Genomic DNA, 144,179 nt, shown 5'->3' on the forward strand with positions numbered 1-144,179 from the left:
CGTTAAAGAATGGCTGAATAGGTGGAAAGGGAAGAAATTGGCGATGAAGGCACATGATCGATGGATGCAAAAGAAATCTTCTCAAGAATATCCTCAACAGTAGGCTCAATGACTGAAGAATCTATGAGAGAATCTAGAGTAGACAATTGTGGGTTCTTCTGTGATTAAAGGTGAAAATTTTTCCTCTGGGTATTGAGCCATTAAAATGATTTCAATCCCTGTAGTTGGTGGCTCATGTTGAATTTCACTGCAAGCCTCAACAGTATGGAAACTAGCTGAGGTTCATCCCTGTCCTAGAAGAAGCATCAACTCTGTGTAGGGTCACTAAAGACAAGCCTAGGGACTTCTATAAGAGGACTCATGACACATGTCCATTGAAGGGCCTAGAAATTGTGTCTAAAGTATAAATGATATGCAAATCATTAATATAATCACGATACTCAATTATGGAATAATTTATGTGAGGACTTCAAACAATGGTGTCCTTATCTTCAACGAGTTGAGTCCTTTCTTGAACATTTTGGATAAGATCATGGAGACATGGCTACCACTTGACCACTTAATAAGTTCTTTAGGCTGATGGACCTCCCTAAGACAATAGGAGTCTTTGGTTGTCACAGAATTTAACTCTTTGTTCCTCTTAGCCCATCTTTTAACATAGTGACAATCTTTTTGCTCTCATCCATATCACACCTAAAAATAAGGTCATTATATTTAGTAAAACATTGACACATTAGAAGGCAATTGTTTAAGGTTATACAAATTTTCTGTTAGTTCTTTCTGAGACGAATTCTGGACATCTTTGTCTTTTAAAAGATATTTTATTTAATACCAAACGGTATCAGGTGTTTCTCCAAAAGGCCCTGTGTCCTCTCCAATATCTTCTTTATCAAATACGTCTTCATTAAGCATATTGGATGCATTGTTGATTAAAAATCCATACCAATCAAATAGTTGACTCTAGGTCAGATTTTTCTGCAATTTCTCAGAAATCTATTTCTCTAAGAAAACTCCAAATTGTCACAGCAAATCTGGAACAGATGTCTGCAGAATCATACAGTCTGGAACTTATGCTGGCAGGACCAATTTCTCATCAGTATTCTGGAAAGGCTGTGATGGGTTGGGATTCTTGCAATGTGAAGGGGATTGTCATTTCTGGTGATAACGAGGGATTTTCTGGTTTCTGCTGAAGGTGAAATTATTTCTACAGTGATAAATCTTTGTGGCAAACAGTTGATTTCTCACAGGAAAACTCCAAAGTATCGCAGAAAGCCTATGGATGTTAGCAGGACCAAGTTCTTGTCAGTATTCTGAAAAGACTGCGATGGTGGGGGATTCTTGCAATGTAAAAGGGATTGTTGCTGTTGGTGATAAAAGGGATTTGGTTCTGCAGAAGGTGAAATTCCTTCTATGGCAATAAATCTTCGCAACAAACAGCCAATTTTCCACGGAAAACTCCAAACTATTGCAGCGAATCTGGAATGGATGCTAGCAGAATTATATGATCTTGAACATATTCTGGTTGGACCAATATCTCGCCTGTATTCGGAAGCTGCGATGGTGGGGAACTCTTGCAATGTGAATGGAATTGTCGTTGTTGGTGATAACAAGGGATTTCCGACAGGGTTATGCTGAAGGTGAATTTCCTTCTATGGCAATAACTCTGCAGTTGTATTTATTTGCCAAATGCAAACAACACTGTGCCACAACTCTAAAGAGCTTTTGGATGTTCTAGGGAACTGGTGGTAGGATTCTTCACGGATAAGTTCAACTGTTGCCCAAAAATGGAGTTTGGATTCATTTTGCACCCTCTAGTTTTGTGGGACTATGTTGAAGCATAGTTGATTGGCTGTATTTGGGATCAAAATATATTATGGAACTGGAAATAAATGTGATTACCTTTTATGGTTTCCTTTTTTGGTATATGTACTTACAATTTTTTTTTTTAGACATCCTTGTATCATGAAGAATGCTCTGGTTTGCTTTGTGAAAACTTTATGTTAATTGGGGAAGACATGATACAGGTATCCCAGCCCTTTGTTTTTTCCATAATTTATTGTAATAAATATGAAGTGTAGGTTAGCATAAAAGTAGCCGTTAGGGTGCTAAAAATTATCAATGGACCTTCAAGATCTTCCAAGAATAATGCAATTGCATAGGTGTATAGGGAAAGCTTAGATTACGGTAAGTTGTATAATCTTATCTTGGTTATTTATATTTATTATTTGGTATTTTATGCCTGGATATGTGTAACCATATGGTATGAAGCCCCTCCTTTTTTGGTTACTTTTCTTGAATACTTATCAGCAATGCAACTTTGCTTTGCCTCAGGGTCTTGCAATGGTGATGCACAAGAATCATGAAGGCCCGGCAGTTTTTGAGATGTTGAACAAAGCTCTAGAAGTTGCTCGTCGAGAAAAAAGGGTCTCTGAGGAGAGAAATATAAGAATTTTAATTGCACAAATGCATGTTGTTAAGGTGATAGCCTGGACCATCTTTCTTAATATGTCCAAGCTCCCCAAATTTGGGAGAGGCATTTTAAATCCCATGAATATTAAGTTGTTTGTTCCTGAGCATTTAAAAGTGCAAATGCATCCTTTTCATTGCAATCAATACAAATGCAGAATGGTCATTTCCAAGAGTAAAGAGTGTTTGATGCCTGGCAGGGAGACCTGGAGGGAGGCTTGAAGAATTTCCAAGTTCTGGTTGATGAGAATCCTCGGGATTTTCGGCCTTATCTTTGCCAGGTAAGTTGATTGTTATACGTTCTGTGGGTGCTGCCACTGGTTTTGTGTTTTTATATTTTGTTTCATAGAACTTGAAAAGCTTCCTTTTTAGGCTAATTTTGGGTGCCTATAAAGGTTTGTAAACATTTTTTAAGGCTGCTTTTTTTTTGTCTTTTTATTTTTTCTTTATTTTTTGTGGTTATGCAACTTTTGAGTTTTGACGTATATTTCACTTCTTAGTTCTTACTAAACCTCACCCTAGTTCCATCTCTCTCTCTCTCTCTCTCTCTCTCTCTCTCTCTCTCTCTCATGCCTGTGCACAATCATCGCACTCAAAAATAGGCATACCCGAAACATGAGGATAAATGAACGCTTCACTAATTACTAATTCAATACTTGCCTTCAATTTGTGTCAAAATTGATGCTCTGGCTTAGTATTTTATTTCAATGTATGTGTCATTATCAAATCTAAACTACCCTTGTTAACTAGCTAGCACGAATGCTCATTTGGAATGTGGCATTGGAACCCTCCTGCACAATCATCGTGCATCACTTATGGCTCCGTGACCATTATTGGCGAAGGGTCCTGGATGGTGGGGAGAGGGCAAGCATGCAGGTGGGCCCAACGGCTTGTCATGGTCTTTTTTTCCAAATGAGTATCCAATGTCCATGTCAGCCCTAGTTAACAGTGTTATTCTTGATTTAATATTGGCCCATACACTCTTAACAAATGTATTTGGTCAGCGCAGAGAGTGTTGGGAGTTGTGAAATAGTGAAAAGGTCAGTGGCTGTCTGACTTGTCTTTTTTACCCCAAAAAGTAGTTATTTTATCAAATTACTTTGATCAAGACAACTCAATTCATTTGAAAATTTTGACTAGTAGTTCAGTTGGTGGTTGGAATGATGGTTCTTAATTTGCAAAGTCAATTCATTTGTTTTCATTTTCACTTTCTTAATTGTTACATTCAAGTATTTCTTTTTTCTTTCATGCCTTCCCTCTTTCACCATGCAATGATTCTGGGCAGCTTAAAATGAATAATTAAACCATTTAACAATAGATTGGCTGTCCGTTACAGCAGGTGTTGTGATGTGTTTCTTTTCATATTTCATTTACATTTCTTCATATTGGGCTTGAATGATAGGAGTGGCATCATTTGAGTTCTTTCAAGATTGATTTACTATAAAAATACAGAAAACATGAAATATTGTGGACTGATAGCTAATCTTGAAGAAGGCTTAAAATTGCTTTAAGCCAGAAGATAATAATGAAGAAAAGGTTATAAATTGCAGGTTGATCATTAACTATTTGGGGGAATTTGTTGCAGGGAATAATCTACAGTCTATTGGACAGAAAGAAGGAAGCCGAAGAATATTTCGAAACTTATCATAGTCTTGTACCCAAGGAGTTTCCTCAAAGAGGATTCCTTGATGATGTTGTATTGACAGCAAAACGCAAGTCTCGGGGACAGCTTGAGGAGGAGTTTGGGTCTGAATTTTCATACAGGAAGTAAAGAGCCTGTTGGCTTGGAGAGTTGCAGACTTGCAGTTCGACACCTAAAGTAGATACTGCTTGTAAGTTTCTATGCTTTTTAGATAGCTTATAGTGGTAGGAAGTAGATATACTACTGCAAGGGAAATTTAAGATATTGGCATGTGCAATATGCTAGCAAAATGAGGTTACGGTTGTAATGGTTATAAGGCTCAAGGCAGCATTGTCTTGTATCAGTTTGGACTCAAAATCAAGAGTTTGCTTTGTGTGAATACATTGAAATGCACCATTTTGTTTGTATGGACATTCTTAGATTTCTCTTGATGGGGATTGTCTTATAGCTGTCTAGTAGAGTAGCGGTAGTCAGAATGGCAGCTGAGTTTGTGGATTAGAAATTTTTCAATATTATTTTGGAAGGCAACTCACTATGCTTGATCAGTTGGCCTTAGAATCACAGTGCTTGCAGTGCCTTAGAGGGAAGATTATTGGAGGATATTCTCTTTCTCAAACAATTTTTTTTTTTTTGGAAAGTTAGAATTTAATATTGTTTGTCAATAATGCCATCCTCATAGATTAACCCTATTTGCATTAGGAAATCTGGTTGAGGATTTTATTTGGATTGATAAATCTCAAAACTTTGTTTTGGATTATTTTTATTGTGCTTGTAATTAACTTTCAGGGGTAAAATCATAAACCCTAAAGTAAATTTCTTATTGTACAATTCAACCTACCAACTTTGATTTAATATTTAAAAAATTACTAAATATTTAAAATTATTTAGTTAATTTGTTTCACCACCAAATCAATTTAATGATCTTGTTAATTATTAATACTTAATTTATGATAGACTTTTCTTCCCTAAAAAAAAATTTATTATGTTGTAATATGGATCGAAATATGAAGAAGCATAGCGGAAATAAACACAAGAAGTAATTAACACATCCAAAAAAGAATAATAACACGATTTATGTGATTTGACAAAACATACATTTACGAAAGTAATGATACACAAATTTCACTAAGAAATTTACAATGTACACAATATATTTCTCAAGATGATCATTCTCTCTCGTCAATATATGCCCAGAATAACATATATAGAAGTTCCTTGGACTTCCGTTTATCTAACCACCTAACGTTCAAAAATTCAAAATTCAAAAAAACTACTCGCAGTCCAGGCGCCTTTCGTTGACGAGTACATGATTTCATTGACGATTCACAGAAGACACTTTGTCGACAAGAACAGGATTTCGTCAATGAATTTGAAACTCTGAAATTTCCTGCTCTTAGTACTTTCTCGTCAATGAATTTCAGAGCTTTCGTCGATGAATCATTACTGTCCCCTCATCGACGAACACAGGACATTCGTCGACGATCTCTACTGTGCTGCTCCTTCATGTTTTTCCCTCTTCCTTCTTTACTTATAAAAATCAAAGTATAAGAGCCACAAATTACAATCTCTACCTTGACGATTATACACCCCTTAGGAGAATCTCGAAAAACATGAGCTGCTCCATCTTGAATTTGAAAACGTTTGGTTGGGTATGTCTCCCTTCTATCACTTGGAGACATGGAGTAAGTCCAAGCAATGCTTGAACTTTTTAGAAATAACTGATTTCGTTAGAATATACGTTGCATTTTCAGACGTGTGAACTTTCTCCAACACAAGTTCACCTGAAGCAATCAATTCCCGAACCCTATGGAACCTCATATCAATGTGCTTAGTTCTAGTATGGTATATCTAATCCTTCGTCAAATAAATGACACTCTGACTATCACAATGCAGCACCACACCATCTTACTGTAATCTCAACTCTCTAACTAAATCAATAAGCCATAAGGCCTCCCTTGCAGTTTCGGCAACTGTCATATATTCCACCTCAGTTGTGGATAATGTTACCAGAGATTGTACCATGGATCTCCATAATACCAATCCTCTTACAAGGGTAAACACATATCTTGTTGTAGACCTTATGTCATCCATATCTTTAGCATAATCTGCACCAACAAACCTCATAACTGAAGGACAAACCTATTACTTGTCGAACATGATGTCATATCCCGATGTACCTCGCAAGTATCTGAGTATCCATTTTACAGCTTCTCAAGGTTGCCTTCCTGGATTAGAGTGGAACTTGCTCACCACGCTCGCTGTATGAGCCAAATCTAGTCTCATACACACCATGACATATATTAAACTCTCCACAACACTAGCATAGGGGACCTTTGACATGCCCCGAATTTCCTCATCCGAACTTGGGCAATCTATAGTAGACAACTTGAAATGATTCACTAGAGGTGTACACACCGATCTTGCATCAACCATGCTAAAGCTCTCCAACATCTTCTGCACATAACCGTCCTAAGATAGCCACAATCTCCCTGCAATCATGTCTCAGTGAATCTCCATTCCAAGTATTTTTTTTTGCTAAATCAAGATCCTTTATGTCAAATTCCTTATGCAACAGGTCCTTTAACTGATTCAACTCAGTTAAATCTCTTGTAGTTATCAACATATCATTGACATACAATAACAAGAAAATAAATGAGTCATCATCAAGTTTGTTCACATATACGCAACAGTCATACTCACACCTTTTGTAGCCAATTTTGATCATGTAGGAATCAAATCTTTTATACCATTGCCTTGGAGACTGTTTCAGCCCATAAAGAGATTTCCCCAACCTGCAAATAAAATTTTTTTTTCCCGATTCAATGGATCCCTCCGGCTGTACCATGTAAATTTGTTCCTCCAAGTCACCGTGAAGAAACATCGTCTTCACATCCATTTGTTCCAAATGAAGATCGTAATGAGCTACCAACCCCAACACAATTCTGATAGAAGTATGTCGGACCATTAGAGAAAAAATCTCATCATAATTTATCCCATTCTTTTGTGAGTATCCTTTTGCCACCAACAGTACCTTGAATTTCTCTCATTCCTTTTCTGAAATTATCTCCTTCTTCCTATATACTCATTTGCAACCTATCGGTCTCTTCCCATCTGGAAGCTCCACCAAAGCCCAAGTTTGGTTCTTATGTAGTGATTCCATCTCCTCAATCATCGCTCCCATCCACCTATCTTTCTCCTGGTCGTGCACTGCCTCTTGAACTGTAGTCGGATCGTTGCAACAAGTAAGAAAAGCATAAGATACTAACTTTTCAAAACCATACCTTTATGGAGGCCTAATAGTGCGTCCGAATCTCCGTATAGGAATATCGTAGACTTGCTGGTTTCTCGAACTAGAGCTCCCTACAACTATAGGACCATGATCATTTTCGTTGCCCTAAGCTTCCAACTCCACCTGCACAACATGTTCATCACTGCCCCAGCTTTCTGGCTCCTATTTATGTTCATCAAACTCTTGAGTATGCTTCACCATAACCTTCTTATCAAAGACTACGTCCCTACTGATTACCACTTTGTTTGCCACTAGGTCCCACAGCTTATACCCCTTTACACCTTCTAGATATCCCAAAAAAATGCAACGGCGAGATTTCAGGTCAAGCTTAGACCTCTCCTCACTAGACACATGGACATGGGCTGGACACCCGAATACTTTCAATCCGAAGTAGTCCACTACATTTCTCGTCCAAACCTCTTCCGCCACTTTACCCGCTAGTGATGCCCTTGGTGATCGGTTTACCAGAAAATAAGTCATACTAACTGCCTCAGTCCAGAAGTTCTTCGGTAGCCCTGCATTCAATCTGAGACACCGAGCCTAATCAGCAAAAGTCTGGTTCATCCGTTCTGCCACACCATTTTGTTGAGATGTTCAGAGAACTATAAAATGTCTTTTCATACCCTACTTCGCACAAAACTCCATAAACCGAGAATCAGCGTACTCGGTCTCATTACTCAACCTTAAACATTTGATTCTCCTCCCCGTCTAGTTCTCCACTTCAACCTTCCAAATCTTAAACTTGGCAAACATACTAGATTTGTGATACATTAAGTAAACCCAGACCTTTCATGAGTAATCATCAATGAAACTCACATAATACACATGTCCACCATTTGATGCATCTAACTAGGCCCCAAACATATGAATGTACATAGTCAAGAATACCTTTTGTCTTGTAAATAGCTGGTCTAAACTTTGCCTTGTTCTATTTTCCAAGAACACATATCTTGCAAAATTCTAGTTGATATGATTTCAAACCCTTCAAGAGTTTCCTCTTGTGTAATTCCTTCATGTCATGTTCCCCTATATGCCCAAGGCGCATATGCCACAAGACAGTCTCATCTAATTCAACATCTACGACTGTAACTCCACCTACAATGGTAGTTCCTTGCAACATGTAAATATTCTCATCCAGTTTCTGCCCTTTCATTACAGTCAGATTACCTTTCTATACCGTCAAGACTCCACCTTTGAACTTGTAATTGAATTCTTTACATTTCAAAGTGTCAAGAAATATCAAATTCTTTCTCAACTCAGGTATATGTCTTACATTACACAATGTTCTTACAACACCATCAAACGTTTTTATCTTTACATTTTTTATGCCAACGATTTTGCAAGAAGCATCATTACCCATAAGAATTGATTCAAAATTCACTAACTTGTAAGTGCTGAACCACCCCTTGTTCGAAGTTGTGTGATAAGAACATGCCGAGTTAAGTATCCAAGAGTCCGTTAGATTATCCAACTTCGCTGAAACTGATAGAACATCACCATCCGCTGAATCTTCTTCTTGAACAACATCACAGATTTTGAAATCCCCTCATGCTTTTTAGCATGTCCCTTCTTCAAATTCGGACACTCCGATTTCACATGCCCCTTTTTACCGCATTTATAACACCAAATTTCCTTCTTCTTCTTGGATTGATTTCGGGACTTCTGATTAGACCCATTCTTAAATTTTCCTTTGCCTCGCTCATTGTTACCCTTTACCACAAGTCTTTCTCCTTCCTCACATATATTCAACCTTTGATGAAAATTTAACAAAACACTTGTTACCTCTTCCAAATCAAGAGTTTCTTTTCCCCACGTAAGAGTGGTCACAAGATTTTCGTAGGTATGAGTCGAGGGCAAAGAATATAACAACATCAAAACCTTATCATCCTCATCAAACTTCACATTAACCCTCATCAAATCATTTATGATTTGGTTAAAAGCATTGATGTGTTGATTCAGACTTGATGCTTCAACCATCTTAAATCAATATAAACGCTGCTTAAGAAAAAGTTTGTTATTGAGGGATTTAGACATGCACCGACTTTCTAACTTTCCCCAGATAGCCATTGGAGAATCCTCCTCCATCACCCGATAGAAAACTTCGTCTGTCAAACACAAGTGTATTGTAGACGCTGCCTTTGATTTCAAATCTACCCATGTTGCCTCAGTCATTCCTTCTAGTTGAGTATCAAGCAAAACCTTAGCCACTCCTTGTTGCACAAGAATGTCCTTCCCTCTCCTCTGCCATAAACCGAAGTTTCCAGTTCCATCGAATTTGACAACATCAAATCTTGCAAAAGACGATCCCGATGTCATAACTTCACTTTGATGCCAATTTGTTGTAATATGGATCAAAAAATGAAGAAGCACGGCAGAATTAAACACAACAAGTAATTAACACAACCAAAAAAGAATAACAACGCGATTTATGTGGTTTGGCAAAGCTTACATTCACGGAAGTAATGACGCACAAATTACTAAGAAATTTGCAATGTACACAATATACTTCTCAAAATGATCACTCTCTCTTCAATATGCCCAGAATAACATATATAAAAGTTCCTCGGAGGTTTCCCTCCGTTTACCCAATCACCCAATATTCAAAAATTCAAAATTCAAAAAAATTGCTCGCAGCTCAGGCGCCTTTCGTCGACGAGTATAAAGTTTCGTCGACGATTCACAGATAACACTTTGTCGATGAAAATAGGCTTTCATCGATGAATCCATAACTCTGAAATTTTCTACTCTCGATATTTTCTCGTCGACGAATTTCAGAGCCTTCGTTGACGAAACGAATTGTTGTTGTCCCCTCGTCGACGAACACAGGGCATTTGTCGACGATCTCTGCTATCCTACCTCTTCATGTCTTTCCCTCTTTCTTCTTTGCTTACAAAAACTAAAGTATAAGAACCACAAATAACATATTATATATTTGTTGGATGCCTTTTCTTTTGACCCCAAATAGTCAGTGGAAAGTGATGCCTTTTTCTTACATAATGACTCAACAAAATCCTGTCCAAAAGTATGAGTAACCTCTGATTTTACCTTATTTGTAAGGTTGACAAATATATTATTGTAAAAGTGTTTTAAGTGTGAATTTGAAGTTTGCCTCAGGTATAGAAAGGGGCATGGACTAAGTCTTACTAGATGCCCAAAAAATAATCCATAAAATAAGAAAGTCTCTCCACAGTATTCGATCATATAAATTTTAGGCCTCAAAATTTAGATTGCGTGGATTCGAAGAAATTGAATATATACTATTATAATAATTACAAAATAAAATTTTTTATTTTACAAAATATAGTCATGCTTTAATCATCATATCATTCAAATTTCACTTGGAACTTGAAAAAAATTTTTAGAAGGGATTTTTTTTTTTTTAAATCTAATTTTTTATATTTAGTTATTAAAGAAAATAAGAAATAAAATAAAAAAAAATATATCAAGCCTATAAATAAAATTTAAATTTTATATATCACTAATATTTTTTTTAAAAAATTTTAATCGTATTATAATGTATTTTTATTTTTAATATTATTTAATATAGAGAGAAAATATAATATCAAAAAAATACCAAACTTTAAGTTCCACTAGATAAGATCGATTATATGAATCCTTTTTCGTTAATCCATCTAATGAAAGACAATTATTTTAACTCTATCTCTATCCTTTTAGCACGCATCCACCTTAATATTTACATTCCAATGATTCTCTTCTTATATATTCATTTTCTAGTTAAAATTATTTATCCAAAGGGATTAACGAGATTCAAGCATGACAAAGTAATGTTTTTAACTCCAATGACTTCAATTTTAGATACCACTGCTTTAAAAATAATTTACAACTTAATGAAGGTTTAGCATAGGAAATAGCAATGCAACTCATGTACAGTGCACCATTCTTCTTGTATTTTCTAGCTACTCCACCATGACTCTGGAAGCGCCACCGCTCAGAACCGCGTACCTCCAGAATTGCCGGTTTCTTCCGGCTTTCGCCACCGCCTTTTCCCAACTTCATCGCTGTCGCAAAGCCCCTCGACTCGCTCTTCCCTCATTTTCTCGCCGGAACACCGCTTCCCGTGCAGCACCCGCTATTTCATCGGCTCTGGAAACCAAAAAGGACTCTTTTGTTGCAGACCCTTCTGCTTCTCCGGTGAGAATAATCGCTCTTGTTGGAGAAGCTAGCGTCAGCCCTCTGAAATGCGCTCCATGGGAGGAGGTCTTGCTCCACACTGTAAGTACAAGTAAAGAAAATGAAGTTATGATGTTTAGTTTTAAGCATTTTTCTGTTTTTTATTTTTCAAAGGAGGAAAATTACCATTAAAATGATAATTAAAGAATTCCCATATTCATATATTTGTTGATTGTGGATTGTTTTAGTTTGAAGTGTTTGTGGACTTGCACTGAAAGTAGTATTTGCTTGTCTACCCCCAGTTGGTTTAGCGTCTTCTATTGATTAATGATTTTGGGGGAGAAGTTATATAGAACCCATATGCAAGAAAACATATATATTACTATTTTTGTAAAAACAATACAGATGGGAAGATATGTTCAAAAATTACTTGTAACTGGCTACAAGGGACAATTGGCCGAACAATCTCTATTGTCCAATACAATTGTTCTTTTATTTTTATTTTTTTAAATGGAAAATTGATTGGTTAATGCCCTCAGATGTCCTTCTATAGAGTTAGGTTGTAACATTTTAGAAGCGACATCAATAGAGCATCAACAATTTCACAAAGATTTTTTGAATATAGAGAGAATTTCGTTGGTCTCTGCTTCCTCTGTCCCTGATTGTAGGTTTGTGTGAAAAATTGAAGAATGGTGAGTTGAATAGAATCAATATGACACTGGAAAGTTAAAATGCTAAATTAGATTGAAGTGTGATATTGTGCTCCCTGTTATATCAAAATGTGGCATTTGTGGGAGTTATTTGTCTTGTTGAATTATAGGATCTCCTACATGTAAAAGTTTTGGGATACATCACCTAAGTTTGGATGCATGCAAATACTCTCTCTCTCTTTCCAAGTTATGTTTCATTTGTTTTGCATTTGATACGTCAGGTCTGATTTCCATTTTATAGTGTATGATGAAAAGGCTTAATTGAAAAGAAAGAGAAATTTAGGATTTGATTTTGAGACTTGGGCGCCTTTTGGATCCGAAGAACTAGGAAAAGGAAAAGAAAACTTATTTAAATTTGTTGGGTAAGATATCAAAGGGAAGCAATTTCAGATTTTTTTTTTTTTTTTCCTTTTTGTATGCAATTCTTACCAATGTCCTAAAGCCTGAAGGAAAAAGAAAATGAAGAATAGAGATTTTAGAAAAGAATACAGCAGCTAAGCATAACTTTTAATTTTCATAGGAAAGAAATGAGTCAATGGCAATACAGTTATAAGGTTTTATATGCTTGGTATGGGGCAAGACTTGACAAATGCCCAAGATGCTGCCATCAAGTCTCCAATTATTTGGAACCTCATGTGATGTAGGACAGCCAAGAGAAAGAAAGGAGAGAAAAATTGAAGAGAATTGAGGAGATGAGAAAATATAAAGAGGAAGGATGAGAGAGAGAAGAAGAAGAAGAAGAAGAAGAGGACGAGGAGGAGGGAGAGAGAGAGAGGCCAAATGTAGCAACCCATAAATTCTACTGTTATAAATATGATAATACTCTGATACCATAACTATACTAACCCGAACCCGAAGTGGGATAACGAGTATACCTGTCCATAAACCAGTTTATGAATCAAACAGCAGAACATAATATACATAAAATCTCAGATACAATACTAGAGTTCTAAAACCATCAATCATCACATAAGTATCTCCCCATAAACATAAATTACCACCCATGGTGTACAAAACATCACTATACACATATCAGTACTCACAGGCACTTACTTTTAACAAAACTATCTAGATTCCGCTCCGGAGCACTTTAGACTTGATTTCTTGTATTTCTTGAAATGTTAAAATTCTTGGGGTGAGACACCTCTCAGTAAAAAGGAATAGATTATTATCAGTGTGTGGCAGCATGAGTTCTAGTGTATCATAAACATATCCTGTAAATAATTTTCTTTAACTAGTAAATCATGTAAATCTGTACTCATACATATATGAGTCTGGTAAATACATACTTTTCAACATAAGCATACTTTACCATAATAAGTTTCTCTGTATATGTGAATCATCTGATATATTTGTATCATATTGAAATTTTCCCCTGGATGGATAGTTAGCTGATGTCCACATGATTGGGTTATGCGGCCCGTAGGTGGGACTTAGTAATGAATGGTCTATCACGTTAAGTCAAACATAAATCATCTGTAAGTACGATTGGCCTACCCAACCTGATCCGGACTGCCAGGGGCGGTACTCCACTCTTTTCTGGGCACAATCGACTATCCAATCACCAATACTCTATCTGAGAAGTGAGGTGGCATTGATCTAACATAATAGTTACGGTACCATACTCTGAAACTGAACCAATCCATCAAGATTCTGCTATCATATAATACATTTCATATAATATAACTATAACATAATCTCATTTTTCATATTTTTGCATAAAATTTGTCATATCATAATTTCTGAATAAACTGTCATTTCATAACTGATCACGGCATAAAGTCGACTTTAAGCCGGCTAAACTGTCACGGCATAAAGCCGACTGAACTGTCACGGCATAAAGTCGACTGAACTGTTATAATATACTGAACACGGCATAAAGCCTGCTAAATTGCCATATCATAATTTTTATAATATTTACAACATTTTCTGAAAATCATTGTCAAACCGTACTTGTTTTGGATAATCGTATAATAATCTGACATTCTTATATATATACCGTAAAAATAATATTCCTATTCATGCCACACAACTTAAGTGATAAACTATAATATAACAACTGCCTAGGAAAAATATATTTTACTGAGGATTAACATTAATCCGTGAGATTTCTTTAAATACCTGACATAATCTATTCCCCTTACTTTTTTCTTGGAGTGGTGCCTAGAATGCCTGAACAGCAAATCTGCTTCGATTACATTGCTAAGATTCGTCGCTGGGATCCTGAAAATAGCATTTATCCTTCAATTCTAGCTTAAAACGGACAAGAAATTGAAGAGAGAGGGTTTTGCAGCCTAGAGAGAGAAAAAGAGAGTAAATTTTCTAAAACAATAACCTTAAGTGCCTTTTATAGGCTGCTGCCCCCAGTGGAAACCGTCGACGGTTTTTGGCTTTTAACCAAACCTTTTTACTGCAATTCTACCTTTAACAACCTTCGGTAAATTGAAACCGTCGACGGTTTTCTTGAGGCTCCTCAAACCGTTGACAGTTTGGTCCTGTACCAACCAAATTTTCCTTTTTTCTTTACTATTTTAATTATTATTATTTTTTTAGGTCTCTACACTAGATGCAAAAGGGATAACAGAAACTGAACTCAACTCAACTGTATGATAGACTGTCCCATTCACAAACATTGTATGTGCAGTAAACCAACCCTAACTTATAAAGCTAAGCTAAACATTACTAAATAACCCAAAAATAATTGAAATATCTGAATTAACCCTAAAATGCCTAGAATTCCTAAGATATTCTGATTTCCAAAACAAGCTAATAATTGAAATAATTGAATTAACCCTAAAATGCCTAGAATTCCTAAGATATTCTTATCATGGTCTTAAATTTTCACGAAATTGTCAAAATTTTCGTCAAAATTTTCGATTTCCGTCACCCTCGAAATCGAAATGGCAGTCGATTTCCGTCTTGCATAATTTCCATCGAAATCTCAACAAATCGTCCGAAATTTATTGAAATCTTGAAATTTGTAGAAATTTTATTAGAATTCAAATGAGAGATTTAAGAGTGAAGTGAAATTTATCTTTTAATTTATTTTATTTATTTTATTGAAACAAAAGATTATTACAAGTTATTTTGAAATTATATGAAAAAAATAAACTTATAATAACATTTTATTTAGCCATTCATGTCTACATTATCATTATTTGTATAAGAAATAATATTTAAATTATTTATGAATTTCATTTGTACAACAATAACAAAACCAAGCCTTAGTCCCACTAAGTGGGGTCGGCTATATGAATCCTTTTCTGCCAATTTATGCAATCATGGACCATGAATTTCATTTGTATTAACTAAATATGTTTAATGTGCATTATCTTACAAATATGTTTGATACACATACTATTTTACAACTTTTCCACCTCATACAAAATAAAGATGTATTTAATTTGTAATATATTAGTCCTAAAACTTATATTATTATGTTTGTTAATCATTTCTAAAGTTTCACAAAGAATTCCATGCTTTACTACTAATTTCTATTATTTTTTCAAATCGAAATCGAAATCCGTACTTTTGGAGCTTCGAAATTTGAGTCGAAATCGAAATTTAAGACCATGATTCTGATTTCCAAAAAAAAAAGCTAATCTTTAATTTCTAAATCTTTTGAATGGAGTATGATGACCTAGAATTATCAGGAGGCGATCCCCTATCATCATGCTTTACTGTGAGGAACATGCCTTATCCTTTGATTCTCTCATCCTACTGTATGTATATGATTCATAGACATCCTTGGTTCAATTCTTGTTACTTTCAACAAATATTGACGTCCTAAAACACTAAATTCCTTCTAGTATTTAATGTACAGGAAGTGGAAGAATTTATGAAATACATTTAAAATTCAGAGCCACTAACCTAGGGAGTTCCATAAACACCCCAATAACTGAAGAGTTCTTTGCAGATTTTAATTGGAATCAAATTAACTCTTGGAGTGATGAATACGACTTAAGCTCGTACAATGCAGTCAATCTTTCTATATGTTTTTTTTTCCTTGTCCTTTTTGGTAAATCAAGTCATTAAAATCAAAAGAGAAGCTTAAACGTGTAATTGCAGGACATAGCTGAACACAATCTTAGACTATCAGGATCATATCCTGGGCACGGTGAACCTTCTATTGCATTATGAACATTTTGCTATGAGTGCATTGTAGCACTACAGACACAACATGCAGACTACCTCTTAATATAAAGTGGGTAGGCAGCCATTATTGAGCGTATTGGAAAAGCAGGAACAATCCTTTTGGCATTTTGTTTATAAATTTATAGTATATTTCAGTTTTATTCCTCACCTTATTTCTTTTTTCTTTTTTTCCCTTTCTCCTTTTCCTTTTTTCTTTCTTTCTGCAAGAGTTCTTTCTTCTCACCTTGATTGTTGATAAGCAGGCAAAAAGGCTGAAATGGGTTGATGAAGGATTTGAAATGCTCGTCTTCACAGACAAGCAATGTCGATCCGATGGTAAAAAAACTGAGGATCTCCAGAAGGAATTAGTCTATGCTGATATTTTGGTTATAGTGGCTGTTACAAATCAAAATTCAGTCAAGTGGATTCAAACCAACAGCAAAAACATCCCAAACATAATTTGCTTCAACTCTTCCTCGGCTTTAACAAATAAACTAGGTGGATTTTTTGTCAATGAAAACCCAGGGAACATATTCAGCAGAGTGGCAAGAATTTCTCAATCAAAGGAAATAAATAAATCAAGGGAAGTGGTCCAGACAATATCTGAGGCATGGGATCGCCATAATTCGGATGACATAAGATTCTGTTTGCTAGTTATAATTAATGCTTGCATAAGGCCAGTCTCAATGCTAAAGAATCTGAGATCTAAGGGTTTTTCTACTTTGAACTGCATGGTGAGGAACTGTGGACCCCAAATATTGAACTGCATATTGGATCCTAATTGTAGGAAAGCTCTTCAATGCTTGAACCAGTGCAGTCCAGTAGATCAGGTGTGCAATTACCAATGTATTGCTTCTTATGAAAGTCCAAACCTAGAAGCATTTTCATTGTGTGTTTTACAGAAGAACAATTGTCTTGAATTGGATGCAACAATCCCCGAAAAACCTTATGTGCTTCCGATGGTTAAGTTTCGTGGGGAAGATTTGTGCCATGAAACTGCAGAAGATCTTTTCGTGGGTTGGTTGGGTAGTCGAGATTGGAGTTGGCGTGTTGTAGCCGGGCAAAACCCTGCTTATGATCAATTTCCTTGTCAGTACCAGCTATTCTACAGGGGGAAGGCAAAAGGATCATTTTGGTATGAACCAGTTTTTAAGGTCAGAACCCTGGACGGGGAATTGATGTGGAGGAGGAGAAAATATCGAGTTAAGAGGGCCAAAATTCCAGGGACATTTTACTTCAGTGTCTTGGATAATGGGGTTGTTTCAAATGAGTTCTGGACAATTGTTGATGTTTCTGATGACCTCAGCTGGGGCTTGTTTCATTATAACGGTGCTGCTCGAGTCGCAGGACAGTCCTATACTGGTGCTGTGCTTGTTAGCCCTGATGGCAAACAGCCAAATGAGAAGGAGAGGCCACGATTAGCTTCTGCCCTGGGTAAGTGTGGAATCAAAGAGTGGGAGCTATATACAGTTGATAATTGTTCGTGCCAAGATCCGCCACTGGGGATTCCAGAGGGATCGAGTTTGCATAGTAAGATTGAAGTTAAATGCTCAATTCTTGATTCTTAAGAAAAGGTCTTTGTAAGCATATGAGCAAATTCATGAGCATGTACACCAATGCGTACAATTCATGAATGTGCATATGTTTTGTAACAATTGAATTCAATGTTATGCATGTAGTGTATGCATATATGCTCTCTCTCTCTCTCTCTCTCTCTCTCTCTCTCTCTCTCTCTACACACACACACAGATGACATTAGAATGCATGTTTTTGTAATTGTATGGGTCTTTGGACGTGAATTGGAACATACATACATAAACTAACCGCGAGTACTTACATGGTAATTTGTTGTAACTAGTATAATAATATTGTTTATGTGATTTCAAACGGGAGCTGCAATTTAGTGAACATTTTAAAAATATTTAAGATATGAATCTCAAAGATTTTGTGTATGGCTTGTCCTTCAGACGATTTAGAACAGGTAAAGTCATTCAACTTTTGTAATTATATTTTTATTTAAGGGAGCTAAACAGCAAACAACAACAATCTTCTTAGCACTACATAGCCAAGTTGAATCAATTCTTGAAAACTTAACTAGTCAATTAATATTTGGAGGTAATTTCTTCTTTTTGGAACCTAAAGATATTTACACGATCCATCTAATTTTACACTTGCAATCATCAGGTGAGAAAAATAGAAAGAAGAAAAGATGATTGTTACCAGGGGCAGAAGATTGCGTGCATTTGTTTGTTGTGAAATGCCCATACTTTCAATAATTGTTTTCTTGAAAAAAGAAAGTCGCTCAAAGCTGATTAAAATGTGAATCATGCACCAGCCGGGAATCGAACCCGGGTCTGTACCGTGGCAGGGTACTATTCTACCACTAGACCACTGGTGCTTGCGTGAGTAAGACTTTGGCCCCATATGTTATATTTCCAGTAATTACTGTACCCTCATTTATTTTTATCATCTCGTCTTTTTTCTTCAACATTTTTGTTTGGTATAAGTGTGTAAATTAAATTTAACTCTAGGGTTTCTTAGACTCGACTCCATTGTAATTTATTTTTTAGTAGAATTTGAGCTAATCAAGTAGTTTAATAAGTTGAGTTCAACTTATTCCCATATTACTTGCAAGTCTATTTGGATTTTTGTAATTGGAATTCATCTTACCTTTTGTCTAACGAAAGTCTAAGATTCTTCATCTCATAGTGAGAGGTTCCAAAAGAACCGAATTGTTTATAAGCATCTCAAAACCTCAACTATGAAAGGGCTCGTTAGCTCGGTCTATTACATAATGAACAAGTTTGAACAATTATATTAAAATTTAGTTTGAACTCACTTGAATTTGATCTCAATTTTGAGTTTGAGTCAGTTAAAAATTTAACAAACAAGTTTGAGCGTAGCAAAACTCAACTCATTTGCAATTCTTGGGAAAAGATTGAACAATGCGGGCTTATGACACCTCACTTGCTTCATCCAACCAACTATTACCATGTGAGTACATGATGTCACAGATCCTGTATTTTTAGTAATATCATTTCCTTCAGGGCCACAAAAGTCTATATGTGACAACATCGTAGTCATGGGGGGCTTCATCCGCCTTCACCAATAAATATGCAATTAATCAACTTAACCACCACATCACTCATCCTACCCACTTATTTGGTCTTGTCCAATTTTATATTTATCTAAATGTACTCTTAAGTTGTATATAGGAGCACAACTTTAAAGTTTGAGACTTGGGTTTAACAAATTTTGATAAATCAAGCACAATTTTGTATTTTCTTTAATCTAAATTACAAAAATTCAACTCCGAATTTGTGAACATGGAATCAAGGTTTTTAAGGATGGAATAGTTCATCACTTTGTAGAAGTTCTTCTTGAAATTTGAGAACGTATTAATTCACCATAAACATTATCTATCTTCAAGGATATAATAAAAACCAAAGTTAGTACAACAACAACAACAATAATAAAAAGCCTTAAATCTCATCAAGTTGGATCGATTATATGAATTTTATCCTACCCATTCATTTAATTAAGAGCATTTTATTCGAAAAACTTAAGAGTTGTTCAATCTTTTCTCATTACCTCTTTCCAAGCTATTTTAGATATGTCCCTCCCTCTTCTAATACCATTAATAGTAATTTTCTCGCTCCTTCTCACTCGTGAATTACTTGGTATGCATTTCAAATGTCTAAACTATTTAAGTAACTCATCTATTATCTTCTACTAATGCTGTGCCAAACCTGTTGTGAATATATTCATTCCTTAATTTATTTTTTAGTGATACATCATTTGTCCACCTTAGCATACACATTTCAGCCATTTTTATTTTTTGAATATGATTCTTTTTTTTATAGTTGCCCGACATTCTGATCCATATAGCATGACTAACCTTTTAGTTGTCTTATAAAACCTTTAAAAATATTTTAGTGGAATTTTATGATCAGATAACACACTTAAAGTACTCTTCCATTTTACCTACTTGATTTAACTTTATATACTAGATCCTCTCCAATTTCTCCCTCTGCTTGTATAATAGTTCAAGATGTCAAAAGCAATTAGTATTATTGGTTTTTTTTTTTTTTATCACCAAGTTTAATTTTATCTTCAAATTTTTGTTTGTATGGCAAGAAAGAAAAAAAATTTACAAACTTCGAAGTTTTAAACATTGTTTAGTGCATGTTACTCTTTTATTAAACAAAGTAGTTGACAGATAACACTATGGTACCGGATGGTTTGACGTAAGACTAATGCAACAATTTTCTGTGGTGATGCGAATTTGTTGTTTTAGACTACTTAGGATGCTTATTTATTTTATTTATTCTCTTATTTAACCCTTATAACTTATTATTATCTACTTATATAAAAGTGGGGCATTAAAATGCCTTGAGGGTATGCGGTAATAAAAAATAAAATAAAGAAACCATCTCCACCATACTCCATTTTATATCCTTGGTGTTCAACTATTTATTGCTCATGAAAAATCAGAAATCTCATGCTCAATGTCAACATTGAGGCTGCCTTTTTCAGTGCTAGCCTATCCTGTGAACCAAAAGCAGCCAAAGAACATTTTTGCAATTAAAATCTAAACATGTGTTTTGAGATAAGTCTTGGATTTAGATGTGTATATTTGAACAAAATATAATACAAAATTGTATTAAATCTTTACTCAAATCTACCCTGAAATTCATACAATTAAAAAGGGTGATTGTATTTCTGTATAGTTAGTTTGATTTTATTCCATTGATACTATTTATTTCCAGTTGTTTAGCATCCTTTAGGTGCTAATAAAAAAAAAAATTACAGTGAAAAAGGGCATGTAGGCATTTCAATTTCATTGAATCGCCCATTATTTCCTCCTTTAGATGGATATAAACTATACAACATAAGCACAAACATACTCGGTGGAAAAAATTGAGAAACAGGCTTTCAAGATTGTACCATTTGGGTGTTAGAAGGGAGATTCTTGTACTTGTTTATTGATTGTACTAGCAAAAATCTGCGACAGTTCTCTGGCTTGGAGTATAGCTGTGATAGAAGGGATATAGAAACAATATACTACCACAGGCGCATGTTTTAGCAATGAAACTGTTGTCAGATACAAAGAAAGATGAGACAAGAAGCTCTGGCTGCTAAGCATAAGCCTGCTTGTTCGAACGGTGAAAGCTGCTGCTTCATGCATCCCAGGAATTGGGTGAATGGCTTAATCAATGTGCATAAAGTTCAGGATTATGAATGCAGTCATCAGCCCTCTATCGTAAAAGAAAATTCAGTAGTGCTTCACATAATCTGGGAGTGATCATCAAGGATGCTTGGGTGTTCTTTCCAAAACTTAGGGTCGATTATATTACAGTGATCAACAATAACTTCCCCATGAGATTGTTGGACAGAGGTGCTTCCATTCTCATCCTTTACAATCCTGTCTTTCTGCATGCATAGAAAGCAAATATCTCAGCTTTATAAACTGAAAATATGGAGAAACATAACTTAAAAAGGGCAGAATGCAGGAAACCAATAGCAATCAACGAAAAGCCTACAAAAGTTTTCCTTGGAGTGGTCCATCTTTCCTCAATTTTTTTTCCCACGGATCCTGAGAGCTTGAAATGTATTGTTAACAATTTTATCATATACTCGAGACAAAGAAAGCATCGCACTAAATGCAGAGCGCTCATAGACTCATTCAGAGTACATTAATGATTGACTTTTAGTTGTTGGCATTTTCTAGAAGTTTTTTGTGATATCTATATGCTGCCATGAATGGAATTTCAAGTTAATAGCATTATGGTTTAAGGGGACAAAGCCTATGAAAAACAGGAATATAATTGAAGTAACAAGCTTGCATCATTAACTCTTTGTCAAATGTTATCTACATGCTATTGTTCAGTTATTTTCCCCAAATAACGTAAAGAGTGCCATATGAACAGACTGCAAACTTCTCAAAACAGACAGCACAGCAGTAAACATAAAACAATGATCCACTAATGAAAACTAACTATACACTAGGAAAAAAGAATAACATCCAAATAAAGAACTTCAATTTCATGCTAACACAGCATGCTATTAAAGCTATAAGCCTAGATAGACTCCCAACAGCAACAGCCAGCTAAAAGATTTTTACTTTCTACAGTTTACCCAACTGAAGAAAACAGGTGGGAGATATGACACATTTCAGGCATTGTGGTATCTCCATTAAATGGTATTATGGTGAACATCATCCCCAGGAGTAGCCAGGTAAAATCCAGATGGGCTTACCACTCCAGAAATGCGGGCTTAGAAGCAGGCATGGAAGTGCCTGCCATGTTCACATCATGCATTAGGAGTTCATAGCAATCTCACAGGTGTAATACTGAAACTGCATCATCGAAGCATACAGTATCAAATATTAGCTTCCAGTAAGGAGATAACCTTGTTCCGGAAAATTGTGGATCCCTGGCGGAACATGATAGGTAATGTGCTGTAGTCAATGCCAAATTGCTTGAAAAGCAATTCATTTTTTTCCCGTGCTTGAGTACCCTGCCAAAAGGATAAAATGTAAAACTAGAAGCAGATATTGCATACTTCACAAAATTGTTAAATCCAAAATGAAAAAAAATATAGCTTTGATGTAATGAATGTCACAAATTAACAAACATAATGGCAGAGCATTTTGAGAAAGTGCGGATTTCTTTGCCAAACAGGGTGAATCTGGTATATCTCGATCATATAGTTGTCAGGATGAGCTTCCACAACAAGTTAGGGAAATGAATCGATTGGATTTGTTGGGATTTCCTTCCTTGTGCTCGTGATGCTTTGTGCTGGTGTTTGTGAAGGTTGGAGTGGTTGGTTTATTCTTCGAGGTCTTTCGGAGTTTTTTTTGTTTTCCACTTATAGTTGTTTAGTTCTTATTTATTTGTTTGGTTGTTGGTCATTGGTTTATTGGTTTTGAATAAATTGGTTAAGTCAGTTTTAGATTCTTGGGGTTTGATTTTGTTTTCCCCAAGTCTCAAGGTTGGAACCACGGTATTCCTGCGCCATAAGTGAGGGGTTTTCTAATAAAGATAGGAGGTGCCGCCCTCTTTTTCACCAAAAAAAAAGAAAATTGAGAAAGAGAGGAAATACTTGGCAGATATAACTATAACTAAGCCATTCGCCCTTTTGAGAGGGGGTTGCCCTAATTTGTAGGAATCAATTATTTGGTCTAAACTGCAAAACTGAACCATACCAAGCTGAATTTGGCAGTTAGTTCAGCTTGAACCCAAAAAAAAAAAAATTTGATTTAGATTTCCAAGAAAAATTGGAAAGTTTGGTATCATTTTTTGTTTGATATTTTTGTTTTTTGTCGTAGTAAAGTAAAGAAGCATGTGATTGCAACATGAATGTTTTGCCACTTTTTACTTTTAGTCATAAGTTTTCAACTGTTCTGCCAACATCTCAGAATCAGATTTCCTGCTTAGGCAACTGGTTTCCACAATATTTCAAAATTCACCTTGTGGATTAAATCATTGTGAATTTAACAAAAAAATTAAATAAAAATATCCCTCAGATTTTTAAAAAGTTAGAGAAAATAGGAAAATCCTCCAAAGAAATATTTTCAACAATTTTCAACCTTCAAATAGAATTATCCTCAAGAGTACAAGAGTGGCTTTAAAGGCAAAAAAAAATTATTTTTTAGATAATAAAAGAAGGTATATTAGATTGAGAAAGAGAAGTTACAACCTAAGGGGCAAAGAGATCCACCTGCAAAAAAAAAAAAAACAGAAAAAAATAATAATAATAACAAAGATGAAATTAAAAAATGCAAATAAAAAATAAAAAATAACTGAAAAGTATTCCTATCCAAAAAAACCCCTTTTCAATCCCTTTTTGTGATAATTCACTGAGCACTTTAAATTTGCAAGCTCCCTCTAACCCTTCTTCGCCTTGTACCTACCCCATCAAAGTGTACTTCAATTCCACCAGCATCACACATTTTTAAATCCAATCTATCCATTATATTTTGGGCTTCTAAGTCCTTCCTGGAAATCACCTCCACTGGTACAGGTAAAATTCCACCATTGCACTGCTGTTTAATATCCAAACCATTGTTCTCAAAAATAGGAAACCTCCTAGGTCTTATTTTCAATTTCGACTTAAATATCAAAGCTTCAAAAGTACAGAAATTTCAACGAAAATTTCAATTTCGATGTCGATTTCGATTTGAAAAAATAATGGAAATTAATAGTAAGGCATGGAATTCTTTGTGAAACTTTAGAAATGTTTAACAAACATAATAATATAAGTTTTAAGACTAATATATTACAAATTAAATACATCTATGTTTTGTATGAGGTGGAAAAGTTGTAAAATAGTATGTGTTTCAAATATATTTGTAAGATAATGCACATTAAATATATTCAGTTAATACAAATGAAATTCATAAATCATTTAAATATTATTTATTATACAAATAAAGATAATTTAGACATGAATGGTTAAATAAAATGTTACTGTAAGTTTATTTTTTCATATAATTTCAAAAGCACTTGTAATAATCTTTTGTTTCAATAAAATAAATTAAAAGAGAAATTTCACTTCACTCCTAAATCTCTCATTTGGATTCCGATGAAATTTCATTGTATAGTTAAAGTTTCAACAAGTTTTGCAAAAATTTCGAGATTTTGATAAATTTCGGATGATTCGTTGAGATTTCGACGAAAATTATGCAAGACGGAAATCAATTGCCATTTCGATTTCGAGGGTGACGGAAATCGAAAATTTCGACAAAAATTTCAACAATTTCGTGGAAATTTAAGACCATGGAAACCCCTCCAATCCTTCCATCAGGGCAGGATGTACATACGATAGATCCCCGAGAACATCACAGCAATCAGAAACATAATCATATTGTTCCCGAATCTCATCCAACAACAAATTACCACCACAGTCAAACTCACTGATGTAATCACTATCACTATCAGAACAATCTCCCTATTTCTTATCCTCCTTTCCTTTGCTAACTCCATCACTTGCTACATCCTTCATCTTAGCAAGTGTATCTTCCACAATGCTCAACTCTCCTTCAGAATCTCTCCTTATAGTCTTTGGCTTTATCTCACTGGAATGCTCTCTTTCTGCTTCATATAATTTCTTCATTTCTGTGCCCACCATTGCAGTCTTTTGACGAGCATACACTTTAGGACCCTTAGATTTTTCAGGATTAAATCCTGACACACCAGGTTTCCTACCCAATCCAGCTGCTTCTTTTTTATTAATCCTGTCGATATCAGCCTCTAATCCCTCTTGATTTCCTACTCCCATTGCCAGCTCTTTGATGTTACTGGAGCACCCCTCCTGACGTCTGCCAAGGAGGTTGTTTGAAGAGGAGCTCAGGGTTAGGATTATCATCCTGTGTCTTGTTAAAAAACAACTGCTATTCATCTTGCTTCTTCTCTGAAAATCTCTAACCTGCCATAGCCACCCCAGATTTAAGCTGGAGTGGGATCTGTAAGGTAGTAGAGGCCTTCTCTTGACCCATCTGCATTTTATCACTGCCCAAGCCCCGTGTTAAATCATAAGACTGCTCTTGGGCCTCCTTCATCAAGAAGCCCAGAAAGAGTTTAAAAGAGGCTTATCATTCTCTAACATCCGGCCCAAATCTATATTAATAGTCAGACTAGGCCCAGCCCACTCAATCTTCGTCAACCCATCACCCCACAGGAAACCCTAGCCGCCTCTGATCTCGGCTGCTCAGCCGGAAGCAATACCCTTTCCGGTGCTGAATGGTTGTGCGAAGCTGACAAAGTGAACTTCTCTTTCATTCTTCCCCCGCAGCCAGCACAGAACCCCTCGTGCATGCTCTTAGAAATGGAGTGACCTCCATCGTCACTTGTGCTACCTGAGATGATCTGACTCCATGAATGATTATTGTTCCTCTTATTATCTATTTTATTAGACCTAGACTGACAAGGACTCTCCAAAGCAACGAACACATCCCTGAATCAAGACCATCCATTCCCTTTCAGCCCTTTAGGAACAAAAAATGGAATAACTTCTACCCCTCCATCCATGCCCTATTTCCATCAACTTCCCTATGCTAGTCGCATGAATCCCCATCCAGTAATCGACATACACCATTCGAACTCTTCAAAAACCCTTGCACAACCTACCTTCATGAGACGAGAATCCCTAAGAAAACCATGAAGCCACAACAACAGAGAAACATACCCACCTATTGCACTTACGGTTCTTCTCAAGGATAAACGGAGCTCCACCCTTCCCTATCTTATCCAACCTTTGATCGAAGGACTTCCCTTCAATCTGTATTGAACAAACCCCCACCATCAATTCATACTATCACCATAATTTCGAACGCCAGCGAGAAATGTGAAGAGAGGGTTTTTTGCGAGAGAGCAGCACCATCACGAGAGAGGGTTTTTTCAGAGTAAACCAATTTAAAGGCAAAATTATTAAGTAATTTTTATTATTTTGAGGCTTCAAGCTTTAAATCTATTGCAAAATGCTATAATTTGTTTATCCTTGAACAAACCTTAACTCCTTCAAGGGTTCTAGTGCACACTAGGGTTTTGATTCAAGAATGGCTCCAATTTGAAGGTTAGATCCAAAAAGAGAACCATATTATGTTAAGTAAATATCTCTTACATCATCAAATCCTCAGAACCCTCAATGCAATGAAGTTGGTGTTCATTTGAATGTCATTTACTTCCACTACACTAAAAACGGCTGAAGTTTTGGATTTTCAAAATAAGAGTATAAAATGAGGGACTTGAAAACCTCAATGCAAAAGTAGCCTTAAAAAAAGTATGTTCTGTCATTTAGTAACAACATAGCATGTGCTTATTGGGTTAATTGGGTTTATTGCATAGAAAATCTCATTAGAACATAAATAACGAAATAAATTAAAACCTTAAAACGTTACATTGATGGTTAGTGACATTTTTAGTAACATTTATACATGAGACATGAGGATTTTGAAAAAGTTTAAGCTTTTAGTTGTGGTAAATATATATTGCATTTTCATTTTTAAAGTACATATGTTGTAGCCATATGTTTTAATATGTATTTTAGCATCATGGTGTTGATTACTTTGGCTAGGCAATGATGATGACTGCTTCAGTCTACAGTTTCACCTTGGATGTAAGTTGGTGCTTGCAGAGGTGAAAATATGTATACTAGTGGTAGAATGGATTTTTATGATTGGGTCAGCACTCAACAGGGATGAAATATCCCTATTTGTGGAGGAGTTGTGCGCTACCAATCCTCCAACAAGAAGTTATCGGGAAATGACATGAAGGTATTTATAAATAGGTTTGAAAGCACTGAAGCCAATTGAGAATGACAAAAGATGGGGGCCACAAGGCTCCCCCCTTTGTGAGGGTGAGGGAGGGTTGTCACACTATATACAGCCCTTAACCCTGCTTTTATGCAGAGAACTTGTTTCCTTGGACTTGAACCCATGACCAACTCGTCAAAAAGGAGCAACCTTACCATTAATCCAAGGCCTGCCCGCAATTGAGAATGACATAGACATACTAAAAAGGGTTGAAAATGTTTTGGAAAATAGGTCCATAGATTTGTATCTGGAACAAGATGCATCTGTGGGCCAAGTGCATGTGGTGAAAATTTTAAGAAAAAAATTCATGCAGAAAAGCAGTACTATGAGAGTGAAAATGTTTGAGGAAACAGTTCATGAAGAAAATCACTTTGATGAAAGTAATTATAATATAAATGATGCAGTATGAAGTTCATATGGACCCATCTAGGGGGGGAGGGGAACCTGTTCTGAAACATGTTTTGAATAAAGAAAGGTCTGGCAGTGTAGGTGTGGGTAGCAGTGTGGCTGCTAGTGAGTAAAAGTCAAATTATGCTACCTCGGTAAACCTCCATCGTGCATATGACTCTGACTGTGACTTTGATGATGACTAATTCTGGCCATAATGGCTAATTCTACAAGGTTTCCTGATTTCAAAGCTTGTGGACATGGAAGCACCCCAATCGCAGGTTGGGATGTTCTTTAGATCCCTTGATGAATTAAAGTGGCAATCAGGCAATAATCTCATAAGACCAAGTTCTTAACAAGATTAAAGAGAATGACAAGACTAAGGTGAAAGCCAACTGTAAAAAGGGATGTCCATGGAATCTATGGGCATCGTACATGAGAGATCAGTACACTCTGCAGATTAAGGCAATGAAAAACCCACAGCTGTTCTAAAGACATCCACATAAGGTTTGCATCTGCCAAATGGTTGGCAAAGAGGTAGGGCTGACCCAAATGGTCACTGGCAGGTTGACATGAGAAGGTGAGAAATGACCACAACATACATGTGTCTGCAACCAAGGCATGGAGAGCTAAAAGCATAGCTCTGAAAATGATTGAAGGGAATGAGTAATATGAATTGCTAAATGAGTATTGTGGAGAGATACAAAAAACCCAGGAGAACACTGATTCTAAAGAGTTCCATATTCCAAAGGATGTATGTGTGTCTGAATGCTCGCAGAAGGGGTTTCCCGCTGAGTGTAGGAGGGTTGTGAGCCATGAGTGTATACGAGTGTTTCTGATGGGAAGGCATGGAGGTTACTTACTCGCAGCTATTGGGGTAGATGCCGATGACTATATTCCCAATTGCTCATGCAATTCTTGAATGAAAGCAAAGATACCTGGGGTTGGTTTCCTTACACTTGCAGCTAAGGATCTAGGCATTCGAAGCAACCAATCATGGACTTTCATCTCGCATTTAAATTAAAAGCAATCAAAAATGGAATTGTTCATAACTGAGTCAAAGGCATACATTTGGTATGCACCTCATTATAAAAGCCCCTTGTTGGGTTCTTCAAGAGGAGTGGGCTGCTGGTCTCCTAGCCTAAAAGGAATTCCAATACTTAAAACAAGGGGTAAGGCTGCATGCATTGTGACGACCCTCCCCCTACCCTTACAAAGCAAGGAGCCTTATGACCTTGGGACGCCCTTTTTTTTAAGTATCATAAAGACTAACAACTTACTTAAATAGGGTCCTTGTATCTTCTGTCCCCTTGTGTTGATAGTTGGTCAACTAGCTCCTCTTTTAGGACCATGGAATCTTTTGTTATAGCCTTCTTGTCCACATCTTGTGCATTTCATTTTAGTACCTTTCCTAGGGACTTTGTGATGTAGGACAAGAAGCAAGACCTTGGGAAGATCCAAGTTGGACTACTTAAGAAGAATTGGATTGATAATTGTTGGGTTAAGTTAGCAGTTTATGATGTGTGTCTAGTATTAATTAGTATAGGATTATGTGTATTTGGGGGTTGCTTGTAATATTTGTGTGAAGTATGGGTTTGCTTGTAATTCATGTAGTTTTAGGGATATGTGTGTAATTTTATGTGTTTAGGCTTTCTCATAAATAGTGTGTGAAAGCCATGATGTAGACAATTATTGATGAATGTGAATTAAAGTGAACGTGAGTTCCCCCTAGTATCTCCTCTCTCCTCCGTTCCCCTTCCTCTCCTCTTCTAATTTCTCCATGGCTGCAGAACCTTGATGCTGCTCCAACATCATTTGGTATCAGAGCCCAACTTCGATCTCCATTCTCCATTTCAATCCCCTCATCATCCCCTTCTCTCTTCTCTTCTGCCCTGTTCTTCTCCCCTCTCTTCTTATCTTGTTCTATTTTCTCTCCTAATTCTCTCTATTTCTAATTTCTTCTCTTCTTCTCCTCTCTTCTCTGTTCCGATCTCCTACTCTGTCCCTAATCCCTTGCTGCCCAGCAGCCTTCTGCCCTCTTGTTTCTTCTCTAATGCTCTTCTCCTTCTCTTCTTCTTCTTCTCCTCTTTAATTCTCTCCCATAACTATCAACTCTCTTTCTCATTCCTCCTACCATCACCGAAATTACATTTTGAATATTCTGTCTTATTTCTACTTATCCTAAAGCCTTTAAATTCCAAATCTTCTCTCTATAATTCTAACTTAGCCTCTACTCCGCCCCTAGTTTCATCAATCAATACAATATCATCTGCAAACAACGTACACCATGGAACCTCATTTTGAATTTCTCCTTTATACTTTGGAAAGTATAAAGAGACGAGAAAAGATGCAAAAAAAGCCGTTAGTGAAGCTAAACACGAATAATTTAATAGTTTGTATGATAATCAAATACAAAAGAAGGGGAAAGAGATATATTTAAACTTGCTAAAGCTAGAGAAAGGAAGAGCAAGGCCTTAAGAAATGTAAAATTTATAAAAAGTGAGGATGATATTGTCTTGGTTAAGGACGAAGACATAAAAGATAGATGGCGAAGTTACTTTAGTAAGTTGTCTAATTAAAACCAAATAGAAGGCTTAAACTTAGAATTGACAAAAAAGGAAAATACTAAAAATATGAGATTTATTCACAAAATTGGAGTTAACGAAGTTAAGTTTGCACTAAAAAGATGAAAAATGGAAAAGTTATAGGACCGGATAACATACCAAATGAGGTTTGGAAATGGTTAAGTGATAACAAAATTATATGCTTGACTAATTTATTTAACACAACTATAAAAGCTAAGAAAATGTCAAATGAATGGAGGAAAAATACTTTAATACCTATATACAAAAATAAAGGAGACATTCAAAATTGTAATAACTATCATGGAATTAAACTTACGAGTCATACGATGAAACTGTGGGAAGAGGTAATTGAACAAAGATTAAGGCTAGAAACGAAGGTCTCAAAAAATCAATTTGGTTTTATGCCTTGGAGATCTACCATAGAAGCTATACATCTTGTAAGAAAATTAATGAAAAAGTCTAGGGAAAAGAAGAGGGGCTTGCATATGGTATTTATTGACTTAAAGAAACCATATGATAGGGTATCTAGGGAAGTTCTATGGTGGGTTTTAGAAAAAATAAAAAATAAAAAAGGTATATGTATTAGGTGTACTAATGTCATTAAGGATATGTACGATGGAGTAATGACTAGTGTATAGAATATAGATGGAGAAAATAGAGAATTTCCAATCACCATAGGTGTACATCAAGGATCTACTTTGAGCCCTTATCTTTTTGCTTTAGTGATGGACCAACTGACTAAGAGCATTCAAACTATGGTTTCACGGTGTATGTTGTTTGTAGATGATATTGTATTGATTGATGAAATTAGGGGCAAAGTAAAGGCTAAGTTAGAACTATGGAGAGAAGCTTTGGAATCTAGAGGCTTTAGGATAAGTAGAAATAAGACAGAATAAATGAAATGTAATTTCAGTGATGATAGGAAAAATATTGGAGACAAAGTTAAACTTGATAATGAAGAAATAAATAACACTTGTAGATTTTGATATCTTGGATCTATTATGCAAGTTGAAGAAGAAATTGAAGATGATGTAATGCATAGAGTTAAAGCAAATTGGGTAAAATAGAAAAGTGCTTCAAGTATGCTTTGTGATCGTAGAATACCCTTAAAATTAAAAGGGAAGTTTTATAGGACGACTATAAGATTGGCTATGCTATATGGATTAGAATGTTGGGCAACGAAGAAACATAATATCCAAAAAATAGAAGTTTCCGAGATGAGAATGCTTAAATGGATGAATGCTATAACACTGAAAAATAAACTAAGGAATAAACATATTCGCGGTAAGGTAGGTGTAGCTCTTATAACAGATAAGATAAGGAAGGGACGACTCAGATGGTTTGAGCACTTGCAACGTAGGCCACATAGTGCGCCAGTGAAGAAAAGCAAGTTAGAAATCGTGGGGAGCAGTAGAAGGGGTAGGTTTAGACCTAAAATAACTTTGGAATGAGATAGTAATGATTTAATAGCCTTGAATTTGTCAAAAGAAATGGTCCATAATCACATAAATTGACGAAAAAGGATTCATACAGCTGACCCCACCTAGTGGGACTTAAAGTTTGGTTTTGTTATTGTTGTTGTTGTCTCTTGGCAGTTTCTGCCCAGCAGCCTTCTGCCATCTTGTTTCTTCTCTGTTTCTTTTCTCCTTCTCCTCCTCTTCTTCTCATTAATTCTCTCCCATAACTCTGTCAACTCTCTTTCTCATTTCTGAATTAAGTGGCTGTCTCTTGGCAGTTTCTGTCCAGCAACTCCTCCAACCTCCAATCTTCTTCTTTCCTCTCCTTCAGTTTCTTAATTGTCTCTCTATCTCTCTCTCTCTCTCATTTCTGAATCAGCTTTTTTTTTAAAAAAAACTGAAAAGCACTTATGCAGTTTCTGAACTTCTCATTAAATTCCAGCTGTGTCCCCATTTCTTCAAACACCACTTTCCAGCCACCACCCTGCAACACCACCCACACCATCAAAAACAGAACACCCCAACACCCCTTCCCCTATAATTTCATCACCTTCCAATTACCCGTAACAGTCTCACGCACTGGCCTAAAGGATTTTAGCGTTGGCCCCCTTGAATCCCCTACATTTGTTAATTTTTAAACACACTGCGACCACTGCTAAACTCCTCGTCCGTTGATCCCTCCTCAAACAAAGTTTCATAGCCGGACGTGCCTCACTGGTGGCGCATGCACCCCACACACCGGCGACCTGCAACTAGGAAACTTCCACAGTTCTCTGCAATTTCCAGTCTCACGAACAATTTCTTTAGCCACGATAATTTGACCTGCAAGGACATATTTTGTTGTGGACAATATATTACAAGCAAGGTGATAATTTGGCACAAAACCCTCAAATTACTGCTGCCAACATCAAAAATCAGGTTTTTTTTGCTGTAATTTGACAGTTTTCTTCGTGAATTTGTTCATTTCAGCAAGACAATCAATATCAAGGTGGATTAAAGTAGTTTTTAGATATTGGGAGTAAGGCTTGTGTAAAATTGTGTTAAAGGGTTATGATATATAGCTGCAGCATGTATATGCATAAATTCAACAACATGGTGACAAATTATAGGAAAAAGGAATGCCATTTGCCAAAGTTTGGGCACAATCTCGGGCTTTTCAACACCTTTCTCAAATGCGATTTGCAAAATCATTATTGATGGAAGATGTCCAATAAATGTGGTTTCCATAAATGGACTCACTCAAATGCAGCTTCATCCAGAACCTCACCCGAAGCCTTATGAGATGTCTTAAGTTGATAACTCTATTGTACATGTTTATGAAAGATGTTTGGTTCCCATCCAAATGAATGAATATTTGGCTAATGTTTGGTGTGATATCCTACCTATGAAGATTGGCCATGTACTCCTTGGTTCTCCTTGGTTTGATGATTTGGGTGTGACTCAAGGGCTTAAGAATACATATGTCTTCCACTATAATGGGAAGAAAATCTTTATGAAGTCCGCTCTACCAATTAAACAAGACAAAAAATCAGTCGCATTTACTCAACTTGAAAACACTACAAGCAAAGAAATGCATACGTTTGAAGACATCCAAAGTCTTTCATACATTCCTATCGTTTAGTTTGTCATCCCCAATATGTTCATTGATGCTAATTCTCAACTCAAGTCCATGGTGCTGCCAATGGAATGTGGTTTCTTGTCTCATTCAAGCATTGGCTTTCAAATAGTCAAAGTTTGCTTCTCCCTTTCGATTCTCCAACATTTCAAAATTTGAAGCTGAATCCAAGTTGGAGACTACTTAAGAAGAATTGGAATGATAATTGTTGGGTTAAATTAGTAGTTTATAGGATTGTATAATTGGGGGTTTTTTGTAATATTTGTGTAAAGTATGGTTTTGTTTGCAATTCATATAGTTTAAGGGGTATGTGAGTAATTTTATGTTTTTATACTTTCTTATAAATAGTGTGTGAAAGCCATGATGTAGGCAGTTATTGATGAGTGTTAATTGAAGTGAACATGAGTCCCCCCCCCCCCCCTTGGCATCTCTTCTCGCTCCTTTCCCCTCCCTCCTCATCTATTTTCTCCATGGCTGCAGAACCTTGATGCTGCCCCTGCATCACTTTTGTGGGGTTACTCCTATTTCTCCACAACATCTCCTCCTTAATTTCTGCCTGCTCCCTCGTTTGGACCCAAACCTATTTGGTGGTAGCACAAATTCCTTCCCACTTTTCTGCCACATGTTAGAGCCAGTGATGGGGTTAATGATGTGGCTATATATCCTCTGATTTATTTGAAACTATAACAGCATCCATTCATGCATGACTCAACCCTTTGATTGTTGTAAAAAAGGCAAGAAACTACATGAGAACAGGTCATGCCAGTAAGGTCCCACTTCCTACAGGAGCAAGACTGACTTTCTAAGTCCATCGCATATTGAGTAGATCGGCAAGAAACTTGAAACCTAGGAACACTAGACCATTATGGGGTGCAAAATTAGCTCTCTTACTTGGCTTTGTCCAACTTTGGGACATAATGGCCAAACCCATTCTTCATCAACTCCCTCTTCAACTATAGCCTATACATTAACTTGCATTGAATTTCCTCCAACGTAGTGAAGATACTCTTCCCCCTAGCATCAATAATCAAAATTTTAAAACACTCAAAAAGATTATTCAGAAGCATACCACACTTAGGCAGTGTGGAGAAGTGATATCTAGACCACTATTGTGCAAGTCTCTTGCATAACCATTCATGAGCTGCAGCAGAAACTTCCTTGATCCTAGTCATCCACTTATCAAATTCAACCACATGGCTGGCCCCTGCAACATAGCACAAATCATCTTTCAAAATCTTATCTCAATGCTCCCTTCTAAATTTAATGTACATGACCCACACAGAACCTGTGTTCAGCACCCGCCAACTGCTCCTTCAATATCGGCAAAAGTCCCTACATTTTCATAATAAACATGAAAGTTATCTCATGTTGGGGAAATTGCATATTCTACAAGTGCTGCACGCAACCAGAATCAATAGCAAGCATATGCTACGAGTGTAACTAACTTCTACCTACCAGACATGAAATTTCATTATTGGTTGCTTTCATTGCCCAAATCCTCAGCTACAAGTGTAAAAAACCAACCCCAGGTATCTATGCAAACAGCTTTCACCTTCTTGTCATTTCTATCAAATCTTGCTAATAGCCTCCTTCAATTCATCAAATGATCTAAATAACATTCCAACCTTCAACTAGGGTGCTTCTAGGGGTGTACCAAATCAAGTCGAGACCAAGATCTTAAATTTCAATTTCGACACAAATTTCGAAGCTCCAAAAGTATGGAAATTTCAAAGGAAATTCAATTTCGATGTCAATTTCGATTTCAATTTGGAAAAATAATGGAAATTAGTTGTAAAGCATGGAATTCTTTTATGAAACTTTATAAATGGTTAATAGACATAATAATATAAGTTTTAGGATTAATATTACAAATTAAATACATCCATGTTGTATATGAGGTGGAAAAGTTGTAATATAATATGTGTATCGAACATATTTATAAAATAATGTGCATTAAACATATTCTCAGTTAATACAAAAGAAATTCATAAATCATTTAAATATTATTTATTTTACAAACAATGATAATTTAGACATGAATGGTTCAATAAAATGTTGTTGTAAGTATATTTTTTCATATAATTTCAAAAGCCCTCGTAATAATCATTTTGTTTCAATAAAAAAATAAAAAAAAAATTAAGAGAGGAATTTCACTTCACTCCTAAATGTCTCATTTGAATTCCTAGAAATTTTCATTTTATAGTTAAAATTTTGACAAGTTTCCCTATAATTTCGAGATTTCGATAAATTTCAGATGATTCATTGAAATTTCGATGGAAATTATGTAAAATGGAAATCAACTACCATTTCAATTTCTTGGGTGATGAAAATCGTAAATTTCGACAATTTCATGGAAATTTAAGAACATGGTCAAGACAAAATAATAAAATATTCAAACTCGACTCGACTCGAATCGAAAATGTAAAGCTTGAAACTCTACTAAGTCCACTCAAACTTGACCAATCTCAAAATTATTAAACTCAAGCTCGACTCAGCTACAAGTTCTTAGAACTCGAGCTCGACTCAATTATAAATTAATATTAAATACATGTATTAACATGCATAATGTACATATAATATTAAATGTATTTATAAAATATATATTATATGACTTATATAATATAAAAATAATAAAATTAAAAAGCTCAATGAGGCTCAAAACTCAAGTACTATTACTGAGCTTAAACTCGACTCTCTAAAATACTCAAGTAGCTCAAACTGGACTCAAACTCGAGTAGAATCAACTCTTTAAAATACTTGAGTCGAGTTAGGGAACGAGCCAAGTCTGAGTAGCTTGCGAGTAGGCTTGACTCATTTATATCCCTAGGTGCTTCCATATCCACATCAGCATTGAACTTAGGAAACCTCATACAATGGCCATTATAGCTAGAGTGAAAGTCAAACTTCGCATTAAAGTCAGATGCACTATAGAGGTCATCTGAGGCAACACCAGCACATGCAGACCTTTCTTTGTCAAGACATGTTTTAGAATAGGTTTTTCCCCTTAGTTGGGTCCACATGAACCTTGTACAATTCATGATCATCATTTCCATCATAATCACTTTCATCGAAGTGATTTTCTTTATGAACTAGTTCCTCAACATTTTCACTTTCATGGAATTGCTTTTCAGCATGAACGTTCCTCTACATTTTCGACATATACTTAGGCCCGCATATGTATCTTTTCTAGTTATGAATCTATGCACCTATTTTTAGGAACATTTTCAACCACTTTCAATTCATCCCTATCATTGTCAATTGCCTTCAATGCTTGCAAACCCTCATTTAAATCCCTCCATGTCATTTCCCAGTAAACCATTGTTGGAGGATTGGTAGGGCACTACTCCTCAACCATGTCTTCAATATTCATTAGGGCTGTTTCGTCCCTATTGACCATTGTTGACTTTTTGAGCCCGGTCTCGTTTTGATAATGAAAAAACACAATTACCTCATCTGTGCATTGAGCTTTTTAGCAGGATCGTTATATTGCACGCACGGATGGTACGAATGCTATGGAAGCCATGAGGAACTTGAAGCGCATACAACCTGGCACATTCCATGAAATTAAAAGAGCCAAAGGATGAAGACACCTTAGATTTTTAGTTGTAATGTGTATTTAGTCTCACTTGTATTTACATATTTCATAAGATATAGTTGGAGGCTCAAAATGACATATAGATTGACCTTAGGATGCATGTTGTTCTTGACATATTCATATGCATTAACCTAGGTTGAATCGGGCTAGATAACAAGCAGCTCGTCGACAAACCTATTGGCCTCGTTGACGAATTCATATGGCCACTCGGCGACAAACACTTTGTTCACGTCGATGAGAAAATACCGAGAGCTCAAAATTTTCAAACAGGTCTCTCGTCGACGAATTCACGGTCCCATCGACAAACGAGTGTTGAGCACTCATCGATGAACGTGTACTCTCATCGACGAGTTCCCGATGCAGAACGGCAGTTCAATGCGAACACGGACATAAATAGTTTATTTTAAATGATTCAACAGCCAGGAATTGATCCAATGCCGAGAATACATATTTAAACACTCCAAAACCCTAGGAGAATACAACAAGACTAGAAGAGATCACTTTTAGCATACTTTTGAGAACTTTTGCTTCCTTGCCAACAATCTATCAAGTTCAAACATCTTTTGAGCATTCTCTCAACTTCACAAATGGCATTCACGCACACATCTTGCTAAGCATGTTTGAAATTGAGGTTTGGTATATAAGGTTTTATATTTTGGCACTTAATCTTCATTGTAAAAGTTTTTCTTCTCTCATATTTTTATTTAATATTTTATTAAGAGAGCAAGAACCCTAAGTTTCATATTTTTGTTTGAAAAAACTTGTGGGAGAAGTTCATTCTAGGACTTTAAATCTTTGAAGCATTCTTGATATTATTTTTATTAAAAGTTTTAATATTCTTTTATTCATGCCAAACGTTATTTGAGAAAACCCTAGATCTCCAACACATATTATTTGAAAAATCAATTTTTGGAGATATGTAGATCTTTGAGAAAACTCATCATACATATTTTTTATATACAAAGATCATATATTTGATTATTATTGAAATCATTACATACATTCATTGAGCTTCAAGTTATATTCTATGAATGTGTTTTAGGAATTTTATTGTACTCATTAGCTTGTTGAGAAGGATCTGAGTGTTCAAGAATTTCATTCAACTATTGTATTAACGGTTCGGGTTGTGAACCGGGAAGGAGGAAGCTACGCCTCTTCTAAGCAGCAGAGTAGGAGAAAGTTGTGCCTCTTGTAAGTAGCGGGTTTGATGGGAAGCCCCCCCCAGGTTTAAGGAGCAGATTAGTGGAATCCTTGGGTGTTTTGCCCAAGGCAAGGACATAGGCCGAATTTGGCTGAACCTCGTTAAAAATCCGATGTCCGCGCTCTCTCTCTATCTCTCTTTATATTTCCGCATATATATTCATATTATATCTGCTGTGCATGTTTTAAATATTGGTATATCTATCTAAAATACGTGAGAATAATTGGGTAATACTAAATTAATTGAGATATCCACTGATTAAATCAATTAAGTTGTATAATACTGAAATCGGTGTATATCCAAATTTGTGCTTGTATGGTTGGGTTTTCAAGTAAGAATTGAAATACCAAAATATTTTTAAATACCCAATTCACCCCCTCCTCTTGGGATTACACCTAAATTAACAACCATTATAAAAATCAGTTCCACCCCCACACCAGCTTACCACCATGGTGAAACTACAGACTAAAGCAATCTCATCATTGCCTACCCAAAGTAAATAACACTATGATGATGAAATACATATTAAAACATAAGCCTACAACAAGTGTTCTTTAAAAATGAAAATGCATCACATATTTACCACAACTAAAAGCTTAACCCTTCTTAAAATCCTCACATCTCACATGCGGATGCTACTAAATGTGTCATTAACCATCAATTTAAAGTTTTGGGGATTTGAAATTCATTCCATTATTTTATATTCTAGAGAGATCTTCTATGCAATAACCCCAATAATCACATGTTATGTTGTACTAAAAGACATACAATTCCATTTTTAAAACAACTTTTGCTTTGGGGTTTTCAAGTCCCTTATTTTATACTCTTCTTTTGCTTAACCAAGACTTCAACCATTTTCAGTATAACAGAAGTAAATGGCAGTCAAATGGACACGACGTCACTGTGTTGTGAGTGTTTTGACGATTTCCTAATGTAAGAGATTGGAGCTTACCATATCATGGCTCTCTTCTTAGATCTAACCTTCAAATTGGAGACATTTCTAAATCAAAATCCTAGTATGCATCAAAATCCTTAAGGGAGTTAGGGTTCGTTCCAGACCCTGACTTTCAACCAGAAGTACCCATTTCTATTGATTTAATTTGAATTTGATAGGGAGGAGGGTTGCTGACTAGATGCAGCTACATTACCACTTTACCTAAAAGCTTAAGCTAAGAGGTTCTGGGCAACCATGTATATCAGGCCTTAGCACTTCCCACACGTGCAACACGACAGCATTTGGAGAGATGAACAAACAATAAACAACACCCATTATAGAGAATAAGATACTTCTCAGCAAACAAACAACAAACACGGGCAACACCACTAGAACTGCTCCAATACCATGTCAAATTACCACTTTACCTAAAGCTTAAGCTAAGAGGTTGCAAGCAACAATGTATACCAGGCCTTAACAGATGCTAACTAGACTTAGGGCATTGCTGAATAGGAAATCAACACAACCTTCCATCCACTTTCTTTAATGGCCATTGGCTTTTGGCCAGAATTGGATCAATTCCAAAACTTGGATGCTTGAATTGCAATAAATTGAAGTCAGGTCACCAAATTGATTTTAAGTTATAAGCTCAGTGACCATTTTTCCAATTAACCCTCTTTAAAGTTTTAAGAACATAACCAAACTCATAGCATTGCTAGTTTTCATTTTTTAGCTCTTCTTTCTGCTTTATAATTTTTTATTTTGCTTTCATTTTCAAAACTTAGCCAAGCCACAGACCGCGAATGTGCGTGCGCATGTATCACAAACTAATACACGTGAATCAAAGCACAAAAAGGGAGAATGCAATTCACCGTGAACAAACAACAGAATTACAATTTAAGCACTTTGGATTTTCCCCTAGAACTATAATCCTTCAGCATCTTTTGCTTTATGCGCTGCTGCACTCTTAGGCTTCCTTCAACCTCCATCTTGTCCCACTGCTACAGCATGCATCAGGGCTGGGCAACAACAAGCAGCAAGAAGCAAAGTGACAACGGTCAGCTCCTCTCATTCCCCTTCTACTTCTATTTTTCTCTACTTCCCTTTCTTTAATCATATTTCAACTGTTATAGTTCAAGGACAAAAACAAACATGGGTTCAATTAGGCTTTTAATTTATTTTAGTTTTGGAAATATTAACCAAATTGGTTGTTAGTTTTCATTTTTTAGTTTTTGTTTCTGGTTTCCATTTTTCACTTCATGTTTTCGTTTCAATATTTTTTTTTTTTTTATGGCAATACCAAATGGCCTCTTACCAATTATATGGCTACATAAACAATCTGGAAACTGTCTTACCATTCCAAATAATTCATATATATAGCCTTTCATTTGTATTACCTAGGAGGGTCTGAAAGACAAGGAGGAGGAGGCTATGCATTACCATATTCAAAGGAAGATGCACCTATCCTAGATTAACTGTGTTTATGGGAGAAATCTAGCAAAGGGGAGTCTCAATGTAGATAGATCCTACACATCAAACATATTATAATTGGAAAAGAAATCAAAATAAAGTGCAGCTCTTTTTGTAGCCTAATGATATTCATAATGTGTCTAAAATACCATTAGGTCCATAACTTCAGCTTGAGATCCAATAATCACAATGTGGGGTGCATACCCATTTGTTGAAACACAAGATTCAAACTCACCTCGACATGCAACATATTCTTGCTTCACAGTGGCCTTATTTTCTTTAAAGGATCTAAGTTTTCAAACTTCATTTGATTCTTTATTTTGAAGAGAGTTTCTCATAATACTGAATGGAGAAAAAGCCACTTGTCAGTAGCTTACATTGATTCCAAATTCTATCCCAAATTCTATGCTTCATAAGATTTTTTAATGCAAAGCACAATGCGTCTAAAATGAAGCCATAAGCCTTTTGATTCTTACAGTTATCACTAGTCTATATAAGAAGTCTGTTAATATAATAAGATTAAATAAATTTTTCTACAAAAAAAATATGAATATCTTATAGGAAAATTTTGGAATATCAGTGTCAATACAGTAAACTTGGCACCAATAAGAGAGTTCATTTTCCTCTGATATTGTAATATTAAAAATAAATACTTTGGATAAAAAATATGGAATATGACAGGAGTTGGATTGGATAGCTAATCATGTAGAAAGTTCCAATTAAATGTAAAAAGAGACTAATCAACCAGCTTAAAGAAGTTCCTGGCAAGAAGTCACTGACATGAAATTTTCAACCAGGAAGTAGCCAAATCAACCGGTGTATAGGACAAGCAATTGTTATAAAGGAAATAAATTTTTAAATTTCATGCTTCAATATGGAGAAAAGAAAAGTTGGCAGACATTTTTTAAATAAACTAACTGTAGAACATAATTTTGCACCTTTAAATAATTTTGAGCTTCACGTTTGCTCTTTCCAGACTTAGCAAGCATCCAGAAACAAGTATTGTACTGATTATTGATGTGGCCTGCAGGACAAAACAGCTGACAGTTCATAATAACATCCTAGGGACGAACATGGCATGCCACAACAAAGTAGTTCATAAAAACTGTAATTTGGATTTTTTAGATTATACATCCAATGATTGGGAAAATTTTTTTTTTTTTCCCTTTGAGATTTTGATAGTACTCACAATCAACTTGTCTCCATGCTAGATAATCTTGAAGAATTTCAGATGATGGATAGCACACAGCTCGTCCATCAAATGAAGGAGGGTACTTCAATTCTTTTTGTGGGAAGAACTCTTTCCATTTCAGTACGTACTTCGCAGAGAAAAATGATACAATGATAGACACAATTGCACTGCAAGTGGTGATTCTTGTCATTAGTCTAGTATGCAATCAGTTTCAATAAAATGCTTATCATGCAACACACAACAATTGGATGACTATTAGGCCTGTCTTCAGGGTAGCTTTCAACATGTCTGAAAAGGACTTTTGGTGCCAGTTGCCCTTTCTTCTGCAAATAGGGACTCTCATGCCTGGTAAAACAGCCCAAAACAGACGCTTGAAAACACAAGCCAAGGAGGCTCATTAGAAAAATATGTTGTCATCATTCCTTTGAATGAAGGGGGATCTAAAATCACATTTAACTGGAAGCTCCAGGTCTGTAGCATGTAACTTCATTTAGGGAAGATATAGTACGAATCTCAGAATTTGAAGGATCTAAAAGGGATTGTGAGGAAAAAAAAAAAAAACCTGGCACGCCTTTGATATAACTGAGAATCCTTCGTCAAAACAAAGCTGGAAGATATAAAATTGACAATGTAATTACATGAGTGAGTAGAAAATGACATCAAGCCAAACCCTGTTTATAAATCAACAAACTACCTGTATTCATCACTGACACCATATGATAAAATTATATCTTGAAACTCCTCAAACACAGCCACTGCACATGAATTCATAAGGCTCAGGGCTTGCCAATCATTCGGCTTCTCAAATTCATGAACTTCAGAAAATCTACCAGAAGCCATACAAATGAACTGTTGAGTTCCACCGACAGAACTTAGCAGGGTAACCAAGCAACAAAATTCCATGCATAAGAAACAATGTAAAAACAAGGTCATGGGGAGGAGTTGAATGCAATATGCAGAAGAAAATAACAGCTGGACTTATTCCATAATTTCTTTTATTCATACAACATTTCATGAAGAATAATACCTTTCATCTTCTCAATTTCCTTTATTCACATAACAGTACTTTCATAATGAATAATACCATTTATTTTCTCAATTGTAAACAATCTTAAGCAGTCCTACCTTCATTTGCATACTAAAGAAGAGAAAAAGAATAAGCTCTTCTACCCACACCATAAATTTGAGAAGGCCTAGGGCAACTACTTGATCGTCTCAAGTGGAAATCCCCAATTAAATGATCTACCCAGAGGAATTCAAGCATTCAACAGTATGAACCGTAGAAAGTAAGAAAAGTACGCCAGGCAAATCACCACACAGACTTCCAAAAGGAATTTAATTCAGCAGTTGCTATAAACAACCTGATATTTCTGGTGGTACTGTGGAACTCAATAAACAGTGGTTTTTAACTTCTTTAATTGGCTAGAGGAGCAGTGAGAGAGAGAGAGAGAGAGAGAGGGAGAGGGAGAGAGAGAGATGATGCAGAATGCATAATGCCACAGTTAAAATACTGATCGAACAGAGTAGTCCTAAAAGAGATTCAGGAGAGAATATATTGGTACAAAACGGGATCCTCCGGTGCAGACACAGCAGTGGAGGATATGGAAGGTCCCATTGGGTCAATCCTCGACGAATTCTTCTAAGACTTAAGAAAATTCTCGACAGATCAGAATTGATCAAAAAAGAAATTGCAAAATGTGATGACTACTCAATATCAGGGCTAAAATATAGATGTTTGGCAGCCCTGGCCTGGGCATTAAATTTTCTTAGGAAAATAGCTATTTACTGAATACAACTTTCTCGGACTTCTCCAGAATCAAAACTGTCCTGTGGGCTTGAATGAACTTTGAAAATAATACACATTGAGTTGAAAAATGACAAAACTTGACTTGACCATAATAATGACCACTGAGATGACAATGACACTCAAATATCAAAGACCCAACTATATTCTAGAAATATTAATCGAAACTACCTTAGGGGATGAATCAGCACTGCATTCAGAGAGAGAGAAAGAGAGAGATATCACTTTTTCTGATTCAATATAACCAGCCAAAAAAAGCTGTTAATTTCACAGAAAATTACCTGTGAAAATGACGGCCATCTATTCTAACCACAATCCAAGTAGATGGCATTAACTTGTTTTCAAATTGGAAAGACTTAACCAACTCGGGGTTGATTTTCCTGACTTCCCCTGTGAAACTTCCCAGCTCTTTGAGGAGATACGGGTGTTGATTCCAGAAGCTTCTTCCAACTATATTCCTCAAACTAAGAGGTGACTCTTTTGATGGAAATATCATCACCTTTGTTCGCATTCTTTTAACAGGACCATCCTCATTGTACTTCACTATATCTTCTACCTGTGCAAAATTATTGGGTTGCAGCTCAACAAGTATGAAGCAATATTTGGAGAGAAGTGGAAAGCAGAAAAAACTACAAAGACGAAAATCTTATCTTCTCTGTCATACAAATCCCAGAAAAGATAAACACACTCCTTAAAATGAAATAGAAAAAAGGGTTAATATAGCCAGTTGGCAACAAATCCCCAAAGCCAGCACCAGAATATTGGCCTAGCATTGTCAGTCTCAAGCCTTGTGGAGTATTATTAAGTTGCTAATATGTACAAAATTTTCATTAGAATTCTTGTCATGGATTTTGATATATCATTTCAAGATCCAAGGACACAATAGGATTAGTGCAGCAAAGACCACATAGTTTAGATTAAGATACTAATGAAGCTCGTCATGAATTTATAATTTATATTCTTAGTAACTGCATCTTTATGAAATAAAAACATAGCCAGTAAAGATATCCATACAAATACCATGTAGCCCAAGTAGTGTAATTTCAAGCATATGCTAAAAATGTACTGACAAAATGAAAACCAAACCAAAATCAAATCATTTCCATCCAAGTTTTTCAGTTCAGTTCATCAAGTTAGGCATGCTAAATCAGTGCCAAGGTCTTAAATTTCGATTTCGACTCAAATTTCGAAGCTCTGAAAGTACGGAAATTTCAACAAAAATTTCTATTTCGATGTCAATTTCGATTTCTATTTGAAAAAATAATGGAAATCAACAGTAAAACATGGAATTCTTTTATGAATCTTTAGAAATGATTAAAAGACATAATAATGTAATCTTTAAGACTAATATATATTACAAGTAAATACATCTATGTTGTGTAGAAGGTGGAGAAGTTGTAATATAATATGTGCGTCAAACATATTTGTAAGATAATGTACATTAAACATATTCAAAGAATCAATTAATACAAATGAAATTCATAAATCATTTGAACATTATTTATTATACAGATAATGATAATTTGGGAATGAAAGGTTAAATAAAATGTTGCTGTAATTTTATTTTTTCATATAATTTCAAAAACACTTGTAATAATCATTTGTTTTGATAAAAATAAATTAAAAGAGAAATTTTATTTCACTCCTAAATCCCTCATTTGAATTTCGAGGAAATTTCATTACATAGTTCAAATTTTGAGATTTCAATAAATTTCGAATGGTTTGTTGAAAATTCGATGGAAATTATGCAAGACGGAAATTGACAGCCATTTCAATTTCGAGGGTGACGGAAATCGGAAATTTCGACAATTTCGTGGAAATTTAAGACCATGATCAAAAGCCACCACTACCATGAGAAAAAGAAAAGATATGACCATTTTTGTGGGTATTGTATGTGTGCTTCTTTTTTTTTGAAGTGTTTTGAGTTTTTTTTTTTTGGGGGGGGGGGGGGGGGTGGGTTTGGTTTGCTAAACATTGTTGGCCCGCAACCTAACAGCTTAAATCTTTTAGGTTAAGTGATAATTTAACATGGGGTCAGAGCTACCGTTGCCAAGATGTCTTAGAACTTAGAAATTATCTTATCCCCTGTAACCAAGGTTATTTATCATTTGCTTCTCTCCACGTGCAATTGGGCTGCACATGCAGCAGAGTGTTAAAGCTTGATATACAATGTTGACCACAACCTTACAGCTTAAGCTTTTAGGTCAAGTGGTAACCTAACACTATAAAATATATTACACGAACATATAATACAGTTTGAGGGATGATTTGTTCTTAAAGTAGTATGCTAGCTAACATTACCCCCTTCCATCTTCATGCTAAGAATACTCGCGTGCATCATTAGTAGAAACCGAATGAAAGTAGACATGTACACTAGCTAGCATGACCCTCTTCCATCTTCATCCTCAGAATACTGCCCATCATCAATGGAGCTCTCTCCAGCCTTTAGACTTGGTTTTTGGATCTTCAACAGTGAATGGCAACACGAGTCTCCACAGGACACGTGTGATTAGGGGTGAGCAAACGGTCGGTTCAGCCAAATTCGGTTAATTAACCGAAATTTTCGGTTAATGAATGCTGTTAACCGAACCGCTGGGCCTCACCGAACCAAACCCGACCGAATTATCTTTTCGGATAATTCAGTTAACCGAATTAATTAATTAATTGAAGTTTGGAATAGCAAATAAGTTATATTTTGTCATGTAATTGGAATAGAAAAGAATTCTTAAAATTCATTGTCATATGAATCATTGTAAGGAAATAGTTCAAGGCAAGAATGCAAAGATGGCATTCATGGCCCTATCCTCTGTCAAAGTTTGATAACAAATTTTGCCCCAGGTGAAACGTCAACAAGAAAAATACTACAGCAGAAGAGTTTCAGGTTGGAAGAGTAATTTTGTCAAACAATTGCCAGTCAATGTATCGCTGTTATGCGAAAAAGAAAAGAGCTAACAACAAGAAATAGAAGGAAACCAACAGCACAAAAACAAGTGCATGAAGATTACGAATTAGGAGGTGGTGGGTAAATGGGTACTTAACAGATTCTGGTTTACCAATAATCTTGGCAACAGCTTTGGAGGCATCTTTGAGAATGTCGGAGGCAACCACAGCGTCTACTGGGATGTTGGTGTAAAGATTCAAAGTGGGCATTATCTTCTTTCCGTTATTTTCAACCGCTCCCCTTCAGTACGCCATTAATGCCATCTCCAGTTTTGAATTTCAATCCGATCCTCTCATGGCCACCCACATCCCTTACTCTTCATTACCCAGTTCAGTTTCAGACTCCAAGTTTGTTTCTCTGTGGCACTTCACCAGCAAGCACAGATCCAAGGAGGAAGGAGCTGCCGCCTGCCGCCTTTAACAAATTAATAGATACTAATTTATATTTAAATTTTAATTAATTATTAAATCGGTTAATCGGTTAACCGAATTAACATTTCCTATTCACCAAACCGAAACCCGATTCACCGAACTTTAATGAAACATAATTGAACCGACAGAACCGATTTTTTTAACTGAACCGAACCGACCAATTTCGGTCGGTTAATTCGGGTTTCCCCGAATTATGCTCACCCCTACGTGTAATACAAGTGTCCTTTTTACCCACAAGTAATGCAGCCAATCGGAAAGCATTCGACCCACCTGGAATCAGGCACTTTGGTAGGGGCAAGAGGTGGCTTATGTGGAACTGATATTTTCCCACAAGTTTCCTGCCCATAGTTACAAAAAAGCGCTAACACCATGGCGAACTACATATTGATATGAATGTTCAAAAATGTGGTACGTTTTTGTTCCGGAATGCTAAATTTAACAATCCAAAGTTTTAGTTCAATATTTTTCACATTACTTTTTCTTCTAGTAAAATTGGGGAATCATCATATTTTAATTCTATTTCTATCTTTATTAATCTATTCCACAACAGAAAATCTCTTCTAGATTTAGAAACAACTCAACATCCTCTCCAAAATATATTAGTGCCATTATACTTTTTCCACCAATATATCTAATTAAGTATACCCCTAATGTTCCGCATTTTAGAGCATGTTCCATACCGCAATCCCATTCCCACTCCACGAACCAAAACGTTCCATGTTCTGGGTAATATTGATCCTACCAATAATTACTCTTTTTTTCAGCAGTCTAAGCAAAGGAAGGCTTGATCAATTGAATGAAAGGCATAGGTAGCAACTCAGTGCGTAACCCACAACAAAGTCCACCAGTGTATCTGTTAAAGCTTGATATACATTGCTGGCCCACAACCTAACAGCTTAAGCTTTTAGATAAATGAGTAATCTAATATGGTATCAGTGCTGTGGTTTCCAGCAGGTCTTAAGTTCTACTCTTGCTGCCCATGTTTACAGTTTACAGAAAAAATTCTCTCGTTTCCTGTAATGGGTGTCGTTTATCATTTCTTTATCTCTCCACATGCCATCAGGTTGACATGTTAAAGCTTGAGATACATTGCAGGCCTGTGACCAAAAATTGACCTGTAAGAACCATTAAAGAATCAAATTCTGGGAGTAGAAGCAATCAACAAGTGAGGCTTAGTCTGACATGTTTCGCTAACAATGATAAGGCTCAGTCTAAAGGTTGATGACTACTAATCAACAATGAAGACATCAACCATGTGAAATATAAAAGGGGGTTTAGATTTGATGTGAACTGGGGTTGGCTCAATTAGAACTTGAGGTTGATTACAATTGAACAATTTCTTTTTTTGTTTTTTCCCTCTCTACTATAGATATGAAGGCTTTGGGCTTCAACTCCACTCACCTTTTTCCTCATCTTTCCTTGTTTTTTTTTGGTTCTGGTGGTTGAGAGTAGGAATAGCATTGCTACCAATGCTTTGGATAGAAAATGGTGATTGGGATGGAAACGAAAGGAAGGGCCATGGATCAATGGTAGTGGTGGAGGCAGAGTCGGTGCATGGCACTTTAATGTGACATATCCTACAGGTTTAAGTGAAAACTCGCAAACAACCTTGTCAAACACTGACATTTGCAGTGATTTGAGTCAATATCAAACCCAATCAAAAAGCTTTGATACCACATGATGCATGACCAATGCTCAAATAAAATAAATGGAATTCAACTCAGAATAAAAGCACGCTAAATACACCAGGATCTTTTACAGGCTTACCATGCTTAGAAGATGAGAAAACTATTTCTGGAGACCTAAATAAACTAGGATACTAATTCTTAAATAAAAATATCCTGAAATTTTGAAAATATGATTGGAATAAAACATCATAAATTATTTTTTAAAAAATAATAAAAACAGAATTAGTTCTCTAAGCTGCCAGCATTAGGGGCTTTAATTTAATGTTCAATATTTTAAATAATTTACGTAGTAAGGACTGAATACAGAATTAAAACCCAAAGCCAATCAATAAAATGAATGTCAGTTCACCAATTTTTTTTTTTTGGGATAAAAAAGAAGCTATATTAGATAGAAAGAAGGGAAGATACAATGTACAGGGGCAAGGAGTCCTCCAAATAAAAACAAGAAAACCCCTTAAGAAAAAGAAAAAAGGAAAAAACAAAAACAAAAAGCACTGGTCAACCCCTTAACAAATAACACTGTTAACCAAGGAAACCCATTTCCATCATAATTTACTGAGTTCTTCAATTCGCTAATTCCAATTGTCCCTTCAACTTTCAACTTCTTCACCATACATGCGCACTTCCTTTCCTCCATAGTCAACTTTAAGCCCATTTTATCCAAAAGATCTTCTGCTTCTAAGCCCTTAGGAACTTCCTCCACGGTTGTGGCAAAATTTCCATCCCTTCGCTATAACTTGTTAACCAGATCATTGTTATCAAAGATAGAAACTACCTCAAGTCCTTCCAATGGGGGTGGATGGACGTAAGATAAATCCCCAACCTCTTCACAAGAATCTGAAATGTACCCATATTCTTCTCGAATCTCATCTAACAAAAGGCTCCCCACCACAATCAAACTCACTAATATCATCACCTCTTGAATCTGAGAAGTTCCCCCATTTCTTTCCCTCTTTTTCCTCACTTACCCCATAACTACATCCAGCCTCCTTCTTAGCATGTGAATCTTCCACTATACTAAGTTCCCCTTGGAATCTCTTTAATAACTTTGCCACTGACTCACCAGATTTTTCTCTTTTATCTTCAAACAGCTTCTTCATTTCAGCACCCATACAAGCTACCCTCTGACAAGCATAAACCATCAGACTTCCTCCCCACCAAGCAACTTCTAATTTTTTACTCTTTTCCCCATCACTTTCTAATCCCTCTTCAAAACTAGTTGCGTTTGTATCACCACAATATTGTTTCAAATCTTCTCTGTTGGTAATCCGAGTTTGTTCCAAAACTTTATCAATTCGACTCATATCAGGGAATCTGTAGACAGGGAATGTATAGTACTATCAAAAGGTACAGTTTCCTTCCTAATTCTTGGCTTCTGGGTTCTCAGAACAGAATTTTGGGCCTGCCCATTTTTAGTTTCCAGCAAGTACCTGGATCACTACCATCCAAAACATAAGCTTGACTACCACCTTGGCTCATCTGCATGCAGCCCAAAGGATCAGGACCTCCCTTTAAGCCCACTTAAGACTTCCCTACAAATTGAACCTGATCAAATAAATGGCCCAGTTTACTAAAAAAAGATTTACCTTCATTTTCTATTATTTGGACAAGGTCCAAGATCAGAAAAATACTGTCCAACCCATTCCTCTTTGCAGTCTCCTCCAGGAACGCAGCCCTTGCCCCCTAACTGCATCTGAGAAGATTGCTGCTCTTACCAAAACCTAGCTTCCTTGCCATTCTGATCAAACAATTCTGGTCATTCTGTGATGGGTCCTGACTTTGAAAACCCAGGTTCCTTCAACTGCATCACACCTGCACCTGGACAAATCCAATCATCTCTCCCACCCACCGTACCCTCATTTCCAGAGCAAGATTGACTACCACAACCCACGCCTTCGCCCTTTTTATCTTCCAGCATCACCTGACTCCACAATCGGGGACGAGATGAGTCATCTGCAACTAAAGCTTCAGATTCCTTCGAAAATTCCTTCGCAATCTCATAGAAATCACTTCCAAAGTTTCACCAATCCTTGCCCTTTGCACCGCCAGGGACAAACACTGAAAATTTCCTTCCTCTCCATCCCAAACCTAACTCCATAAACTTTCCCACCTTTGTCCACCTAATTGACATCCAATACCACATGATGCCCTTACAGAAACTCCGATACCACTTTCCATCCAGCTGAACACTGACAACCCATCAGCAAACCAAGAAACTGCCTCTTTAGAAAACCTAACCCATCTACTACGCACCACGTTGTTCTCAACCACAAGCAAAGAATAGAACTCCCCAACCTTATCCAAGTGCAGATAGAAGGATTTTCCTTTGATCTGGATCAACTGATTCAACATGATCTACTGCACAAGACTCCATATCGGCGTATGCTCAAGAGGGAAAGAGACTCGTTTCGTGAGGAGGGAGAACAGAGAGAGGGACAAGAGAGAAAGGGAGACATTTTCTGCTACTTCTACCCCAAATTAATGGCTTTAGGATGAAAATTGTAAGTCTGAAGCATATCACATCAGATTCAGTTTTCAAATTACGCATCAATTTATTATCTACAAAAACCGAATTAACTTGGTTGGGCATCAGTTTTAAAAACCAAACTGAAAACATTCATTTAGTAGACGGAAATATAACCTGTGCCTTCAAAACACAGGATCCTTGTCGAAATAGAACAGCATATTTATTGTAGTTGACATCAAACTGTTTGTAAAGCAGCTCATTTTTCTCTGGTTTCTCAGTGCCCTGCAGAATTAACAGACATACAGTAAGTTGGAATAAATATCAAGATTTTTTTAAGTAAATAATCAGCACAAATTGGAAACAAAAAACATATTCTTATAGAGAATATTTCAAAAGAAAATAAGCATTCCAATGAGTGGCCAAGACAGGAGCAACTATAAGATTATTTACAACAATCAGCCTTAAGTCACAATATAGAGTCGGCTATATGAATCCTGTTCCACCAATTCACACGATCAAGGGCGTTTTCCTCAACTAACTTAAGAGCTATTAAATTCTTCCTCACTACCTCATTCCAAGTTAATTTAAGTCTATCTCTGCCTCTTCTAATACCATTAACAATAACCAGCTCACTCCTAATTTATTGCAAATATGTTCATTCCTTGATTTATCTTTTAGCATTATAGCACTCACCCACCTTAGCATTTGCATTTTGGCAACTTTAACTCTTGAATATTTTGTTTTTTAGTGGCCCAACATTCTGATCCATCTAAGATTGTTTACATAAACAAAAAAAACAATACAAAATTTTACTTAGTAAGTTTGCAGGATTCACGCTCCTTCTGTCAAATGTTGGTGGTGTCTTGACAACCAATTATCCAGAAAATTTGTCATAAAAATCACCTGCTTGCACAGTTGCACCTAAGGCAATAAGGCATCCTTATGCCAATACTGATCAACACAGGAGAGATGATTCATCCTGCTCTTCTGGATGTTCAATAACCACATGGGTACCAGTCAAGATATTGCATTTTGAGCAACTCTTTTGGAGCAAAATTAATACGTATCTCACATAAGAGGGCAACACAATGGCCCGGATAGCATCTTGCACCCAACTTAGGATGGCTGGTTGGTAATTGCATTAATACTGAGATAGTTCTTAGTAGCATATAAGCCATTCTAATACTTTAAATGTCTTTTTCCCTACTCATCAATTAACACTTCAGATGTCCCTGGCCCAACTCATCAATTATCAAACATGAGGAAAAAATGTCAGCAACATTTTTTTATCCGAAGTGTTAGGCACAGGCCTCACAAACTGTGCATCCAAGAATGGCATGTAGAACGAAACAAAAAAGTTTAGAAAAGACTAGGATCATCTTCACACAGACACATGGAAAATGGTCAGTTGATTAAGCAAACAAATTCCAGGCTTTAATACTGTTAAAAAAAATGCAACTTTATAGGCACAAAAAGGATACAAAACAAAAGAGAAGGCTAAAAAGCCAAACTATGCAGGGTTGTCAGAGCCTTTTAGGCCTTGATATCTACCTTTGAAATCGTAGCTAACATTTTCAAATTTGAACAATTCTCTCAATTTGGATTTGAGAGTTCTTGTAGAACTTTCGTGTTTCTTGCTTTCCATATGTGGTGGATGGCTGCGGCCCAGGTTAGCAGGTTGTCGGGAGTTCTAGCTGCTTGTGCCAAGAGAAATAATCCAAAGGAATTCAGTGTCCATATGTCTATTCTTCCTCTGATGCCCAGAGAGGATAGTGCTTTTAGATATATCTTTCTGGATATTGGGCATGAGAAGAGGTGGTGGTTTCTTATCACTGGAACTGCATTAAATAGGGACATTCAGTGCTGGTTATAACCCAATTCATGAGTTTGTCTAGAGTTGAGAATCTGTTGTGGACAGCAAGTGAGGTGACAAAAGAGTGTCTATGGTATGGTTCTTAAACTATATGGAGAATGGCCAGCTAACTGTGGGGGATTTTGTCTTAGATGGGACCAGGCAGATCAGCCTGTAAACAAGCCAGAGGAAAGGTTCCAAGTTACTTGTCCTCTGCTATTGGGTCAATTAGCTGTGAAGACAAACAGAACACAGAGAACAAAGTTTCTAAGAACAAGAGACCCACTAAAGATTAGGTATCCTGCTGTAGTTATCATATGCCACACGCACACGAAAAAGTCAATAATACCACATAACCAGGGTAACACTCCCCCTCAAGCTGGACAATATTGTAAGCTCCTGGCTTGCTAAAATGAACTTAACCCGGGCATTCCCCAATGACTTTTTTTTATCAAAAAAGAAGAATATTATTAAAAGAGAAAGAATGTATAAGACTGAAGAATAAGAAATCCTCCACTAAAGAACAAAAGAGAAAAAGCAGAAAAATAAAATATCAACACAATACAGCAACCCTATCACGCTGAACATCCTCTAAAGACAAACCCTAGAAACAACCAGCAGCAACAGCCCATAATGAAGCCAAATCTTGACTGTGATCCCAAACCAAGACCAAAAAAAGAGTGTTCCTTTCCATCCAAAAACCTCACAACATAGCATACATCCCAAATCTCCCAAGGGCTCATTTTTCTTTGCTCCTGTTACATTACCACTTCACCCAAAAGCATAAGCAGTAAGATTGTGGGCCAACAATGTATATCAAGCTTTTAACACTCCCACACATGCAGCCCAATAGCACATGAGAGATAAACAAAGAATGAGTAACACCCATATGGCGAATTAGATGATTTGTAACCAACACACAATAAACGCAGGTAACAAGACTAGAACCCAGAACCTCATGGAAACCATAGCTCTGATACCATGTTAGATTACCACTTTACATAGAAGCTCAAGTTGTTAGGCTGTAAGCAAACAATGTATATCAAGCTTTTAATAGATCCTTCCAAACCCCGAAAAAGAAATAGCCAACATATCCTCCACCAACCCCAGACAAACCCAACAAACTAAACATTCCCCAATAAAACCAATGAGTCTATTACAAATCCTCTACAAGAATGAACAATGCAAAAATAAATGAGAGACGGATCCAAAACTTGTCAATCAAAGAATACACACATCCAAGGATAAAGCTTTAGAAGACCTCCTACTCTGCAACATATTGTGTTGGACTACCATTTAGCTCAGAGCTAAAGCTTTTAGGCTGTGGGCCAATAATGTATATCAAGCCTTAACACTATACCCCATGCAGGCCAATTGCGTGTGGAAAGATAAACAAATGATAAACAACACCGATTACATGGCATGAGATAATCCTTAGCAAACAAACAATAAACCCAAGCAACAAAACCAGAATCTAAGACCTCTCAGCAACCATATCTCTAATACCATGTTAGATAACCACTTCACCTAAAAGCTTAAGCTCTTGTTGTAAGTGAACAATGTACATACATATTGTTAGTGTTAACTTTATAGAGAACAAACAACCAAATAAATACCTTAATATTAGAAGGAATTCTGGCCTTCCAAATATTATGATAGAAAGAAAAGACAGTTCTACTGAATTAAAAAGATCTTCTCATCTCAAGAATCTATAGAAAGGAGCTAGTGCATCTTCTTAGAGAATCCATCAGATTGATTTACAAATTTGAAAATTGTCATAGATCATAATTTCCAAAAAGAAACATTCAAAACACTCAAGACACGCAAATTTAGGACAAGGAATGTCCAATATGGCCCGCCACCTCCTGAGACGGCCTAAGGCCTAATATACCTATTGTGTTTTTCTTTTTTCTTTCTTTTGCTTTTTCTTCTTCCTTTTTTTCTTTGGCTAAATGACTACTTGTTCTTGAATTAATACTTTGCATGCTTCTTATTGCCAGTTGCTTCATATGATGATACTTTTAAGCTTAAGTTATAAATCTGAAAGTACTTATTTAGATGTGTAGCATTGAATAATGAAACATGAATGCTAGCAATGAACATAGAGAAATTTACTTATAAAATGTACATTAATGATGCCTATATTCATCATAAATTTACATTAATGCAATATTTTACATCTTAAACGAAAAAACAAAATACTAAATATTCCTAAATATGTAGTTTTAAATTAATTAACTGACATATCCAAGCCACGTTGTATCCATATTTTTTTTGAAAATGTTGTCATTTCAGTGTCATGTCATGCTCGTGTCACATCACTGCCAGTGCTTCTAGGATATATGATTCTAACTTTTCCCTTTGGACACCTATCTTTAATGTTGGCACTCTGCACCCATCTTTGTAGTCTAGTTTTTTTTTTTCCCCGCTTGGCTCCTAGTCTAGTTAGGTGCGCAGTAATTCTTTCCCCAGAGAAAACTGCAAGAAAGCACTAGTGCATGATTTTTAGGAAAACAGCATCAGACTGATTCACTATATTAGTTTGCATTATCAAAGACACCATGCAAGATTTTATCTTAAAAATAGTACCTTTTCTTATCAGCAAAAAGAGATTTCATTAAAGGGCACGTACCTGAAGACAGCAAGAAGAAACAAAACAGGAATCACTGACATGTAAAATGTCCAGAAAATTTAAAACAGAAAGTATCAAGCATAAAAAGCCCCTGAACCAAGAAGTGGAAGTGGTCAGCCATCTATCCTTCGGCATAAAGACAGGTGTGCCTGACCCTTCGAAGTCACTACTGTTCCCTTCTTTCCATGGAATCCAAAATATGGTAATAGGAACCAGGGACATAGTTGTTCTCTCTACTAGAACAAGATCCCTTCCAAGCCCAAATTTCCATCTCAATTATATTAGTTTTGGCCACTGCTGCCCTGTCATAACTAGAGCAAGATTCCAAAAGTTCTTCAACCGTCAACACTCAACGGAGTCAGCTTTGTTCTCACACAGGTAGATGTTAACCAAAGGCCTCTTTATATTATTGATAGTAAGAACTTTATCCAAAGTGGCGTCCCACACGAAGAAGACAACTTTGCTCGGAACTGGAGCCTTCCATATGCTTTTCCAGGGGAATATGAGGCTGATCTCACCCATTGTGATAAGATTCTTGTAGAAAGAATTGACAGGAAAAAAATGCCACTTTGTTGAGGCTCTACCTTCAATCATCTGACATGCTTGAAGGGCCAATACTGTAAAATTTTTGGAATGGCCAACACTGTAAACCTTGCGAAGAAAAGAATTGTAGTTGTCAACTTCCCAATCATTAGCATCCCTCAAAAAAGGTATGTCCCACAAGGCACCATTCTCAAAAAAGGTGGAAATGCAAACCAACTCTTGCATCTCTATCCTGTGCCAAGACTAAGCGATTATGATATTGGGTGCAAAGAGATGTTCCCCACCAAATATCATGCCAAAAAAAAAAAAGATGCTGTCTCCATTTCCCACAATGAGATTGATTGAAGAAAAGAAACTATCCCAACCCTTTCTGGTCCACTTCAAAGCCCCCACTGCTACAGGCTCACAAGTTTCATTGGAGATCAAACCATTATGGTCAAGCCCATACTTAGCCACAATAATCATTCATGAGACAATTTTTTTATCACAAAATTAAATATATTAAGAACAAGAAGAGAGAAAATCACAATCTAGGAGAGAACAATAGATTCTCAAGGCAGGGAAATTAAAAAAAGAAAAAGAAAATAAAAAAAAAAAACCAAGTAGAACTAACAAACACAAATTAAGTAAACCCCTCTTTAAACCCTTGCCTTCATAATTGATTGAGCTCTGATGCCATGCTAATTCCGGCAGACCTTCATTCACTTTCCTTTTAGCCCCATCCAATCAAAATTCATTCCCTCCAGGATCAGCCAACCACAATCCTTTGAACAATATCCCCCCAATTGTTCTACTTTTGTTTACCTCCTTTATCTATGTCATACTGAGCAACTTTAAGACTCCTCAACATAAAACTTCCAGCATCATCTATTCTTACAAATTTTGCCTCCCAGCACATTTGAATTCAGGCAATTGTTTACAAGCACATTTTTTCTTATTTTTCCCCTTCTTTGCTGATCAGCACTCATATGCCTTTGCAACCACAGCCATCTCACATTTATTTCCATTCTGTAAATTCCCAGAAATACTTACCTCTTGACATGAACCACTAATAAATCTCTAATCATTTTTCCCCCATCTGGCTTATTTTCTTGTTCCACCTGAGAGATTCCCGCTTTTGCGTCTGAGTAAAATTCTCATCCCCCCTTCCGAAGGATCCTGCTCATGCACATGCTTTGAGTAAAATTCTTGCTCCACCTTGTTGGGCCTGATAACTGCCTGAGCCCCCAATAACACCCCCCCCCCCCCACCCAGGGGTTTTTATTGGGGTGGGGTGGGATTGGTTGAAGAGTATTGCTTATTAGAAAGTAATTCAGACCCTCAGGCTTTAACTTCTAGTAACTGGCTCTTAGGCTTTGACGGCAGCACTTGAAGAATGGGCCTGATCCTTGGAATGGCCCACCACAGAAGCAGAAGCGTCCTCCATTTTTTTTCATAAAAAAGTATTCAAGTCTGACCCTTTCACACAATGGACCTTTTCAAGAGCCTCGCCCAGCTTAGATAATAAAGGGGCTCCTCCTCTGACAAATAACTGGACCAAGTCTAATACAATCAACCAGCTCACTGGCCCAACCTGTTCTCCTTTGATTAGATGTCTATGCTTTTACGTGATCATGCCATAAAATGTGAAATAGAAATATATTCCATTGTTTATGTTTCATTATTTTATGGTTCCATTGTTTTTCCATTAAAAAAAATGTTTCAATATTTTATAGTTTCTTAGTTTAGATTAGATTTATAATCAAAATAATATGCAGTGATGCATGAAATATAGTAAATAACTCAGAGTGATCTTTCATTCAGTAGTGACTTTTCATTCAGTGAAGCCAAGTCATCCTTTTGTCAATAAACATAACAAAGTAACAAAAGCTCAACTTAAGGAGAAAATGACTAGAGCTCCAAACATCTATTTGAGTAACCAAAGAAAATAGCAAAGTTAATGACTCAGAGATCGATGGTGCTATCCCTATTAACATGACTCACTCTAAATTACACATATGACTCGGACTAGGAACCAACTTCAACATTTCCAAGGATGGATGACCAAGCTCACAATGGGGAGTTCAGCTTCAAGTCCTTCACCAATAGTACTCCTTTTCTTTTTAAACCATCAAACAATTCAAGGATTTTGTAAGCTTGCTAATAGACTTAAGGTAACAGAGGCAGGAAAAACAGAAGGCAAGCCGTATGCTACAAACAACTAGAGTTGACCCATTAGCAAGGTAACACTAGACAATGCATTCTGGAATTCGGACAGAAGACTAAGTATACCATCACATGATCAATGACAGCAGAATCTACAATCCAAGGTCTAGAAGAAGATGTACTGGATGTAAGGCATGCACATGTTCACCTAATTAAGCAAGAAATGCACCAGGAACAGATACCTGCTGAGAAGCCTGAAACTGCAGAAACTAAGAATAGTCCTCTAGTATGGGGCACAATTCACTGTTCTCCAATTGTCAAAAAGATGGGAGCAGAATCAGTAGCTGCAACATTAGCTACTCCAGGGGCCTTACCATGCAGATCCCCCAACACTGATCAACGGTGTGGCCTAGATGTCCACAATGAGTGCACTTTCATGACATACTTGTACGGATGTACTACACGCTCCTCAACTACTAAACAGGCCAAGAACTCTGCTACGACTAAACTATGTAACTATATGGATATACCACTCTTTTGATAAAAGAAAAAGGCCGGCGCTAGTTCTGTACTTCCTAGAATCTGTATTCAAACTAGTTCAAGTTCAGGCATCAAACTAGCCAAAACTCAAACTGATATCCCCTCCCTTTGTTTCTACATCTTATGGATATTGGCAGCAACAGGTTACACAAAAAATCCAACTTCTCTTTCATAAATGCACTTTGTCTCCACAAAATACTCAGTAGCACTCTTTATCCCCCTATTGCAATTAAAAAACTCCAAGGAAACATCATGCATGCAAGTCAGATTTAGAATACAAAAGTTTAACATAATCTCACATCTCCTTGCAAGTACCAAGATGTGTACACTCGTAGCAATGTAAGGTTCCATGGAATTCCATAGCACTAAAACAATTAAGGCATACTCCTAAACTGAGCCCCTTTCTCTTGTCATCACTATGACCTGATGGAGTGAACGCTCAAACTTACCTGGCCCCAGCAAATAAATCTTGATGGCCTTAAACCACTGCAGACAGTGATTACTAAAGAATTTCTCAGTTATAATTTGTGGTGAAGTAACCAAGACCTGGGGTTTCATGGACTCCATCACTGAAAACTAAACATCAACAACTACAAAATAGCAACACAGCAACAACCAAGAATCACCAACAAATAACATAATGAAAGACTTACTGCTCATACCCACACAAATTCATCAAACCACAACTTAAGCAACAACAACAAGAAGAAGCCTTGAGTACCACTAGGTGGGATCAACTACATGAATCCTTTTCGGTCAATTCATCCAATCACCAAACCAAAACTTGAATGACCAAAAATTCATGAAACACAATCTTCACACATGAGATTATGATAATTAATAACATGATTTACTGTTTGAACCTAAGCTGATTAGGACAAATTGAAGAAAATACAAAAAAAAAAACAAAAAAAAAGCTTGACAGAGCCACACCCACAAACACATCGCACTGGAGTTGCTGAATAGTTGCATCTGAGGATGCGTGACGGTGAACACAGTGACAAGCTTCTGGGGTCTGGCTACTCTGTGATCTCTCAGATATCATACGGTGTTGGTTTTTTTAAAAACAGATTGGAGAAGATTAGATTGGATGGGTAGTGGGGTGACTGTGTTTCAGCAAGGATACCAGCAGGTAAAGGCTCGAGAATCACTGATAAGGCATAGCGTTCTTTGGTAGTCATGTGAAATCAATCAAGTCACATAATAGGCTTCAGGGTTTGATACTTTGGTTTGACTGTGGCTTGGTCATGGCTTCTTTAAGGTTATAGCTTTTGGATCCATGCTCTGGTACCATGTTAGAGAGAAAATAGATTAGAGGGAAGTTTCTAGAAACAGGAAGAACCCACTAATAATTAGGTCCACACTACTTATAATATGACTCATGTACATAAAAGTTCTTAACACATGGTAACAAGTAACACTTCACAAATTTGAAAAAATGAAGAAAATAACCAAACTGCCGTACTCAATGAACAAGTTGACATATAATCAGAAGATAAAGGTATTAAAATTATATATACATACAGACAAATATTTCACACCTTTAAAATCTCTTGAGCTTCACTTTCTGCCTTTCCAGATTTTATCAGCATCCAAAGACAAGCGTAATACAGGTTATTGACATGACCTACAGAAGAAAGAATGCGAACACTACACTTAAATCCATTAAGCCCACACACTCTTTTAACAGTCTTTCAAAGACTTAGCTTTAGTTCAGATAATGAATGTTAAATGCATGTCATTATATCCCAAAAATCTCCAAAGAAACTAGCAGAAGTTGAAAAAATATAGAAATACTGGAATAACTGAATTAACTTTCTGTGCTAGACTACTACTTACAATCATTTTGTCTCCATGCAAGATATTCTTGAAGAACCTCCATAGATGCACAGCTAATAACTTGCGAATGAAATGAGGGGGGATACCTCAACTCCTTCCCAGGAAAATATTCTTTCCATTTTATGGCATATAATGAAGTGAAGAAAGATACAATAACTGACAGAATTTTGCTGCAGTGATAAATATACTAATGAGTGACCAATAATTTTTCAAGTAAAAAATGGGAAAAGAAACTCTAGTGGAAATTTATATTTGTCAATTTGCATCTTCAGAAAATGATAATAGGATGGACGGGCAGGATAATTCATACTTCCCTGAAATTTTTTCAAATTATGCCAAGCCAAGCACTTGTACACCTCCCAATTAAGTGACAGGGGAAATAGGCAAAACTAGGCTAGGCAACTGATGTCCTATTCTCCTAGATGCACAGCTAAAGTCAAGGACAAGAGTGCTGGTTCCATCTCCTAGCTTAATTTTGTTTGTAATGATGTTATCCAAAAATATTTCTCGTATGATGAAGTTATCTCCAAAATTTATTAGAAACGATAACTTGCTCAGAAATGTACAGTCCATAATTGATTAAGCAAAAAATGCAAAACAAATCATCAAATACATCTTAAATATTGCAGGCACTCATCATGATCACGTAGGCAGATGACAAGGCGATCCAAAGTTACAACGATTCACTATTATGCCAGCAAATTATGATTTGGATCATTCATCACAAAATGTGGTCATTAGGGTCTTGGTACGCGATATTCAACATTTTGACCAAATGTATAGTGGCGCTATCACTACCTGGCACGCCTCTGGTAGAACTTGGATGTCCTCTTCAAAACAAAACTGCAAGCAATATGATCAAGAATAACAAAGGTTCAAATACTGAGCTTTCAAAGGTTCAAATTCTGAGCTTAATTGGAAAAAAAAAAATGATCTACTGCTATGAAAATTAAAAATAACTATAAATAAAAATATAGTACCTATATTCATCATTAAATCCATATGAGAAGACTATATCTGGATACTCCTCTAGCACAGAAGCTGCACATGACCTCATCAACTTCAACGCCCTCTTATCATTTGGTTTCTTAAACTCATGAGCCTCAGAAAATCTACCAGAGATAAAGATGTAAAATGAAACATAAAACCCAAGACTTCTGGACACAGCTTTATAAGCTTACAGACTTAACTCAAAATATGAACTGGAAAATCAACAAATCAGACATTAAGATTAGGCATTCAGAGGAAACACTATCACAGAATTTCTACAGCTTCATACACACTAACAAAGAATTAGTTAGTGATTATTCGTACAACCAACAAAAGAGATGTTTAAGGTCATCTCTAGTAATTATTTATAAAAAAAACAAAAAAAAAAAACAAAGAGTGAAAAACACGAGTGCAAAGGTGAATGTTTCAATCACTGGGGAATCGCAAACACCAGCTGGTCTCTCTAGTTAAACAAATATAAAAATAATACCAAAATCACTAAAACATTGCACCTATATGCATCAATTCAGTCAACTCACCTATTCAGCAAAACTCTGATGTATTACTTTTTTTTTTTTTTTTTTTTTCACCAAAACAGAAGAGATCTAATTAAGAAGATGAAGAAGTAAAACAAGGAGCATAAGAAATCCTCCCTAAAAGATACAAGAACAAAGAACAAAAAAAAATCAAAATAAATCAAAACAGCACAGCCAGCCAATCATGCTGTAACCAGAAAAAGAAAACCATTTGAAACATCCAGCTGCAAAAACCCACAATGAGGCTAGATACTGAATCCTATCCCAATGCATAAACAAAGACATCCCTTCCTCGTAACAATAAGAGCATTCAGCTCAAACAAAATTCCCCACAAAACAGCAAAACTTGCACACCTCCACAATGCTAAAGCATTTTTCCCTTTCCAAAACCTGAAAAAGAGATGACCAACAACTCCACCAACTCAGGACACACCCAACTCTCTCCAAAGAAGTCAAAGAGATTATTCCAGGCCCTCCAAGAAAAAGAGCAATGAAGGAACAGGTGAGAAGCAGATTCTGAATTTTCAAAACAACGAGAACACACACCTAGAGAAAAAGCCTTGGAAGGCCTCCTACTCTGCAGCAGATTGTTAGTGTTAACTCTATATTAGGAACAACCAAACAAATAAAAGGCTTAATCTTAGACGGGACCTTCACCTTCCAAATAGATCTATGAAGTGGGGGAAAGACAAGTTTTCATTGGTTAAATGCTCAAAAAAAACAAAAAAAAAAAAAAGAATGCAAGAATAGTCCCAAAAAGAATCAAGAATCCAGGAAAAGTAGTCTTTCCTTTCAGAAAGAAGCCTACCATCCAACAAACTTAATAAGGAGACAAGGTCCAACACCTCCCTATCATTAAGAGCCCTACGAAAACAGAAATCCCAATAGAAATCAGCCCCCTTAGATATAAAGAAAGAAGAAATAGATTCATTGCGCAAACAGTAAAATCCAAACAAAGGGGGAAAAGATGAGCAAAGTGAAGAATCCCCCACCCAATGTCTTCCCAAAACTGAATACCATACCCATTTCCAACAATAAATTTTGTAGAAGGAATAAAAAGAGGATATAATTGTGAAATACCGTTTCAAGGACTTTTACAAAAACATTTCAACCCATTATCCTGCAAGCTAAATTTACTTTTAATAATTTTGTGCCAAAGGGAGGACTCCTCTAAGGGAAATGCCACAACCATTCATCCATTGAAGAAATGTTCTTAGACACCAACTTACCAAGACCCAAGCCCCCCCCTCCCTTTTAGACCTACAAACAACCTTTCAACTAACCAAACAATCTTTATTCTCTGCCACCCAGACCAAAGGGAGTCTCTCACGATCTTCTCAATATTACTGGCTACCCTCAGAGGTATTCTAAAGAATGACAAGAAATAAAGCATCCTACCACCCATCCAATCTCTTAGACACCTTCTCCACCAAAGGAACCCAAAACCCAAACATTCTAGGATTACCACCTAGAGGCACAACTAGATAAATCAGAGTCCAATCAAGAATACCATACCTAGCTAAAGAGGACAATTCCAAAAGATCTAGAAATATCCAAATTAATACAAGTTAACCCTCTCTTTCCCAAATTTATTTTTAAATCAAAAACCCTCTCAAACAATTGCAAAATAGTAAGCACATCTTCCAAAAAACATAGTATCACATGCACAGTGAAGATGAGAAATCCCCCCCCCCCCCTCACTTCCCACCTCACTCCCTCTCATAAAACCTCTTTCGACAGCTTTGTATACCAATCTACTCAAAACATCTACCACAAGAACAACTAAAAAAGGAGAAAGAGGATCTTTGACCAAACCCTTTTCTTAGAAAGATTGTATCAAGGAAGTTATAACTTACTCAATCATAAGCCTTCTCAAAGACTACCTTAAAAACCACCCCTTTACTGCTCCTTCCACAAACATCCTCAACACCTCATTTGCCACTAATAGCATCTACTATCTTCCTACTCATCACAGAACACTTATGAGCCTCAAAAAATAGTATCTCCTATCATAAAACTCAGCCTCTCAGCTAAAACCTTTGCAATGATCTTATACACACAAGTCAATAACTGATAGGCCGAAAATCTACAACTTTAATAGACCCATTTTTCTTAGGCACCAATGTGATGATAGTTGATTTAACACCTTTACCCAAACTACTTTAAAAAAGGAATTCATTGAAGATCTTCATTAAATTCCCTCTAACGTTATCCTAACAATCTTGAAAAGAAAGCCATACTGAACCCATCCGGATCCAAAGCCTTATCCCTCTCCATCTTAAACACAACTGCCATAACCTCACTTTCCTCAAAAGGCCGCTCCAACCACCTCAACTAATCACTACAAATAGGCCTCCAATCCAACCCCTTTTTTTGTAATAAAAGAAGATATATTAATAAAGAGAATGTAAAAATCGGAGCGAGGATACTAACTCCTCTAAAAGAAAAAGAAAAAGAAAAATTAAAGCAAAGAACAAACATGAAAGAATAAAAATAGTAAAAAAATAAAATAAAAATAAAAATAAAAAACTGAACTTATCCAAGGAAGCCCCTCTTTAATCCCTTCCCATCATAGCTCATCAAAGACTTCAAATTCATTAATTCCCTCTAACCCATCTTTGCCTTAGATTTACCGTGATCAAGCCTAACATTATTTCCTCCAAGATCAGACGATGTGAGACCCAAGCTATCCAACAAATTCTGAGCTTGAATGTCTTTCTCAGTAGACTCCTGAACTGGATAAGGCAGAATTCAATATTTTATCTTCAATTCCTATTTAAAAGCATCATCCTCAAAAATATTAGTTCCATCTAAACCTTCCAGGGGAGGAGGCGGCACATAAGATAAATTGCCGAGACAATCATTATAAGAGTCAGAAAAAATCCTCACTGCTCCAGAATTTGATCCCAAAGTAAACCCTTGTCACATTCAAATTCACTACTACCAAAACTATCGCCCTCTAAACTTCCCCCCCCAATCTCTTTCTATCCTTGAATTAATCCTCACAACAATTGGCTCCTCCACTATACTTGAAACACCTTTAAAATCTCTCTTAAGAATTTTTTTTGTTCTGTCACCAGATGAATCCTGATTATCTATAAAACACTACCTCCTTTCAAAACCCAACTGCACTTTCTTATGACGAGCATAAACCTTTCGACTTCTCAAATTATCCGAATTGACTCCCCTATCATCTGAATTCCATTCCGAACCAACACAAGATTTTTCAATTCCAAAAGAATTAAAAGTCTTTGGAAGATCCCCCAAACTCAATCCAAGAAACCCGCCTACTATCATTCTTCTCAAGATTAGGAGATGCACCACTCTCTAGAAAATTAGTAGACTTTTTAACAGGCCACCTATCTGCTTCCGCCTCCTTTTCTTTTTTTATCTTCAGAGGAACTGCTTCTCTCCTCTTGATCACCATAGAAATCTTGTTAAAAGATGATTTAAGTGCTGAATCACACTCATCTTCCTCCTGTTCTAAGGAGAGATTAATTCCCACAGCCTCAAAACTTCTCATAAGAAGGCATTTTTTTTTTATTGGAAACCTGACTAAGCATTTCGGCCTGCCCTTCCAATTGTCCTAACTACGATTTACCCTGCTGAATTTTCTTCTCTCTAATCTGGCTGAATATAGAATCAAAAGTCTGCTCTTGAGCCTACTTAACCAACAGGCCCATCAGAGATTTTAAAAGGCCTTTATTGCTTTCAAACAGCCGACCATGTCTAAATTAATCGTCAAAGACCTAAACCCAGCCCACTCGACCTTCATCATCCCATTGTTCATGCAGAACACCCTAGCTGCCTCTGGACTAACCTCCCCCACCAGAACATTCTCCCTTAGAGAAGTAGATTGATTGTGCAGAACTGTCTGCAAGGTCTCCACTTGCATCTTCCCTCCATACCGAACACACACCACCTGTGGCACATCCTTAGGGATTGACCAAACTCAATCATCAAGAACCGAGCAAGCACCAACCTTAGGAATTGAAGAAACTCCACCAGCATCAGTTTTTCTTGTTACTATTTGACTATGGGATCGATCCTCATTCCTCCTTTTGCTATCAATCGCATCAATGCCTGACAAACAAGAGCTCACCAAAACATTTCCCAAACCGAAACCACCCATTTCCTCTGGATACTTTGAGGACAAAGATAGAATATCTTTTGCCTCCCTATCCATGTGCTAATTCCAGGAATTTCCCTGCCCTTGTCGCATGACTCACCATCCAATAATCAACAAAACCCACCTGAGATCTATGAACACCCTTGCTTAAAATTCCAGCAAGAGAAAAGAATCACTGTGTGAACCATTTTGCTGCAGCTGAAGAAAATCGAACCCACTGATTACACTACAGATTCTTCTCTAAACAAACAAAGCTCCAACCTTCCCTGCTTTATCCAATTTCAGATCGACGGATTTCCCTTCAATCTGGACTGAATGAATACCCATCATCAATAACTAACAGCATTGAGATCAAGAGAGTGAGTCAAGGTCCTTCGCAAGAGAGAGAGAACCATCATCGCATGTCCTCAGATTAAACACTGTTAAAGCTGTGACTAGGAAGCATAAAGAGCCTTCGAGAGTTCCTCCTTTCCTGTTGTTATTGACCTTCGAGAGAAAATATTCCAACAGCAGCCAAGCTTGAAGATGTAAAAAGGATGGGAAAGAGCGAGCTTGAGAGAGAGTGCAAGGGAGCTAGGGCTTTGAACCTTCAGGAAAGAAGACACTGCAAGCCTTCAACGAGGGTCGCGAGCCTCACTAGGGCTTGTGACAAAACGCTGCAATTTCCAGTGAGTCAGCAACTGGAGGCGGGGAGGATGGGTCGCAAGAGCTAGGGTTCCATCTTCAGCCATTTATTGCCATTGGAACTTCTTAAATAGTATTCAAATGTATATTAAATGTTATTTAGATTGAATTTTCATCCAATCCAACACCTTATACATAGGACAACAAGCATCCTCCTCAATAAAAAATATTAGCAAAAAAATTTTAGGAATCTCCTCAGCAATCAAAGAAGAATCAGTAGTAACCCCTCTTCCCTTCAATTCCAACTCCATAATCATATTCCCACTCCATCTACCAGTAGCCAAAGTATGAAAAAATTTAGAATTACAATCACCTTTCCTAACCCAGTTAAACTTCATCTTTTGCTTCCAACTCCTCTGTTCCCTAAAATCACCTCCTCTAAATCATTAATCAGCTTTATACTCTTCACCTTATCACATTCCAAAAGACACCCCCGCACCCCCCCCCCCCTCTTCTTTTCCATCCAATGACTTAATCTCACCTAAAAATGTTGTCTTCCTTCACCCAAAAACCCCAAAAATCATCAATATTCCAAATTTTCAACTCTTCTTTTAGGCACTTTAAATTTTTTCATAAACCTAAAACCTTCCTAACCCCTCTCAACATTCTCATCCAAACATTCCTAACCAAATTTTGGAAAGATATATGATCAAGCCACATATTTTCAAATCTAAATGGAGTTGACCCCACTTGATCTTTTTTTTTCCTTTTGGCAAAATAAAATTCATTAATAGGTAAAAAATTTACAAGGAGGAGGATTAAGATATCTCCCTATAATACTCTGGGGCAAACCCAAAAAAGCAATAAGAGACCAAAAAAAATAGAGAAACATCAAAACAGCAAGTTCCTCCATTTTGTAAATCCTGAAAACTAGTTCCCCATAAATATTCCAAACCTGACACACCATAAAGAAACCATACACTGAATCTTTCCCCACACCACTGCCCAATTTAATTTCTTCCCAGAAAATATCCGTGCATTGAACTCCATCCAAAACCCCTACTCTTGCTAGACTCTGATAGAATAGGGAAACGATCCAACACTGGCCCAGATAAAACCCGCAAAGAAAGATTAAGAAACTCATCCTCCCATTCACTAGAAAACCAGAACTTATCTAAATGACTAGCCACCTCTCTCTTGCCCCATTCCCCACCTTCGTAAACTAACCAAGAATATAAAGCGTTACGCGAAGGAAAATACCTCAACAAGTCACACCCTAATAAGATTATTAATATTATTCATACTAGAGGTAAACCTCCCACCCACTTTCTTTTCCCTAGGGAACTCACATTAAGATCTCCCCCAAAACCCACCTAAGAGAACAAAAACCATACACAGCAAGGCCTAAGAGCATCTCTAAAAGAACCATAGACCGACCAAAACCACCACTGGCCCCTTCCTCCCACTTCCAACAAGACAAACAACAGGGAAAAAAAAACCCACAAGCAATCATCCTCCCACCTTCATCACTTCTATTGCCTCAAACCCTAGCTCCACCTAGCACCCAGCCCTCTACAATCGTCCCCCTCTGTTGCTGTTAGCCCTCTGCAATCGTACTCTTTTGTCGCCATCAGCTATTTGCGATCGTCCTTTTCTATAGCTGAGAGCAAATCAAAAACCTAGAAGTGATTGAAGAGGACATTGCAGTACCTAAAAGCGATAGCGATAGAAGAGGACATTGTTGTGGTCATATCCCCATACCTGATTTTCTTTAAGGCTGCGCAACTCTTGTATTTGTCAACCAGTGAATTGAGGTTCAATTTTTGTCAACTAAAGCGGTCGCTCGCTACAACCCCGCTTCATCTTCTTTCCTCAACCCTTTCCAGTGATCTTTCTCTTCTGAACCTTACCATATCACTACGGCAAGCCATCCTTGGCTGGTAGGATACCTCTTGATGAGATGCGCAGATTGTGGCTCCAAAAACATAGTTCTTCAGAAGCACACTTAAAAGAAACAGAATGTGTTTCAGAGGCTCATGGATAGCAAATCATTTTCCAAAGTTGTCAAAGAGCATCAGATAAAAGGGAGAAGAATTGGGTAATTCGGGAATAATTTCTCCCCTAATGATGGTAGAGAGCTGCAATCGTGGGCTTCTTAATAACAATCCGAAAAGGGATGTTTGCAGATGCTTTGAGAAGGGTAAAATCAACATGATATGAGAACCTAGCAATTAGATGAGTAAATTAGGTGTATTAGAGTCGGGGGGCAGGGGGGGGGGGGAATTTAGAAAAGAGGAGCAGGCAAAGCTCTCGAGAAAAATTGAATAAAGAGGTACACAATGCTTGGAAGACCTAAAGGGGATGGAGGAGAATATGAGGATTGCACCACTTGATATTGACCCACCAACTATCTTTCGATTTAGCCAGGGGGGCATCAGAAAGGGAGTTGAAGGTTCCTGAGAATGGGCAAGGGGGTAGAGGACGTGTCCACTACAGAAGATGACTTAAGCAGTTTTTGTGGATCTGAGAAGGAATTGTTGGTGGATCAATTGAGAGTCAATTTAACCTAGTATGACGAGGAAGACTTTGCTCAATTAACAGAGGAAAGTTCCAAAGGAGAGGGAGTGGAAGCTTTAGGATAGGATGATGAACTTACACAAAGCACACATCTTTATGGGGAAGAATGTAGTCAATTGTTGTCCGAAACTGCACAAGGGGGGACTAATGATATTAAGCACAATTTAAACCAGATGACAGAATTGATAGATAAGGGGTCTTTGCCCCTTGTCCTTGAACTTAATTCTAATATGGTAGACTTTGTTGACATTCCTTTGGTTAAAAGAGGGGGTAAGTGGTAATGATGAAGAGGCAGCTTTTTCTATGGCTGCTCTGAACTCATCCAAATCTGTAAAAGGTTTTTTTCCCCTTCCTGTCTAATATGTTATTGCTTCTGACACCTTATGCCACAGGGAGGGTTCTTTTGGGGTTAGCGCTACTAGCATTGGCCAAGGGTGCAATGAGAGAGATATTCCTAATCCAAATAAACTCCTTGAGGACCTAAGTTTGAAATTAGTTAGTCCAGTAGGGATCAAGGTGAAATTGTCAATGAGTCCTAGAACTTATGAACTGAAAAAAACAATAATAATAAGGTGCAGAAAAAACTTAAGAATTTGGTTTCTTCTATCAACTATGGGGTAGGGAAGGGGGGTAAACAAGTGAAATTATGAAAATCATTAGCTAGAATGTGATTAGAAAGAAGGGGTTAATAAAAGAGGTCCTACTTAGATACTCCCTTGATATGGAGACCAAACTTTAGAATGTTGATTTTTGTTTGTTTTTTTTGGTGGGGGGGGGGAGGGTGGGGGGGAGGGAGGGTAGAGCGATTTGGGAAGGTCACAACAAGGACTAGGCATTTGTATCTTATCAAGGGTTAGCGGGTGGTATTTTGGTAATGTGGGATACTCACTCTATTGTTAAAGTGGATAATCTGGTAGGTTTCTTCTCTCTTTCCGTTTTAGTAGATGTTAGAGGTCAGGGTCATTGGTGGGTTTCGTTGGCGTATGGTCCATCTAGACCAACCCTTGGGAGCTCTTTTTGGGATGTGTATTGCTTTTGTGCTCCTAATTGGATTATGGGAGGTGATTTTAATGCAGTGAGGTTTCTCCAAGAAGAAATGAGGTGATAAAAAGTTACTGCTACTATGCTGAGTTTTGATTCTTTTATTAGTGTGTGGTTTGAGAGACCTTCCTCTGGATAATGCTAATTTTATGTGGCCAGTGGGGGGGCTAGAGCGGTGGCAAGTAGGCTTGATAGATTCCTTTTCTGTATGGAGTGAAAGGACGAGTGCCCTAATCTTTCTCAATCTAAATTACCTAGGCCTACTTCTGACCACTTTTCCATCTTGTTGGAATCAAAAAGGCTTGCTTGGGGACCTACTCTTTTTAGGTTTGAAAATATGTAGTTGGATCATGATTCCTTTCATCCCTTAGTCAGGAATTCTTGGAATGAGGATGCAGAGAGGAGTTGGGAAGGTTTTAGATTCATTATAAAACTTAAAAGTTTAAATGAGAAGTTAAAAGATTGGAATAGGAAGGTGTTTGGTGACTTAAGGTTTAGAAAGGCGAGTATCTTAGGAGAGTTGGCTGAGTTAGATAAGAAGGAAGAAGATAATACTCTTTCGAAGGAGGAAGAGATGAGAAGAATATCTTTCGAGAATGAGTTGTAAGAGGTGATTTTCAAGGAAATGAGAAGTTGGAGGTAGAAGCCAAAGTTTAAATGGATCGTAGATGGTGATTGTCATTCTAGATTTTCTCATAAGATAACAATGGGGAAAATGAGGAGGAATTTGATCAAGGAGTTGGAAGTGCATAGGGGGGTCATTATAACCAATCAGAGTCAAATTGCTGCTGTAATCACTAAGTTTTATTCTAATTGTATTGTGAGGAGGATGGTAGCAGACCTATGATTGAAGGATTAGAGTGGGCCTCTTCATTTGGCGAGGAGGTGGGTTGGTTGGAAAGACCTTTCCAGGAAGAGGAAGTGGGAGCCATGGTTTCTAGGATGGAGAGAGATAAAGCTCCAAGATTGAACAGTTTTAATATGGCTTTCTTCCAAGATTGTTGGAAGGTGGTTAAGGATGATTTGCTTAAGAGGTCATTAATGAATTTTATGAGAATGGGATATTAAACAAGAGTATCAATTCCACTTTTATAACTCTCATGCTGAAGAAGATTTCACACTATAGACCTATTAGCTTAGTTTCCAGTGTTCATAAAATCATCACTAAAGTGTTAGCAAATGGGCTAACGAGAATGGGATAATAAACAAGAGTATCAACTCCACTTTTATAACTCTCATGCTGAAGAAGATTTTAGACTATAGACCTATTAGCTTAGTTTCCAATGTTTATAAAATCATCACTAAAGTGTTAGCTAATGGGCTGATTAAGGTGCTTGATAGGAGTATAGGACTATCTCTAAGGCTCAGAGTGCTTTTGTGGGAGGTAGGCAAATTGGATGCCATTTTGGTTGCTAATGAGGTTGTGAAGGATATTCGGAGAAGGAAGAAGAAGGGTATCATCTTTAAATTGGATTTTGAGAAAGCTTATAAATCATGATAGAGTGAACTGGGAGTTCCTAGATAAGATCTTTGTGAGGAAGGGGTTTGGAGAGAAAGATGGCAGCATTGAATTAAAGGCAATTTGCTTAATGTGAGCTACTCGGTATTAGTAAATGGTGAGTCTAAATCTTGGTTCAAGGCTACGAGAGGGATTAGGCGAGGAGACCCTCTTTCCCCGTTTTTGTTTGTTTTAGTGGCTGATTCTTTAAGTGGGATGGTAGATAGAGGTTTAGTGAAAGGCTTGGATGTGGGGAGAGAGAGGATCAAGGTTTTGCACCTTCAGTTTGCTGATGATACTATCTTTTTTCTAGAGGTTCATAAACCATCCTTTAAGAATATTTTGGGTCTCCTTCACATTTTTCAGAAGGTTTATGGGCTAAAGATTAATATGGGTAAGAGCGATAACGTGGCTATCAATATGGCTATTGAGAATGTTAGGGAGCTCTCTGTGGAGATGGGGTGCTGTGTTTTGATCTGGCAGCTGTCTATCTTGGGGTTCCTTTGAGGGGTAACCCTAGGCCTGCTAGTTTTTGGGATCTTGTCGTAGAAAAGGTTTCTAAGACATTGGATGGGTGGAATGGTGCTTTTTTTCTCTTGGTGGTAAAATTACTCTTATCTAGGCCTGCCTCTCTAGTATCCTTTTATATTTCCTCTTGATTTTTTAAGATTCCAGCAAAGGGTTGCTAATAAGATTGAGAAGATTATGAGGGATTTTTTGTGGTCAGGGTAGGGAGTAGTAGGGATCATCTAGTTAGTTGGGGAGTGGTGGGTAGGTCTAAACAGGAGGGTGGTTTGGGTATAAGAAATTTGGTGTCTAAAAACACAGCCCTTTTGGCTAAACGGCTTTGGTGGTTTTTGCTACAGAATTCCTCTTTGTGGCATGTGGTTGTTAAAGTACATATGGATTAGATAGGAATGAGTAGGATACTAATATGAGATTTAGATGTTTCAAAGAGTCCGTGGAAAGCTATCTCTCAGAGTTATTCCCTCTTCATTCCCTATATTAAATTCCTGGTGGGTAGAGGTAGTAATATCTGATTTTAGAAAGATCCTAGGTTGGAGATTGTAATTTTATCCACCTCTTTCCCACGCCTTTTTGGCCTGAGCTCAGGGCAAGATGAGTCCATTTCTTCTTCTATTGTTGATTCAGGCAATCCTTTACTTTCTTGGGATTTCCACTTCCGCAGATCGTTAAATGATAAGGAGATGGGAGAGCTATCCTCTATGCTAGTCTTGTTGAATAAATGCTGTTTTTCTTCGGAAGAGGATAGGCGGTCTTGGTCTCAGGATCCTTCGGGGGTTTATTCGTGTAAACCTTTTTGTGACTTTTTTAATATGTCGAATTTTTCTTTTATGCTCTACAGTTCCATTTAGAAGGCTAAAGTCCCCCTTTAAAGTTAAGGTTTTTATCTGGTTAGTTGCGCTTGATAGAATTAATACCAATAATTTTTTTCAAGTTAGGAGACCTTTAAAGGCTATATCTCTAGACATGTGTTCTCTACTTTAATTGTTAAGAATCATCATTGCATTTGTTCATTCATTGTGACTATGCTTGGAGTGTTTAGAATAAGCTACTTGGTAGTTTAGGCAAATGTTGGGTGATTTCTAAGATAGTGGAGGATTTTTTGGCAGTGACTTTTGCTGGATCTGGCAGGAAAAAAGAAAGGGCAGCGCTTTGGAAATGTGCTTTTTTGGCAATTTTTAGAGGGGTGTGGATGGAGCATAATGCGCGCATTTTTCTAGGGAAGAAGTCGGCTCAGGTGTTGATTTGGGAAAAGATATATTTGGCTTCTTTTGGTGTGTGGAAGGGGGTGAACTTTTCTGATATTCGGCACTGTTGGCATTATGTGTTGGAGTGTTAGTTTGGGATGGCTTTTTTTATATTTTTCTTTTTAGACTGTAGGTTGTTCCTTTGTGTTTTTTATCTGGATTTTCCAGACTTTTTTATGTTAGGGAGATGTCTTATTCTCCTGGATGTATATTCTTATTCTATTAATGAATTCTTCTTTTATTATCAAAAAAAAAATCCCCTAAAACTTGCTCTTCTGAGCACTATGAATCACACCACCATCCACGCTCTCAAGTTTAGGTTTTTGAATAAAAACAATATCAAGAGAGCTCCTATTCAAGATTTCCCTAATAAGGCCACTCTTTCTCAAATCCCATAACCCCCTAACATTCCAACTAATGATCTTCATGATTTAACCACTTCCCTTCCCCCACCTCGACCCTCTCCATAGTTCAGCAAAGTAGCTAACTTTTCAATTCTTTTTGTACCTTCTTTTTATTCCTCTCATATACTTTAGGAGAAACTACCACTTCATCTCTTTTGCCTAAAGGGTTCAGCATCTTAATTCCCATCCCCTCTAGGAGTTTTTGAGGTTCCTAGTTGGAATAAGAATTAAGATTATAACTTGACAAGCAAGGAACAGTAATATACCTCTTTAGGATGTGGGACCCTCTTGATCTTCCATAAAAAGGTCATTCTCAGCCATACCTTTCTCAAACAGGAGCAAACTCATTAACAACTTGGACGGGAAGACATTCTCTTGAAGGAATGATAAGCAAAACCCCCTTTTGACTAAATTTTCTATTTGATTATGTGTGCTCTTCAAATGGTCAACACTAACCTAAGCATAATTAAGAAATTTCATCCCCTGCCTCATCTTAGCCGCTGGTTTGACCCACCAATTCAACTGATCCGGAAACCCAGGGGCTTCAATAGGTTCGTCAGCAGTCCGAGTTTTAAAACCATGGTATCATTACACTCTATATTATATTTAAAATAATAAATTACTAATAAAATAAAATATTATTATTCTGTTAAATTAATATCCCCACCTTGTTGTTGCTGTTGTTGTTGTTGTTATCATTGTTATTGTAAAATTAATATAACATAATGGTTAATATTTAGACACTATATTATTGCCCTTAATTAAGTACATATTCTTAGTAGGTTTTTGTGTTGAAAACATAATTATTATTCATATATTGATCATACACATGCCAAGGGTATAATGGCCATCTTCTTGAAATTGTGTCTGGATGCCCATGTTGAACCAAAAATTGATGTGGGAATCCTGTGTAATTCCTAGGAATCTAACAATGCAAGCCAAACATAAAATACTCCCATGAGGCAAGCATCCCACTCCCCAAAATGGGATTCTGGAGAATGTCACTCTATGAGAATGTTTTCAATGCTGCATACCAAATGCCCTCAAGAAGCTCAAGTGTGAGGGACAGCACCAGAAAATTTTAAATAGCCAGATGGAATCCTTGAAAGCTAGAGAAATTTATGAGAGTGAAAGAGTGAGAAGGCTCAACAACTCGAGTGCAAAAGGCCCAAACATAAGACGGTTAACAATTCATGAATTCATTCATAATTTTGTGCAAGAAAATTCATATGAGCAAATTTTGACATCTATGGCAAAATGGTAATTTTAGGTATTTACATTCAGAAAGCTTTCAGATAAAATGTTCTTACATATCAAAAATTATGCTAAACACAGAAAAGAAAATGATGTAGAGTAGGAAATTAGCAAATGCAAGATAGCCTGAGTTTCCAAAAAGGGAGGAAATCACAATATACCAAAAAGATAACACGAGAAGGCAATGTGACATCTCTACACAATTCTCTCCACCGACCCTAAATCTACACCCTACTCCAAGGAGATATGAGTGAAAGGAACAAGGAGACAAAAGTTCATATCAACAAAGGAGGGGAAAATTGCAATAATTCATGCTGAAGGGGATTCCAAGTTGATTAGTGACTGTCTGCTGGTTCGTACAGAACCTGTGGAAGCTATGCATGGTTATGTGAGACATTTGTTCTTTTCCCAAGTTGACTTTGCATTAATCATTAAGTGAAGCTATCCTGCGTGCAGATTAGCAAGCAAATAAAGGTCATCAGTTTCATTGTTTTAGGTTTTAAAATACAGTTTTGAATCCCAAAAAAAAAGGAGGCAAGCTACGTACAACTGACGAACTGAGCAATATACATATTGAAACATCATTCAGAGAAACACTCTACAACTATAGGTTCTATAAATTGTCTTCAGAGATTCAGCAAATTGATCTTACCTTCGAAAATCACGTCCATATATTCGAACAACAATCAAATTGGGTAGCATCACTTCATCTTCAACTTCAAATGACTTCACATACTCATACTTGCTATTTGCCATATCAACATCAAATACCTCTTTTGCTTTGATTCTTCGTGCAGAACAACAACCAAAATACTTTTGCATGCGATAATGAAAACCTACAATAACAAGAACCACATCATTCCTTGAATGTGTTTTATAGTAGTAGTTCAAGTAACATATGCAATGACTAAGGATTAGCCAACAGATAAATGTAACTACTGTTACTAACTGTAGTTATTTAGTGTTGCCGCTGTGCATTATCGTTGTGTTAGCAAGCGTGAGTTAGTAATGTAATATGGTCATTGTCATGTACTTAGCATATATTATGAATAGAGGAAAAGAACAATCGTTGTGATTAGGTCTTTCTTTTTACCAATTCTTCAACATAGTACAGAGCATGATTCCAAGACCTAAAACACTAATTGCTACAACCACCACCAAAGCTGAAGCCTAGAGCCAGAAATCCGCTGCATGTGTAACCATCATAGAAGAATTACCAGCACCACCATAGGCCTGAAAAACAGCCAGCAGCTGCCGGAAGCCACAGCAGTCGCCAGAAATTTCTTGGACGACACTGCGAGTTCAGGAACACAAAAACCCTTACCCTATTGTTTGGAGAGGCCTTGGATTTAAATTAGATTTGGCTAAGATGTAATATAAAATTGTATTGCAATTTTGTCCAAATCCACCCAAATCAGAATCCAAGGTCTAAAACCCATGCTCCCAGATGCAGCATTATGAATTTTGCAAAACCGACGCCATAGCCACCCACAGACATTGGCAATCTGCCCATTACTGAAATCCCATTGCTGGATTTCCTACCACACACCATTAGACGCCTGTCAAAGGCAGGCAAGGCCAACCCATGCCAGGGCATGAAGGTTCTTACAAGCATGTTTCTGGCAATGAGTTGCTCCTCGACTTTTTGAATCCCTATATAAACATATTATCAAAGCTTTTAGGGATGGTTTTAGTTGCTCATGTGCGGCATTCGGGGAATGATTGTTTGATAATGCCTGAATCTGTTTGTCAATGTTTAATGAGTTTATTGGGGCTTGAAGCAGTAGTATTGCTGCTTTTGTGATTTGTTTTTATCTTGTTCACCATGTGCTTGTGGTTTGCTCCAATTGTCCAAGGTTGTCTGCATTGTGAATCTGGGATGGAATCCATGAATCCCAAAAGCATGTTGTTCGCTGTGTATTTCTGATTTGCAACTGTATCAAGGTTGTGTGTGTTGGGATGGAGTCTCAAATCCCAAAAGTATGTTTCCCTAGTCAGTCACTTGTTCAGCCACTGGTGAAAACAATGTACTATAGCTGTCTCATAGGAGGAGTATTCAAGATTCCTGCAATATCAGACATCCTAACAAGCGTCTCATCACATTGCATCTGTTGCTCAGAAAGGTAATCCTACAGCCTATAAGTTATATCTAGTATCATCCCACTAGTCCTAGGGTAGTCGATTGTACCGCCACTGACCATATGATAAATGTAACTAATTTCTTTTCTGCCCTCCAGTATTCTAAAAGTCTACCTCAAGTTACCCTACGGGTCCACTACTACAGTTAAGGGGATAGACAAAGTAAATATGTGGATGATTTGTTGGCCAGTTAAGGGGATAGACAAAGTAAATATGTGGATAATTTGTTGGATAATTGGAGATTTGTTGGAAAGTTCAATTCCCTCTCAATCAATCAATCTGATCTATCTTTTGCAACAAGTATTATGAGCCAATTTCTTGATTCTTCGAGAATAAGTCACTGGGATGCAAACATGTGAAAGATGCAACTAGGAGAGATCTCTTATATAAAGATCAGGGTCACACTTATGTTAAAGGATATAAAGATAAAGATTGGGTTGGGTCACCTTTCGACAGAAGATCCATAACCGAATATTGTGCTTTGTTAGTGGTAACTTGGTATCCTGAAAAAGAAACAAACTGTAGTGGCCTAGTCAAGTGTTGAATCAGAGTATCGTGGCCTCCACTACATGTGAGCGTATTTGCTAACGAACATGTTAGAAGAACTTGGTTTTCCACATTTGCAACCTATGGAGTTCATGTATGATAATCAAGCTGCTGTTCAAATTGCCTCCAACCCAATCTTTCTTGAGCAGACAAAACATATTTTGACTGTCACTTTGTGCGAGAGAAATTGTGCAGAAGCTCATTACAATGACTGACATGAAGTACAAATTCCAACTCACTGATTTATTCACTAAAGCCTTGGGAGGTCTTAGATAAGGCCATTTGTAACAAGCTAGGAGGATATGATATCTATGCTCCAACTTAGAGGGGAATGTTACTACAACTTGTAGCTATTTAGTGTTACCACTATATGTTATTGCTGTGTTAGTAAGCATGAGTTAGTCTGTTAGTAAGGGTTATATGATCATCATTATGTACTTGGCATATATTATAAATAGAGGGAAAGACCTATTATTGTGATCAGATTTTCCATTTTCCAATTCTTCAACAACTACAGAAATTATATACATCGGTTATAGAAAGAAAAAGAAAAAGTCAATACTAAAGCTCATACATTCCACACAACCTGGAAAAATAATGAAATTGAGCTTCTTTGCTTTTTGGAACACAAAATTACACAAATATGCTCATTAAACACATAAAGACTATTATAACAAGCCAATATACTAGCTAACAAGAAATCATGAACAAAGCCTAGAATCCAACTCAATTACACAAATGTATGAATGACAAGCACAAGCAAGAAAATAGCTTATAATGATAAAAACAAGATAGGCCTATTTATGAATTCAACTGCTGCATTATTAAAACCAATCTTCTTTACTTAATTCTTAATCAAAGATTTTTTTAGATGGAAGAAGAATTTCGTTAACAAAAAAGAAAGAGAATTACAAATAACAAAGAATAAGATCTCCTAAAACAAGAAGACGCCATTACAATAAAGTTCCCTTCCTTCCCTTGGATGTCAATCAACAAAATTCCCTTAAAAAGACTCTAAAGAATAATCTTAAAAAAGGCAACAAAAACGACTCTATTCCATAATAAATGTGAAGATGTTGATTAGCCATTTAAGATCCTTGCATACCTCCCAAGCAACAAAGTCCAAAAGAGAACAAATACTGCACACTTCCATAACGCATCCTTTCTTACTCCTCCCAAAACCTTAGAACCTCACTATCAAAAAGACAAAAACACTTCAACAGTATGTGGAAATACCCTATCCTTGTCAAAATTTTTATTTAAAAAAAAAAAAAAGGTTGTCTAAGAGCTGCTTAGCCTACTTGGCCACCCTACAAGGGAGAAAAAGATGCTCAATATTGTCACCAGACTCTGAACACAATTCTTAACCAATGATCCAAGCAATAAAAGGATCAAGAAAAGTTTAAATGCTTCATTTTTTATCTTAAGTATTGTTTCTGGAGAGGGCAGACTAACAGAGTTGTAATTTTATAACTTTACATGTTCGAGTTGTAATTTTATGATTTTTTTTAAGGAGGCAGAGTTGTAATTTTCATAATTTTAAGTTCTTTTCATAGACTAACTTTTTCAAGAGACCTCGTTAAGTCAATTTGTCAAAATATGTGCTAGTTATGTCACGGATTGGCTTTAGGAATTCTTTACTTCACAAGCAAGCTGTATCCTAGTTGGATATGTAACTATAGGGTTTTTTATAGAAAAAGAAATTTATTACGAAAGAAGAACGTAGAAAGGGGAAGAAAAATTCCACTGGTTATCTACGAAACATGCTGCGAAAACACCCTATGACGAAAACCCACAAGGAAGCAAAATAATCAATTCTGCCCCATGTCAAAATCATGAGAGGAAGTACAACCTCTAAAAATCCAAAAAAAAAAATTCTCCAGCCAAAGGACCCATAAAACAGCACAAAATGCACTCAGCCACAAAAACCAAGATGCTTTCATCTCCTAAAGCCTCTATATCCAATCAACAAAAAAGCTTCCAAAGAATGTAAGGTAAACCCAACACTCCCACAATAGATTGAAAAGTCTGTTTCATAAGCACCAAGCAACGAGTAGTTAAGAAATAAATCAGAATGATCCTCACTGTTAGTGTAACACATAATGCATATATCAAGAGAGATAATCATATATGGTCTTGTAACCAGTAGCAAATTGTTGTTGTTAACTCTGTTCAGGTTGATTCCCCCCCCCCCCCCCAACTTTTACCTAACTTCTACTTTTTAAAAGCAAAAGCTGGGTAAAATATGTTTGGTAAACAGCTTTTCTGACTTTTTTAAAAGCCAGATTTTAGCTTTTTTGGGGAATTTTTAAAAGCTAGAAATATGAAGCTTTTAAAAGCAAAATTCTGGCTTCCTTGTTGGAAGATAATTCTATTGCATGGGTGTTCCTAATAATTTTTTAATATTACAAAATTACCCACTCAACTTCCCCACCCTCTCCCGCCCATATTTTTTTTCCTTTTTTTTCATAATCCCAAATCAAAAAGTTCCAAATATGTTAATTTCTAAAATTTATAATATTAATATTATTATAAATAAAAATAGTTTTTGATAGCACATGCATTTTAGTCATTTCAAACATTTCAATCGATTATATCTTTTTTAACAAACACTCGACACCAGCTTTTTCTTTTCAATAGTTCCTTTTCTACAGAGGGGCCAAACAACTTCTGCAATTGTTTGAATGAGCTCCTTTTCATCAACTCCTTCTAAAAAACCACAGGGGTGGCCAAACTAAACCTAAGAATGGTCGTCCATACAAAAGCCTTGATATTTTAAGGAGTTAACTATCCACACTCGACTAGCAAGAAGAAAAGAACAATTATAGAAAGATTTACAAGAAAAAAAAAATCACAAAAGCACAAAAACACAAAATCCTAACATCCCTGCAATGAGAATAGTCGTAGGAATACAACAAATTTAGTTACTCAAAAGTGAGGAAAGCTCCTCCATCCCTATGCAGATTCCAAAAAAATTGAGGATCGAGAGAAATATAAGTGCTATTAGTAATCAGAAAAGAAGAAATTTGCACCTTATGAAGTGAAGGCGAAAAATAGAGGAGGCAATTAAGAAACATACTTCACCAAGACAAAAGTCCTTCCAAAAGCAACCATTACAACCATTTCCCACTTTATGAAATCATTTACCTGCAAAAGGAACTTCCAATGATTTTCATGTGATACTCTAGTTGCAACATTAGCATCCCTGCAATTCCCTTGCATACCAAAGTTACCAAATTTTACATTGAACAACCCTAAGCCAAGTAGGAAGGCAAACGAGGCAAATCTAGGGTGGGATAGTCAATACCATCACCATCCCACCTAGAAAGTCCAGCCCCACCTATTGCCCCGTCTTTGCCATGAGGCAAAATCCCTACCCTATATCATCTAAGGCCTCGCCTCCCACTGAGGCTCCCCCTACCTTGAAATCCGATAAAAATTTGAATGCTAACAATAAAAGTTTACTTAAAAATCAAGGGAAATAAAAAACGAATCAAGCAAGCAGGGGCAAATTGTTGACTCAAACATTCACCCAAATTCATGGAGAGAGAGAGAAAGACCCATGATCAAATATCGTTGGCCAAAATTTGAGGAAGGCAACATATACATGCATACATATGAAATTGATAATGAGTCACCTGTTGGAGAATCTGCCAGCTGGCATGCAAAAAAAAAAAAAAAAGGTTTGCCCATAAGGTGGGTTGGCAGGGAACTGGAAGAAGCAAGAGGTGATGATCTCAGGGGGCAGGGCTGTGAGGAGGCTGACAGCAGTGAGTTAGTGGGTAGACAGCAGTAAGATTTGAGACTAGGCAGCAGCAGGGCACTTTGTGCTTGGTGTCATACAAGCTTCCATTGCATGTAGTGTTTAGAGTTTGAATAATAATGAATAAGGTGAAAGGTAGAAGGATTCTAACCTCTTGTTGTTTGTCTTTCTTTTCATATTCTGTAAAATTGTAGAAATGTTTAGTTCAATAAGCTATTATGTATATGCTAGATTAGATACAAAAGAAGGGGAAAGAGACATTTAAACTTGCTAAAGCTAGAGAAAGAAAGAGCAAGCACTTTAGGTAATGTAAAATGTATAAAAAATGAGGATGATAATATATTGGTTAAAGCTCACTTCTAGTAAGCTAACTTCTCAATTTTTCCAATAATGCCGAAGCACACTGTGGGCTCTCTCTCTCTTACGGAAGTACTCCTTCGTCCATGGATATAATTGAAGGAACATATGGAGGAGAATCTCCTCAAGTCGGTGCAGATCGAAAGCAAGACTTTCAATCCATTTGGAAAAATTGGGGAAGGGCGTTTTGTTCATGTGGATGAGAGATCCTAAGTCAAAAATCGGTGGATCAGGATCACCCTTTCAACAGCAAGGTGGGTGTGTGATTTATGTCCCTTAATTTACAGATTGACGCATTTCTATTGCCACAAAATATTTGGTAGATTGCTTTTATAAGTGGCGAGTAGATCGACTCGCAAATGGAAATTCTTGGAAGTGGGAGTACAATCGAACAACAAGAGAAACTCTATATTCATTCCAGGGGAGTTGAAAGTGGAAAATTGGCACTGCTTCGTTGAAGCCTTGGAGTCGGTGTAGGGCTGCAAACAAACCAAGCTGGCTCATGAGCGGCTCAGGAGCTCAGCATGGTAATAGTTCATTAGGGCTTGTTTATTATATAAATGAGCAACTCACAAACCCAATTTTCAGGCTCGTTTAGTAAATGATCCGAGCTTGAACACAAACGGGCTCTGCTCATTTCAGCTCATGAGCAACTCAGTTTATTTAACAAATTAATAACTATATATTAATAAAATATATAATATTAGAAATAAATATATACAACTGGCTTTTGTTCCTAATTTGAGCTTATTATTGAGCCTAAACCGAGCTGCTCACGAGCCAAAATGAGTTTAGCCCATTTTTGTTCAAGCTTGGCTTGGAGCCTAAAAATTAGGCTGGGTAATAGCTCATTATATAATAAAAGATCCTGAATGCGCACTTACTAAGCTCGCAATTCGATCTATTTCTTCTCCAATACAATGGGTGGCATTGCAGGAACTGTGGGGGTACAGCACAATTCCCAATGAGTATGGTTGTGGCAGATGGTCCAATGGACACTGCTTCAACTAGGGTTCGTTATGTGGAGGGGGCTGAGGTTCAAGAGCCCAAGAATAAAACGGTGAGCTTAGAGTTGGTGGGCCAGGGATCATAAACATTACTTTGAATTTGCATTAACTATGGGTGCTATTGGGCTTGACGGCCTTGACCCAAATGTATTTAAAGCGCAACCTGATCCAACTAACTTATTTTCTCTAGGGCAGACCCAAGACATATCTCAAGCTTTGCAAGGTCCTTTTTCTAGATATTAGAGCAAAAGCCCATTGGAGAATTCCATTGAGCAGTCCATGGTTTCAAGTAAAACACTTTATTACAAGGCCCAAAGTTTGGAAGAGGTGGCTGCATAGAGGGGTGATGGCACAAATGGGCACCACAAACTTGGTCTTGGACAAAGCGAGGCGGTGGAGAAACAACATTGTGGTACCTATTCTACAACAGGGGGAGACTCCGTGGATGAGCAACAAGAGAAGTTAATCAGTAGGCAGACAAATGGGGGAAGGGATTTATTGAAGATAGATGAATTTACCAATGGTGATCCTATGGAGGATTGGTGTATGGAGGTTCTTGTGGAGGATTACGGTTTGAATGTTCAAAACGGGAATCAAGATGTTCCAAGATTTAGTAACGACAAGGCAAGGATGGATGGGGTAAAGGAGCCTCAGGCTGCGGATAAGGCAGCAACATTAAAAGTTTATACTCATGGGAAGCAGAAGAGCAAGGAAATTAGGGATGATTCAACTGAGAAGAGTTTCAAGGCATACGGAAGGCCAGTTAAGCTCCTCAAAAAAAACAATGATGGTGAATTTTACATTGAAAACTCAAATGAAATGAAAACAATCCTAAATAAAAGAGTTAATGCGGAAAATTTGATGGAGAAAAAGTAGGAGACATATCAGATAAGGAGGGTGATACGGTTAGTGATTTTGATTTGATGAAGGGCTTTTCTTAGATAAGGTTCATGAACAACTTGGTTATGGATCAGAAAATTCAGATTTTATGGGGGCTCATTCTTCATCTCCAACGGATGATCTAGAAGGAGTCCTTGGTTTGAGGAATGATGAATTAGAAGAGGCAGAAGATAAGATAGAGCAAAAGGAGATCTGATTTTGTGTTTCATATTCAACATATGCTGGACAAAAAAAGTATGTGGCTTGCAGACTCAGAAGGAAAGGATGTTTGCTTCAATGAAGGCATAATCAAGGCTAGGAAGGAGCAGCGGGATTTGGCTAATCTGCAGCATTCCATCAAATATGATGGGTAAGGTCTAAAGAGAGGCTTTCTTAGGTAGTGTTTTGTTCAGGCTTCAGTAGGATCTTGGGTGGGGGTAATAGTGGTTTGGTTTGTGGGCAGTTTTAGTTTGGGGTGGTCTTATTTTTTTTTTTTTTTTTAATTAAGGATTCCTTATCCTCTATTGCTTGTATCTTCTTTCTCTCTTAATATATATTCTTTTATTATCTAAAAAAAGATAGTATCTTGGTTAAAGAAGAATATATAAAGAAATATGGCAAAGTTACTATAATAAGCTATTTAATGAAAACCAAGTATTAAGCCTAAACTTAGAATTTAAAAATGAGGAAAAAGCTAAAGATTTGAGCTTTTTTAGCAAAATTAGAGTAAATGAAGTTAAGTTGGCATTATACAAGATGAAAAACCAAAAAGCCATAAGACTAGATGACATCACAATTGAAATTAAGAAATGCTTAGGTGATAATGGAATTATATGGTTAACTAATTTATTTAGCGTAAGTATAAAAATTAAGAAAACAGCCTCTTCGTATAAAAGTAGAGGTAAGGCTGCGTACACTGTGACAAACTGCCGCTTACCCTCGCAAAGTGGGGAGCCTTATGGCCTAGGGATGCCCTTTTAATTATAAAAACTAAGAAAATGTCAAACGAGTGGAGGAAAATCACTTTAATACCTATATATGAAATAAAAGGAGATATTCAAAACTGTAATAACTATCATGGAATTAAACATAAGAGTTAGACAATGAAACTATGGAAAAGGGTAACTGAACAAAGATTAAGGTTACAAACGGGAGTCTTAAAAAATCAATTAGGTTTTATACCTAGGAGATGGACTACAAAAGCTATATATTTTTTAAGAATAATAATGAAAAAGTTTGGGGAAAAGAAGAGGGACTTGCATATGGTTTTTATTGACATAGAGAAAACCTATGATAGGGTACCTAGAAAAGTTCTATGGTGCATTTTAGAGAAAAAGAGGGGGAAAAAAAGGGAGTATGCAATCAGTATAAAGTCATTAAGGATATGTACAACAGAGTAATGAGTAGGGACTACAAGTGGAATGGATAGTCTAGGGAATTTCCAATCACAATAGGTGTACATAAAGGATCTGCTTTGGGCCCTTATCTTTTAACGCTAGTGATGGATGAACCATAGTTACCTAGGTCACTGCCCATCCCCCAGAACCCCAATCCGGATCACACAAACTGATTCATGTGTCAATAGCATCCTGGATCCATGAGGGTCGGGATCCAATTCCCCAAAAGTGGTGACCCAGATTTCTTAACCATTTTCAAATAAAAAATCATATAAAAATATTCACAAATTTCAAAAATCAAGCAAAAATATTCACTGCTGCTGCAAAGCCTGCCAGGGAGACATAAAAAAGAGCTTTCTGTGGCTGTGAAGCCTGCAATGAGAGAGAGAAAGGGGCTTCCTGCTGCTGCTTTGTGACAAGAGAAAGAATAAGGCTTCCTCCTGCAAAACCTACAAAGAGAGAGAAGAGGGCTTCCTGCCAATAAGAAGCCTGCAATGGGAGAGAAAAGAGGTTTTTTGCTGCCACGATGGTGAATGGATTCAAACAGACCCCGCCAGGGGAGGGGGGACGTGTGGATGCTTGAGTGATAGAGGAGAGAGAGAGTTGTTTCTTTGAGTACAGCCGGTAATTATTCCATCCTAAGTAAATAATACAAACCACACTTTGATCCAAGATAGCATATATACTAATCCACCCAAATAAGTGGTTTACAATCCGATATGACGCACCAACTTCGCCTACCCACCCAACAACCACATACATGTTAAGTAGCAAACTCCGTTCCCGTACTCATACCACAACCCAAAACGCACCCCGCTCCAGGAAACTATGAGAAGAATTTGCTAGAGTATATAATATGAGGTTCCATGGTATATGTTGCTTGAAGATGATATTGTCTTGATTGATGAAACTAGGAATGGAATAGAATCTAACACAGAATTATTGAGAGAAGCTTTAGTAACTAGAGATTTTAAGATACGTAGAAATAAGATGGAATATATGAAATGTAATTTCAATTACTGTAGGAGAAATATTGGAGAAAAGATTAAACTTAATGGTCAAGAAATTTATTTTACTACTTGATTTCAATACGTTGGACCCATCATACAAGCTGAATGAGAAATCAAGAAGATGTTATACATAGAGTTAAAGCAGGGTGGGTAAAATGGAAAAGTGGTTCAGTTGTGTTTTGTCATCGTAGAATGCCTTTAAAATTAAAAGAAAGGTTTTATACAACGGCTATAAGACCAGCTATGCTATATGGATCTTGGGCAAATAAGAAACAACATATCCAAAAAGTAAATGCCGTCGAAATGAGAATATCAGGGTGGATGAGCAGTGTAACGTTAAAAGATAAATATTTGGGGGTAAGTTAGGCATAGCACTTGTAAAAGATAAGACAAGGGAGGGGTGTCTCAAATGGTTTGGGCATCTGCAATGTAGGCTAACTAGTGCACAAGTGGGGAGGACTGAACTATTTATTGTTAGTCGTAGTAAAAGGGGTACAGGTAGACCTAAAATAATGTGGAATGATTTTCGAAATGGAATGGTAAATGGTGCAATAATTTTCAAAATGGAATGGTAAATATTCATTTCAAAACTACCCTTTAAAATTTAAATTATCAACTATAATAAAATTAATAATCTGATATAAATAAAATTCTTCAAAAGATGATATTAAAAACATTATAAGTCGCTATTGAATAAGCGACCTTTTTGGCCTTGCCAAACAAATGTTATGATGAACATTCACTAGAAAATTAATACATTGACTTCACTAGAATATCACCCTGATGGAATATTACAAATGTGGACTTGCCCCAAGGTAACAATAATGCTTTCCAAACATGGCCGCCTACCTTCTAGAAGGAGCCACCGGGAAGAGAGCAAACACAATGTGAACGAGAGTCAACACTCGGCAGCAATTGCCATTAAAGATGGCCTACATCAACCCATGGTGTATAATCTTTATTATTTTGCAAACCATGGTCACTAGCAAAGGCAATTTGATGGTCAAAGGCCACAGCAAAGGAAGGGGAAACATGGCTAATGACACATCTTTAAGGGTACAATAAGGTTTAACAAATTTTTTAAGGTTGTGTTTCGGAGCACGGATTTGAAGCTTTGGATTTGGATTTGTGGGGGTTTGAGTAAAATTTAATATAATTTTATATTGGAATTTTTCCCAAATCCACACAAATCCAAATCCAAAGCTCCAAATCCATACTCCCAAACATAGGGTACAGGAATTTTAGGGAAGTAGAAAATTTTGGAACAAATCCACGAAACGAATAGCAATTCCTACCCATTTGGCCTGGAATAGCAATTCCACTGGGTGGAATCATGATTTCATTTGGAACGTATGAAACCAAACATGCAAATGGGAAACAAAGCTTAAATTTTGATTTCATTTCGTCCCTAATTCCGCAAACCAAATGCAATGTAACTGTCTTAAGCTCATGTGTTTCTTTTAAATTTTATTTTTTCAATTTCACTATTTTTACTCCAAAATTTCAATTTAAAGAATGGTTGCAAGCACCAATTAAGTGCTGTGAATCATACATGTATGTTCACAATAGATATTTTTACGCTTGCGCATTGATTCTACCACATCCACAAACATGAAGAGTTCAAAAACCCATATTGATCTAATAGAACAACACAAATGTCACCATGTAAAATAACACAGGCAGGCAAGACATAATGTAAAACCATTCAAATTTTAATTTCATTCATTTAAACAATTCTTCAACATATATTTCCAACAGTGATTGAAACAATTTAGAAAATTTTAAAAATAAGTTTTGTTATTATTTTTCAAATCACATCGAATAATCATCAATTGTTTTAATCTCAATGTGCATAACAGCACACTAAACACAATCTACAAGCCTCAAATTAAAATGCCCGTTTGACTTATCAAAAAAATAATGATAAAACGCTACTACGAGCAGAGACAGAGGAAGGTCGAGGAGTCCGAGCAAACGACCAGAGAGGAGAAGTGGCTCGGGCGGGAGGCTACGAGCAGACGACCAGAGGGGAGAAGGGACTTGGGTGGAAGGTTCCGAGCTGACGACTTGAGGGGAGAAGGGGCTCGGAAGGATGACGCGTCGCGAAGGGGCTCGGACGGAACAGCTAGTCGCAGGGGAGCTCGAACAGAGGGCTTGAGGGGCTCGGACGGAACGGCTAGTTGCAGGGGAGCTCGGACAGATGGTGCTGAGTTGGGGGCGTCAGAAGAGGCTGAACAGAGTGAGCGCATGGGCAGGCCGGCCATTCGCAGGTCAGCTCTTCGCAGCTCGAGTCGTCGTGGGCCAAGGCGTGGATCACGTGGCACCTGGGCTGGGTGCTGGGCCGAACTCCCTTGACGGCTCATTGTTGTCTTACGTGTGAAGGGGCCAACTGTAGTAGATCGCAGGGAGTATTCTAGAGTAGTTAGTTAGAATTTGCTATGTATAAAGCTAAGGATCAGCGGGAATAAGGATGTTAGAAAATTGGGAATCCATTTGTTTCTTTATTTCTTTGGAGAGTGGCTCTCTCGAACCAGCCAACCTATAGCTTCATTTCCATTTTTATTGCATTCAGTAAATCTCCATTCAATTATTCATTCCATTCATTCCATTTTCTTATTGAAATTCATCCATTCATTTCATCCATTCCATTTTCTTATTGAAATTCATCAAATCATCTAGCTCACACTAGGAGATTCATTACAAACGCTCAATTTCACAATTACTTTTAAATTCTTGAAATACTAAACACAGATTTTAAGCACCAAAATAATGGAAGAATATATATATAAACTCCACACACACACACACACACACACAAACTCAGAAAAATAAGTCCAATTACTAATGTAAAAAAGCAAAAACACCAAAGAGATCCGTAATCTAGAAGTCTAATACCTGAAACCTTCTCTAGGCCCTAAACCCTTAAATTATTAATTAATTCATAAAACCATTGAATTGTAATTAAAAACCCTCAACTATTCCATATCCTCGTGAAAACAATTTTCAAAAGAAAAAACACAGATAAGATCTTGAACCAACATCAGAAACTCTTTGTTTTGGGGTCTTGATTCTCGGTTGAGATAGAAAGAGGGTAAAATCCAAACAGACAAAGATAACTGCTAACTTGCTCATAAATAAGGTTGTTCTTGAAGGGTATCAGTCTGCCATGAGTGGACTTTTGGGGTAGCACGACATAGAGCGGCAAAATACACATTGACCATTCACCTGCCGGCAAGTTATACCATGTCCTCAAGTACCATACTTAAGAGGAGAGGAGGAGACTGAAGAGACTGACATATTGCATCGGTTTTGTTCTTGAACTTTCGTCTTGATAAAGAAGAAGAAGAAGAAGAATAAGAAGAAGAAGAAGACCTCAACAAACAGCAGCCAAGGAGCAAGAGCGGCAGCGTGCAAGCAACAGCGAGCGCATCTGTGAGTGCGTATGTTTTGCCCCAACGAGCACACGCGGGGGGCAAACCAGGCGGGGTTTAACTTGTTTCCTCCCTCAAATGTCCTCCATTATTTAAATCTAAAACTAAAATTAAATTAACATAAAATATATTTATAACTTTTAAATTTTTTTTAAATAAATTAATAATATTTTTATGATATAATATGCGTGAAATATTGTTATGATAACATGTAAATGCAAGGATAGAAAAATTCTAAAAATCTTTTCATATAGCATGAATTCTTTAATTAGAATTACGTAAAATATTAAGTTACAATATTTATCTATAGTTATGGATTAAAAATATAAAAAATACATACATTTTTTATTATTGTTTTTTTGTAAAATGATTTACATTGTTTTATGGTGTAAAAAAATTTGGAATGTTTAGTGTTACTTTTAAAAGATTTAAATTTTGCGATAAATTGATTTATACATATTTATAATTTTGTATATAATATAAAAAGTTGTTTGTTTTAGGAATTTTTTGGTCCTACTTTCAAACGAAAATAATATTTTTGTACTTTAAAAACTCAATACATTATTTCTTCTAATAAATTATTAAAAAATATATTGCAATTTCTAAATAGTAATTTGTTACCTAATATTTTTTTTTTTTTTTTTTTTTTTTTACTTGGTGATCAATTGATAAGTTTTTAAATTTTTAATTGAATTTAAAATTTTCTAAGCCTATAATTTTATTTTTAGGCAATGTCATATGTTTTTACTTTTTTTAAGATATATTTTATTTAAATTTATCATATCATTATATTTATTTTATTTTTAATTCAGTTTTGGGAATAGGGTTGCATCAATTAGGGTGGGCCCCATCATAGGGAGTCACATGCATGATTAAGAATCGACCTGCCCCAAGATGCCAAGCACATGACCTAGCCAAGTTGCCCTTATAGTCGAGTTAACCTAAGCTACATGGGCAGGCAATGCACGTGACCTCATTAAGCTACCCTAAGCTTCCAAGCACATAGAATACATGACTTGATCAAGCTACCCTCCTAGCCAAGTTGCCCTAAGCTACTAAACAAGTCTAGTCGACGTGAACTCATCGAGCTGCCCTGAGCTACCTAACACGTGCGAGATATGTGGAGAAGGTTACCTACAAACTACAATAAGAGGATTGTCTTGCCTTAGTAAGGCAATTGCCCAAAAAGTGAAGTAAGTGGGAACCACCCATTAAAACTACCAATGCAGTTGAGTACAAACGCGCCTATGTAGGCGGTGACTAACTCATCAATAACTATCCATGTCCTTAGTGGGAAGCCCATGTCTAATAGGTGATTAAGCCATGAGAAGCCAAAGGCAACCCATAAGTTGGGCTCACACTCAAAAGGAGGGTAAGTTCACTCAATCAACCTAAAAACTCTCTCTATCTCTTAAAAAAAAATGTTCTCCTTTTCACTCCTCCAAATCTATTCACTAACTTAGGCATCAAAGATGTCCCCTGAAGGTTTTCGGGACCTCTCAAAAGCCTATTTCCATCTTATGAATCTCAAAAGTGATAACAAGTCTTCATCAACCTTCCATTCTACTATCCTCTGAAGTAAAAATCCATTTTTCAGCACCAACAGAATTGACGACTCTACTAGGGACGACATGGTCATCCCTGCAATCTTGAATATGCCACTGATGAGGTCAAAGAAGGTTGCTTTCGAAGGAGTGAACCAGCATCCTATGTGAGTCACACGAAGTTGGGGAGGTAGGTGGTCTCCTACGACCCTTGCCATCTAAACCAATTGTCCATGACTAATTCACCTCCTTCCTATGAAGAATTGAAGGAAACCTTGAGGAAATCCTATAAAACCAAAAAGCATCACCACCTACACAACAAGTACCTACCACTGTCCTTACAAACGAAGAAGAGTTATCCTCCAGCCTAATTTCTCTTAGTTGTTGTTCCAATAGAAGAACCCTTTAATGAAACAAACATAGCAGTAGACCTTTCCTCTACCACTAATGAGGTTCAAAAAAATGAACAATAGTTTAAGAAATGGCCAAGGAGATATGTGAAGGAAAGGAAAAGTTGGAATTGCTAAGCATGGATTAGATAGATCTACCATTCACCACCATAGTTTTAGAAGCTCCATTGCGTACGAAGTTCAAAATGCCACAAGTTGAAACCTACGATAAAACTAAAGATCTCATTAACCACCTTAACACCTTCAAATCACTCATGCTCCTCCAAGGAGCTATAGACCCAATTATTTGTCAAGCCCTTTATGATGACATTGAAGGGTTTTGCTAGGTTTTGGTGCTAGAGCCTCAAACCTCACACAATTAGTTGTTTCATGGAGTTCAACATAAAGTTTATAGCCTACTTCGTTAGCAACCAGAAGATAACAAAAACTTATGCCAAGCTGAAAGTGCAGAGCAAAGTAACTCAAAGAGACAAAGGGATGCTTGAGAGGAGAAAAGTCGAAATAAGAGACCAACCAAGAATGCAAGTTCAAATTTCACTCCCCTAAACATGCCCCAAGCTTAAGTGCTGATACAGATGCAGGGCAAGGATTTCATCCAATATTCGGCCCCAATGAAAGGCCCTCCAAAGTGAAGAGATCGTTCAAAATACTAAAGCTAACATAGAGATCATAGACACAATACCGAATACCAACCACTTCAAAAGATTTTTTAGAGAATGTAGTGCAAAAATGTTACCTATAAAGTTTTATGAATAAGGAGGGAGGAGCAACTCAAGACCAAGGAGAGAGGGGGTGGTGAAAATAATAGATGAGACTTTAGCAGGATAGATTTATAATACATTTGATGGAGCATCCAATAAAGAAAAAAGTAGTTCAATTTAAAAAGGTACGCACCATAAATTCTACAAGTTCACAACAAGCTACTTTTGCAAAAAAAAAAAAAAGGGGGGGGGGGGGTAGGAAATTACTTTCACAAAAGTTGACCTACAAGGTATCCAAACCCCACATGATGATGCACTAGTATTAAACTTGGTACTTGTGAATTATCATGTGCAAAGGGTTCTTGTGAATAAAAGTCAAACTAATATCCTTTTCACCTTCGCTTTAGAATGAATGAAAATTTCGAAGAACCAACTAAGATCTACCAAGGAACTTCTGGTGGATTTCAAAGGTGGAGCTATCCTATTAGTGGGTATTATCCAACTTCCAATGGTTGTGGCTACAACTCTTAGCAGGGGACTAAAATAATGGATTTCCTGGTGGTGGATGAATATCTATATATAACGTGATCTTGGGAAGGTCGAACTTAAATGAAATCCAAGTGGTCACCTCCACTTTCAATCTCCTTTTCAAATTTCCAATAGACTAGGGGGTGGGCCAGGTGCAAAGATACCAGATTGAAGATTTGGATGTATTGAGATGGGGGAAACCTTAAGAAGAGATCTTCAGAAGAATATTTTGAGTCAATCTTCCCTTGGGAAGACGAACCAAAAAAAAGGTGAAGGTTGGAAAAGAATTAACCCCCAAATTAAAAGAGTTGCTAATTCAATTCTTAAGGGAGCACCAATATGTATTTTCTTGGATGACAGACGATATGCTGGGAACTAATAACAAAATAATCTCGCATTGGTTAATTTTGGAACCGACCTACAAACCAGTTTGCTAGAAGAAGAGGAGCTTTGCACCTAACTAATCTAAGACAATAAATGAAGAGATGAAGAATCTATTGAGTGCAGGACTCACCTAAAGGTCAATACTCGGATCAAATGGCGAATATAGTCCTCATAAAGAAGTCAAATGGCAAGTGGGGGACTTGTATAGACTATGTTGATCTGAGCAAGTCTTGCCTAAAGGATAACTTTCCATTACCTCGTATATATCAATTGGTCAATTCAACGGTAAAACATCAACTCCTTAGCTTAATTGATGCTTTCTCAGGCTACAAACAAATCATGATGCACCCAAAAGATAAGGAGAAAACTTCTTTTGTAATGAATTGAGGTCTATATTGCTATTGAGTACTGCCTTTTGGGCTAAAAAATGTAAGTGCAACATACTAAAGGCTAATCAATCACATGTTTGTTTAAGGAGAAACTCGATAAAACTATAGAAGCCTATGCCAACTACATACTGGTGAAAAGAGCAATATAGCAAATGATCACCCAGTGACCTAAGAAAAATCTTTGTTATTGAGAAACATCAAACGAAATTGAATCTAACCAAGTATGATTTCAGTATAGCATTAGGAAAATTACTTGGCTTTATGGTCGCCCAAAGAGGATTTGAGGTAAACCTTAAAAAAATTCAAGCCTTGGTGTATACGAAGATCCCAAAGTCCAAAAGATATATGCAAAGATTAATAGGAAAATGAGCAACCCATAAATGGTTCATAGCTATATCGATTAAGAGGTTTGTAAGGAGTGTAGAGAGATTTGGACGGGAAGACGAGCAAGAAAAGGTATTCCATGATATAAAAGAATACCTAGGCTCCATACCTTTTCTAACCAAACCCCCATTGGGGATTGTCTTTTGTTATACCTTGTAGCCACTGAGGAGATCGTGAGCTCTGTCTTAAAAGATGAAACAATAGTACAAAAATTGATCTATTGCATAATCAATGTCCTCCAAGGTGCCACCCTCAATTATCCAGTTACATAAAAGATAGTATACATGCTAATCACCACCATCCAGAAGCTACAACCATACCTCCAAGCACATAAGGTAATATTGTTAACTAACCACCCACTCACACTGATTCTCCATTATCTTAGATATTCTAGTTAGTTAATGAAGTGGTCAGTGTATTTAAGTGATTTTGACATCTACTATCAGTAGTGCCCACCTATAAAGGCCTAGGTCTTGGCTAACTTCATTGCAAAATTTACCAAGGGTGGTGACGAACAAAGCATATGGATACTCCATGTAGATGGATCATCAAATTCCCAAGGCAGTGAAGCTGGATTGATGCTCATCTCACCTGAAGGAGAAAAGGTTGTGTTCTCCTTGAAAATAAAGTTTGAAGCAATAAGCAATGATGTTGAATATGAAGCCATGATAGTAGGATTAAAACTAGCTGTTAAATTGGAAGTAAGATGCCTTAACCACAACTTATAGTTGCGCAAGTAAAAGGGGATTATGAGACTAAAGAATAAAGAATGACCTTGTACATAAAGGAAGTGAGGATATCAGCACTTTGAAGATTCAAGTATGTCAGATAGAGCGAGGATGCAACAAAGGTAGATGTGCTAGCAAGGATAGCATATGCTTGATCAGATGAGAGGAACTGATAGTGCCCATGAAGCTTTTGAATCGATCAGTGTTCGCCTCTACAAAGGTGAACCTTATAGATGATAAACCTAGTTGGCTAGATCCTATCACCTACTTCCTCAAGAAAGGATGGGTTCTAAACAATCCAAAGTAGGCATTGAAAAAATAAGGAAAAAAGCTACAAGAAATGTGTTAATAGATAATGTGTTATTCTACATGTCATTTATTATGCCATACCTAAGGTGCCTCAAACCTATCGAGGCAGAGTACGTGCCAAGAGAGATTTAGGAATGAGTATGTGGAGGTTACCAAGCAAGTAAGAATCTTGCATAAATGCTCTAAAACAGGGCTATTATAGGCCCATAATGCAAGATGATGCCTAATAATTTGTTTAGAAATGCAATAAATTTCAAAGTGCGTAGTTATGATGATAATTACCACCAAGTTCTCAACACTTATGAGCCCTTGGCCATTTGCCTACTGGGGGTTAGATTTGTTAGGTCCTTTACCAGCAACTATTGGAGGAAGGTAGTACCTAATAGTGGCAATTGACTACTTCACCAAATGGGTTGAAGCTGAAGCAATTGTACAAATCATAGAAAAGGGCACTAATACCATATTCTATAGGTTAGTTGTTCGTAGGTATGGGATACCAAGAGTTGTCATTACAAATCACAACAAACAATTTGATTGTAATAAATTTAAAGTTGTTAATTCAGGTGTAATCCCAAGAGGGGGGGTGAATTGGGTATTTTAAAAATCTTTTAAATTTATTTTACCACTTAATCCCTATTTCAATACTTAACAAATTAATTGCAGGGGCTTGAAATTAATTCAAATTATTATCTCAATAAATTCTATTTTACCCAATTAATTATCAAGTGCGTATAATATAAATCAACATACAAACATGCAAAAGCTGATAATGAAATGCAAGCAGAAATTAAAAAGATAAGGGAAGAGAGAAGGCAAACACAATTTTACGAGGTTCAGCCAACCCGATCTACGTCCTCGCCTTGAACAACCCACTCAAGGATTCCACTAAATCCCTGCTCCTTTAACTGGGATGGAGCTTCCCTTACATTTCACTGCTTACAAGAGGCACAACTTCCTCCTCACCCGGTTCACAACCCGAACCGTGATTATAATATAAAATTTCAAATTTGCAAAAACTCAATATTGCTTCTAACAAAGCTAGTGAGTACAATGGAAAACCTAACACATATTCATATGATAAAACTTGAAACTCAGTACGTATGTAACAATGATATCGTTATATGAAGGATATGCTTTACAAATCAATCCTTTAAATCAATATCTCCCAAATATGATTTTATAAATAAATGCTTTGGAGAAACAACAAGGTTCGATTTCAGAATACTTTAAGCAAGATCATAAAACAAGATCCTTTTAAAAAAAATCTTTGATAATGCGCAGAACTATATTCTTGCTATCAATAATTTGTAACGTTAGATCTTTTAATAAATAAACAAGTTTGAATATAGCAAAGATTTAAACACTATGTTTGAAAAATAATATCCCTCAATAATATGCCTTTAGAGGTTCTTAGGATTTGCAATCAAATACTTCTTACACTAATCAAATAGCAACCCTTTGAGTGAAGATATATTTAAAACTTTCTTCAAGATTTTTGTTTTAAACAAAAGCTTTTCTCAAGTAGTGATCTTCTACAATATATATATATATATATATATATATATATACACATATAGATAATAACTCAAGATCAACTTCTCAAAATGAATATTCAATGATAAGTTTGTGAGATGAAAAACTCTTTGAGAATGGGCAAACACTTAGTTTGATCACCAAACCTCAATACCAAAGTTGTTTGCACAATAGTTGTTGGAACCCCTTTTGAAAATCAATGTAGCCCAAGCTTTAATATGATGTAAACACTTTGAAATCGCAGACAAGAACTTAGCAATAAGTTCAACAATGTTCAGAGATGTGTATACGTTCAAGGCTCCCCAATTCTATTCCAAAAGTTGAGGCACTAGGGTTTAGAGACTGATTATATAGGTAATCTTAGCCTTAGGATAAGTCCTAACCGTTGGATCAATTTGATCAAGTGTATAACCCGTGTGTTCTCTCACTAAAGATCAGATTTTTAAACCTCCCACAGGTTCATACAACTGAAGATTCAAGTTCAGACGTCTGATGTTCCTTGAAGCACTGAAAATTGTAGTCTCGATACAGGGTCAGACGACTGAACTATGGGTTTAGTCTTCTGAAGTCCCAAATCAGACGACTAAACTGAAGGTTCAGACATCTGAAGGTGTTCTTCTTGTTCTGTGTTTCAAAATTAATTCTTCAGTCTTCTAAAAAAATTCTTCAGACGTCTGAAGTTGCATCTTCAAACTTCTGAGGGTAATCCTCAATCGTCCATGCAGTCCAACTTTAGTTTTTTTTTTTTTAAACCATTTTTGCTTTCTTGCTTTGCTTCTTTATAAAACATTTTCTGAGGTTTTAAATAAAGTCTCTAAGTCGATGAATAACTCTTAAAAGATTTTCATGAGATGCATGAGTCCTAAGGTCAGTCTAGGATATATTTTGAGTTTCGAATTAAATCATATGAAATGTGTAAATACATTCAGTTCTAAATACTCATTCCCATGACGATCTTGAACGTGACGCTTGCATCTTCATTCTTCTACTCTATTAGTTCCATAGATTGTGTCAGGTTATATATACATGCTTTAATCCTCGTGGCTTCCATGACTCATAACCTTCCATGCAAGCTAAATATTGTTCATGTTCACAATCTCAATGCATAAATCAAATACCAAGTGATTTGTCATTATCAAAATAGGATTGGACTCATAGAGTCAACAAAAGCATTCTGCTCAGAGATGGGAAGATGAGGTTCTCATCGGTTGCTTATGTAGTAACTCGGATAATTATAGAAATTGAATAATAAAGAAGGAGAGAGAAAATAATTTTTCAAGAAGGCTCTACAGGGGCTCGTTGATGTGGACACGTGTCTCGTCAACAAGAAACTTACCGAGAGGGCAAATTTCAAGGCTTGAAACTCGTCAACGAGGGTTGGGTGTTTGTCGACGAACTCCCTTCCATGACTAATCGACGAGGTGTCATGACTCGTTGACAAGGCCACGTGGCCAAAGGATTATAAATAGCCAAAAATGACATTTCAGTGAAGAAAATCAATCTTTCTTGTTTCTTTCTCTCTCAAGCTCGAATCCTCTCTCCTTTTTCTCTAGATTTTTGGCTCCAATTCTCCCCGGTTTGACGATCAGAAGCTACCACAGTGATCTTGGGGAGATTCTCTACGATCTAACTGGAGCAAAAATTCAATATGAGCAGTTTGGACACTATCCCAAAATCAGGGTAAGTGGATTTTTAGGTATTTCCAGTACTAAGCCTAGATTTTGTGTTGTAAGGGAATATAGTAGTGTTTTGTGGAATAAAATTAGGGTGTTATGATTTCAGGGTATAGGTGTTTTTGGGACCCTGCAGGCAGGGGTTGTGAACCCCAGTGAATATCTTTTTAGAAGTCCAAGTAAATTATAGTTTAAGGAATTAAGAGTATGTAGGTTCAGGAAATATGAGTGAGATGATCTTTTAGGGAATTCAGTGATTTACTGAGGAATTTGTATACATGTATTATTTTAGGATTTTGAGGATAGTACGCCGTGAGCGTGAGAATATATTTGGAGGCGAGCTTCCCAGCTAGTAGGTAAGGGAAATATGCTATGTTAGGAATTTTAGTATGGTTATCAGTAAATTATATGTTTTATCAGATTATTATTTAGTTCACAAATTATTAGTATATCAAAAAATATAGATTATATAGCATGGGAATTTATTTATTTAGTTGTGTGGCATGAGCTCGTAACAGATCAGTACAGTATTTATACAGCTTTCAAATATCATGTTTTATAGTATATTAGCAGAAAATATTATTATACAGTTTTTAGACTATCACTATTTACAGTATTTACAGATTACCATGATTTACAAAACTTTAAAGCCATAACACTATGATATTACAATTTATACAGTTAAGACATTACAGGTCAATTATTATAAATGTTTATGTTCAGTTATTATAGTATTTTTAGATTAGTTTGCGGTGTTATGATTATTTTGAAATCATGATGAAACAGAAGATAATACATATAGTATATACAATATTAGACCCTGATGAATTAGATCAGTTATCAGCAGAGCACGATACCGTCGCTATTTCATATCAGTGTGCAACCACATAACTCAGATAGTATGTAGGAGGTTTCCATCTACCGTGCCTAGAGATTGCAATCTTCCCAGAATTCTGGGTTGAGAAGGTCGGTTTGATGATGTAGATACCAGTTACTGTGCCATGGAGTGGTTGTAGTAGGGCCAGGCTGAGGATTGGTGGAGCACAGATTGACTTATCCTGGTAGGCCAATTAGTGTTACTACGGGCTGCACAACCTTGTCATGAGGGGTTAAATCATAAGGAATAGTTTTCCAGGGTATTATCACAGTTATTTTTATGTATATAAATTTACAGAACAACAACAGATATTCTATAGTACTAGAATTATGAATAAATAGTACTCAGAGATGTCAGTTGTATTTTAAACTATATTGATGTATGATGTACTATGAGATGTTTTACCAGCTTAAATTTAGTTTCAGTTATTTGTCAGTATAATATGTTTGTAAGCTCAGTTGCCACACACTAGTAATAGTGATGTAGGACGGGAATGGTCGACCTATGTACTACGATTCAACCCTCACACAAGCACATACACTTAAACACTTTAATTTAAGAATTTAATTATTAAAACATAAACACAACAAATCATGTTTTATTTCACACGTTCAAGGATTTTGAAAAGGTGTATGACTTGTCCAACAATAAGGTCCTGATTGGTTCTTGCACAAAGGAATCAAGTTATATGCTAAAAAGTTGTTATTTCAAAGATTCAAGAATAAAAGTTCTATGTTAGCAAATTAATATTCATACAATTGATTTTAACTAGCAAGTACCAATATTGCAATCTACGGATCAAATGGGTTATTCAAAGATGTGATTTTAATCTACTAGCAAGGGTTCACAAAATATAAAAAGGATTCAAACACAAGTACTGAAGTTACCAAGATATTGGTTTGGATGACTTGACGTTGTTCCACATGTAGTTAGGTCACACCGTTGGTCCTTCGTACAAGCTTTGAATCACAAGATGAATGCAGCAATGAAGTGTAGATGATGATCGTCATGTGGGTGTATGAAGGTGCTGGCCGTATGGTGTTGATGGGGGCCGTGAGAGTATTAGATGGAGGAGGGGTTGATGTAGTCGTTGGATAGTTTAGTGGTCTCTCACCACTTGATCTCCAGAGAGAACGTCGTAGCCTCACACTACTCACTCACAAGGAGAGGAACAAGCTTTACAAGCTCAAGTAAATAGATGCTTCTTCAATATTCAACTTCAACTTCATGTCTCTTGTTCTTACAATAAGAAGGTTAATTATAGGCATAGCCTAGGAGGCAAAATACTAAACACTCAACAACTCTCAACAACTTTCAACAACTATTAACCTAACACAATTAATACTTACTAAAAAAACAAGGAACTCCAACTTATAAGCACACAAGTCAAGCTTAGTTGTCTTGCATTATTACAATTCAAATTTGAAATTTAAACATATTCCAAAAGGAATGCCAAAACCGTGCGTGGCCCATTGGAGTCATGTGGGACCCACATGGGTTTTGAGTTAGACTTTGCTTCAATACTTCACTTGGGTCTTCAAGCACCTAATAATCTTGAAATAACATATTCATGAAAAATATAAATTAACACAATAGCAAAGTCTTCACATAAAAAAGTCTTCCATCAAAGAAGTAGAAGATCTTCAATTAATCCCATGTGTTCCTGCAAAATAGATATAACAGTAGTGGACATCTAGAGGTCGTCCACGTGTCACCATGTCAGCAAAGGAGAGGACATCGGGAGGTCGGCCATGTGTCATCATATCAGTAAAACGGATACATAAGGCATGTTGGTCCCCATCAAATAGCATATTTCTTCTTACTGAGAGTCTTCTCATCCCAGTAATTTAATATTTTTTAGGTGATCCAATTAGGCGAGCATATCAGGCTCGTAGATAGTGAGGTTGTCTACATTACCCTGTCTATAGGGTAGGTTTTAAAAGGAGATTGTATTTTTTAGTAGTAACCAGGAATTTTGGGTATATGATACTAGGATGATGTGTAATTATGTAATTATGTTTTGGGGGAAAACTGGATTCTAGTATTGTAAATATGGATGTATGTTTTAATGTTTTCTACTGCTTAGGTATGTAATATGAGCAGGGTTTCCTCAGTGCTCACTTGGAACCTAGGAGGTTATAGCAGATAAGGGGTATTAGAGTAAATAGGTAAAAAAAATGGTAGAATTTTTGGATCATTACAGTTTAGTATCAGAGCCTAGGTTGTTAGGTTTTGTAGACTTTAGAGTGCAATGGAAACAATACCAAAATATAGGAAAAAAGATTTGAGATTTTGTTTTGTGGTCTGAGTATAGGATTTTCGTGGTGGTTTCTATATCTTTCCTAGGGTGATGATTTTAGAAAAGTCATAGTAAACTATTGTCGGGTCGTGTATCTAGGTTGCAAGATTGAATTTTGAATTAAGATCAGGGAGGGTGGTTAATTGTGAAAATGAGATTTTAGTTACATGAAATAAATTAGACATGTATGGGAGATAAGGTCCTTAAATTATGTTCATTATCTTTTCAGGATGGACCCAGGGAGCAGTGGTACCAATGCTGGGGGTAATGGAGCAAGACCTTCCAGTATGGGAGGTAGAGATTCCGATGCGGTATTGCGCAGCGTCACCCAACAGGTGATGGCTGAGATGGCCAGAAGCTCGAGGGAGCATAGCTGCACAACCAAGCTGTTTACGCGGATAAGACCTCCATCATTTTCTGTAGGAGCAGACCCTCCAGCAGCTAAGAACTGGATTCTGGATATTGAGGATATGATGACAGTCCTTCCATGTATTGATAAGTAAAAGGTATTGTTTGCGACATTTAAACTGACTCGGGAGGCAAAACACTAGTGGAGATCAGCGAGGTTGATTGAGGAACAAAAGCCTGATCGAGGTTGATTGAGGAACAAAAGCCTGATCCGATAGCGGTGACGTGGAGCCATTTTCGGGAGTTGTTTTTTGACCGATACTTCCCCTCCATCATTAGGAGAGCGAAGGTAGTAAAATTTCTACACTTGACTCAGGAACAATTGACAGTATAGTAATATGCATCCCATTTCATAGAGTTGTCTCGGTTTGCCCTACATTTGGCACCGAACGAGGAGAAGAAGGTAAGGAAGTTTAAGGAAGGCCTGAGGTAGAATTTGTTTGAGCAAGTTATTGATTTTTAGGCTTAGACATTCGTGGAGGTTGTGGACAGAGTTGCAGTAATCGAGAGTGGCATGCAGAGAGGCACCGCAACTCAGAGTCAGAGGAAGAGGCCCACGCCTCAGGGTTTCTAGGCGGGTTCCAGCAGGGGCCCATGGAGAGGAGACTGGTATGGAGGAGGTCAGGGACAGATGATGAGGCACATCAGTTTTCAGAGTGGGCATACCTTTCCTATCTGTCTCGAATGTGGTCGGAGGCATCCAGGTGAATGTAAAAGGGGAGAAAATGTTTGCTATCGTTGTAGGAGACTTGGTCATATGGCACAATCATGTTAGGGACTACCGATCCATACGCCATCTCATAGACCACTTCGAGGTGGTTATCAGGCACCCCATGGGGACCAACAGAGGAACACAGCATCGACGAGGGTGTATGCTTTGACTTTGGGAGATGCTGAGGCTACTGGAGATGTTGTTACAAGTATCTTTACTACTTTTTCGTATAAAGCTGTTGTTTTGTGTGACACAGGTGCCACCCATTCTTTGTCTCTTCGGGGTATGTTAAATTAGTTGGGATTGAAGCACAGTTGTTAGATGTTGAGTTGGTTGTAGTCATGCCGACTGGATCTACTGTGAGGTGTAGGAAGGTACTTAAAAATTTTCCAATGGGATTTTATGGGAAAAATACTACCAGCTAATCTTATGATATTAGATATGAAGGGGTTTTATGTAATATTGGGTATGGATTGGCTGGCAGCTAATCACGCCAGCGTAGATTGCCATTAGAAAGAAGTAAATTTTAGACCCCCAGGTGAGCAAGAATACATATTTGACGGTTCACGTGTGCGTGCCTCGCCACAGTTGGTGTTAGCTATTTAGGCGAAGAGGCTGCTTCAGGGTGGTTTCTAGGGATATGTTGCTTACATAAAAGAGTTGCCAAAGGAAGAACTGAAACAAGTTGATATTCTAGTGGTCAAAGAATTTCCAGATGTTTTTCTAGAAGAATTACCTGGATTACCACCAAACCGAGAAATTGAATTTACCGTGGATTTACTATCAGGGTTGGCACCGATATCCAAAGCACTGTACCGAATGGCTCTAGCCAAGTTGAAGGAATTGAAAGATCAATTGTAGGAATTGCTGTATAAAGGATTTATCAGGCCCAGTGTGTCGCCTTGGGGAGCACCAGTCCTATTTGTGAAAAAGAAAGATGGGACCATGAGAATGTGCATAGAGAATAGAGAAATAAACAAACTGACAATCAAAAATAAATATCTTCTACCCAGAATCGATGATTTATTTTAACAGCTCCAAGGGACCCAAGTCTACTCCAAAATTGACCTTCGGTTAGGTTATCACCAGGTGAAAGTCAAGACAAAGGACAATCTTCCAAACTAAATATGGGCACTACGAGTTTCTGGTAATGCCATTTGGATTGACTAATGCACCAGCAGTATTTATAGATTTAATGAATCTTGTGTTTCATCAGTACCTAGACCAGTTTGTTGTGGTATTCATTGATAATATACAGGTCAACTCAAAGAGTTTTAAGGAGCACGGGATCATCTGAGGCTGGTGTTACAGGTGTTAAAGGAAAAGAAATTATATGCCAAATTTAAGAAATGTGAATTCTGGTTGAGGTAGGTTACTTTCCTCAGGCATGTGATTTTCGAGGACAACATATCAGTTAACCCAAATAAGATAGAGGCAATAGTGAGTTTGGTGAGGCCAGGAAATGTCAAGGAGGTCAGGAGTTTTCTGGATTTGGCAGGCTACTACCATCGCTTTGTAGATGGTTTTTCCAAATCATTGGTTCCATTGACACGACTCACAAGGAAAAATTTGAGGTTTGATTGGATTGATGATTGTGAGCAGAGCTTTCAGGAGTTGAAGCAGCGGTTGGTCACTGCCCCGGTGTTAGCTATTCCATTAGGGGAGGATGAATTTGTGATATATAGTGATGCATCTTTGAAGGGGCTCGGATGTGTGTTAATGCAGCATGGAAGAGTCATCGCCTACGCATCTAGATAGCTTAAAGAGTATGAAAAGAATTACCCTGTGCATGACCTAGAGTTAGCAGCAGTGGTGTATGCTTTAAAGATTTGGAGGCACTATCTTTATGGTAGGAAATGTGAGATTTTCATTGATCATAAAAGCTTAAAATATTTTTTCACCTAGAAAGATTTGAATATGCGGCAGATAAGATGGTTGGAGCTTATCAAGGATTATGATTGTACTATCAGCTAACACCCAGGGAAAGCAAATGTGGTGGCTGATGCACTGAGCAGAAAAATAGCAAGAGAGCGGTGTCAACAATGGAGATTTAACATGCTATCCAGATGGATTTGGAGAGATTAGGCGTGGAGCTAATAGAAGGTGATCACCAGGCATTTATTGCTAACCTGGTGTTACAACCTCCATTGCAAGAAAGGATTAAAACTGCCTAGAGAACTGATCCAGAACTAGTAGAGTTGATAGAGAAAGTGCAAGATGGGCATGAAGAAGAGTTCGGTATATCAGATGACGGAGCCCTGTGGTTTCGTACTAGATTATGAGTTCCTGCAGATGCTCAAATCAGGAGAGTTATCTTGGAGGAGGCTCAATAATCCCTATACACCATGCATCCAGGTAGTACTAAAATGTATCAGGATCTACGCGAATCTTTCTGGTGGAGCGGCATGAAGAAGGAGATTGCTAAATTCGTAAAGCAGTGCTTGACGTGCCAGTAGATAAAGGTTGAGCACCAAAGACTCACGGGGAAGTTGTAGCCGCTTTACATCCTTAAGTGGAAATTTCCTAGAAAATGAATGATATCAAATGTCTGTGATGTTATTAATGATGCATTTTCTCAACTGCTATAAATATTATATGAGAAACATATATATATATATATAAACTCATCTGCCACGCACTATTATAATTTATTCCGCCCTTACTGAGAAGTGTCTCACCCTAGTGGATTATTAACTTTTCAGGTTCTTCTGGAGATCGGGCTTGAAGGCCTAGGTTGGGACTATTTTTGGTAGTTTTCTTTTTGGGGTATTGTGAGATACTAGTAAATATACAGATATATTTGTACGGGGTTATGTTTTAAATGATGGTTGTAGATACAAATATTTGGATGTTGTAGTGTTCAATTTTGGGATGTGATATAAAACTCTTGTATTTATTTGAGGTTATTTATTTATATTCCGCTGCGTGTATGTTAATTATGGTATCAGAGATGGGGATTGAACAATATGGCACTCGGGTCCCACCTGGCGGGCTCGGGGTGTCACATTGCATTATTATTACAAGACTCATTAGGCTTATATTTTTGTGTGTGCAAAAATATTTTTACAAGCCCAAATTTGAATATCTCCTTGTGCATTGATATTAAGAAAATTATTTTTGAGATATTCTAAATTTCTATTAGTACGGATCTTTGAAACCCTAAACTATGATTGAGATTTTATCTTTACATAGTTTCAAAGATTAGCTTGTTGATACACATTTGTGCTTGAATTAGGATAATCATTATTCTAAGTGTTATTACACACATATTTGCACTGAACTTATAGTTCTCATCATCTTGGTGTGCATTGATTATACTGTGCTGAATTATGGTACATATATGCTTGTATAGAAGCACTTTATTTGTACGTCAAAGTTTGAGCTGGTTAATTGTATTCCAGGTGTGGGTCTGAAGAGGGAGACTAGCCCTGGTGAATAGTCCCGGATTGGCTTAGACCCGGTTAGTAAAGCTAGGTGCACCATCCTGATAAGGTGTAGTTGTAGGTTAAGGTCAGCCCGGTTAACTGGTTGTAAATGGTGTCGCTTCACCCATTAAGTGAGCAATAGTGGTAATCCTTGGGCTTACGAGTTGAGGTGGGGACGTAGGCAGTATTGGCCAAACCCCGATAACATATTGTGTGTGCACTTTACATTTCAACACTTTATATTTACTGCACGTGTATGTTATTCTCAATTGTCGGTGAATACTGTGCATGATTTAATTTTCGCACATTATTTTTAGCTGCGCATTTGGAATTGCATAGACAGACCCTAGGTTATGTATATACTATTGCTGGATAGTTTAACCTAGGAGATAAATTTTTAAATTTCCAATTCACCTCCCCCCCCCCCTTCTTGGGAATACACCAAAGTCAATAGAATTAGAGAGCCCTAAGAAGATGAACTAAGCATATGGTGAAAATAACATGCACTATTTGTGGGAAATAAGGGCACAACAAGAGGTCCTACATGGGGAAGCTAGTGAAAGAGGAATAGAAGAACAACAAAACACACAAATTGCAAAAGAAGAAGAAGAAGAAGGAATACAACCACAACCATAGGGACAAGAGAGAAAGAAGAGGCAACTAAGGAAAAATAAAAATATGGAGGAGAATAGGGAGCAAAACAAAAACAACAACCTACACAAGGAACAAAAGTTGAGACCTAAGCTACTTGTAAATGCATTTACTGTGACTAAAAATCCCCTGTTTTATACATGTTTTAAATGTTATTTTTAATTGGGTGTAGGAAAAAAGACAATAACATACAAAGCGAGGGGCATTTAGTGTGAAAATTGTAAGGTGGATGTCAGATGTGAGTGTTTATGTAATTTTTTTATTCTTAATTTCTAAATAATGAACTATAAAGGGTGGCAGTCAAATAGTTACATCTAAAGGCACCACATATGCAATGTCAAGAACTGCTAGAGATGTTCCTTCTAGCCCCTCTCAAGGGTCATCAAAACAACAAAACAGTAGTGGAAGAACACTTGAAACAAAGGGAACACAGGGGACACAGAGAACTAAGGGGAATGCACCTCTAGAATAAGCAGGAATCCAAAAATCAAAATTAAGTCAATACCCTCAATATATACGAGGAAGTAGCATGGGATAATGTAGTGATCTAAAAAGTGGATTAGCAGCTCTATTAGGGAAACTTTTTCTATTGGACAATTGTGTACTTGTTAATATAATAGGTGTGACATATTGTGGTTTTTTGTGGTTTGAACGATAGATATGAAATTCCAGGATTTATGGTTTGTTTTAGTGCATATGTGCTCATTGTCAAATGAATATGCAACATTGTCTAATATACTATTTTTGTGAATCATATAAATTGGCAGATTTAGCCAAAGAAAGTGACACATGTTTCCATGAATCCACTTTGAATCTCTTCATTTTTTTCCCTTTTGAAAATTGATGTTGAGGAAAGAAAATAAGAAAAAAATTGTCCTCATATTCCTTCCCTTGCGTTGCCTTCCTCCCACCCTTAGATTATTCCTTTCGATTTATCTTTTTCATTCTTATATCTCAAATATCTTGTGGGTGGTTGATTACTTCCCTTGTGATTTGAAAAGAAATCCCAAAAATATGACCAAGACGCTATGACCTCAGGTATTCTTTTTTCTTTTGTTGGTTTATTGTCATCATCTTGAGTATAGATAATAGTCATGGAGAAGAGATTTGGGGGCAGTGGGCAACTTTTTAAAGCAACCAACAACCATATCTCCTATGAATGGGGATTGGTTGAAGGTCCAATAGGGGGCCTTTCTATATGCAAAAAAAGGAAATTTTCCATTAATTCAAGTGGATTTATTAAGTTATTGGATCTATTAGATAACAACTCACAAGCAATTTATCCATATTTTAAAATTAAAAATACGCAAAATTTGTTTTTTCCATTAATTCAACTAGGCATGGGTACTGTTATATTTGTATGTATGGCTTTTATTGTAACGACCTGATTTTTCATGCCATTTTTAAAATAATAATAATAATAATAATAATAATAATATACATAATACTGACTCGTAAATATATCTTGTTCTCTGATACCCAAAAACATATTCATACCTAGGTAGCGGAAAACATAAAGTGTACAACGAGAAACACAATACCAGAATTTCCACCACTTATGTACATCACTCTAGTTTAAAAGTCTAGATCCCCTGGGATCTATACAAACTGATATCTCCTCTATCTACAAACTTGGTCTGCCCGTCTAGCTAGATCACCTGAAAATATTAAATTACTAGGATGAGACAACGCTCAATAGGACGAAATATGCTATTGCCAGTGTATGACATATGAGTTTCTGCAAACTATATACATATACTGTAATTAGTTGAATCTAAGATAACATGTAATAATAATATACAGTGTAACTCACACCTGTGTTTCTTAAAATACATCTGTTACTGAACTTTCTATTTGAATATACGTTTAATAGCTATAAGTAATCCTATTGTTTCCTATACATATATGATAGTTGTTAAAACTTCCCTAGATGGATAATTGTATGTCATGATTCAAATCCCCTCATGATAGGGTTGTGCAGCCCGAAGGTGGGACTTAATCCTAGTCGGCCCTCCAGGATAAGTCAACTATAACTCCACTAAGGTATGATTGGCCCCTCAACCTGGGTCTGTCTGAGGAGCACTGCAATCGCTCCCCTTCACTTGGATTAGATTACCAAGGAGTCTGCAATCTCTCCAACGGCACAATCGACCATAAAATGCCACACTCTAACTGAGATGTGTGGTTGCACTCTCTCCATTGTATAACTAAGGTACCGTACTCTATAATTTGATCTATAATGGTCCATCAGGGTTTGATACTATATATATATAATACTCTGGTATATACATGTATTTTGCTGTTTACCATGATTTGTTTCTGCTGTAATAGTCATAACATTATAATAATTGTTCTGTACAAACTGTACTGTCTGTTTTGAACATATACTGTAATAACTTATATGTAAAATTGTATAACTGTTTGTTATGGCTATGAGATCTGTATATAACATGCTCACTGTAAAACTATATGTTATGCTTTCTATTAACTCGTGTTAAACTATGTAAATACATAATTCTGTAAAATATTGGATAACCATAGCTCTGAAATAAATACTATATAATCTACTCTGTAAATGACTGTATATCCTGTATGTCATAATTCGATAAAATTGTGTACCTATTCATAATTCTATAAAAGTTGTATAAATTCAATATTGTACTCACATTACTTATGCCACACAATAGTGATAACTCATCAAATATAATTTGTAAAACTATATTATATTTATTCTGAAAAACACCTATAATTTTATACTATCTTTACTGATAAAAATTCTAATTTATTTGGCATAGCAAATTTCCCTTACCTAACTGGTTGGGAGGCTCGCCCCCAACTTTATCCTCACGCTCACGATGTACTATCCCCAAAATCTTGAAATAATACATATATACATATTTCCAATAAATCAACTATATTTATCCGAACCTACATACTCATAATTTTCTGAATTATAATTTACCTGGGCTCCTAAAAATATTCACTGGATCCTCAACCCATGCCTGCAGAGTCCCAAAAACACCCTAGTCCTGAAATCATAACATCCTAATTTTATTCCACAAAACTCCAGTATATTTCCATATAACTTAAAATCTAAACTCAAATAAGCCTAATAAAACCGAAAATTCCCAAATAATCTACTTACCCTAATTTTGGGACGGTTCCCAAACTTCTTAAATAGAATTTCTACTCCAGCTAAGTTGTAGAGAATCTCCCCAGGATCATCGTGGTAGCTCCTAATTGTCGAACCGGGGAGAGACGGAGCCGAATTTTTAAAGAGAAGTTGGAGAAACCAAAATTTAGAGAGAGAAGGAGAAAAGAAGACTGAAATTTTGTCAAAAATCATCGTTTTGCATATTAATAGGTGGTTGGACACGTGGCCTCGTCGACGAGCCATGTCACCTCATTGATGAGTCCAAGGAGAGATATCGTTGACGAACTCCTAACCCTCTTCGACGAGTTCTAGGCCCTGAAATCAGCCCTTTCGGTTTATTTTCATCGATGAGACACAAGGGCTCTGCGTTCGTCGACAAGACCTTGTTAAATCACCTTTTAAATTCCTTTTCTCTCTTTAATTTTATTATTTAATTGCTATAAATTTTTTGGGTTACGACACTTATACTTAGGGCTTATAAACAAAGGAAGAAGAAAAACATATGGACTAAATGGTGCAGCACAACAGGGACACATCAACAAGTGCGATGTGCTCATTGTTGAGTAGATACCAAGAGGGTGGAAATTGTAGAGCTTCTGAGATATCGAGAGCAGGAAATTAGTCTCGTCAACGAGTGGCTGTACTAGTCGACAAGTGGTCTTCTGTGTCTCATTGATGAGTGCCCTGTTCTCGTCGACGAGTGCATTTGGGCTGTGAGAAAGAATTTGAATAATGAATTGGAACATTGGGGTTGTTGGGTATTTGGAGGGAAACCTCCGAGGGGTTGATAAATATGTTATTCTGGGCATATTTTGAGATAAGAGAGAGATCATTGTGAAGTGTATTGTGTACTTACTAATTTCTTAGTGAAATTCTTGTGCCGATTGCTTCCATGGATGTAGGTTACGCCTTGATTTTTCAACCATTTTTTTTTATATATATAACCATGCATCTCTAATACCATAATATCACCATCAAAGTCAATGCATTGGAAAAACATAATACTTCTAATCCTTATGTACAATACCAGAGTTCTAGAGTCTCCGCAAAAATACATATGACTCCCATAAATCCAACTGATATCCTAGGGATTATACAACATATCCCCACTCTCAAAAATAAAAACACATACCCTGAACTATAGGAACTATGTCTCCTCTATCTCGGAGCTCGCTCCGCCTGGCTGCTGGAATTTCCTAAAATATTTAAGATCTTTGGGGTGAGACACCTCTCAGTAAGTGAGGATAAACTATTATTAGTGTGTGGCTAATAAGATTTAGTGTATCATAACATGTTCATATAAATATTAATTTAATTGAGAAATCATGGTAACTGTACTCATGTCCACATACATACATACATATATATATATATATATATATATATATATATATTTGCAACCATATACTTTTCTCGAAAATATGATCATGCTTAGTAATTATTTATGTGTACAAAACAACATATCTGTCAAAATACAATCATATGAGTGTATCGCATATGTAATGAGAATCCATTCATATCATCGTCATGTAATAACCCCACATAACCGGGTTGTGCGGCCCGAAGGCGGGACTTAATCATGGCTGGCCTAGCAGGCTAAGTCAAAATACCTCGTTTGTAGTGCGACTGGCCCACCGCAACCTGATCTGGACCCAAGAGCGGTCAATATCTCTCCGCAAGCTCAATTGATTTCCATTACCAACATGCTCCCCGAGCTGTGTGTTTGCACTAACTCAATCTCTAGCAACGGTACCGTGCTCTCATATACATCAATAACCAACCGGGTTTTCATTTCCATCACTCAATATATATATATATATATATATATATATTACATCATGTCTGTGTATATCTCATCATGTCTGTATATATCTCATTTCATCATATCTATATAAATCACGTCTGTATATATCACAAATCATCATATCTGATAAAACTTGTCATTATTTATCTTATATCATCATATCTGTATGAAACATGTAACGACCCGAATTTAAAATGGAATTTAAATGATAAGGAGGAAGTCGACTTCGTCGACGACATTGCACTTTGGAAGGATTCACGGAAGGGAACCATCAAGGCTTCGTCGATGAAGACAGAATTTCGTTGACGAAATTACTGAAGGATTCGTCAACGAATGACGTGGCTCGTTGACGAAATCCCCTATCTATAAATATGGAAAATCTGAATTTTAACTTCCTAATTAAGCTATCTTCATCCTCTCTCTCTCCCCTTCGATTTCTCTCTTTCTTTCGTCGATTTCGGGCTAGATCTTCACCGGATCGACAATCCGAAGTCACCAAAACGCTCCTGGGAAAGTTCTCTCCAAATCTGTCGGAGCGGATCGTTGGTGAAAGTAAGGTGGAAACCATCCCAAATCCAGGGTAAGACTTTCTACTCAATATTTGGAGTTTTGACAGTTGTAGAAAGTAATATACTCCAAGAAATATTGAACTTTAGTTCTGGGAAATTCTGTTTCCAAGGGTGTTGAATTGGGAACGTTGGAAATCATCCCTAAGTTGAGGTAAGACTTTTTAAGCCGAATTTGACTTAATGGTAGTTATAAGAAGTGTTATGCACGTAGAAATATTGAAGTTTAATACTAGGAGTTTGTATTTTCAGGGTGTTGAATTGGGAACCCTGCGAGTGCGGGACAATTTTCTTAGGGACTTTTCAGGAATCTCGTAAGGGGATAAACTAAGCTAGTTCTTTTTAAGGAAATGTTTATGTATATATATATAGCATTTGATTTCGGCAAATAATATATTTATGTATGATTTATATTTGGAAAAATACTGCTAAATGATGGTATATTGAATATGTGAAAAACCTATGTGTGTGGCATAAGTAGGAATGTTATGAAATACTGTTTTCTGGGAATGTGAATGATACAAATTTTTATAACGGAAAAACCAGCGTACGGGCCAAGGTTTTTATATGTTTTGCCGGCGTACAGGCCGTGCTATGTGACTGTGATTTGCCGGCGTACGGACCGTGCTATGTGATTGTGATTTGTTGGCGTACGGATCGTGTTATGTGGATGTGATTTGCCAGTGTACGGGCTGTGCTATGATATGTTTGCCGGCGTACGGGGCGTGCTATGATGTGATTTTCCAGCATACGGGCTGTGCTATGTGTTGCCAGCATACGGACCAAGCTTTGGTAAAATGTGTAATACCGGCATATGGGCCGATGATTTTTATGACACACACACACACACACATACACACACACACACACATATATATATATATGCAAAATGATATGATTAATGCGAAAATTAATGATATGAGATATCCATGTATCACCGTTTCAGTATATGTTATATGATATCAAAACCTAGTTGGCTTGGTTTAGGCTAGCACTTGCATGGTACCATTGCTATGTGTCCATGGTCTTCGTGATCATGATATTTGTGTTAACGCCACTGTACGGAGTGGTGTGAGATTGGATGGTCGATGTGGTTTTTAAAGAAGCGTGTTGTGATCGCCCCTGGTGTACGGACCAGGTCTGGCAGACCCATCGGACTTAAAGACTAGACTTTTGACTTGGCAGTGGTCGGCCAACCATTGTCAGGTCCGGCCTTTGGGCCACACAACTCAATCATGTGGGGGTAATACATGACAACAGCCAGCTAACCTACCAGGAATGTTTTATGTTATTATTATTATATAAGATGAAATATGATTATGAAAATGCAGTATGTTCTGCCATGTTTAGTTGATATATGTATGTTTTCCCAGATTCGATAAACAGTTACGGAACATGTTATGTATGATATATGTAGAACACGAAATACTCATGTTGCCACACACTGGTATTAGTTTATTTCCCTTACTGAGAGGTGTCTCACCCCTAAATTTTACAAACTTTTCAGGAGCCCCTGATAGGAGAGCAAGAAAAGCCTCGCTGATCTAGAGTTGTCTATTTGCCCTCTGTAAAGGGTAAGTTTTGTAGGGATAGTGAGATTTTATGGGAAATGTCCCTACATGTGATTTTTGGGATGTATATACTGAGATACAGTGATTGTAGTAACTCTGGTTATTGTGATATATGATGAGATGTATATGATTGTATGTTTCCTGCTGCATAGGCTTCCATTTTGTGTTCTAATGTATCCTTGGTACCCACGGGTCCAGGTGGATTGTGATCTAAGCTAAAATGTATGATGTTGATTTTATTATATTATTGAAAAAAAAATATGTGGAAAATGAGCAGGTCGTCACAAAACATATCTGTATATATATCATATAATCATTTATATATAAATCATATCTGTATAAAGCATATATCTCACATAAATCACATTTTACATATAATATTTTCATATATTTATTTTACAGTAATTAAAACCCTTTCTCATGCCACACAGATTTTCAGTAATATTTTACAATATAATAATTGTCCAGTAAAACATAGGATAGTCCAAGGCTACTTATTTTCAAATGCCCGATAAGTCAAAAAAATCACAAATAATATTTTCATATTATACTTTAATTTAATCGATTAATTTCCAAAAGTTCTTGACATAATTTATTCCCTTTACTTGATTCCTGGGGAAATGCCAGTAGGGATCCTAAAGCAGTGCTTACGGCGTTCGCACAAATCTTTGTATTCACACACCCTAGTTTAATTAGCTCAACCTCGGAATAATTACTATCCTAACATCCCTAAACTCACACACTCCCGTTAACTGATTAAATTCTAAAGAAAACACGGATATGATCCACTTTCCATATTTAAAATTTAATTTCTAGCATATTTAAAAACACAAATATGATCAAATCCCCGCAGTTTAATCAAATTCCAAAATATTCTCAGAAATCTAATTTAATCAAATCCCTACAATTTAACTTAGTTCCATAATATTCTTCAAAAATTCTATTTAATCAAATCCCTACAATTTAACTTAATCTCAGCAATATTTCCAAAAATCTAATATAATCAAATCTTACAATTTAATTTAATCCCAAGAATATTTCCAAAAATCTAATATAATCCAATGCTACAATTTAATTTAATTTTAGGAATATCTCCAAAATTTTAATATAATCAAATACTACAATTTAATCAATTAAATTTTTAAAACAAGAAACAAAATTTGTACTCCTCACCTTAGCCTTAAAGTGGTGCCTAAGATCCCCAAATAAAAAATCTGCTCCGATTAACTTGCTCAAAATCGAAGCCGGAACCTCGTACTAGTGTTTGATCATTGATTCGGCCAAAAATTTGGGAGAAATTGAGGAGGGAGAGTGGGAGAACATGAAGAGAGAGATAGAGTGGGGTCATACGGCCATATGGGGGGCTCTCTGGGTTTTGGAAAAAAAATGGATCCTGAAGAAACTTCAGGATCCATTTACACTTTATATACTATTATAATAATATTATATATCTTTATTCCCATTTAATTAATTTTTTTTCATTATAATACTATTCATTTTATTTATTTAATTATTATTATTATTATTAATTAATCTATTTTATTAATTTATTTAATTAATCAATTAACTAATTAATTAATTAATATTATTATTATTTTATTATTTTTTTCGAGTTACTACATAGGCTTTGCCAAACCACGTAAATACTCGTGTTGATTCTTGTTGTCTCTTACTTTTCTGGTTGTGTCTCATTTACTTATTGTGTTGTACTTATTCCGCTGTGCATCCTATATCCGGAAATCATAACAAAATTGGTATCAAAGCAAATGTTGTCATGACATTGGGATCATCTTCTACAAAATTTGACATTGTCAAATTTGATGGAACTGAAAATTTCAGTTTGTGGCAGAGGAGAGTTAAGGATATACTTGTGCAATAAGGAATGACTAAGGCTCTACTTGGCATTCAACCGGATGGAATGGATGAGGCAACTTGGAAAGAATTGAAAGCAAAGGTCGCTTCTACAATACGCTTGTGTTTGGCCGATGAAGTGCTCTATTGTGTGATGGAGGAGGATTCTCCAGTAGCTGTATGGCGAAAGTTAGAAAATCGGTACATGTCCAAATTACTCAATAATAAAATATTTATTAAGCATCATCTTTATTAGCTTAAGATGGTTGAAGGTTCAAACTTAGATAAACATATCAATGTCTTTAATCAAATCATAAGTGATTTGATGCAGGTTGATGTTAATTTTAATGAAGATGATAAGACTTTGACGTTACTAAACTCCTTGCTATCAACTCATACCTATGAAAATCAAGTTACCACTCTTACATGGGGAAAAAGACTCTTGATTTAGAAGAGGCGACAAGTGCCTTACTGAATTTTCATCAAACGCTGAAAATATGTGATGAAGGAGAAACGCTTGTGGTGAATGGTAACAACGAGCATGACAAAGGAAAATTTAAAAGTGGGTCAACTCAGAAATCCCATACTCAATCCAAGAAGAAAAAGGATATTCGATGTTATAAATATGGTAAAAATGGGCATGCTTGTTGACTTTTTGAATCCGATCCCTGTTTTGATGCTGACAAAGCACAAGTATGTCATGTGTGCAGTTAGTGTTTTTGAACAGGTTCATGATTCAGCACACACATGAGGTAAAAGGACATGGAAGCCTGGAGGAACATAAAGATCATATTATCCGACGTATTCCATGAAAACTGAAGAGCAAAAGACGAAAACATTCATTTTAATTTGTATATGCATTTAATTTTTATATCTTGGTCTGTAATAATACATGCATCTGCATTTATGTCTTGTATGCTCTGATAGGCCTTAGATTGACCATAGGGCACCCTTCGATCGACCGACGTCGGATTTTTAGGGTTATTTCTCAAAACCCTTAGATTGACCTTAGGACCTTGAATATCGCATAAAAATGTCCCCCATAGTCTGAAAATAAACATCATATAATTAGGGACAATTTGATCATGGGATAAAGACGGAAATGCCCAAGGATGATATGTTTGGTCGACCGAACTCCCACCGAGTCAACAAGTTGACCCCTCGGTTGATCGACCAGACATATATATATATATATATATATATATATATAGCAATGCCTTGGTTGACTGAACCTCCCTAGGTCAACAAGTTGACCGCTCGGTTGACCGACCAAGATTATATGGGCAACGCCTATGTCGACCAAACCCCCACGTGGGAAATGCCAACTGCCCGGTTGATCAAACCACGTAGTTCAAATTGACCCGGCCGATCGAACCACGAGGATTTGGAAAATTGCCCTTGAACCTTGCAAGTCCGATTGATTATCCTCTAGTTCAAATTTCTCCTAGTCAACTGAACCCAGCCACTTGGTCAACCAAAACTTAAGTTTGGTCGATCGACTCTCTCGGGTTAGCGAATTTTACTGAGATTAAAAACACTATTAAATTTTATTAACCTCACTTAAACCTTTTCTAAAATGATTAATATGTCCCTAATGGTCAGATTTTCTAAAAAATTTATAAATACCCCCTCCATAACTCAGATTAGCAACTTTGATTAACTCCAAATTCTCTCTAAATCCTTTGTTAATCAAAGCTCCCCCAAACTATTTCTATTACAAAAATCTCTTCTTTAGGACAAAATTTTTCAAACTAAACTTTCCAACTCTCTTTCCATCCATTTATTTCAAAATCATTTTGTGAGAGAGTATGTTTGTTTTGGGCAATTATTTTTGTATTCACATGTTATACTCTCACATACTATTTATTTTTGAAAATCATTTTTGAGAATATAGCTTGGGTTTTTCCCGATTATTTTCATGGTAAAATTTTTTTCAGGAGAAATTATTTATTACACAAACATTTTCTTGAACCTAAAATCCTAGATTTTTCAAACACTTTTATTTGCAAAAATTTTTGTTGGAGAACATATTTCTCATATATATATATATATATATATATATATATTCATATAAATTATTTGTGCAAAAATTATTGAAAGAGAAAAACCCTAGGCTCTCCTATTTTATTATTGAAATATCTTTTTGGAGAAAACTTCTTATTAGGGTTTAAATATATTTAAACACCCTTACTCTGTTGAGCATATCTCATATCATATTAGAGTGCATGTATTTTGAGCTTTATTGTGTGCATTTCTGCTTGTATTTTAGAAGCATTATTATACGTACAAAAATGTTTTTATTGAAACGGTTGGGTTCAGCTCGAAATTGAATTAGGGAGTCTCAGCCCTGTAAGTGAGACCGGTTTGGTTCAGTCCAGAAATTGAACTGGGGAGTCTCAGCCCCGTAAGTGAGATCGGTTTGGTTCAGCCTGAAAAATGAACTAGGTTAAGGAGAGGATGTAAAAGGTTTCTGCTATGCCTATTTAAGTGAGCAGGGTTAGAGGAATCCTTGGGGGGTATGCCCAAGGCGGGGACGTAGGCAGTATTGGACGAACCTCGTTAACAAATTTGTGTGTCATTCTCTCTCTATCTTATTTAAATTTCTACATGTGTATGAATGTTTGTTTAATGTCACAATTATTTGCATACATGCATTTGATTTAAGTAAGATATACTGTGCATGTGTATGTTTACTTTCACTATTAAAAATATTTTACGCGTGTACATTGAATGGGACATGATATGTGGTGAATCGGCGTAAATGTTTAATTTAGTCAAAAAGTTTTTAAAACCAAATTCACCCCCCCCTTTTTTGGGATCACACCAATTCTAACAATGTTATATCGAAGTGGCTAGATTGGAAGAAAGGAAATGTTGAAAAGCATGAGGTAATTTCGAAATCAGCGAATGTGGTTCAAGAAGGAGGTTCATTTCGTGGTGATGGTGATGTTCTTTCGGTTTCATTAGGGTCAGATAACGTTATGGACTCATGGACACTTGACTCGGCATGTTCTTACCATATGAATCCAAACAAAGAGTGGTCTAACACCTACAAGTTAGTGAATTCAGGTTTAGTTCTTATGGGTAATGATGTTTCTTGTAAGATCATTGGTATAAGAAATGTTAAGATAAAAATGTTTGATGGTACTGTGAGAACTTTGAGTAATGTGAGACACATATCGGAGTTAAGGAAGAGTTTGATTTCATTTGGCACCTTGGATTGTAATGGTTTCAAATACAAGTCCGAAGGTGGGGTTATGAAAGTATGGAAAGGTAATCTGACGGTGATGTAAGGGAAAAAGCTAGATGGGAATATCTATACATTGCAGGGAACTATCGTTGTAGGTGGAGCTGCAACCATAGATGCTAAATCTAATGAAATCGTTTTGTGGCATATGCATCTTGGGGATATGGGGGTACATGGTATGAAGGAACTACACAAGAGGAAACTCTTGAAAGGTATGAAATCATATCAGCTGTACTTTTGCAAGATTTGTGTTCTTGAAAAACAAAATAGGGCAAAATTCAAAGATGAAAGGTATTCCTAATTATGTGCATTCCGATGTTTAGGGCCCGATTAGAGTAGCACCAAGAGGTGGATATGTGTATTATATGAGTTTTGTTGACGATTACTCACAAAAAGTCTGGGTATACTTCATGCGGCACATGTCTGATATGTTTTCTCGGTTCAAGTTATGGAAAGCTAAAGTGGAAAACCAGACGGGAGGAAAATCAAATATCTAAGGTTGGACAATGGGACCGAGTACGCTAATTCTTGGTTTATGGAGTTTTGTGCACAGTAAGGCATTAAGTGACACTTTACTGTTCATCAAGCACCTTAGCAAAATGGTGTGGCTGGAATGATGAACCGAACTCTGGCTGAAAGAGCTCAGTGTCTCAAGCTTAATGCAGGGTTACTAAAGAACTTCTGGGTTGACGTAGTTAGTGCGACTTGTTTTCTAATAAACCGATCACCAAGGGCATCACTAGAAGGGAAAGTGGTAGAAGAGGTGTGGACGGGAAATGCAATAGACTACTCTGAATTGAAGGTATTCAAGTATCTAGCCTATGTTCACATGTTTAGTGAAGAGAGGTCTAAGCTTGACCAAAATATCAGCATTGCATCTTTTTGGGATATCAAAAGGGCATGAAGGGGTATATGTTGATTAAGGTGTAATCCCAAGAGGGGGGGGGGTGAATTGGGTATTTTAAAAAATTCTTTGAAACTTATTTACCAATCAATCCCTAATTCTATGTTTAACAGATTAATGGTATGGACTTATGTCTGAATTAAAGTTATTTTATCAATGAATTCCTTTTTACACAATTAAGTGCATGTAAAGTTATCCAACATACACAAGCAAGCAAGAAATTAAAATACGATGCGGAAAATAAAAAGGATAAGGGAAGAGAGAATGCAACCACAATTTTACGAGGTTCAGCCTACTTAGCCTACGTCCTCGCCTTGAGCAACCACTTAAGGATTCACTAACCCTGCTCCTTAAAGTGGGACAGAGCTTCCCTTACAAACCGCTGCTTACAAGACGTACAGCTTCCTCCTCACACCCGGTTCACAACCCGAACCGTGTTTACAATGAAATCTGAAAATAACACTCAAAACAATGCTTCTAACAAAAGCTTGTGAGTACAATTCAATTTCCTAGCACATTAACATATGATATAACTTAAAGCTCGTGAATGTATGAAAACGATAAACTCGTTTTATGTATGATATGCTTGAACACACAAATCCCTATTTAATCAAAACTCCCAAGTGAAAATATATTTGAAATGCTTTAGAGTCAACTAGAGTTCTTGATTCACTTTGTAAAGATGCACAAGTATATTTGAAGCAAACTAGTTAGCAAAATCTTTGTCTTGAAGACAAACACAATAAACTCATAGAGTTTCTTTCAAGTACTCAACCACAAACCTGAGTATATTAATTTGCAGACAAATATCCCTCAATTAAAATTATGTTTATAAGTATCAAGGATATTAAATCAAGTTCTAATGTATCTAAAGATAGATCCTTTTAGAAACCACACACTTGAATCAAACCTTTCAATGAGTCACACACCATTAAACAAATAATGATCTTGTTTAAAAAGGCTTGGTATATATAAAGATACTTTCAAGATCACTCTTTTAATCAAAAACTAGGTTTTTCAATAAGAAGCCCTTTGAGACAATATATGTATATTTATATGCTCTTGAACCAAAATTTAATCTACCAAGTTAGATAAACTTTCTCAAGTAATGATCTCTTAGAAAATTAATTTTTGTACAAAAGGCACACTCAAGATCAATACTTTTCAATACTAGTCAAGAAACAAACAATGAGATGATATGCAAAAATCACAAGACTAATAACTTGAAAGATCAAACCTCAATACTAGATTGAAGTACAGTAGAGTAAACAAGTTCCCTTTGAAATTCTGAATTGATTTGCCCAAGCTTGAAGATATGAGATTGATGTATAGGCAAACGAATAGCACTAAGAGTAGATAATCAACAAACTTGTAATAAGGTGTGTTCTTCTTTTTCTTGTGTGTCTCTCTATCTTCTAGGGTTTAGATATTCATAATATATAGTATATTACCCTTAGAATTGATCTTAGCCGTTGGATCAATAAGATACCTCGCGTGTCTTTTTAATAAAGAACTGATTTTTAGGCTTTCCCGCGAGTTCAGGCAACCGAACTCAACTTTAGGTGCCTGAGGTTCCAAGGTCAGGCAACCAAGGTACCTCTACAAAGTTCTGTCTTTCCCATTTAATTCTTCAGGCTACCGAATTTAATCTTCAGGCTACCGAAGAAATTCTTCAGGCGCCTGAGGTTAACTTCAGGCTACCAAAGTCCCCTTTATCACACATATTCAATTCCAATTTAAAATTCTACTTTGATTCTTTGCTTGGGCCTTTTACAAAACAAGTTTTCACGATTTTAAACACATTTCTAAGCCCATGTAAGTACTCTAATGATGTACATAAAATGCATAAATCCTAAAAGCATTCTAAGTTATATTGAGCCTCAAGATAAATCATACAAAAATGTAGATACATGAGCTCTAAATACCCATTCCCAAGACATTCTTGAGCTTTGCCGCTTGCATCTTGATTCTCATACTCTTTGAGTTCCATGGTACTTTCTAACATGTATAAGCTTTACTTTATGGCATCCATGACTCGTTATCTTTCCGTGCATGCTCAGTGTAAATCTTGTTCACAAACTCAATGCACAGATCAAATATCAAGTGATTTGTCATTATCAAGAACCGGATTGACTCATAGAGTCAACACTATAAGTTGTGGGATCAAGTGGCAAACAAAGTGGTGATTAGCAGAGATGTAATCTTTATGAGAAGGCTGTGATGAAGCTTACTCAAGATTGTAATTAACAAAAACAAGATCCAGAAAACTGGGGCAAAGATAAACATGTTGAGCAGGTGGAGTTGGAAGCTCAAGGCAATGGCAATGAGCATGGTCTTATGGTTGCAGGGAGCTCTAAACTGGGAAACCAGCAAGTTGACAATCTTCCTATAAGGAGATCCAGATGTACTATCAGACCACCACCAAGATATGAGTTTGAAGAGTTAGTGTCTTATGTTTTTCTTACCAGTTGCAATGATCCAACTACATTTCAAAAGATAGTGCACGACCGGGAGAAAGGTAGGTGGATGGGTGCAATGATTGAAGAGATGGAATCACTATATAAAAATCAAACTTGAGAATTGGTGGAGCTTCTAGATGGGAAGAGACTGATAGGTTGCAAATAGGTATTAGGAAGAAGAAAGCAAATTCAGAAAAAGGAAGGAGAAAAATTCAAGGCACGATTAATGGCAAAAGGGTACTCACAGAAGAAGGGAATAGACTATGATGAGATTTTTTCACTTGTGGTCCGACACACTTCGATTACAATAGTTTTGGGGTTGGTAGCCCATTACAATCTTCATTTGGAACAAATGGATCTGAAGACGGAGTTTCTTCATGGTGACTTGGACGAATAGATTTATATGATGCAGCCGGAGGGATTCAATAAACCAAGGAAAGAAAACTTAGTTTGTAAGTTGAAGAAATCTCTTTACGGGTTGAAACAGTCTCCAAGGCAATGGTATAAAAGATTTGATTCCTATATGATCAAGATTGGCTACAAAAGGTGTGAGTATGACTATTGCGTATATGTGAACAAGCTTAATGATGGTTCTGTTATTTTCTTGTTATTGTACGTCGATGACAGTTGATAGCTGCAAAAGATTTAACCGAGGTGAATCAGTTAAATGAACTGTTGCATAAGGAGTTTGACATGAAAGATCTTGGTTTAGCCAAGAAGATACTTGGGATGGAGATTCGTCAAGACAGAATTGTAGGGAGGTTATGGTTATCTCAGGTCGGTTACGTGAAGAAGGTGTTGGAAAGGTTTAGCATGGCCGATGCAAAACCGGTGTGTACACCTCTAGCAAGTCATTTTAAGTTGTCTACTGCAGATAGCCCAAGTATGGATGAGGAAATTTGGGACATGTCAAAGGTCCCCTATGCTAGCATCGTGGGGAGTTTAATGTATGCCATAGTGTGTACAAAGCCAAATTTGGCACATGCTGTGAGCTTGGTAAGTAGGTTTCTCTCTATTCCAAGAAGACAACATTGGGAAGCTGTTAAATGGATATTTAGATACTTGCAAGATACATTGGATTATGACATCATGTTCGGCAAACAACAGGGTTGTCCTTCAGTTATGGGGTTCGTTGATTCTGATTATGCAAGGGATATAGATGACAAAAGGTCTACAACGGGTTATGTTTTTACCCTTGTAAGAGGACCTATATGTTGGAGATTCATGGTTCAATCTCTAGTTGCATTGTCCACAACTGAAGCTGAGTATATAGCAGTTGCCGAAGCTACAAAGGAAGATTTATGACTTACCGGTTTGGTCAAAGAGTTAGGCTTACAGCAAGACGGGGTTGTGCTGCGTTATGACAGTCAAAATGCTATCTACTTAGCGATGAATCAAGTGTACCATGATAGAACCAAACATATTGATGTGACGTTCCACAGGGTTCGGGAGTTGATTACTTCAAGTGGGCTTGTATTGGAGAAGGTTCACACGTCTGAAAATGCAACGGATATTTTGACAAAGCCGGTCACTAGTGAAAAGTTCAAGCATCACTTGGAGACAAACCCTGCTAAGCATTCCAAGTTCAAGGTGGAGCAGTCAGATATGTATTTCAGGTTTCTCCTAAGGGGCGTATAATCATCAAGGTGGAGATTGTTATATTTGTATGTGTGTCTCTTATACTTTGGGCTCATAAACAAAGGAAGAAGAATAGCATATGGAGTAAATGGTGCATCACAGCAGGGACTCGTCGACGAGTAGATACCGAGAGGGTGGAAATTGCTTAGTTTTTGAGATACCTAGAGTAGGAAATCAGTCTCGTCGATAAGTGGTTGTACTAATCGAAGAGTGGTCTTCTGTGTCTCGTTGACGAGTGTCCTGTTCTCGTTGACGAGTGCATCTGGGCTACGAGAAAGAATTTGAATTTTGAATTGGAACGTTGGGGTGGTTGGGTATTTGGAGGGAAACCTCTGAGGAGTCGATAAATATGTTGTTCTGGGCATATTTTGAGACAAGAGAGAGATCATTGTGAAGTGTACTGTGTACTTACTAATTTCTTAGTGAAATTATTGTGCCAATTGCTTCCATAGATGTAGGCTTTGCCGAACCACGTAAATCCTTGTGTTGATTCTTGTTGTTTCTTATTTTTCTGGTTGTGTTTCATTTACTTGTTGTGTTTTACTTATTCCACTGTGCATCCTATATCCAATAATCATAACAGGTACAACATTGAACAAAGAATAGAATACAGAGCTATTCAAGTTCAAACTAAGGGAACTCCTTTTCAAATACAAGACACAAACACCCATCAAACTATACAAATGCATTAAATATAAGATATCTCGATCAATAAAAAATCAAAATCCCCTATAGCCTCTGACTCCTCTCTAACCTTATGTGTTTCTAAAGAAATCCATTAACCATATGCTAGGAATGATATAGTACAGTGGGGTTTGTCCATTGAAAAACAACCATATGCTTGACTTCTAAGCAAGAAAATGAGGGTAATCAAGATAGAATCTTCTATGCATGAGAAAATTGCTTGGATATTGTAGCAAAATAAAGATTTCATCCTACCCTATGCTCAAGATTATGTTTATGTTAGTGCTACCACACATCTCAGATAGAGTGTGGGAGATGGCAGTCAATGTGGTTTCATGGTAGTGCAAATGTCCCACTCGTAGTCCGGACAAGGTAAGGCAAGCCCATCATATTTACAGGCTTATGTTGACTTAGTATGGTCGGCCAACCATTGCTAGCTCCCGCCTTCGGGCCGCACAACCTTGTCATGTGGAGGGTAAGACATGACATCATCTAACTATCTATCCCAGGGTATTATTTCAGTATTGTACAGTTATATAAGATGATTTAAATATACAAAATTTAGTATATTATGTTATGTTATGTCAAATCATGTTTTATTCAGAAACTATACAGATAGTTTTACATGTTATACAATTAAGTACAGTTCATGTTTATGTCACGATAATACTCATGTTGGAAAAGGTTCACACATTTGAAAATGCAGCGGATATATTGATGAAATCGGTTACTTCTGAAAAGTTCAAGTATTGCGTGGACTTACTTCATGTCTCCAAGGGCTAAAAGGAAGACAAACCCAACTTAACGTCCAAAGGTCAAGGTGGCGCATGAGGCTATGTTTTTCGTGATTCTCCTAAGGGGAAAAAATTCACCAAGGTGGAGATTGTTGTGAATGGTGGCTTATTTCTTAAGATGACTAAGTTACACAAGGAGAAGAACATAGTGCAGAATTCTGGGAGAAAACCGTGGACGATTTTCTGTGGCTTTTTCTAAAACTGTCGAAGGTTTAACTAAAATTTCAGAGAACTTCAGAACATGCTCTCGGTATCTCAAATAGTCGATGGTTTCAAGAAATCTGAGGAAAACCGTAGACGATTTCGTTTCTAGGCAGCGAGATTGAAATTCAAAATTTGAATTTGAACGTTAAGTTGGTTGGTTTTTTTTGGGGGGGGGGGACGTCCAAAGGAAAGTCTATATATCCTTGTTTGAGGGTATTATGAGTGTAGAGAGATCATTTTGAGAAGAGTATTGTGTATTTTATAATTTCTTAGTGAAATTGTTGTGCTGATTCCTTCCGTGGATGTAGGCATTGCCGAACCACGTAAACCTTGTGTTGATTCTTATTTTATTCTCATTTACTGGTTGTGTTTGATTTACTTGTTGTGTTTTATTTCACCGTACAACCTATATCCGATCCATTTTACAAAAAAAAAAAAAAATCCTATGATAAGGTACTTAAGAAAGTTTTATGGTGTATTTTAGAGGAAAAAATGAGTGTGTAATATGTATACTGAAGTAATTAAGGATATGTATAATAAAGCAATTAGTAGGGACTACAAATGGAATGAAGAGTCTAGGGAATTTCCTCCAATCACAATAGGTGTACATAAAGGATATGCTTCGGGCCCTTCTTTTTTTACGCTAGTGATGGATGAACCATAGTTATATAGGTTGCTACACCCCCTACCAAATTGCGATTCAAATCACATTAACTAATTCATGTGTCAATAGCATCCTAAGTCCATGTGGGTTAGGATTCAATTCCCCAAGAGTGGTGACCGAGATTTCTTAACCATTTTCAAATTAAATAATCATATGAAAATATTCAAAAATTTCAAATATCATGTAAAAACATGCATTGCTACTGCAAAATCTTGTCAAGGAGAGAAAGAAAAAAAAAACTTTTTGTGGCTGTGAAGCCTTTAGAGAGAGAGATAAATGGGTTTCCTAATGCTGTGAATCATACGAGGGAGAAAGAATAAGGCTTCCATCTGCAAAGGCTACAACGAGAAAGAAGAGGGCTTCCTATTGCTATAAAGCTTGTGATAGAAGATAAAAGAGGGCTTTTTGTTGCCACAATAGCGAATGGCTTCAAATAGACCCCACTAAGGGGATGGATGCTTTAGTGATAGAGTAGTGTGAGACTTGTTTTACTGACTAGGAATTTTATTTGAGTACAACATGTAATTATTCCATCCTAAGTAAATAATCCTAAAACACACTTTGATCCGACATAGCATAGGCACTAATCGATCGAAATAAGGGGTTTACGTAATAAATGGCATACTGACTTATCCTACCCACCAAGAACCATTTATCTCTTAAGTGGCATACTCTGTTCCTGTACTCATACCATAACCCAAAACTGCATTATGCTATAAATAACTATGGTGTTAGATTATCACTTTACTTGAAAGTTTAAGTTATTAGGTCGTGGGCTAATAATGTATATGAACTTTTAACACTCCCTTCGACATGAAACCCACCAACACATGGAGAGATAAATGCATGATAGATAACACACATTACAAAGAATATAATATTTTTTTCAAAAAACCACACAATATATATGTGCAACAAGATTATAACCTAGGATCTCTTGGTAATCGACTCTGATACCATGTTAGATTACCACTTTACCTAAAAGATTAAGCTATTAGGTTGTGGGCCAACAGTGTGTATCAAGGCTTAAGAGGATGAATTTGCTCGAGTATATAAAATGAGGTTCATGCCATAAGTTATTTGAAAATGATATTGTCTCAATAGATGAAACTATGAATGGAATAGAATCTAGGATAAAATAGTGTATAGAAGTTTTAGATTTTAGAGGTTTTAAGATAAGTAGAAATAGAACAAGATACTTGAAATGCAATTTCAATCATGGTAGGAGAAATTTTAGAGAAAAGATTAAACTTGATGGCTAAGAAATTAATAGCAATACTAGATTTCAATACCTTGGACCTATTATATAAGTTGTTGTAGAAATCGAAGACGATGTTATGCATAATGTAAGGTCCCGAACCAACACGTGGGCCCCAAGGTACTACTTTAATGACGTCTGAGTACCTAATACCATCATATCATACACGATATGCGGCGGAATAAATGAAACAATCTCAACATATTATTACCAAAGTCTAAATCAACATATATATCAAGGTTCTGCTCATACACATATTACATCCCAAAAACAAGTTCACATACTCGGTCCATATGACCCGTGATACAAGCCTGAAGGCATACTATAATAACTACTCACATCCAAGTTCTTAAAGACACTCACAAAAAGTAACTAAACTATTCTCCACCCCATGGATCCTGCTAAACTCGATCTCTACGATTCCTTGAAAAGATATGTTATACAACGGGGTGAGACACCTCTCAGTAAGGAATATTAAGTTAATGACGGTGTGTGGCAGCATGCTTTTCAGTGTATGTACACTGAAAACATTTACATCATTACATAAATATACAAATATACATAAAAGATACACCCTAGAACTACTCGCCATGTATAAACCCCTGTGGTCAGGGTTGTGCGGTCCGAAGGTTGGACTAAAACCCAGGTGATCAACCCAAGCCAAGTCAACTCCCGGCTATATACATTAGCAGGCTTCCACAAGCTCGCTTACTGGTCTGATTGCATCTCAGTCAATTGGCTAGGACCACCCAACACCACACGCTCGTAGATGTGGGCGCACATGGTCAACTGGTGAAACTTTCTCTCTAGCAACAGTACCATGCTCACAACACTAGGTTCATAGGTTTCCTAAAGCATATTGTGCAATTTAAGTAAATAAAACTATAATTTAAAACTCATTTCATAAAACCTGGCCACTCGCTGTTTAACACCACTTGGGCCTCTGCCCTCCCATAAAGTACAATCTCGGGCCTTGACCCCTCTGTTACAACTCGACCGTTTAATACAAACTTTAGTCTCAAAATAAACTCTATTATTTATAAAACCCGACCTCGGTCATTTAATACAAACTCAACCTCGACCCTCTCATAAGTTCTTGCATTTCTCCAAACAATTTCAGTATTTTCACAAATAGTTCAATATTACACAACATATCCTCTCTGGTATTTCCATAACTCACAAAACAATATACGCCTGCCACATTGTAACGACCTGCTTATTTTACCATTTTTTTCCTTTTCCATTATAATATTCTATATAATAATCCTGGCAAATCATAATCAACCTGGTAAAACATAACCCACCTGGACCCATGGGTACCAAGGGTATACCTGAAATATAATACTAATACCTAAACAATGGGAAACGTAAAATCATATACATAGCAAATTATCCATCCAACACAATACCAGAGTTTACTACATTCGTCATTTGAATACACACAACCCAAAATAACTAAAAAGAGTCCTAGGGTAGCCACCCAAAAACTTGTCTGATCCTAGCAAAATACTTACCCTTCCAATAGGGTAGATCAACTGAATCCTAACGCTGCGGAGCTCTATCCGCTTTTCTATTCGGGGTTCCTGAAATATTTATATAGCTGGGGTGAGACACTTCTCAGTAAGGGAAATAAACTAATATCAGTGTGTGGAAACATGAGTAATTCTGTGATATATATATATATATATATATATATATATATAACAATACATAAATCATCTTGATAAAACTATCTATAACTTATCAGGAAAAAAAAAACATAATTGATCATAACATGGTATAACATACTGAATTTCTATACATACAATTCATCTCATATAACTGTACATAGAAAACACCCTGGATGGATAGCTAGCTGGTGTCATCTCTTACCCCCACATGACTGGGTTGTGTGGCCCGAAGGCGGGACCTAGCAATGGCTGGCCGACCACGTTAGATCAAACAAAAGTTTGTAAGTACGATGGGTCTGCCCCTCCTAGTTCAGACACCAGAGGGGCGCCTGCGCTACATAAATCACATTGACTGCCATTCTCCCACTGTCCTGTATGGCAAGCAGTAACACTAACATAATCATGATCGTGATCATATAGTTATGGTACCGTGCTTCGTGAAAGCCTAAATCAAGCCAACCAGATTATGATAACATATAATATATTTCCAAATAATGATACATGACTATTTCATAATAATGTCAAGTAAATATCTTCATATAATTTTACATAACATAACATAAAAATCTTCGGCTCGTACGCCGATATATCATATAAAATCTTTGACCCATACACCGACATATCATATAAAAACCCTCGGCCTGTACACTGACATATCATATAAAGCCCCTCGGCTTGTACGCCGACATATCATATAAAAACTTCAGCCCCATATGTCGACATATCATATAAAAACCTCGGTTTGAAAAATCCTTGTCTCATTTTAACATTTTATTGGAAGTAGTAAAAATATGCTTATTTTGTAAACATAATATTCCATCATCTAAATTTTCCATGGTAAATTTTACTCATGCCACACAAAAGAGGTATTAAACATATTTCTGATCAACAACATTATTTCCAACATAATTCTACATTATACATATTTATCTGAAATTAAATGCTGTAAAATAACAAATATATTTTCATGAAATTCTGACTTAGTTTATCCCCTTACTTGACTTTTGGAAAGCCCCTAAAATAACCAGTCCTGCACTTGCAGCGATCCTCGCTCAACGCCTTGTAAATAACATCGCCCCGAACAAAACTTCAATATTTCTTCGAGTACTACCTATTCTATAACTGTAGGAAAACCAAATAGCAAATAAAAAGTCTTACCCTAAACTTGAGATGGAGTCCAAGTTAGCCCCACTAACGATCCACTTCAGCAGACTTGAAGAAAACTTCCCTGGAGTGTCGTGGCGACTTCGGATCGTCAATCCGGCGAAGAGTGGACCCAGAATCTTAGAGAGAAGGGAGAGGGGATGAACATGAGAGAGAGAGAGAGAGAGAGGGGGGGAAATTCTACGTGAAAATTTTGGGCTAAAAACCGAGTTCGAGCTATTTATACACCTACACTCATTGATGAGCCACGTCACTTCATCGATGAGGCCACGAAGGAAGTTCATTGACGAACACCAATTCCTTGTTGACGAAATTTAGAACTAAAAATAGCCTCTTGGTATCTTCTCGTTAACAAGACACGTGTCCCCATCGATGATCCTAATAAGCCACTTCGTCAACGAACGTTCCATGTTCGTCGACGGGGACCTGTTGTGACCCCCTTTACAATTTTCCTTTTCTCCTTCTTTTATTATTTAAATATCATAATTCTTTGGGTCTCTACACACACAATTTTCTTTATTTAATACATAACCCGTAGGAAAGCCATAAAACTCTGTACAAATGGTTTGTAAGATCAAACTGAAATTTCCACCATTCATTTCTACATAAAATATCATATCGTATATCCTAAGTTTGTAAACAAGTCCTTTGAACGGTTGGTTTTCAAAAGAATAATTGAAAACATAAACATACTCACTCCATAAACATTTCTATCGGTTCAAAATCATTAAAACACTGCATTAAACATAATTCCTTTACCTGATTTCAAAATAGAAACCAAAACACTCGAAAACCAAATCCCGACCCTTTTCACCAAATCGAAAATCTAATCCGCTAGAACTGTAGATCCTAGCTCCCTGATCCTCACTGTATCTTTCGGTCGTCAAAATGGGCAACAAATGGCAAAGAACTGTAGAGATAGAGAGAGTGAACTTGTTGGTTCTAGAGAGAGAGAGAGAGCTTTTGGAATTTCTTTGCCCTTAAGCAATTAAAAATGATATTTATAGGCCTTTTGACTTGGTCAAACTCATCGATGAATTGTTCCTTCGTCGACAAACCATAGAAGGTTGTTCATAGCTGAACCTCCTCCCTCGTCGACGAACCCAATACTGATATTTTTCTTGTCGGTCAGGATCTCTTCGTCGACGAGACTCTGAATTTCAGTGATGAAGCACTGAAGGGCATTCGTTGATGAGAACATTAACTTCGTCAACGAAGCCTGCTAAAATCCCTTTTTCATACTTTTCTTATTTTTTACGGGTTCGGGTCTCTACAATCTCCCCTTCTTATAAGAATTTCATCCTTGAAATTTGCTAACTGATACCGCACGTACTCTAGCTTACAACTCATCTCTACTAAAAAGTCGGCAACCACCCACAGAACGGCTTCGACCCAAGTTTATTACATACCTTCGCTTATGGCGGAGAAATACCATGGATACAACAAAAAGTCTCATTACATCACACTCTTATGCTAACCTCTCTCTCAAATACATGAAAGTAAGTAAGTAACCACACAAGCTACCTTACTTGTCTGGAGCTAACCCTCTTCGAAGAGTTGTGGGTACTTCTGGCGTATCTCAGCCTCTAATTCCCAAGAAGCCTCCTTTACTGCGTGGTTCCGCCATAGTACTTTCACTAAAGGCATCTCCTTAGTACGCAACTGTTGTACCTTTTGGTCCAAAATTTGAACCGGTACCTCCTTATATGATAATGCATCCTCGATCTCCAGAGGTTCATAACTGAGCACGTGCGAAGGGTTTGGCACGTACTTCCTTAGCACGGATACATGAAACACATCATAAGCTCTAGATAGTACTGGGGGCAACGCTACCCGGTAAGCAACTGGACCTATCCTCTCCACGATCTCAAATGGCCCAACGTACCATCGAGGGCTTAACTTCCCATTCTTCCCAAACCTAATCACCCCTTTCATTGGGGCAATCTTCAGGAATATCTTATCCCTGATCTCAAATTCTAACTCCCGTCGGTGAGTATCCACATAACTCTTCTACCAACTATGAGCTACTCTAACCCTTTCTCTGATAATCTCAACCTTTGCGGAGGCCTATTAGATCAGTTTCGGTCCTAACACCTACCGCTCTCCTACCTTATCCCCAGTATAATGGAGATCGACACCGGCAACCATATTATGCCTCATATGGTGCCATCTCTATACTGGCCTAGTAGCTGTTATTATATGCAAACTCCATGAGTAGCAGATACCGAATCCAACTGCCCCCAAAGTCTAGCACACACACCCGCAACATGTCTTCTAAGGTCTGAATGGTCCTCTCTGATTGTCCATACGTTTGCGGGTGAAACAAGGTGCTGAAAGTAAGCTACGATCCCAAGGCATCCTACAAACCCTTCTAGAACCGAGAGGTAAATCAGGGGTCTTCGTCTGAAACTATAGAAATAGGGATGCCATGAAGTTGCACTATCTCCTACATATATAACTCTGCCAGCCTATTCATGGAATAACTGACTCTAATAAATGAAGTGTGCAGTCTTCGTCAGCCGATCCATTATAACCTAGATGACATTCTGTCCATGCACGCTGCAGGTAACCCCGATACAAAATCCATCAAGATATGCTCCCACTTCCACTTGGGAATGTCAAGTGGCTGTAGTGGTTCTGCTGGCCTCTGGTGTTCTGCCTTAACCTGTTGACATGTCAGGCATTGCTCCACAAATCTAGAAATTTTCCTCTTCATGTTACTCCACCAAAATGATTCTCACAAGTCTCTATATATCTTCGTACTTCCAAGATTAACAATATAGAGAGAGGGAAAAGCCTCCTCTAGAATGACCCGTTTACTACCGACATCACTCGGTACACAAATTCGGGCATGGAATCTCAACATCCCATCAGCAAAGACATTGAAATCCGAACTTCAATCCATTTTGCATTCCTTCCATGACTTCTACCAGTTCCGTGTCTTCCTTTTGAGTTATCTTGATTCTCTCTCGCAAGGTTGGCTGAACAACTAAATTGGTGATGAACGCCTGTGGATCTTCGTCCACCAACTCTACCCGCAACCTCTCCAGATTCATCATGATCTGATGCTGTAGGACAACTGCTGAAACTGACGCACTCACTGACTTCCGGCTCAAAGCGTCAGCTACCATATTAGCTTTTCCCGGGTGATAACTAATGGTGCAGTCGTAGTCCTTAATCTGCTCGAACCATCTACGTTGCCTTATATTCAGCTCCTTCTGGGTGAAGAAGCATTTGAGACTCTTATGGTCAATAAAGATCTCACACTTTTCATCGTAAAGGTAGTGTCTCCAGATCTTTTGTGCAAACACCATTGCTGCCAATTCTAAATCATGTGTAGGGTAGTTCTTTTTGTACTCTTTGAGTTGGCAAGAAGCATAAATGATAACTTTACCCTGCTGCATCAAAACACGCCTGAGTCCTTTTTGGGATGCATCACTATAAATCACGTAACTACCATTCCTTGATGATATGGTCAACACTGGGGCCGTGACTAGACGTTGCTTCAACTCCCGAAAGCTTTGCTCACAATCACTAGTAAAGTTAAACTTACTATTTTTTTTCGTAAGCAATGACAACGAACCTGACAGCCTAGAAAAACCCTTGATAAAATGGCAGTAGTACCCTGTCAGACCTAAGAAACTTCTGACCTCGTGAACGTTCTTCGATCTCGCCCAGTTTACTACTACCTTTACTTTGATCAGGTCTACTGATACTCCTTCTTTGGACACTACATGTCCCAAAAATGCAACCTATTCAAGCCAGAATTCGAATTTCCTGAATTTAGCAAACAACTTCTTCTCTCTAAGTACCTGAAGTACTAGCCTCAAATGAGTCTCATGCTCTGCAAGACTCCTTGAATAGATCAGAATGTCATCTATAAATACTACCACAAATCAATCCAAGTACTCAATGAATACTTGGTTCATCAGGTCCACGAATGATGCAGGCGTATTCGTTAAACCAAACGGCATAACCAAAAATTCATAATGGTCATACCAGGTTCAGAAGGTCGTCTTCGATACGTCATCTTACTTCACCTTCAGTTGGTGATACGTAGATCACAGATTGATCTTTGAGAAAACCTAAGTTCCCTTTAGTTGGTCAAGCATGTTCTTTATAGTTACCTTGTTTATCTCTCTATAGTCGATGCACATCCTCATCGACCCATCCTTCTTCTTCACGAATAACACCGGTGCTCCCCAGGGTGATACGCTCGGTCTAATGAAGTTGTTATCTAGAAGTTCATGCAGTTGCTCCTTTAACTTCTTTAGCTCTGCTGGAGCCATTCTATTCCGCGCCTTCGAAATTGGTGTCGTCCCTGGTGCTAACTTAATAGTGAACTCCACCTCACAATCTGGAGGCAACCCTAGTAAATCCTTGGGAAAGACATCGGGAAACTCTCGTATCACTAGAATATCCGCTAGCTTCAGTCCTTCCTTTGGTATTGCTTTCACACATGCCAGATACCCTTGGTAGTCGTCCAGAAGTAACTTCCCTGCTTGCATTGCTGAGAGGATTTGTGGTGTAGAGTGCACACACGACCCAACAAATTTAAACTCTTCCTCCCCCAGAGGTCTAAACACTTCCTCCTTCTTTCAGCACTCTATGCTCACATAGCTGGATGCTAACCAGTCCATCCACCCCTAAGATAATATAGAATCCTTGCATCTCTAGGACCATGATACTGGTAGACAACTTTCTCCCTTGAATATCTGTTGGATGGTTTTTAACCACCTTACTACACACAATAACCGACCTCGTTGGCGTAGCCACTCTTAACTTGACCCCTAACAACTGGGTCTCAACTCCACATACTCTAGCAAATCTCTGGGATACAAATGAGTGTAGCCCCTAAGTCGAACAGTACAATAGCATTATGTGACATAAATGAAATCATACCTATCACCACATTGCCGGCGTTCTCTGCATCACCTAGCGTCAACGAGTACACCCGTGCCTACGCGGTGCCCCCTTGGTGACCTCCTTTAGTCTCCTGACTACTTCCTCCATAATGTTGCTACGAAGGCACATAATTTAGTACCGCACAATAATCCCGTATATGGCGTTTTATACTACCACACCAGTAGCAACCCAAAAAATCAGCCCTGCACTCACCTGTGTGCATCTTATTACATTTAGGACAGGCAGGGCGCGGAGAATTTCCCTGAGTGGCTCATGGTCCCGACACCTATCGCTGGCACAAGGAACTACCAGGTAGCTTCCCGGAGTTATGTCTGGTACTGGACTGATAACTCTGAGATAGAGACCTCTTTTTATGACTTGCCTCTCTCTCCCTTTCTTGTATACTAGCTTCAGCTGCCATGGCTCTGTCCACTAGCTCCGTAAAGCCCTAGACCATCAACGCCACAACCTGCGCGTGTATGGCATGTCTTAGTCCTCTTTCGAAAATGCGAGCCTTCCTTGGCTCATCCGGGACCATATGTGGAGCAAATCGGGATAACTCCACAAATCTGGATAGCTCCAAAAATCTGACCACATACTGCAACACAGCCATGGATCCCTATGTCAGACGTAGGAACTCCTCCACCTTTACCTCTCTGGTGGCAATGAGGAAGTATCTGCTAAAGATGACCTCCCTAAACCAGATCGAGGTAACTAATATGTACCCTGGACCCTGCTCCTTTACCAGTTTTTCCAATCGCCGCCATCTCTTTGCCTTCCCCAATAGTTTGAAGGCGGAAAAAAATACCTTTTGTTCCTTCGTACACTCAAGCACTTCCAACAGCTCCTCCATCTCCTTGACCCAGTCCTCCGCTGCAATCGAGTTTGGTCCTCCTGAGAATGCCAGTGGATTCTTTTGTGAGAACTACTAGAACGTGCAGCCTTTATATCAGCCATCTACTGACTCTGTTCCCTGGAATCTCTTTGAGACTCCCTCTTGGCCTACCGTGCCCTACTACGCAGTATGGATAAAGCCTCAACATCATCACTATTGGAGGTATCCACGTGATTGTTCCCTCCAGTCATGACTCCCTTTACTCTAGAATCCATCCTGATGATAGGATATGACCGAATTTAGAAATTCCACATTTATCATGGTTAAAACAAATATGGAATGGCTAATAGATAGAATACATAAGTCTATAGTTTAAAGGACCCACATGTACATTTCTACTGCAAGACTTCCAAAATATCCGACCCTAGACATATGATAACACGACGCACATACTTTTCAAGTCTAGTCCTTCAACCTAAAACAAAAACCATCAATGGATTTATCATGGTTTTTCTGAAATCGTCATTCCAGGAAAAGCACAGAAGACCGTTGACAAAATTCCATTTCCAAGCCTTTAGACTAAAACCTGACCTATATTGCCCCTTCTCATTCTTAACTCATCTCAATCTATACTCTGGTAAATAACACTGACCCTAAAAGTATGCAGGACCTAGCAAACCTAGGCTCTAAAACCACCTATAACGTCCCGAACCAACATGTGGGCCAAGGGTGCTACTTTAGTGACGTTTGAGTACCTGATACCATCATATCATATACGATATGCAGCGAAATAAATGAAACAATCTCAACATATTATTACTAGAGTCTAAATCAACACACACACACACACACACACACACACACACATATATATATATATATATATATATATATATCAAGGTTCTGTCCATACACATATTACATCCCAAAAACAAGTTCACATACTCGGTCTATATGACTAGTGATACAAGCCCGAAGGCATACTATAATAACTACTCACATCCGAGTTCTTGAAGACACTCACAAAAAGTAACTAAACTAGTCTCTAGCCCCTGGATCCCAAAAACTCGATCTCTGGGATTCCATAAAAAGATATGTTGTACAATGGGGTGAGACACCTCTTAGTAAGGAAGATTAAGTTAATGACAATGTGTGGCAACATGCTTTTCAGTGTATACTAGAATCATATCTCTCTCTCTTACTGAACATAGTATGTATACTCATTTCTCATTTCTCATTTCTCATAACATATATCAATACTGGAAAACATTTACATCATTACATAAATATACAATATGCAGAAAAGATACACCTTGGAACTACCTGCCATGTATAAACCCTCGTGGTCAGGGTTGTGCGGCCCGAATGATGGACTAGAACACGGGGGATCAACCCAAGCCAAGTTAACTCCCTGCTATATACGTCAGCAGGCTTTCGCAAACTCGCTTACGGGTCTGATTGCATCTCTATCAATTGGCTAGGACTATCCAACACCACGCGCTCGTAGATGTGGGTGCATGTGGTCAACTGGTGAAACTTTCTCTCTAGCAACGGTACCACGCTCGCAACACTGGGTTCACAAGTTTCCTAAAGCATATAATGTAATTTAAGTAAATAAAATTGTACTTTAAAACTCATTTCATAAAACCCAGCCACTCGCCATTTAACACCACTTGGGCCTCTGCCCTCTCATAAAGTACAATATCGGGCCTCGGCCCCTCTGTTACAACTTGGCCGTTTAATACAAACTTTAACCTCAAAATAAACTATGTTATTTATAAAACCCAACCTTGTTCATTTAATACAAATCCGATCTCGGCCCTCTCATAAGTTCCTGCATTTCTCAAAACAATTCCAGTATTTTTGCAAACAGTTCAGTATTACACAACATACCCTTTCTGGTATTTCATAACTCACAAAAAATATACACCTATCACACAATTTTATTTATTTAATACATAACCCATAGGCAAGCAATAAAACTCCGTACAAATGGTTTGTATTATCAAACCGAACTTTCCACCGTTCATTTTTTCTCAAAATATCATATCGTATGTTGACTTTTTGAGTCCGATCCCTAGTTTTGATAATGACAAACCACAAGTTTCTTATGTGTGTATCCAGTGTTTGAATAGTTAGCATTTCAAAACACACACATAAGGAGACTGAAAATGAAAGCCAGAAGAAACTCGAGTACATCAGCTGGCGTATTCTGAGGAAGTCACAAGAGCAAAGAAGATTGAAGAAATTTAAATTTCACTTGTATTGCATTTAGTTTTTCTATTTGGTCTGTAATATTTGCATCTTCATACATGATATAAATAAAGCTCAAAGAAGACCATAGATTGACCATAGGGATCCGAATGACCTTAGTGCACCCTTTGGTCGACCGATGCCGAATTTTTTCAGTAGACTTCAAAAATACCTAGACTAACCTTAGGTCCCCCATGCAAGCATAAAAGAGTGCCCTATTAAAATTAAGTTAATCATCATATAAATAGCGACAACATTTTAAAGAGAAAGGGACCGAAAATACCCAAATTGGCATGTTCGGTCGACCAAACTCAGTTACACTGAGATCTTTGATCGATCGAACTCCCACCGGGTCAATAAGTTGACCTCTCGAACGACCGGCCAGAAACATATAGCAAAGCCATGGTTGATCGAACCTCCATGGGGTCAACAGGTTGATCGCTTGATTGACTAACCAAAAACATATAGGTAACGCCCTGGTCGACCGAACCCCCACGTGGGAATTTCCAACCACCCGATTGACCGAATCTCACAGTTCAAAATGATCCGGTCAACCAAACCGCGTAGATTTAGAAAATCGCCTTTAAACCCCTCAAGTACAGTCGACCATCCTTCTAGCTCAAAATACTCCCGCTCAACCGAACCCAGAAACTCGATCAACCAAACCTTAAGTATGGTTGACCGATGGTCTCGGGTTGGCGAATTTTACCGAGGTTAAAAACGTTGTTATTTTTACTAACCTTACTTAAACCTTTTCTAAAATGACTAATATGTCCCTAACGGTTAGATTTTCTAAGGAGTCTATATATACCCCCTCATAACTCAAAATTAACAAGATTATTAGTTAGAAAATCCTCTTAAATTTTTATATCATATGTTCATCTTCCTAAGCTTGTTTTTCATCCTCTCTTTGTTATATATTCGAAAAATCATTTTCAAGAGAGTATTCTTTATCTTGATCATTTTATTTTTACAAATCATTACTTATACTTTCATATCCCATTATTTTCAAAATCATTATCTTGAAAGTAAATCTTAAGTTTTCTTCATATATTTTCATTGATAAATATCTTTGGAGAAAAACTTGTTTATTGCTTGTGAATCTTGCACACATATTGCAAGACTTCAAAGGCTAACATATTCTTCATTGCAAAATTATTTTTGAACAAGAATCCTTAATTCCCCTAAGCTTTATTTGAAAAACTTGTTTTTAGGAAAGCTCCTAACATATTGAAAAGAGTACCTTGAGCATATTCTTATTTTAATATCTTTGCTTGGAAGGTCTCTTACTCTTGTTAGTAAGAAAATCATTTTTCACACTCAGTCTTTCTTGAGAAATAAATTTTTAGTGAAAAATACACATTCTCACATTGAGTTTTAATTCATATCATGTGTGAGTGTAGTCCCTAATAAATAGTCCCGAATTGACTTAGACCCGGTTAGGAAAGTTAGGTGCACCATCCAAGTACGGTGTAGGTTGAGGTCAGCCCCGTGAATTGATATGATTGTAACTGGTGCTGCTCCACCCATTAAGTGAGCATTAGTGAAATCTTCGGGCTTGCGGGCTAGAGGCGGGGATGTAGGCACTTTGGCTGAACCCCAATAACATATCGTGTGTGCATTATTTATATTTCCGCAATTTATATTTTTGCGTGTGTATGTTATATTGTGAATGCTGCGCATGATTTAATTTCCGCACATTATATTTATCTGCGCATATTGAACTGCATAGACAGACCCTAGGTTTGTGTAATACTAGTTGTTGGATTAGTTAAACTTAGGACAAAATTTTAAATAGCCAATTCACCCCCGTCTTGAGAATGCACCAATTCCAACATCGTATATCCTAGGTTTGTAAACAAGCCCTTTGAACTGTTGGTTTTCAAAAGAATAACTGAAAACATAAACATACTCACTTCACAAACATTTCAATCGGTTCAAAATCATTAAAACACTGCATTAAACATAATCCCCTTACCTGATTTCGAAACAAAAACCGAAACGCTCAAAAACCAAATCCCAACCCTTTTCACCAAATTGAAAATCTAATTTTCTAGAACTGTAGATCCTAACTCCCTGATCCTTGCAGTATCTTTTGATCGTCGAAACGGACGACGAATGACAAAGAACTATAAAGAGAGAGAATGAACTCGCCGATTCTATAGAGAGAGAGCTTTTTTGGGATTTTTTAGCCCTTAAGCAATGAAAAATGATATTTATAGGCCTTTTGACCCGGTCAAACTCGTTGACGAATTGTTCCCTCGTCGATGAAATAGAAGGCTATTCGTTGTCGAACCTCCTCCCTCGTCGACAAACCCAAACCTAATATTTTTCTTGTCGGTTGGGATCTCTTAGTCAAAAAGACTCTGAATTTCGGTGACGAAGCACTGAAGGACATTCGTCGACGAGAACATTGGCTTCATTGATGAAGCCTACAAAAATCCCCTTTTTATACTTTTCTTATTTTTTATCGGTTTGGGAGTAGGGTTGGTAAATTGAAAAAGTGCTTCAAGTATGTTATGTGATCGTGGAATGCCTTCAAATTTTTTTTTAAAAAAAAAGGCTTTATATAACAGCTATAAGACCATTTATGCTATACGGGTTTTGGGCGACTAAGAAACAAAATATCCAAAAAGTAAAGCCATCGAAATGAGCATGCTAGGGTAGATGAGCAGTGTAATGTCAATTTAAAAGAATTGTTTTTAAAACAACTTATCAATAAGCTATGTTTGATCGCTTTTGCAAGGCACTAGCCTCCTTTTGGGAGCACTTAAAAGAAGGTACATATATTACTTATCACTTAAAATAAATACTTTTGCAAAAAAAAAAAAGGTCGTGTGCGGGTTATACTGTGACATGTACTTATTGCAAAAGGTGCTAATCTAGACATTTTTTTTAATTATTTTTTGAGTGAAGTTTGATGAATAATGAAAGATAATTTTTAGCCACTTAGAAGTGATACTTTAATAGGCAGTGTTAGCTTTGTAAATATAAGAAATTTTAGTACCTATTTTAAAAAATATATTAGAAGATATCATATATTATTTTATTATGTATTACAACAAACTACTTATTTATTAAATATAATTCAATTTTGGAATGAAGAAAAAAAATCATCTATTAATTTAAATTAATATTAAAAAAATACTAACTTAATTAATAATATTATTTTAGCATAAATTAATATGATAATCATATATTATAAACATACATAAAAAACAACATTATTGTTAAATAAAAAATAATATTATATTTTTTTACTTAAGAAAATATTAAAAAATAATTAAAAATAAACAAATAACATAATTATTACTTTAATTTAAATTAAAAATATTTTTAAAATTTAAAATATATAAGAAATATTTATAAATTTATTTTATTATGTATTAGAACATATTAATTACTAATAAAATATAATTCAATTTTGAAATGAATTAAAATGCCATTTATAAATTTAAATTAACATTAAATATATAAAAAATTTCATTTATTTATTAATACGTTTGGGCGATTTGATCTATGCTTTATCATTCATGGACATTGATAAGATCCTTCCATTTAACAGCACCTTAGGATGGTATAACATAGCCTTAAAGTAAAAAGTTAAGGGCGAGGTTCAAACGATAAAAGGCTTAGAGTAGATACCTTGACACCCAGAGACGAGGAAGGGCGTAGTAAGCGACGAAATTCTTCGGGGAGTTGAAAATAAGCATAAGTTTAACATAAATTAATGTGATAATCATTTGTTATAAATATGTTTAATAACAGTGTTGTTGTTAATTAAAAAATAATATTGTATTATTCTAACTAAAAGAAAATTGTTAATTTTAATTAGAAAATTAATATAACTAGCAATTAATTTTTTAATTATAAAATATTAATATCTAATTTAATTTAAATTAAAAATAATTATGTATCATTTTATTATATATTACGGACTATTAATTATTAATGAAATAAAATTCAATTTCCAAACAAAGAACAATATATTAGTTTAAATTAATATTAAATAAGTTTAATTATTAATATTATTTTTATCATAAATTAATGTAATAGTTATTAATATTATTTTTATCATAAATTAATGTACTAGTCATATGTTATAATTAAATATACATTAAAAAATATTTTTTTTAATTAAAAATAATAATCTTATATTATTTTATTTAATAAGAAATCTCTAGATGTTAATTAAAAATAATAAAATAATTATTAAAAATTACTTATTAAAAATATAAAAAATTTAATTTAAAAAAAATTAAAAATAATCATATAAAACTTAACATTGCACTACTTATCTATACTATACATTGAAATTTAACCTTGGTGGGACACATGTTGTCACCAAATTTTTTTCACTTGATTTTATTTTTTTTTCTTTTTCCTTTTCTCCCTCCTCTCTCTCTCTCTCTCTCTCTCTCTCTCTCTCTCTCTCTCTCTCTCTCTATCTCTCTCTCTCCTCTCTCTCTCTCTCTCTCTCTCTCTCTCTCTCTCTCTCTATTTATGAATCTAGAGATTTAACCCAACGTCGACATGTGGTAGTGGGTTTTTTTTGTTTGTGTCTTTTACAGCCTCTACCCACAATATGCAGGCTCACACGGCCCCCACAATTTTAAAAACCTTTAGTATTTTTTTCCCTCCTTTCTCTCTCGATAGGGGCACCACATGGGCCTCACTAATTTTTTTAATAGTTTTTAAATTTATTTTTTAAACTTTTGTCTTTTTCCTTTCATCCCAAATGGACCCCACTAAATTCCTTTCTCTATATGGATTCCATTAATTTTTTTAAAAATATATTTTCTCTTTTTATAGGCAAAATTTAAAAATCCAACATTAATAAATTTTACTAAATATTTATTTTTAAATGAGTCAAACTTAACAACTTTTGATCACTTTCTTTTTCAATACTTTCATATTATAAAAATAATTCAAATTATTAGTTTCTACTTTCTCTATTATTTGTTCATATTTACATCTACTAAAATTATAGAATTAATTTTAATTATTCCATGTGTTTCAACATATTGTTTAGTTCCATGTTAAAATGTTATATTGTTACAATTTTATATTTTCCAAGATCTCCGTTAGTTGCGAAAGTTAGGCTGATATATTTTTGTCGTGATTTAATTAACAATTAATCTCACAAAAAACATACACAAAAATAATATTTAAGTATTTTTGTGATATGTGTGTTTTAAAAGTATTACTTAACGAAATTTTTTTACTCCAGATATGTTTTTC

General features: G+C 36.7%; 3 protein-coding genes and 1 non-coding gene across 16 annotated transcripts in view; 2 read left to right on the top strand and 2 right to left on the bottom strand.

Annotated features, from left to right (window-relative positions):
- LOC131160420 (protein SLOW GREEN 1, chloroplastic) overlaps positions 1 to 4,539 on the top strand; it is a 9,886-nt gene extending 5,347 nt beyond the window's left edge. The window contains exons 2-4 of the mRNA XM_058116089.1: positions 2,332 to 2,478; positions 2,667 to 2,747; positions 4,052 to 4,539. Of these exons, the coding sequence (XP_057972072.1) occupies positions 2,332 to 2,478; positions 2,667 to 2,747; positions 4,052 to 4,237 (414 nt within the window). The 3' untranslated portion in view covers positions 4,238 to 4,539. The remainder of the gene's footprint in view (positions 1 to 2,331; positions 2,479 to 2,666; positions 2,748 to 4,051) is intronic.
- A 6,708-nt stretch (positions 4,540 to 11,247) lies between these two features.
- LOC131160461 (violaxanthin de-epoxidase, chloroplastic) lies at positions 11,248 to 18,061 on the top strand. Its single transcript, XM_058116164.1, has 2 exons — positions 11,248 to 11,630; positions 16,636 to 18,061. Exons 1-2 carry the CDS (start codon positions 11,325 to 11,327, stop codon positions 17,938 to 17,940), a joined length of 1,611 nt encoding a protein of 536 aa, XP_057972147.1. The 5' UTR covers positions 11,248 to 11,324; the 3' UTR covers positions 17,941 to 18,061.
- A 638-nt stretch (positions 18,062 to 18,699) lies between these two features.
- Positions 18,700 to 18,770, bottom strand: TRNAG-GCC (transfer RNA glycine (anticodon GCC)). The gene has a single exon. It is a non-coding gene; the product is annotated as a tRNA-Gly (tRNA).
- Positions 18,771 to 21,292: 2,522 nt separating this feature from the next.
- Positions 21,293 to 90,464, bottom strand: LOC131160183 (tRNA(His) guanylyltransferase 2-like). Of its 13 annotated transcripts, XM_058115579.1 has the most exons (16): positions 90,300 to 90,390; positions 82,429 to 82,457; positions 81,547 to 81,661; positions 76,482 to 76,665; positions 61,985 to 62,116; positions 61,803 to 61,847; positions 61,005 to 61,174; positions 60,707 to 60,792; positions 51,628 to 51,735; positions 44,208 to 44,482; positions 42,817 to 42,948; positions 42,685 to 42,729; positions 42,120 to 42,289; positions 41,869 to 41,954; positions 22,784 to 22,891; positions 21,293 to 21,805 (listed from the first exon to the last, which is right to left on the bottom strand). In XM_058115579.1, exons 4-16 carry the CDS (start codon positions 76,649 to 76,651, stop codon positions 21,659 to 21,661), a joined length of 1,674 nt encoding a protein of 557 aa, XP_057971562.1. In that variant the 5' UTR covers positions 76,652 to 76,665; positions 81,547 to 81,661; positions 82,429 to 82,457; positions 90,300 to 90,390; the 3' UTR covers positions 21,293 to 21,658. The 13 variants fall into 13 exon arrangements, with proteins under 13 accessions (XP_057971562.1, XP_057971559.1, XP_057971554.1 ...); XM_058115576.1 differs by lacking the exon at positions 82,429 to 82,457 and having other exon boundaries at positions 81,594 to 81,661; positions 90,052 to 90,427; XM_058115571.1 differs by lacking the exon at positions 82,429 to 82,457 and having other exon boundaries at positions 90,052 to 90,427.
- Positions 90,465 to 144,179: the final 53,715 nt, after the last annotated feature.

This window comes from Malania oleifera, chromosome 7 (assembly GCF_029873635.1).
Source record: "Malania oleifera isolate guangnan ecotype guangnan chromosome 7, ASM2987363v1, whole genome shotgun sequence".
NCBI lineage: Eukaryota > Viridiplantae > Streptophyta > Magnoliopsida > Santalales > Ximeniaceae > Malania > Malania oleifera.

Excerpts from the sequence above, each read along its gene's own strand:
- LOC131160183 (XM_058115573.1), bottom strand. The coding sequence starts at position 76,651 with ATGCAAAAGTATTTTGGTTGTTGTTCTGCACGAAGAATCAAAGCAAAA. Across the intron at positions 42,949-44,207 it reads GATGGCCGTCATTTTCACAG|ATTTTCTGAAGTTCATGAAT; the intron begins GTAATTTTCTGT and ends GGCTTCTGGTAG. Across the intron at positions 42,730-42,816 it reads GGTGTCAGTGATGAATACAG|CTTTGTTTTGACGAAGGATT; the intron begins GTAGTTTGTTGA and ends TATATCTTCCAG.
- LOC131160461 (XM_058116164.1), top strand. The coding sequence starts at position 11,325 with ATGACTCTGGAAGCGCCACCGCTCAGAACCGCGTACCTCCAGAATTGC. Across the intron at positions 11,631-16,635 it reads AGGAGGTCTTGCTCCACACT|GCAAAAAGGCTGAAATGGGT; the intron begins GTAAGTACAAGT and ends GTTGATAAGCAG.